The sequence below is a fragment of the Harpia harpyja genome, chromosome 6 (assembly GCF_026419915.1).
Source record: "Harpia harpyja isolate bHarHar1 chromosome 6, bHarHar1 primary haplotype, whole genome shotgun sequence".
Lineage (NCBI taxonomy): Eukaryota > Metazoa > Chordata > Aves > Accipitriformes > Accipitridae > Harpia > Harpia harpyja.
In genome coordinates, this window is record NC_068945.1 from 8,176,368 (window position 1) to 8,317,945 (window position 141,578).

At 47.3% G+C, this 141,578-nt stretch overlaps 4 protein-coding genes across 7 annotated transcripts; 1 reads left to right on the forward strand and 3 right to left on the reverse strand.

Moving 5' to 3' along the window:
* Positions 1–694: 694 nt before the first annotated feature.
* LOC128143137 (alpha-2-macroglobulin-like protein 1) lies at positions 695–31,643 on the reverse strand. 4 transcript variants are annotated; one of them, XM_052790075.1, is made up of 37 exons: positions 31,518–31,643; positions 30,700–30,880; positions 29,385–29,429; positions 28,914–29,058; positions 28,199–28,251; positions 27,855–27,875; positions 27,161–27,320; positions 26,459–26,543; positions 25,967–26,081; positions 24,559–24,667; positions 23,611–23,720; positions 22,658–22,822; positions 21,211–21,444; positions 20,263–20,326; positions 19,603–19,748; positions 18,893–19,039; positions 17,521–17,694; positions 15,846–15,951; positions 15,183–15,291; positions 14,863–15,088; positions 14,530–14,656; positions 14,263–14,384; positions 14,038–14,089; positions 13,633–13,716; positions 12,865–13,041; positions 11,520–11,601; positions 11,266–11,422; positions 9,783–9,857; positions 8,853–9,006; positions 6,561–6,745; positions 5,925–6,140; positions 4,555–4,676; positions 3,700–3,790; positions 2,925–2,996; positions 2,580–2,682; positions 1,348–1,389; positions 695–919 (listed from the first exon to the last, which is right to left on the reverse strand). In XM_052790075.1, exons 1-37 carry the CDS (start codon positions 31,583–31,585, stop codon positions 894–896), a joined length of 4,350 nt encoding a protein of 1,449 aa, XP_052646035.1. In that variant the 5' UTR covers positions 31,586–31,643; the 3' UTR covers positions 695–893. The 4 variants fall into 4 exon arrangements, with proteins under 4 accessions (XP_052646035.1, XP_052646037.1, XP_052646034.1 ...); XM_052790077.1 differs by having other exon boundaries at positions 6,561–6,742; positions 15,183–15,294; XM_052790074.1 differs by having other exon boundaries at positions 15,183–15,294.
* Positions 31,644–33,390: 1,747 nt separating this feature from the next.
* Positions 33,391–61,298, forward strand: LOC128143136 (alpha-2-macroglobulin-like protein 1). The gene is made up of 36 exons (XM_052790073.1): positions 33,391–33,644; positions 35,833–36,019; positions 36,345–36,507; positions 37,275–37,327; positions 37,644–37,664; positions 39,070–39,223; positions 39,657–39,741; positions 40,298–40,418; positions 41,234–41,351; positions 42,451–42,560; positions 42,911–43,081; positions 44,418–44,642; positions 44,771–44,834; positions 45,350–45,495; positions 45,651–45,800; positions 46,663–46,860; positions 47,537–47,624; positions 48,254–48,407; positions 50,271–50,499; positions 50,856–50,979; positions 51,160–51,281; positions 51,704–51,755; positions 52,135–52,218; positions 52,609–52,785; positions 53,111–53,192; positions 53,811–53,967; positions 54,946–55,020; positions 55,227–55,398; positions 55,850–56,064; positions 56,363–56,578; positions 56,972–57,087; positions 57,755–57,845; positions 58,134–58,202; positions 59,412–59,514; positions 60,228–60,269; positions 61,120–61,298. Exons 1-35 carry the CDS (start codon positions 33,391–33,393, stop codon positions 60,266–60,268), a joined length of 4,587 nt encoding a protein of 1,528 aa, XP_052646033.1. The 3' UTR covers position 60,269; positions 61,120–61,298.
* Positions 61,299–61,407: 109 nt separating this feature from the next.
* On the reverse strand, positions 61,408–79,858 carry LOC128143031 (alpha-2-macroglobulin-like protein 1). Its single transcript, XM_052789862.1, has 29 exons — positions 79,851–79,858; positions 79,289–79,400; positions 78,129–78,243; positions 77,600–77,709; positions 76,936–77,103; positions 75,729–75,792; positions 75,202–75,347; positions 74,758–74,907; positions 74,375–74,527; positions 73,322–73,403; positions 72,417–72,531; positions 71,493–71,718; positions 71,237–71,363; positions 70,534–70,655; positions 69,975–70,029; positions 69,269–69,352; positions 68,036–68,212; positions 67,814–67,895; positions 66,881–67,037; positions 66,566–66,640; positions 66,016–66,178; positions 65,388–65,602; positions 65,033–65,248; positions 64,796–64,920; positions 64,386–64,476; positions 63,564–63,632; positions 63,147–63,249; positions 62,975–63,016; positions 61,408–61,784 (listed from the first exon to the last, which is right to left on the reverse strand). The coding sequence occupies exons 1-28, from the start codon at positions 79,856–79,858 to the stop codon at positions 62,976–62,978; spliced, it is 3,351 nt and encodes a 1,116-aa protein (XP_052645822.1). The 3' UTR covers positions 61,408–61,784; position 62,975.
* An 11,021-nt stretch (positions 79,859–90,879) lies between these two features.
* On the reverse strand, positions 90,880–120,903 carry LOC128143141 (alpha-2-macroglobulin-like protein 1). Its single transcript, XM_052790084.1, is given in 36 exon segments — positions 90,880–91,133; positions 91,791–91,832; positions 91,925–92,027; positions 92,247–92,315; positions 92,743–92,833; positions 93,222–93,346; positions 93,852–94,067; positions 94,237–94,454; positions 95,101–95,263; positions 98,674–98,748; positions 98,946–99,102; positions 99,475–99,556; positions 99,727–99,903; positions 100,311–100,394; positions 101,088–101,142; positions 101,613–101,734; positions 102,012–102,138; positions 102,260–102,485; positions 103,783–103,900; positions 104,339–104,486; positions 105,658–105,774; positions 106,207–106,356; positions 107,346–107,491; positions 108,277–108,340; positions 108,724–108,954; positions 109,278–109,445; positions 109,922–110,031; positions 110,445–110,559; positions 110,895–111,009; positions 111,847–111,931; positions 112,542–112,701; positions 113,226–113,243; positions 114,155–114,207; positions 114,560–114,722; positions 115,769–115,952; positions 120,782–120,903. Coding segments are annotated over 35 exon segments (4,398 nt in total). The 3' UTR covers positions 90,880–91,133; position 91,791.
* Positions 120,904–141,578: the final 20,675 nt, after the last annotated feature.

Consider the following 141,578-nt stretch of genomic DNA (forward strand, 5'->3'; position numbering starts at 1 on the left):
TTTATGAAAGGTAACTGAATCACTAAAAGGAGATTACAAATGTTTGCTTCGAAAAAAGAAAGCACAGGCCATAAAAAACCAGCCCCACAAACACATCCAGATCTAACTCTTCTTTTGTATGGCTTGACAGACTTGCTTTTAAAGCAGTAGGCATTGAAAGAAAATCCTGGAGCCCTTGATCTAATGGCAATGGGATCTGAAAGTGAGATCTGCAGGATCATGCCCTTTTTGAGTTTCTAAACTACTCCTGCTTGACATAAGAAATGGAAACAAGCAGGAGGCCACACAACTTGTAGTGAATTTGGAGGGGATGTTATTTCAGTCTCATGGCCTCCCTTCATAATGGTACTGTTATACAGTCCTTTTCTGTCTGGAAGAACTGGTAAAGCAGTTCTCCCTTAGCCTCCCATTGCCTGTTGCTGCTCTTCAGTTGTGACAGAAAGATGATTCACAGGGCCATGTAGTCAACCAGATCAGGGTTAAAACTACCTTTTTTTGCTTGGCGTTTGGTTGCAGACAAACTGTTGTGTTAAGTCAATTGAGAAGGTAGACCAGGGATGGGACTCGGGGAGGAGAGGAAGACTTAAGCCACTATGATACCAAAAGCAAAGTATGTAACCATGACCTGAGTAATGTTTCTCTCTTTTTCAGGCATTAAAATCCCTGCAGACTTCACAATTGTCAAGTCACTGACTTCTTTCCAGGTTCCACATACTTTATTTCACTTGATCCCACACTACTGTGTATCAAGCGAGGTTTCACATAGAAACTTAGGGCATAGATCAAAGGAAATAGGGTGCATCCAACACAGCAGGGAAGAGGAAAGCCAGAGCAATGAAGTTTTCCTTATCGAAGCAGAAAACTCAGATTATTGGTTGCAAAGCCAGGGCATTCTAGTAGGAACCCTTCTTCGAGACATCTGTGGAAAGAAAGAGCAAGAAAAGGCAAAGTGCCTGATTAATTTTTAGGATGCTATCCAAGGACTAAGAAATCTTAGGGGATGAGTTGCAACATCTTTTTGTCATTGACATAGGCATTTCCAGTTGCATTCAGATTTGGGATACTGTGAGGACTGCGCATGTAAGGAGTGCCTAGAAATGGAATAAAAATAGATCCTTTTAACCTTCCATAGTATGCTCAAGCCTTGGTCTGCATTGAGATTATACCTGGGGTAGAAACTGTGCCCACAACTAGTGCAGTAGATTCCAATTCAACCTGCAGTTGAAGAAGGCTCTACAGCACATGATGGAATTAAATACAGAGCAGAGGTGGGTTGCTTTGCTTGCTTACCACCAGTCCTCTGCTCTGTTTCAGCTGTTCCCACCTTGGAAGCCTGTTAACACTAACCTGAACTGTAAGGGAAACCATATTCTCTTGCTGCGCGGTCATCTGTAGAAAAAAAAGAGGAAGGGTGGTGAGCAGCAGAACTGCATGGTAGGGTAATGCCAAGCTTCTTTCTCTTTAAGACAACCATTCCACTACCTTAATTTTTTACTCTTCAGACTGTGAGTGCAGGAACAGAAGAATGTCTACAGTGGGTCAGACCAACGGTCTGTCTCCCCAGCCTGTCTCCCATACGGCTGTGAAAGACCTTCTTATACATTGTGATACCTTCTAATGCAAGGACATTTTTGTAAACAGAGAACCTCTCAGTAGTGTGTCCTGATAGCCTTGCTTTTTTACTGATAATTAGTATTTTCATGTCAGATAACAATTTTTAAATTGTAGGTACTAAGCACAAAAATTCTTGTACAGGATGGAATAGCAAAGAGAGAGCATATTAGGTGACCATATTTAGCTCTGTAAAGGTTGGATTAAGAAGTCTCCTCCTCTTCTTGGCATGGCATGGAAGGGGAAACAAGAATGGAATTCAGTATACAACATGTAGGCCTGTGGTGCTGCTTTCTAAATCTCCAGTGGTAGTTTTTCCATTTTGTTCTCAAATTCTTTTTTAAAAATAATTCTTAATTTTCCATCTGCTGTTTTGGCTCATACTGAGCATGGAATAATCAGAGAGACTCAGAGTGACTCCAAGATCTCTCTTCTGTGTGCTGATAGTTCATTTAGAGCTTTAAAGGGTAAGAAATTATCTTCCTATTACCCTCTGAGACATGGCATCACCCAATGAATGGTAAGATTATTACACTATACATGAAAAGCATAGAACTAAATTCTGCCTTCTGGTGGATCAGGGTGGCAGTATGTAACACTGATTTTAAATAAATGCCTGCGTATTTTCAAGAGAGCTAAGGAGCTGGAGAAGACATGGTAAATTGACAGAGAAGCTTTCTTTCCACAGAGATGAAGCTTAAAGCTAGAGGAAGTCAAAAAACACAGTCATTTTGAACACATACACACCACAACATAATCATAGTGTCAGGCAGTCTCATCTCAAGAACAGAAAAGCAAGTGATTCTGCTACTTGAATCTGGAAGTTTTGTACAGAGGAAACCCAAGCTTGGAGTTGCAGGAGGAAGTGCACTGGAATAAGGGAAATAAGGGAATAAGGGGCATAGACAGAACTGTGTCTGAGTGGGGGGTATAATAGTTACTCTTTGCCTATGTCAGTGAAATCTCACCAGGCTTATAGTAGTCGTAGACATACACTGTTGCCGCTTTCAGGTTCTGCACTGCAACATCTTGTTGCACTGAGATGTTAAGCTTCAGAGAAGTCTCACCCAGCTGGAGAGAAGAATAGAAGTGAGCAGAAATGCACTGGCCATCCCAAAGTCACCTACATACCAACTTCATTCCCTCTACATCAGACATGTCTTTCTCTTTCCAGGTTCTTCCACCCTCTTTTGCCAAAATTTTAGCCTGCTTGACCAGCCTAGAGATTTGTATTCTGATCTCTGAGGGTCCCAATGCAAAGTACTGCAGTTGCTAGTACTTGAATGGGCAGTTCCCTGTCGTTTTCCTCTTACCTCTTCCAAGTAGATTGTGACTTTGTCTGGTTCCATCACCTCTGTCTTTTTCACCAGGGGTATCTTCTCCAGCTGTATAGGAAGACAAGAGATGAGCTTGGTTAGCATCAGCTCATTGGCCTTCCCTGTTGTCTCACACCAAGTTTGGTATTTGTCAGTGAACCACTGCTGACTAAAGCACTTAGCCTAGTCCGGGTAAGGCCTGTGTTCCCCGGTTGTAATGGCACTGAGATTGTTGGGAGTGCACAAAGCCTTAGAAAAGATTTTCTCAGATTTGGAACAAGTGTCCTTAAGCCACCTTCCTACTTTCAGCACTTGTAGCAACGGGAAAGATGGTTAGTAGGAGGCTATGATGAATCTTCCCGGCTATCTCCTGGAACGCTGGAGTATGTCATTGAACAACTCCATGGGATTCAACACCACTTTATGGAGCATCCCTACAAATGGTACTGGCAACAACAAAGGGTCTCAGTGCACCCCAGATGATTCTAACTAGGTGCTTTTCAGCTCCTCTCTAACCTCTTGCTGCATATGTGATCCTCACTACTGAACATGAAAAACTGCACAATCCATTCTGCAAGTGGAAAATTGCCTTGTGAAATAGCCCACTATACATATATATATAAGCTATATATAGCTTAGTTTAGTTAATTTGTGGCAAGATAAGTAGCTACCATTCTCCAGCAGTTCTTAGATGTTTGAGTATTTCTGGCTGAGCTACATCTGGAAAATAGATTTTCATATCTTCAGGGAAGGCCAGAGGAAAAAGTCTTACCGCTTTCACAGAGCTCTTCACAGGAATGAACCCTGACAGCATCTCTACCTCCACCAGGGCCATGTTACTGGTCTCACGGTCCCCTACATAACTGAAAAAAGGCAGGAGAGAAGCACATTAGAAGTCGAAGGCATCACGGCATTTCTAGGAGATACTAATGAACACTTCCAAACTCTGGCTTGCCCTACAGTGATGTGAAAGCTCAGCAGCATGTCTAACTGACAGGAGAAAAGGACAAAAAATCGCCCCCATCTACTTTCTCAATATGGAGACAGATTGTGCAGCAAATGTGTTATGGTTAATCTTCATGCTGCCCTCTCCAAGAGGTGGAAAGGATCTTTGATGTTACAGGTTGAGAGCAGCAATGTTGGCATTGTTCTCTTTCAGGACAGTAGGGCATGGAGAATATGGACCAAGACACTCATCCTAGACAGATGCAGGCAAGTGAAATATGGACAGGGACTGGAGTTTCTGCTGTCTGGTTCCAGCAGAGGTTCACGCTGCAGGAGAATGCATCTCAGGGCTGGTTCAGCCCAGGCTGCCAAGTGTTCCCCAAGGGGTGAGCTCTGGCTCTTGGGAAAACTGCCACGTCAGCTGCTAGTGCTCTGGGGGCTGCTGAGCTGCTCCATGCTGACTGAGATAGTTGCTGTGGTTCTGCAAGCCACCGCCAGTGCGTTCCCATGCTTCTCCAGGCCTTAACTCTCAGTTCATCATCTCATCGTGATCTATGGATAAGAAGAGAGTCTTCCCCTGTGTCTTTGTCTCCAGAGAAAGGAGGTTTTTATGGGGTTCTGGTCATACTACTGGGGCTCCTACTTCTTTCCACTGAAGAAAGAGCCTCAAGGGATCTCATACCTGACAGACACATGGATGTCAAGCTGTTTCCTGACACCATCACATTCTCTTGGTACTGTTTCCACCTCCAGGACAAAGACCTCTTCTCTTTTTGGTGGTGGGGTGTTATAGTACAAAGTGGTCTGGTGGGGGAGAAAACATCTCTGTGAAGTGCCCTGAAGCTTCCCTGTATGAGATAAAGGACTACCTGTGCCTCTAGCTTTTAACAAGTCAGTAACCAGTGGCTCACACAGTTGTCCCCAGCTGTGCTTTCTGTTCAGACATGTGCTGTTTAGCACATAGCGTCAGACACATCTGCCAGATGTAACCCTCAGCACTGAGGCTCAGCTGTCTGTGATGCAAGGCTTCACTCAGTACAACATTGTCTCAGCCTTACTGAAAAAAAATATTGTTAAGGCGTGAGAAAGTACATTAGCTAAAACCCCGCCCACAAGGAGAAAGAAGTGTAACTGTTGGCTGTTGACATGGTAATAGTTAGTAGTTCTAAGTATCAAGAGGAAAAATACTGACAAAGCAACTATAAAACCCTTAAGAGAGAAAGAACGAGCAAAAAATCAGAAGAGGACAGCTCAGCAAGAGGGGTGATCACACTCCTCCAAAGAGCAGCATACACCAATCTTCCTCCACGTGCCTGATAACTGACTGCCTGGCCAGCAGGTACTCATCAGATATCTTATGCTTATTGACTATATTCAAGTATAGCCAAATAGTATGAGTCCTAGTTACCTCCTACATGCATTAACAATAAATAATTGTTGTGTCCTCTTGTCTAGACACTGCTTGCAGAGTCTCTGTGAGCATCATAAGAGGTGGTTGAACAGAAGTGACCCAGTGAGGGAGGTTTCCACAGGGAGTGACTTGAGTTCTTTGCTGCATGAATAGCTCCTAAGCAGACCACTATCAATGCTGCCAGAAAAATAAGATGTATTCTCCTGATGGACCAGTTGTGTTGGTGTACTGGGATAAGAAGACCTTGGTTCTACATCACTCCTCATCTCTGCATGTGATAACAACCCAAAGAATATTATGTAAGAAGATACACATTGCTTAGCCCCTGAAGCAGTGACATCAGCACCAGTCGATACAGAAGCAGGTACTGTTCTGCATGTCATCACTCCTGACTTGAGATCTATTGATCTCTTCACAGTGGCATGGCTCTGTAGCATGGGACAGCAAAGCTGAGACATTTCTGAGAAGAAGATACCATAGATGGTTGCAATAAAACCATGCCAACAGAGTATACCTGAGCTCCTTCAAGCTTGACATGATTCTGCCTAGAAAGCCAAATCCTACTCATAAATTGAGGCTACAATGCCCGCTTAAATAGTCAGTGGCAAAACCTGACAGCTCTGTTCCTTATATATACTCACCTGTACGTAAACACAGCCACTGCCAGTCGCCTGCACTGTGTACATCCCTGGGACTGCAAGGAGAGGTGCCTGATGCAGGACCAACTTGTTGTTCCTGTGCACATGGAACTCCAATGGAGAAGCCTCCTTGCCTTTCACTGTCACCTTCACATCTCTGATCTCCTGAGGAATCAGAGCTGCATACTGAGCGAGGGCCTGCAGGCTAACAACTGTGTCCTGAAGGTAGAGAGAGAGTCACTTTGCTGTGGAGCCATGCCGTACAAGATCCAGCACACTAGGTCAGGCGCTGCAGGGAGAACCACACTCCTCGTGGCCCTGATTCACACTCTGACACAGGCGGGTTCTATGCCACTAAGTGCATAGGTAGGGTCTATCTATGCCACAGGCAGCAGGATGACTTCTGTTACCTGGAAAGGGTGGCTTCTGAGCCCTGGGGTTAGCAGTCCCAGGCCCTGGGTAATCCCACTTACACCACACAGAAAAAGAGTTTCCCCATGGCATTCCCCTTCCCAAGTAGGGCTCATGCAGGCCTGTCTGCAAAGGATGGATCTAGAGTGACACGCACATGAGAGATGTGCACATCACTCCAGGCACAGTATCTCCCTCCTTCCCCCATGACTTTCCCCAGCTTGTTACCTGTGTGGAAGCAAATCCGCCAAAGGCATTTCTTTGTCTGCTGAGCCAGTGCACAAGCTTGTTCACTGAGGCTTCATTGAGTGCAAAGTCTGGTGTGGAGACGTGAGCCAGGAGGATGTAGGCTACCGTCTCAATCATAGAAGAAGAAGATTCTTTACTACTGGAATGTGATGTCAGGAGTTCTGCTGATGGGGGGAGAAACGTGTGGAAGAGAAGAACAGCAGATCCCTATGAACATCAGCTTCTCCTGCCCTGGTACCCTTCGAGAACTGGCAGTTTACTTTACACCATCAGAAACACATGTGCCTTTCTGGGGCACCTCAGAGTGCAGAAGCCAATCCCTCCTGTCATTTTTTTACTCCGAAGGGCCAGCTATCTATGATAGGCTCCATTTCTTCCTTTGAAAGCACAGAGATCCAGGCCCCAAATCCTCAACCAGTTAGTTCCTCTAGGAAAGAGTTTCTCTAGAAAGTGATTGACTCTGAAGAGAGGCTTTTTCTTTAACATACAGTCCTATTTTTATTCAGCTCTGTGTATATTCAAAGCTATGTCCCCAAGCTACAGTATTTTTGCTGTTTCTGCCTTTACCAAGGATAATCTAACAGGGCTCCCTGTGCTGAAAAGCTCTAGGACTAATTTCCAGTCAGTTGTATCTGTTGTACAAGAATTGGTCACTCTTTGAGGGAGAATTGCTGTTGGGCTACCGGAGGAGCAAGAATACCCAATTTATTTTGTTGGCATCCTCACTATGCAGTGCATATGTAGGACAATTTAAGTTAGACCTGGGGTCCCGCCTATGGTCCAAGCTCACAGGCAATGAATACATCTAAGTCTGGTTGAATGTTTTGCTGTAGTGATAGTAGGGGGCTAACCAAAATTCAGCTAAGATTTAGCTTAATTGTGCCAATGTAGACATCTGCAATGGTACAAATGTGAAAACCCGAAATGCTTCTAAATTCAAAGTCAGTTTTCAGAACAAACCTTCACTTTTGAAATAAGAATCACAAAATCACTTGTTTGCATAAAAGCAGCATAAAGACTTTAGAATTTAGCTCAGGGACTCTATGGACTGGTATTACTTCATTATGTTTATCACAATGGAAGGTTTTTGCCTGAGGGATTTGTGATTTGTTGCTTCCAAGGTGACATAAGCAGAACACTTTTTTCATGAAGTGGTAGAATGTGTCTTGGTGATGCAGCTATAGGTGACCTACAGATGGTAGCTGCAGTCACATTCTCAGAGTCAGTGAGCAGAACACAAACACATTTAAACATGTAGGACAACACCTTTCCCTCACAACTCTATTGCTCTTACCAAGTCATTGCTAACTATTATCAGTGGAAGCAAGAGCCAAAGAAAACTATCACTTGACCCACAGGCAGTTTGTAGTGCTCCATGCCCTAGGGCCTTAAGGGGACATTTTCCAAAGTGCTTGGTAAGTTAGAAGCATCAGACTGACTGGACATCAGTAAGGATGTGCTCCAGTCACTTGTTCCACATGTACTTTCTCAGAGGCAGCTCTGAAAAAGTATTGCACTCAGCGTGTGCAATTCTACTCCTTCCAGTTTGCCCACTAGCCACCCTGTGAAGCCAGCTGGGCAGCTTGAGTGGCTATGCAGTGAGCTGCACTGGTAGCTGGTCAGGCTGAAAAACCCTCTCCCTTTTTTCTTCTGTGTCATTTTTCAGTCCCCAATGTAGTTCACCATACTGCCAGAGGAACAGCTGCGGGGAAGAACTTAAGCCAAATCAGGTTATACTGTTACCAACTGTTTAACCATAGGCTTAGGTGCTTTGAAACCCCCACCTGGCATCCATATTCAGGATAGAAGTCAATTTTTTTCCATGTTAAAGAGACAATAGAAAGAACCAAGCTCAACAGCACAGCAATAAAGATGCATCCACCCAAGGGCCTTCAGCTGAGTAGAGCAGCAGCGGGGAAGCAGTCAAAAGGTTTGAATTCTGCAAGTAAATGCCCTGACCAGCAGCTGGATAAACATCGTGAAACAAGTTTCCTCTGCAAGATCTCTTGCACTATATGTGAACTGCTGAAGAATGACAGGAGCACCACAACTCAAGTCAGTGCTTTGACCACACAAATTAAGCATGGATCATCTCTGCTGCTTTCGATTACGAATTGTCTCCTGGGTCTGAGAAAACTAGAGACTTTCACAGCTTCAATAAATTACCATTTTCTGACACAAAACCCACTGCAATTAAATCCTACAGATATCAGGCCTTAAACACAGTCATTATCTCTAGAACCCCAAATCTTCTATACAGCAACAACCTACCAGTTTCCTTCTCTAGTATATCCAGGAGCTGCTCTCTCATCTCCATGTCCTTACTCAGTGTGAAGACATAGGCCATCAAGGCCTTAACATAAAGGCTTGTCTTATCAAGTGTTACATTCTTGAGGCAATGTAAGGCATTATCCAGCATGATGTCCTGAGAAAGGAATCCAAACCCAGTGAATTTCCTCTGAACACTTTTGTTGTGAAAATCTATCCCCAACCCTCAAGCATCCCAGCTACTGGGGATGTGTTTCAGTGCTAGCCTCTCTCTCAGGGCTATGGAATGTCAAGTAGAGTGGACAAAGCATCACTCACTGTGAGTTGAAAACAAAGATGTGCCTGGACACATCACTGGGATGGGGGATTGTTAATACACTGGAGAATCCGGCTGTCAGAAGTGTCTAGTAACACGCTGGCTCAGAAGTGTCAGACCTGCATGCTGTGGGTCTCGGCTCCCAAGGGGGTATGACATTGTTTTCAGAACTGTACCAGTAAGGCTGGAATACCAGCCCGTCATGGCTAGAACAGTCTACACTTGGCTTGAAGGTCACTGCTTTTATTTCAGGTCTGAAGGAGGGGGGGGTTGCATACCTGAAAGGTGGTCTTTTTTTTTCTCCTTTAGCTATATTGGTCAGTTTAATGAAAACTATTGCCTCTCCCTGCAAGCCCTGAGCCATTTTCAGAGACAATTGTTTCCCCTGAGATCAGCTGGGAATGGCAGTTGCTCCGCTTTGCTGCAAATCAGGCCATTTATATTAAGAACTCCTTACCAAGTTAAAAATTTCCTATTGAGCTTATTGTGTACAAAGGTGGGACGTGACAGAACCTTTCACCAGCTCAGACTGGGTACTCCCTGAAACCACAGACCTGGGGAGGAATGAAGGGTCTAGCATGTTCCCAAGCCCTGCAAGGAGTTCAGATGTGACTTACATTCTTCTCCAGATGGAGCTCCATGAGCGCAGCAGTGATATAGGCTGTTAATGAGATTGTATCATCCACACCGCCCTGCAAGTCACACAGCCAAACATCAGAAAGGGACAAAACCAACCATTGCTTGCCTGTCATTGTATAGCCACTGAAACTGCCTATGGATGGTGTATCCGAGAGAGTACAGTAGCATGCCTCTGGGCATTCTTGGACATGTGAAGAAAAAAGCACTCCAGGCTCACTTATTGAATATCATGAAAGTCTGGTGCTGAGAGCAGTCTCAAAGCCATATTGTTCATACAGCCTAGGCATGCCTTCTCATAGAAGGCATGAGGCAAACCATTAAGCTATTTATTTTATTAAATATGTTACAACTGGACACTTGAACAAAGTTTTTATGATGCAGGATTTGCATACAAGAAGCAATGCAAGTTTACATACAATTCAGTTGACTGTGAGAAGCTACATGTTAATATGGGTAAACAGGCTCGCAGAAGCCTCTTCTCCCATCAGAGAACATTCATTCTTGGGAAGTTCTGCTTGCATCCTCAGACATGAGATGAGCCTACATCTAAAGTCAGGGGGACAATTTGGGCTGAGATGCTGAGGAACATCGTTCACACTGAATAGCAGAAACTTTGAAGCGTAAGGGGGGCTGGGGAAAAACCTATTCCAAAAAGTTCTGTTCAAATAGAAAACCTAAACTGAGAAATTAATGAAAGTCAGACAAGGATGAACAGTCTGCATATACACTCTAGTTTTATTTTGTACTGCATCCAAATCTTAAGACAAAAAGTGTAACCCTTTGCTTTACTAAAATAGCAGACTGTTTTCTTTCATAAACCTGCCTTGTATTTAATATGGGTGACTTTGTAATCTGACCAGTCTGGATTACTCCTACCTTTACAAAGACAATGAACCCAAGTATTGCCATACTGCATGCACACTGTTCGGTACCTGAACACTAGGGCATGTTCACCAAGAGTTCGGTGCATTTCCAGCTACACTGCAGGGATCATTTTGGGCATGCCAGGCTCCAGGAGAAGTCATACTTTTTGGGTGGTGGCGAGACAACTGTGTCTTCAGATAATCCCATATTAGAGCACATAGTCAGGCCTATCTGGAGAGTATTGTGCATCATAGGGCATGAGAAGAGGGAGAATCCAGACAGGGTATTCTAGACAAGCACTAAAATATAAAAATATTTCTCCCTGTGCTCTTGAAGTGCCTTGGCACAATTAGCCATGGTGCCTTTTGGCTAGAGTGAAAATGAAGAAAGCCCAGCTGACATTAAAACCTCACATAGAAGAGATGCCTGCTGTTTTAGGCCATACTTTTTCATTCTGCTCTGGGAAGCTGCCTTGGCTGTGCTGGGCCATGGGGACATTGCTTTGCGCTACTGTGCAGAATGGAAGAGCCTGGGGAAGCAACCCTGTGCCCCACATTGTATGCCTCCTGCTCCCACTCCCATGTCTGGCAGCCATACCTTCAAGTCATTGTTGAAGAGCTTCCCCACACTCTGGAAGCAGCCGCTGGGCAGCTGGTGCTTCTGCAGCCAGAGCAGAGCGCTGTGCACGTGATCCTTATTGATGTAAATGTGAGAGCTGGCTTGTCCAAAGGACCTGGCTACAAAAGCTGTCAGCCTGTGAGCAGAGCACAAAGGAATCCTGTGTCACAGCCAGGAGCTGAACCAGCAAGGACAATAGGTTTGGGATCACAGTACCAACTCTGGTCACTCACCATGTGTTGCCCTGGTTGTCAGCTTTCCCAAAGGCACTGTAGGAGCCATCATCATGTTTGTAGAGCAGTTGACGCTGGTAACCTATGAAGGTGGGTGCCAGGACATGACTCTCAGTGTGAGGGCCTGGAGCATCTCAAACTGTATCCCTGCTGTGGGAAGAAGTCTTCACAGAAAGAGACTTCACCAGGTCCTACAGTCAGAGACACTGGGGCAAACCTACCACCCCACAATTCCCCATGCATCCCACAGCATCAGCATGACAAGAAGCAGTTGCACAGCATCACTGAATTGCCCCATGTGGCTGCTCTACATTACTAGAGCTGTTACGTGCAAGCACTGTGGGTATCTATCTGCCCTGCTGGTTTGCAGAACGGTGACATGCTCAGCCACCTCATGTCTGCCCGTGCCCCAGGGAACCCTCATGGGCACCTTGCTGTGAATAAAAAGAGCTGTAGGACTGAGAAGGAAGGCTTTTCCTAGAGGGGACCAATATGAAACCCTGTTTGTTTGTCAGCACTGATGCTAGCCCTGTTGGGACTCAAGAAAGCACTTTTTGTGGGACGTACAGAAAGCAACAAGGCCATGCCTTTAAGTTCTGAGGGCAGAACACCATCCGTATCCGTTTGCTCTTCCTCCACCCTTCACGCAGCCCCGCTGTTTACCCTCCACCTTGCCTCTCTGCTGCTGCCATTCTCTTGGGTAGGCCCCCCTCTCCCAGATAGCTGTCCCAACTGGCAGTACAAGAGAGAAAGGGGGAAGGAAAGGGAGTAAAATCCTATCTGTTGGAGGCTGCTGAGCTTGCAGCGTAGCAGGATAAGGAGACTGGCAGGTTGAAATGTGAGGCACGTTGCAAAATGAGACACAGACACTGATACTGTATTAAGTTCGGATTATACTGGACAGAGCTGACATGCCCCTACCTTATGTGTCCTAAAATATGGGGAAACACTAAGCTACCAAACTCCTATCTATCCTCAAAAGCCACTCTTTATTCCAGTTAATAGCAGCTGTTACCCTATTTCCACAAGGGACTTCCATCTGCCTTGGACTTCCAAGGGAACAAACCACAGGCATCACATAATGATGGAAATCATTAATTACCCACACCCTTCTCAAAAAAGCAGGCTTAGTACCTCAATAACAGGCAGAGGCAGAAGTCCTGCTTCTTCAGGAACACGCTTTTCCTTCCATGAGACATTTCCCTTATTCTCTGTGATACCTTCCTTTGTCACAGCTCTCGCAGTGCTCCCACTCCTGCCCTGCACCTGCCCACCAGACCAGTGCCCCACGCTCTTCATTTATAGCACCTTAGTTTTGCAGCAGAAGGAAGAAGGACAACATTACCTGTTCTCAGGAATTTCAGTGCTTCATCTTCAATTTCTGGGTCCAGTTGTTTAGTCTTATTCAAGTACTGGAGTATAAAGATGTTTGGTGCAAACTGAACCATGTTCTGTTCACCGCAGCCAAAGGGCATCTGTAGCAGCTGGTCTAAATTTTGAAGTGCTGGGCCCATGATGTCCCCTTAAGTTTGAGGTGAAGGGGCAGGAGAAAGCAAAAGCACACACTTTTAGCAGTATGAAACAAAGGGACTGCTGACTTCTCTAAACTCTACTGGGATCCTGGAAAAGAGCCAGCCCCTCACTGAATGGAGATGATTAAGATTTCTCCTAGATTAGGCCAGCACAGAAAGGGAAGACATCGTGGTTCTGGGAGGAGGGAAGGAATGAGAAGTTTGAGGGGGTCTGAAGAAAGGTGAAGAGAGCTGTCATTCCTGAGTGGGTATCAAGGAGGGAAAAGAATTACAGAGGCAAACTAGGTGGAAATCTGCAAGGATGGTTTTGGTTCACTTAGGTAGAGGTGGATGGCAGTGACAGACGTCAAAGGAGATACCCCATTTTGTGCGTTCTCCTACAGCCACTTGGGGATCACCCAAGATCATTCCTTATGAGAGGAATAAATATCAAAAAAGATTACTTCATGCACATTTCTGAGGCCAACATCACACCCCTTACAGTTTATCTCAGGAGGAACTGGGTCGATGCATCATTAAGGCCAAAGCATTGTGCAAGCTCTTCCCACTGGGGACCCATGAGCAGGGAAAGCCTTTCTCACCAATCACAGAGAAAGTGGCTCGGCCAGATCCCTCCAGCACTTCTGCAGGCAGAGTTAGGGAGAACTCTTCAGAGACGGTGTTATCTGAGGAAGGCAGAACCCAGAAATATATCCCGTGGAAGAAGTATCCCATGCAAGTATAACATCCCAAGGAGACCCAGGTGAGGCTCAGTGTGACATTCAGTCACAGCAGCCAAGACTTGCAAACAAATGCCTCAGTACAGGAAACTTTGCCAGGCAGAAGACAGACATAGACAAACTATAGTGCTTGTTCTCCCAGGCAGGGATGGTGCCACCAGTGCTTGCTCTCTGACAAATTCCCCCCACCTCTGGGTATTTGCAGCAGCCCTGTCCCTTCCATCGTGCTCTCGTGATCAATAGCAGTCAGGTATTTTTGTCCCATACCTGCAGTACAGAGAAAGGTGTTTTGGGTCTTCTCTTGTAGGACACCTCCTGGCTGCAGATGGAGAAAGAGTAGTTCAGATAGGGAGGGCAGGAAAGGAATTCACTGTGCCTCATCAGGCCTGTCTGCTTCCAAGAAGGGGCTAAACTTCCTCTTAGCATCTTGCTAACTGCCTCAGGGGATGAGCCACTGTCCCCAGGTGTTCTCCACCCTGAGGTGTGACTAACCTTCACAAGCAGAGGTTTTATCACTGTGTCTCTCTCTCCTTGCAAAGGTGTCACGGCAATCCTATTATCACACAGATCGTGTGAATCTTCTGCCACACTGCTCACAGTGACATTCACTTTGCCTGCAGGGAGCACAGGGGCACATTGCTGAGCACTTGCAGCAGACAGCTGTATATACGAGCATGGCATCGGGACCAGACATGCAGACACAGGCAAATTCCACCCCTCTTCCCACTAGCTGCCACACATCCCTCTGCTTAACCTCACCCAGCCTGGTGGCTGTCACGTTCCACACGAAGGTTTTTGCTTCGTTGGTGCAGAGGCAGCTGGTGAACTGACAGCCTGGACAAGCATCCACCTTTAGTTCTGGAGTCTCTGTGAGGGTGGTACGCACCTGAGCGTGGTGGGGTGTACAAGCACACATTGGCGTAGTGTTAGGAACAGGCAGTGCACAAAGGAGCAAATACCATGGGTCACGAAGTGTGAGGCTGTGCTTTGTGGCCCAGATGCCAGTATCTAGGGCTCCTGAGGAGATCATAGCTTGCCTTTGGGCTCAAGTTTTTGCTCTGACAGAGGCCAAGTAATTGGGGGAATACTCACCTGGATACAGTCCTTGAGATAGTTAAAGACAGTGGCTTTTAGGCTGAAAGTCTCTCCTTGGATCACAGAGTATGGCAGTGACAGATCCACAAAGAAAGGCTGGAAGACCCTAAGAGTAGTCAGAGGTGAGAACCCAAACCCAATATCGGCAACACAGAAGGCGTTGGCATTCCATTCTGTGATGGTGTCAGGTACAGCAACTTGGAGAGACACTTGACCGTTGTCCCTATAGCAGGAAGAGAAAGAGGAGAACTTGCTCAGAAGTAGTCAGAAGTCTCCAGGGATGTCTCTGGGGAGGGCAGGTAGAGGCTGTTACCAACCCAACAGAGACCAAATCCCAAATCCAGGTCTCTGGGAAAAGTGTCCGTGGTTTTGGCATCTTCTTGTTGTCAGAGCGAGGTGCAGAATCACTGTGGCCAACATGACTGTCTGCTGGAAAGCAAACGATACCTCAGAAAACAGCAGATGTAGCTACAGGTGAAATTAGTTCTTCATTCACATGCAATCTAACACAAACCGTAAATGGTTTGTGACACAGAACAAGAGCGGACAGGGTTGGTGTTTCAGTGAGAATCTGACACAGTGTGTGTATCTTTGGGGAACACAGCTTTAGGGAGACAGAGTCGGATGAGTTTAGCCTGAGGCTTAGTCTGACAGATCCAGCAAGTTTGGTCTGGATCCAGGGGCAGACAGCATGCTCAAATGGAGTCACACTCTTTTACATAATCTGTGAAAGTGCTGGTGGAGAGCTTACATTTTCTGTGAAAAGTGCAGAACACAGGGACAGCCAATAAAGCACAGAGATTTGAGCTTTTATCTGTGATTTGTAAATCAGGTTCATTGAACTGGACACAAGCTTTGTTCCTCTCATACACAAACAAGAAACACAGCAGGATGGAAGTCAGGCATCTCAGCTGCAGGCTGGCCAGAACTGGGAGGGAGGAGCCCCTTCAGCCAAGAAGATGGACATGTCTGTTCCTTACCAACAACATTGTCTTTTCCAGAATACATCTTTTTCTCAAAGCCTGGTTGCATACAGGAAACTGGTTTCTTGATTCTAGTATTGGTTAATATTTTCATGTGCAATTTCTAGGAAAACAGTGAAGAGAGTAAATCAATGATAAATAAAAGGGAACAAGGAATGTTGGAAATATCTCATGATAGCAGGTATCATAAGGGGGCTGGTGGTAGCTGAAACACTTTAAAATGCTGCTTGTTTGTATACATATGCATAAACTTACAGGCTTAAACTCTGGGCAGTGCATGAGGCATGGAAACTAGCTTCTGAGCAATACTGGGGCCAATTATTACTTCTCATAAAAGTAAATCTCAACTAGATCTGTCCTTCATATGCCTGACCCTAACAATAAGCCAGAGTCAAACACCATATATCCCATGAAAAAACTTGAGAGAAAAAAATTCTAAGCTTTTAATCTCTGCACAATTTTAGAATGGAAAGATCTGACTGGCTGTTCACAGACAACCATTCTCACACAAGTTAGTGCCAGTCCTGGCTTAGAAAACTGATGGGGAACTTGGTCACAACTTACTATGGATTCTGCTTTTGTCTGAATGACTCAGACTCTCAGGGCCTGTGCTTCACAAGGTGACAATATTGGACAGAATACACGCTCATGTGTATGGACTGAGAAGAAGACATCATCACACCAGAAGAACTCAATTGATCCTGTGAGCAATCCTTGCTTTGATTTAATGGTCTGCAAGTCACTGAGAACTCTTCTACTTCCCTGAAGTGCCAAAACACTTCATGGACATTATGGGCCCTCACCCTTTCTGCAGAGGCTGTACATGCCTGTGGACTTAGTCATATGTTACAGGACAGTCATCTGTTACAGGATCACTAATAATTGAGGTACAGTGGGATCTCCTTTAACTATCATCCAACATAGTCTGGGAGTAAGCACCTAGAAGACAGCACAGTACCATGCCTTTGGGGGGAATCAAGGTCTGTATTTGTAAGGTAGAATTCTGTCAGTCTAAGAAGCCTAAGCAACTCAGACTCCATTTCAGGTTGTTTTCAGTGTGTTGTTACCATCTTCTCCTATTTTGAGGTCCTTTTACTTGCATATATTTCTTTAAACAGCATTCTGTCAGAAGCAGCGCTCTTGGGTTTCAGTTAGCAAACATAACCTTTTTCGGGCTATTGTGCCTGTTAGTGGACTAGCTTATTTTGCCATTTGCCTTGATAGTTAGCTATAAAGCCAACTTGTGAAGGCCTTCTTTTTATTAAAACTGCTTTGAGGAGAAGTAAGAAGAGACTCAATGAAACACAGAGTAAAGAAGTTTGCAAATAAAATAAGAGCCAACTGGTGATTGGTCAAAATATGGTGAGGTGCTCAGGTCTTATTCACATATTCTTGCCACTCCCCCTTTGTAGATATGGTAGCCTAAACTAAGTTTGTTCATTTTCACACTTTCTCTAATCAGATGGTTTGCACTATGCTTACTTATAAGTTTCACCTTTCCCCATAGTCCCCAAATGAGTGTGGCTACACTGAAGAACAAGGCACAGATTACTTGTAGCAATGAAAGTCAGGGCAGCTGAAGTTTGCTAAGAGTAAATTCTTGTAGGCATTCAGGATGGCATACTGGCAACCACTGGCTCAGGAAAAGTTTAGTGGAAGTGTAGACACTCACCTTAAACAGATTAAAGACATCAGCATCATTTTGGTACCATGGTGCTCCCATCCAAGCCTTTTTGTGGAGACTGGGCTGCTGGGGCAGACAAGGGTACGCCTCAAAGTCTTCCAAGTGATAAGGGTACCCTCGTTCTCCAGTTGTAAAGCTGTCATCAAAGACATTCTCATACAGCTGCAATGGAAAAACAGAGGCCTTCGTAAGGAACTGGCCAACAAGCATGTGTGTGGGTCAAATATTTGGATCGTAGCCCTCTATTATACTTTGTAAAGCTTTGCAGTTGAGGAAGTTGGCTTTGGCCCAGCTTACACTAAAGGACATGAAGCCCAAGGACTGGATGTAGGCAAGTAGCTTTTAGTCTGCAGACTTTCACCTCTGACAGTTCAAGCCTTTTAACTCTAGGGTGCGAGGTTAGGATAAAAATGCATGATTCAGTTTGAGCACAAGGCATTGGCACATCTGACTTCCCTATTTAATGTTACTACTTTATATACCTGTTAGTAGATGATGCAAGTGCTCTGCACTAGAACAGCATTCCTACAAAACGGAACACCAGATCACACTGTGGATCCTATCTACAGGTACAGCAAGTCCCCCTGGATTTGGTGAGGCTTCTTTGTAACAGTCTGACCTGCTATAACTTAATTTACAACTTTGCATGAGGCATATACATGTGTATTATCTCTGGTATACATTGTGGAATTATGTTAGGATTTTCAATTCTTGCAGTATTTTTGTTCTAAGTCTTAAATTCATTCCTCTGAAACACACAGCTGCTTTGAGGTAAGTTTCTTCAACCCTTCTAGATTCCCAGAATGTACCTGGGTGCTGACAAAATCCTGACCACTTTTCACCAGCCGCTGGGTGCACTGGGTGCTGTCCCCTAACTGCTGTTTTCTAGAGAACTGCTCAGGTGCTCAGCCTGATCTGTCATATGGTTGTAATTCAGCAACGTTTGGGGCAGAGGGGCAGGAGGACTCTACTGGGGCAAAATTCCATTTCAGACGTTTAGCCTCACTGCCTGGTAGAAGATGGAAGAGCAGAGAGACAGGTGGATGTGAGGAACGCTGCTAAGCACTTGCCCTCCAAGCAGAAAGCACCAGCATCTCTTTGAAGCTGCTCTCCCTGCCTACCCCTCTGGTGCTCTGCAGCATCCACCACTCTTCAGGTAGAGGCCCACGGTGCAGGGCTGGTGCACAAGGAACATGACAGCCACATCACTGCTCAGAAGAGGCCGAGGAGGGGGAATGGCAGGGCAGCCACCTAACACTGCAGCCATGTCCTGGGACGGACTATGGGCTTCCTCCTGCCAGTGCGTGGAGGCAGAAGGCAGGCAGATAGCAGGGGGTTGGTCACGGCAGGCTGCACTCACTGCGTCTGCTGTTAGGGTATTGTTCTCCTTCAGAAGGACACTCTTGTCAACAGCTTGGATAGAGCACAAGGACCCTGGAGCAGCCTTGAGGTCCAGACTGACTTTCGATCCCGGGACTTCCTCCTTGGGTGAGAAGTCCAGTGCCACCTGCAAAACGAGACAGGGTCAGGGGCTTAGCGTTGGAGAGTGGGACCCTATGACTCTTAGACGTCTGGGCAGCAAATGGAAAGACAGACAATTAGGTGGGGAAGGGGGCTGAGATGCTGAGACACTGAGACAGGCCCTCCTGGAAACCCGTTGGGAAGGTTACAGTGGCTGCAGCGCATACAGCCCAGCCAGAATTCCCCTACCACCACACAGCCACCACCCTCAGATCCAGAGCTACCACAGGGAGCTAAGCAGGCAGGCTTCTCTTCTGTGTTAGGGAGAACATGGGGGACAGTGTGTTCCCAAGCAAGGGGAACGGGGCAAGAAAACAGAGTTCAAGAGGGCCTGGTTTACTCCTTGGGAAAGGCTTGCCAGTCAGTGTTGGGGAGGGCAGGACTAGGAATTCAGGGAAGAAGGAGGTTACCTCTTTTGTTTCCCAGCCAAAAATGCTGGGCATCTGGTTTGGCATGTATCCAGCTTATACCACTTGGTCTGAGGACCAGGAATCACAGCAGGCCAGAGCACATCAATGATGCTTTGGCACTCCTTGTGTTTCTACTCACCTTGTGTCTAAAGCACTTTTCTACTTGAAAGTCTTCCACGTCAGCCACCACCTCTCCATCCAAGAAGACTGCATACAGTAGAAGCTTGATGTCAGGCAGGAATTCATTGCCAATAGTCAGCGTCAATGAGAAGGAGCCCTGCAGATCTGCACAAGATAGCAGCAAGGAAGAGAGGGAAAGCATTCATTTGAATCAGCTCTTTGGGGTAGGACACACAATAAGAATCAAAAGAGGGAATTTAATAATTTCTACCTCCAGATAAGAACATCCCACACAGACACTGTCACAGATTAACAATAAACCCAGGATACTGGCCACCTCTTTGGCTCAAGTTTGGCAAAATATTCCTCTTCCCTACTGCACCTTAGATGAACAGGCAAGCTACTCAAATTTTGTATCTTCTCCAAAGGTACAAGCTAGTAGCAAAGTCATAACATTGGATATTAGATCAATCAGACAAGGCAGGAGAAGGACAGTCACCTAGAAGGACACTGAACTGATATGAGATTGTGTTGGTCTAATGAGGTGGACCACCACTAAGAACTCAGTTCAATAGCTCCCACCTGTGAATAAGAACACTTGCAGAGATTGTCACAGGAGAGTGGTCACAGTTTTTTGGGGTGTGTTATGAGGCACTGAACTTCATGCATTTCTACTCACTCTCATGCTGGATAATTGGCACCTGCTTCTCTCCACTGAAAAGGATCTTGCCTTTTGCTATCACCTGAAGAGCAAAGAGAAGAGCCTTTCAAGGGCCTGAATTCCGATAGCATGAGGACAGTGGGAAAAGAACAAGACAAGAGAGAAGGACATCTGACAGATATTGTCACAGAAGCTCCTCTGGCAGAACATGACCTAAAGAGCTCTGCAGCAGAGATGGCAATAGCATAGCTGGGAAGGGACTTGAGAGCTGTTGGTTAGGCAATGAGAAGACATGGCCGCTTGCAAAACCAGACATACATCTGAAGCTAAGAGCAGCTGCTCTTAAGCCCCACTGAACTCTGATCTTCACATTACTAGGATACCTTACTTTTTGACCATACAAATGAGCCCAGTTCAGTAACCAAGATACCCACAACCTCTCAGCTAGGCTGTAGTCACATTCTTGCTTTGGACTCACTTTCTTGAAAGTGGACTTCATCAAAAAATGATTACATACCTCTGGAGTACATCAAGGCCCTGTGCAATTTGAAGCTTTTTCCTGTAAATATACAGGCCAGGGGAGGTCAGCTGCCCCAGAGATTGCCTCTTAGTTCACAGACAGATTGCCCCAGGCACAGATGGAAGTCTGGGGCATACTTGCTGGGCAGAAACCAGGCTAGCCCTCCATTACCACCCATGTGAACATAATAAAAAGTAGGGTGAATGGCAGGCATCTATCACCCAAGCTTAGGTCCAGGCACTCTGAACAAAGCAAAGCAGCTGGGGGCTAGGAGCAGGTCCAGGAACTGGAAAACAGGAGGAGGTTTGGGCAGAACAGAACTTACAAACTGACTAATACTGGCCTGGGAGTAGCTTACCCTTTCCTGTGAGTATGTGCTGTGTGAAAAGGGTAAAATGCCAGGAAGCATAATCTTGCCCTGAGACTCAGCTGTCTTGTGTGCTTACCAAGTAGTAGAAATCAATGTGATCTGCTTCAGAGCTAAGTTTATTCCGGTCAAGGATATAATCCACTTGTACTTCCTGCTGTTGATCACAGGGCATCTCATCATCCCTGGCCTTGATCTCAAGGAAGCTGTTGCTCTCAGAGTAGAAAGGTTTCAGCCAGTGGAAGCTATCCTCAACTTCTGTGTGACTTTCAGAAGAACCTTGCTTATCATCATTTCCAAGGTAGTAGGTACCCTTCAGAGCACAAAAACATGAGTTGGTAATCAGTATCAAGTGATACAAGGGAGCTTGTACACCTGCTGAAAACACTAAGTTATTACCTGAGCACACATCTGTATGCTTAAAATACTCTTTTGTTTAAATGTCATTTTAAAGTTTCTTATGAGACTTTCTCTTATGAAGTTTTAGCAAAAATCTAAGTCTAGGAGATTTGCCCACAATCTCATTTTTCCTCCTTTATCTTTCCATGGGGACACACCCCACACCAGACTTTAACCCCAGCACAGCACCGCTGTTTTCAGTTTATGTTTCTGGTCAGATGCCCTGAAGCACAACAGGCACCAAAACAGTTTTTGTCCAGTGAAGCTCTACTTCTCTGCAGATAATTTAGGGCTCTGTGGACAATAGCTGTGGGCCTAGGAACAAGGAGCCTGTCCCCCGGCCCCCTGAGGACAGAAATCTACCTCCTAGATTTCAGAACCTCTGATCACCAAATCCTGCCCAACAAAATTAGGGAACCTCACCCTGGATAGACTGGGATCTCGGGGAAAAACATCTGGAACAATAGTTCCAGTTTCTGAGAAATGGATGGCAATAGGAGATTGTACTGCTTGGGCATGAATCCCACATCGGCTGCAGGAATGCAGGGAATGGGAAGATGGGTGTACTGCCAGGCTGGTAACAATGAGCTCCAGGTGTAGGATAAGAAATTGTGAGGAGAAGAAACCAAGTACTTCAAGGTCTGGTGTTGAAAGGGAGGTCAAGAGCAGCTACCTGCCAAGCTGAGCCTGGACAAGTTATAGGGCCAGAGCAGCCACAAGAAGTGGAGTTCAACAGAGACAGGTGTCAACTGCCAGTTCTGCTGAGCTACCTCCAACATGTCCCAGAGTGGAGAAAGGGGAGATTTCCTCCGAGGAAGTATTCAGATTAACAGATGTTTTCAGTGGAGTCAAAGGAAGGTGAGGGGGATATAAAACATTAGGATCATGCTCCAGCTCAGGACAGCAGAGCACCTTTGGTGACCATTTGGCTGAACTGTTGCAGCACAGCCTCCGGCTTCCCTGAGGAGATGGCACTGGAGAGAAATTAAAGATGCTTCTACAGATATAGTCAAATGAGATCAGGAGTCAGAGGACTGTGCTCCAAAACCTCAAATTTCTTCCACTTTCTATCCCTTTCCTCAGCCTACCTTCCTCTTTATCCTCCTTTTTCTGTGGCTGATGCTCACCTTCAGAGAAACCAGTGTGCTGTTCCAGCTGGTGGTATCCAGTGAGAAGTGGGCTTCCCCGTTCTCATCTGTGAGGAACGATAGATGTGTCTCCTCATCATTGATGTCAACTCTTAGGTAGACCGTTTCATTTCTGAGGGGAGAGTTGTCACTGTGGCAGAACATCTGCAGAGAAGGGGAGGAAGATAAAACCCCATTGTGTCACACTTCAAGGCACTGCCAGTGGTTAATATCGTTTCTATCACTGGGCTTCCTCAGCCCTTCCAGCTTTTAGACAGGTTGGAAGGATCCAAATAAAAGTGCAATAAATACACAAAACCAACAATGCGTAGCTTTCAGGATTAGAAATAAATGGTAGTGCAGCCAAATAAGACACCTATTTGGGGTGAAAAATGTGGTTTTCTCAGATCCTGAGCTTTTTCTTGGACAGTGCTGCAGGATCTTTGAAGATCAGAAACAGTCTTGTCTCCTGCAACTTAACTTTTGCTGTTCCTTGCCTTCCTTCACGCTGGGGTTAGTACTGGCCCAGATGAAAGTGTTTCTAGCCCCAATGGGAGAGCAGTCCTAGCATCACCCAGGGGACTTGAGTTAGAAATGACTGCCAGTGAACTGATATACAAGGCTTTAGTGATTTCTGCCAAGTTACCATGAGCATTTGTCCGAAAGGAATGTTATTTCCCTGCCAATGCCACCCCCATCCCATATGCCTTTTATTGCACAGACCAGTTTCAGGAGCTACTCCTGGGGAAGCCTCCAGAGACTGCAGCTGGCCCCAGAATTCCTGTCCAGGGAATATACTAGGTTAGGATGGGGAGAAGAAATTGCTTCTACAGGAGGCTTTGCTCATAGTTACTGGGTACCAGCACTTAGTTTCCTGGAGATTGTTACTTTCTACCAACAGAAGATTAGATCTATGATGTATTCTCAGCAGAGAAGGGATCTCTGGGTGTTACCTTTCCTGTGTATGGTAGTCCACGTTTGTAGAATGAATGGAGGTTGATAAACTCTATAGACTTCATTCTTGTTGCAATAGGAAGTTTAGCTACTTCTATAGTCTTTGCTCCTGGGTGGAGAGATGAGAAATCTGTTAAACCCTGGCAGTGCTCTTAGGGAAGCAGAAGACAAGAAGATGCTTCAACGCTACCTACAATATCTACAACCTCTAAATTTAGGAGACAAAATACATTCTTCTAGGATATGGTTCTGTCAACCTTTCTGGGCCCTCTGCTTCATGACATGATGCATTGTACCCTATAAGTACTTTTTTTCTCTTTATTGAAGATAAGGAGAAAGTAGAGGACTGTTTAGTTATAGACAGCTACACTGCAGATGCCTAAAAATGGCCTGAAGGACCCCACCCACAGGGTGACAGTTCAAACAATGGACACTTGCAGTTGCCAGAGCTAGGTGCACATTAACACTGATACTGAAAACCTGCCTCCTTATAGTCAATATTGTGTCAGGCTAAAAGGGAGCAGAATGGCATTCCTCACAACAGGAGTGTGCATAAGCAGCCCTGCCTCAGGCTTAGGAAAAGAGAGGACAAGAGACTGTGGGTAGGGACTACCTGTCAGGATGGTGCACTACAATTAGCAAGGACTGCAAGGACTTATTGCAGACTTTTCCATGGCTAGCCAGAGCTTTGCAACTGGCTGAGGAACACCTTGGTGTCCAGGCAATCACTAAAATGTTATATACATGCTAGTGGAGATGAAGGGTGGAGAAGATTAGGAAATCTGGTAATGATAGATGGAAGAGGTACTAGAATAGACACTATCATCATGCCAGAAGACTTGGGAACCCGCAAGTTACTTTTTCAAAAGGAATTCAACTGTCACAGAAAGGCCAAAACCAAAGGAGTTGCCTGCAAGGAAAAGAACGCTTCACATATTTTCCAGTACCTGTTCCATCTTCCACCATTTTTCCTACCACAATTATGCAGCTGTCAGTTTCCTTTAATTCCAGAGTCTTTGTCTTCACTGTAAAAGTAGTGCAGCCATTCTTGTTTGTCTGCAGAAAGAGAGATATGAACAGAGAGGAAGAGCATGGAGGAAGATGAACTGTTACATAGATGCTGGGCAATCCTAAAGAAGTATTTCCAAATACTTGTGGAACAGATGGAAGCTCAAAAACCTATAACTGCCAAAACCCATCAGGGATACCATAGCCAGAGAAGAAAATCAACATGCTTGGATTAAATAGTCACCAAAAAAGTGGCAGAAAAAAGTGCTTCAGGCAAATCACACAAGGGTCAATTATGTCACAAACTCAGGAGAGTGGATTAAGCCGAGATCCTGCAGCTGAAAGAGAATGAGTGTCTTTACCTGAGCTAAAGGTAACCTCCTCCCTGAAACTGTATGGCCATGATGAATACATCCTGACAGTGTGGCTTTCCAGTCATAACCATCTCTGTGACATGGCCATGTTAAACAAGGGCATCCAGCCAGTCACAGATTGCAAGAGCTTTGCCAAGCATTAAGGCAGAGACTGGGTACAGCCAGTCTGCCAGAGAGGGGAGGGGGACAAAGTGTTTCTAGTCGTGCCTGTTAAGTTCTCCACAGAACCTTGCAGGGCCTCTTACATGCCATCTGAGAGGGAGCTGGCATTCAGCTGGTGTTTTGCACAGCTAAGACTGTACAGCATTCCAGCTGGAGATATTTTGCTACTGGGTGCATTTTAAAAGATGCAGAGATCTCGCTGGATTTTTATATTCTGGCTTGTTGCTGGCTCATCTGACATTTAGAAATATTTTCTTGTGATTTTTCAGGCTGAAAGAGCTGCCTCTGAAAGCCATTGGAAAAACCAAGTGTGGAGCTTAACCACGAACGTATAATGAACACAAATGTGCAGAAAGTGTAACTAGCACTGGACATAATCTCAGACAGGACACTAGCAAGCTTAAGATGATCCATTAACTGCATGGATACAGCAAGAAACAGGGTATTAAGCCACAGACCATCTGGTGTTCTGATAGCCTGTTTATTGGTGGGAGCTGTCACAGGACTGAATAGACCAGTGATCTGATTGCATACAATATGATACAGACCCTTGGGAAAGGCCCCAGGCATCATTACTTACACAGAGCTTACACCTTCTCCTGAAACACTGAGTCAGACATGGGCAGCTAGAGCAGTAATTCAAGCGATAGGGTCACAGGAAGAGGAATCAATGGTCTGATCGGGTCTAGCAATTGGGAGGACACCAGACTAAACAGGTTGGTGCACATCAGAGGTGCATCGAGGCAGGTTAAGGGGACAGACATACATTTCCAGCAGGTTATATGTTCCACTCTCCTATTTGTTCACCTACCCAGCTGTTTTGCTTCCTCATCTCAGTAGAATTTGATAAATCGTCTTTCAAGAACTGGGATAATGTGATAAAAGTGATATGTATTTTCCCTTGAACGGGCTTCCCATAGGTATACCTGTGTCAAAGGAGAGAAACATTCACCTGAAGACTGGCCGCTTCAGCAGAAATTCTGATCCAGGCCACCCCCCACCCTCACTGGGGGGAAGTGGAGCCTGGGAGAGCTTTGTACCTCGTTTGATCAGGAACTTCAGCTCGTCCCTTAAGATCGGTTTGCATCCCTCTCCACCCAGTATACCCAGCATCCTTAGTGTCCTTCAGCCTCACAGTAAATGACCAGGTGCGAGAAGGAGCCCGTTCCAGAGAGTGATCTGGCTCCCGCAACCACAGGGTAATGCAAGAACATCATACTGGAAGGCCACTTCTCGGCTACGGGCAATCTGGAGGTGATTGTGGAGTCAAAGGCCAGAGATCACAACGGTATCATGTACTCACTTGCCACAGACCTTCAGCTGAAATTCCTCGTCTGCTGTAGCGATAAATGGAGGGTGCTCAATCTCTATTTCAAATTTTTTCAGTACTACATAGAAGAGAGGAAGATAAGGGTGGAGGAAGAAAAGCAATACTGAGTATGGACACTGACTCTAAGTTCTGTAATAGCTGCAGTCTAGATGGGGGGAAAGACAGTAATGTCCCCAGTTATTCATCACCATGCTGCAACAGGGGTTACTCCCTTCAGCCACACCACCCTCTATTTGCTGCTACAATTGCACATGGGACTGCTTTCTACTCCAGCTCAGTCAAGCATAAACATTTTAAATGGCACAGGGTTTTGTCCTTACCTACATCACTGTAACTGAATGGGACTAAGACATGATGCTGCTTCCTATTATAGCAGCTGACTGTAGTGGATAGTAAGCCTAGCTTAGAAAAGGGTGACAATGAGCAGCAGAAAGCGCTCGTCACAGGGTCCAGCCACAGCTAGAACAAGATGTCAGACCACAGCCTCTCCTTTGTACCCTGCGCAGCTGCAGAACCTCCAGCCCAGCATGAGATGTGTGCACAGACCCATCTGTCCCTGTCCCCAGTCTGCTGTTCTCCCACGGCAAAAGGTCTGACGAACACGGCTGCATCGCCCTGCTTTCTTCTCCAGCTACCCACAATGCTTTTCCCTCACATCTGTTGTCCAAGTCTCACCAAATTTATCAACACTGAAGGTTTTTTGAGCCATGTCTTGTTGCACTGAGATGGTATACTTCCCAAGGGGTGCTTCAGAGGCCAGGGGGAAAGATAGATCCACAATGCCATGTCTTGACTTTACATTCAACCACTCAGCAATACGGTTATATTCAGGATCCTATTTGGGAAAGGACATGCAGAGGCACCAAGTCACACTGGGAGCAGGGATACCTGGCAGGTCCAGCCATACTCGGGTACAAGAAGGCACTATGAGGGCTTACCTTGCCCCAGTAAAGAGGATGCCAGATCACCAGGGGAGATTCCTTCTCATCCCTCCAGTATTCTTTTACTGAACTTTTGAATTGCAAAGGCTGCCAAGAACAGTAAAGCTACTGGGAAGTGGTAACACCATAACACTGTGCGAAGGAGAAGCAGCTGTGCTGCATCTACTGAGTGCTTAGCCTTGTGCTTTGTGCTCTGTGCAAACAAGGTGTTGGGCAAAGGTTCATTACTGCGCTGCCTCTAGTTCAGCTATGTGCATCACAGAGGTGCTGGTTTGAATGAAGAACCCAGGCTGACTAGGTAGAAAATACTTGAGCTGAACCTGAACCATAACCATAACCTTATGAGGTTACGTTTGTGGAACAACTCTGTCCAGGAGTGAAACGACACAGTAGAAGAGACACCCTTTGGTCAGTTCTTCATCACTTACCTGCAGCCATATCTGGGAATACTGTAAAAACAAGAGAAACACAAGCTCAGTTTTGTACAGAGCAAAACAGCATCCATGTGAACCAGTACTAATAACACTGCCTGATGTGGGCCCCTGACCAGAAAGTTCTGCCCCATCCAGACTCCACACTAGGTCTCCTCGTCCCTCTGTGCTAGCTTACACTGCAGTCTTTCTCCAAGGGACCAGTGGATGAGTGGTTTCCCTTCAAAGATCATTTGTTCTTATGGTTTAACAGGCATGAAGGGAGATGTCTTTTTCATGAGCCTCTCTGTGTGTCTCATGCTGAGGCTCCTACTTCTAGAAAAGCACAAGGTGACACTCACCTCATTTTTAATGACCTTAAGGTCCTCATCAAGATTCACAATTCGAAATTTCACTGAGGATAGAAAGAAAAGGATCATAAAGCATTCTGACTGCAACATGTCCTTGCACAAATCTGCTTCTCCTTTTCTGTGCTCCAGTATTCATCTCTCTCTGTTTACCTCAGAGGTATTCAGGTCTTTCCCCAAACAGCCCTCCCCAGCATCTCCCACCCCAGAGGACTTTGTCTGGGAGGTTGATATGCAGCTGCGGGCTGTGGGAACTCACTGCCTTTACCTGGGAAGATTACAGTGATGTGTTAAACAGTGGGGTTGGTCTGTCTGCAATCCGTTCATATTGTAAAGACTGTGGAGTAACTCTCTGTATTTCTACAGCTCGGAACTGTCACTCTAGGCTTTACTGAAATATTAAGAACAGTCTTCAAAAAGCCAAGAGATTTTTCAGTGTCCTGAAGAGTCCTGGCTTTCTTTTTAGGTCTCGCTAGAGATACTTCACCAAAAGAACACCCAGGAGCAGCAGGCTGGGCATTTAGTGCAGCACAGCTCGGAGGGGAACACCCTGACTCATACTGTTCCTGGAAACGTCTGATAATAGAGATCTGCTGTCTTCCACCCCCAACAAGTGTAGTTTGCTGCACTTGGTGAAATCTTCCCCCTAGATGTGGCTGCTACCTTGACCCTTCTCTCTCCATTTCCATATGCCACCTTCTTGCCTTACCTGTTTCACCAGGTTTGTATAAGCCCTTGTCTGTCTCTACCAGGATTACATCCTTCCGGGGCTTGACCAGAACCTTCTTGCGACCCTCAAAGAGCACATTGTCCCCGCTGTGGATCAGGACATGCAGAAAAACCACCACCTCTGGCTGTCAGGTTAAAAAAACCAAACTGCCTGAGACTACAAGTAGCTTGAGTCACCTGTCCTACCAAAATCTCCAACTTCCCTCTCCTCCCTTCCCCTCCTTTGATTTAGCTCTCTCCTTGCCCTAGTCATAGTCTTCTCAGTGCTCCCCAGCTTCCTCATTCTCTTTTCTCTGCCTTTCTCCTTGTCATGTTTGCCTCTTTCCACATTTCTTTCTCCCCTTTACTATCTTTCCCACCCTGCATCTCCAACATTAACATGGCTTAGATACAGGAGAGGCTGGAGCCCTCTAGTTTGTAAGAGGAGAGGCAGTCAAGAAAGGTGTCTTACGTGTGACGTGGAATCATCTCTTTTCCTGGGAATGAACTCTGGCACCTAGGTTGATTGATACAAGGAAATGGAGAACAAATTCATCAGAGACTTTGCATCTCATCCTAGATGTGAGACATCGTCTTACTGTTAAAAAATCCCCAAACTTCAGAGTCCAAATTCCACTGTATGACTCTGTCTCTAACCTGCTTGTCATTATAGGGGGAAGAAGCAGTCACTGCCTGTCTCTTGTTCATGAACCTAAGAGTGAACCAACTGACATGTTATTCTCCCTCTTCACATAAATGTGATTTTTACGAAACCAAGAAAAACTATAGGGAAGTCAGATCTGGAGCTGACCAAGACACTAACGGGAGACGAGATACTGATCAGGCAAAAACAGGACATCTCAGTATCAGAAAGACTCAGCTCACCAGGAGAAAGGTTCTTCTTGCTAACAGCAGACTTCCTTGGCTTTCCAAAGCCAGGACTTGCTCTCTCCTGAGGGCTGGCACCAAACACTTAGTTAATCATTGTCTTGTTGATGCAAGAACCAGAAGTGAATACAGCCCTTCCTTGAGTTCTGCTGAATCTGCAGGACAATCAGGGCATAGGCACAGCGACTTTGCACGGTGCTAAGGAAGACAGGGGCAGTTTGTAGAGCCTCAGCACCAGAAACATCTCCATGGCTCTCCAGAAATGCAACTGAAGGTCCTGTACTCATGCCCCAGCCTCAATGTGTCTAGTTAAGCTAAGTAGAGCAGCAAAGTTGCAATGACAGGAACTTAAGCCACCCAAGAAATATCCAGACTGCCTAAGTGAAATTCAGTTCATTGTGGGTTCAGCGCCATCACCACCCACCACAGGTAAATTAAAGCAAGCTCAATGTCCATGCAAGCTGCAACTACACCTTGCAATATAGATGCAGCTTTAGAGCAGAATGGTCCTCTTGGAGCTGGAGGGGCAGGCTTTTGAGGAAGCGAGGATGAAAAGAATGTATTCCCAATGCATTGACTTGCACTGTGATATAGAAGCATTTTTAGGGACTAAACACTGAGTAAACTGAAAGTCAATGTTTTCCAACAGGCTTTAAGTAGGATGAAATGGGCTGATACAGATCAAAAGAACAGGGTTTTATCTACACAGGAAAGATTCCCTACTTTGCTAGGCTCCAGGACACTGCTGTATTTTGCCTGGCACTGGTAGGGAAATACACTTAACCTGCTTGCAACCCATGGCAAGGCAAAGGACAGTGTACGCAGAGAAGTGCTGGGCTCCTGTCTGAAGTGAAGGTGAGAGCATCCACTGCCAAATCAGCAGCCACAGCTACACTCACCTGGAAGGTGATGCACTGAAAAGTGCCTGGCTTCTCCACATCTTGTTCCACCAGTGTGTGATTCTGGGTTGTCTGCAAGGTGATGGCCAGGTGGACGGCCTCAGTCAGGGAGCTGAGGTGAATGTAGAGCTTCTCCTCTTGGGAATGGTGAATGACAGCAGGGAACACCACCATATAGTGACTAGAAGAGAGCAGGAGATGTTCAAAAACAATTCAGAGGCTGAGGTGGACAAGCCAGAATCCATCTCTGCTGCTTTCATGAAGAGGTAGACCAGGGGTCAGAAATGTCTGGAGGCCTGCAGTGAAGGAGTTATGGCGCAGCTCCCTTTCCATACCAGAAAGAAAAAACATGCCCAGTTTGGAACTAGAGACCTCCTGATATCTGTCTGTCACCACCTTGCCACCAGCCAGGACACAGCTGCCCAGTGTACGATACTCCAATTGCAAGTACACAGAGCAAGGCTGTGTAAGGAATGAAGCTGAAGACTCAGTGACTGAGGCATAAGGCTTCAGTCCTCACACCAAATTTCACCCCCACCAACACAGGATGAACAGAGGCAAAACTTGTGGCTTCTGTAGCTTTGTGGTGTGTGCAGTGCAGTGTCTGCACAAGCAAACACCAGGAGCTTCACCTGCAGCGGTGCTCGACGCCCAGCGCTCCAATGGGACTCAGTAGGAGCTGCTTCTGTGCAGCTTCCCTGAGAACAAGGCCACCACTGTTCAGCTCTGTGATGCTAAACACTGCAGCACCTCAGTATCACCCTTCAATGACAGTCCCTTCCACCAAGCCCCCCGAAATCAAAAGGAGATAATCTCACGGTTCCAGGCTTGCTGCAGCTGCAACTGGGAATAGGGTCAGGGCTAAGAGGAGCACTGGTGCTCCCATTGCTTGGGCTGGGACAGACAGCTGACAAGATCCACACAGGAGGAGAGAACTGCCTCTACTGATGGGCTGGAGCAATCCTAAATACCCACCTCAGATGCTCCTAAGTCCAAAGAGTGGGGGAGTTGGTATACGGAGATAGTATCTCTTCCAGGCTAATGACATTAGCTAATATTTACTTGCTTCCACCAACACCAGATTAAAGGCTGCACAGCACAGTTCTCCACCCATGTCTACATTCAGATAGTATTCCAGGCCATGGGGTGCCAAAGCACTGTGGGGAGATGTGGGGTGGGTGACCTCTAACCTAGGCTGAAGGGGACTTAGGAGAAAACCTCATCTCAGCTGTGGCTGGTCTGCATCCTGGCTGTAGCACCCGATGAGAGCCAAAGCTGCACACCAGCTACTGTCCTCAGCTTGTAAAAAGCATCCTCAGTACTCTCTCTGTGCATTATTAGTGATCTTCCCCTCATCCAGTATTTAATCAGAGCTTGGAGTAAAAACCTTTCAATTCACCTCCATTCCCTGCATCACTACCTCTGTCCACCCATCCATACCAGCCTTGTCTGATCCTCCTGGGTACAGACCTTTTCCAGGGCTGCTCCTGCCACCCACTGCCAGCTCCTCTTGTAGCTCCATTGTAAGGCCTTTCCAAATAAAGCAAGATGCTTTAAATCCCCACATATTTTAGCAGATCTCTACTTTACGTGCCCCCCCCCCTCCCCGAGCCAGATGTCTGGTCTTCTGCCACCTTCTTCCAGCCATAAGGTAGTTCTACACTGCCACCACCGTCCATCTCCTCCAGACTCTTCTCAGGCACTGCAACCTTGTATTTCCTTTTTCTGGGTGGCAGCAGTAAAGTGAACAGGACTTGGATATATTTGTCCTCTAGTTATAACCTCATTTGAAGGTGGATGTCCTCATCCTGCCCTGGCCCCAGCTGTGTTTTTGCAGAGCATAACCAAAGGTACACAATACAGAGTGAATTTGCCATCCACCCACTCTTTGCTCCTAGCTGAAGCAATCCCCTGGATTTACTTTGGCACAGTCCCCATATGTGTGCTTAGCACCCACTCTCTTAGTGCACCGTCCAATGTAACAGGAACACACTAGCCTTTAACCTAGCACTGACATTGCAGATAATCTGCAGGTTTAAAGCACTGTATGTCACTGATCTGGGAGCATATTTGATTCTCTGAAATCAACAGGGTTTTGAATTCAAGCCTAAGCTAGTGGGACAAAAAACGATCTGAGTTCTGCCTGATTTTCAGAAACACTCCCCATGGCTCTCCATCTCTGAATGGTCATCAAGTTGGCTGCCTCTGAAGTTAAATGGGAACAGTCAGACAACAGAAAGATAATAACAAACTAAAGTTCTTCCCTTCTTCCAGCGAGGAATGGGGGCACTGGCAGAGCTATGTGTGAAACTCTGGGCTGGTCTGGCTGGAGGCTGCAGGGCAGGAGTGAAATTTCAATAAGAAGTAAATAATACATTAAAAAAAAGGTTCTACAAAAGAAGAAAAATCCTGAAGAAAAATCCACTGACATCACAAAGAATGAATTTGTCCCAGGATGTTTCCAATGAAGTCCCAGTAAAGACACCTTTATAAAAATTGGGCCCCCGTACCAAATATAGTAACTGAGCACTCCTCCTGCCATCAGCTGTGGTGCGTAAGGCAGAGCAAGTCATCTCCCAGAGAAATACCAACAAGCCTTACAAAGCCTCGCAAGTGCCTTTGGTGTGTAGGCGATAAACATTGTCTCCACCCCTTCCACCCGCCCACATCCCAGCCCCAGCCATGCGCAGCATGATTTCCACCTTCTTGGTTTCGAAGCCAAGAGAGACGGGCACCCTGTCAGGGCAGGAGCTGCAGAGTCCTTCAGCTCTGGTTGAGGGGGAGAGGGAAGAAGGAAGACAGCAGAAGCAGGGGCAAAGTGGGGACAGAGGAGAGGCTAAGCTTTCTGTGGAGGGATTTGACCTGCAATCAGCTATGTGGAGCATCGCTTTCCTGTGTGGCAGCATCCTTCTCCTGTCTAGCACAGCTGGAACGCCTGCAACACTGTAAGAACCTCAGCTGCTTCGCATACACGCTCTGGTCTGTGGGGAATCCTGGGGGGGTGGTGGTGGGACGGAAACAGGACAGAAGTCCTAAGACCAGGAGTGCTTTTCCAGAGAGGCATAACTTCTCATACTCCCAAGGTTTCACTTGGTGCTCATGCGCCCTCCCCCCACACCTCCCCTACTACTTGGCTCTCCCTTTAGTGCCTTTGGTGTAGACCATGTATTTCTGCAAAGACTCAGGCAGAGCAACTCTGCCAGCTTTCTGCATATGTTTAATTCTGACCTGCCAACATCTCACATCTCCTGCTGTGCTCCAGAGTTTATTTCCTTTGGGGCTATGCTTTTCTCCCCAGAGTCGTAGGTCACCGTTTAAATCTTTAGTGGACAAAGCTGGGTGCCTTTACGAGCCGGGCAAACATGAGCCCAGGGTATCTAATAGGGATGCTCTTTGTAAAGCAGTGTGTTTGTTCTGGCTTGGCTGGCCGTCTGCTCCCTCCATGCCTTTTCTCAGACCTCTGTCAAGGACAATTCCCAGCACTGCTTCTCTTCATATACTTTATCAGGAATGCAACTCCTGTTCCAGCAGGCACTGCTGTGATATACTGGCTTGTGAACTTGCTCTTACTTTTTGAAGGCCTTTGATTTTGCAGCCATAGCATAAGTGCAAAGAGAAACATGGCTGTGCTCGAACAGTGGATGTTACAGTGGGAAATATGTCACTGGGTCGTAGCTGGGTTCCCTCCTGCCATGTGTGGTGTGACATGCACAAGTCTAGTTTTAAAAATCTTTGCCAGTGGGAGTACAGCCTCTTCCTCTAGGATGTGCTCCATAGGCTCACACAGCTCCCTCTCAAATGGTGCTTTACTGCTACCTGTTTACCACTGTTACCTTCAGCATGAAGCTTTGCTTTATGGAAATACTGCTTGCTTCAATAGGCTCTCTGCTGTCCCACCTGTATACCAATATTTTTTGTAGATTCATGAGAATGTAATCCAGCCTGGCTCTTGAGATACTTGAATGACAGCCTCAGAGATGCTGCCTCGTACTTTTATAGCTCAGAAGGCAAGGGAAAGGGATGAATTATCAAAAGGGTGTAAAAAAATGTTCCAGAGTAAAGGGCCATTGGGAGCAAGGGTGGTATGGGAGGTTCAAGCAGTGAGTCTTTAGTGCTCATCCCATCTTTTGGCCCAGTGGCAGGGCAGAGGTGCCATGAGTCAGTTTAAGTAGGAAAATCAAAATGTCGTTGGCATCTGTTATCCGATCCCCTCATATCAGCAGCAGACAAGCTGCTCAAGGCAGCTTGACAGCGCTCAAGTGTGAAAGCACTCAAGGCTCCTGGCCAGTGGGACTTTGACTCCCTCTTGCCAGGGTGCTGAGCTCCAGCTAAGAACTGCCAGCAGGTCACGTCCCTGCCTCCTGCTGTTCTGATCTTTCCAGGCCCTGCCCTCCCGCTGCCGCAAAACATGCCGCTGGCTGAACCTGTCCAGAGGCAGTAAGCAGGAGGAGTCAGTGATAAGGGTTTTCAGACCTGCTTGAATGTTGGCTTTTCTTTGGTCCTAGTTGCTGCAGGGCAGTATAAGATGAAAAAAACCCCGCCAATATGAACAGCTTTTGATGTTATCCATGGGCGCAGCTGTGAGAGTAGCCACAGAGGTGTGAGATCTGACATAAGAGATCAAGGAGGACAGGAGTGTCAGGAGCTGAGAGACACTCTGTGTCTGGGACACGAAGCCGGGACACTGGGTCCCATATGCATGGCACTGGTTCTGAGCCCAAGAGTAGCTGACAGGACAGAAAGCAGATAACCAACCAAGCAAATTGATGGTGGTATGTGGTGTGGTTCAGTGAAAAAGCTGAAGTCTCAGGAAACCTGCAATGTAGCCAAGCTCTGCTGCTGATCCCTTGGGTGACGTGGGGAGGGCTCTTCACCTGATTTTGACTTTCAGTTTTGGAAGCAGTGACTTTATCTTTTTACGTGTGTGTGCAGCATGTAGTGCAGACTCAGTGTTAATGGCTGCAGTACCTATAGATGAGAAGAGCGGTGTGATCTTGTCCCACTGGCATCATGACAGTGGAATGAAGAGACCAGAAGTCTTATTAGGAAGTACCCAAATCCTATGGTCAAAACCTGTCCTCTTAGAAAATCAGTTTCACCTGACTTTTTTTTTTTTGTTTTCTTTTTTAATAGAAATTATGCTGTGGCAATACCATCTCAGCTGCACTACCCCTTCTCAGAGACAGTGTGCCTCCAGCTCAGCAGAAAGCAAGCAGTCCCGATTGATGTGACAGTAACCTTGCAAAGCAGAGCTGGGAATGAGACTCTGATCACTCAGTCCATCTCTCAGCTCACCTTCTTTCATTGCACAAGCTTCCAGGTGAGGAATATATTTTCAAGGGTTGTCAATAGGGTGGGTAGAGCATGAGTTCTGCTCTTGCTGGGCAGGAAGGCAAAGAATTGTGTCTTCCCATGGGGACATCTTAATCGAGCACTGAATCTTCTGCTTCAGCCTGTATAGGTCTGCCAGTGTCCTTCCTGCTGTGTAGCCCCACTGATATTTTACTCTTCTAGAAAACATTCTGAAAAGTACAGTGAGGTCTTTCAGGGCAAGAACAACTGGAGCAATATAAAAGCAGTATCATAATCGTTATTCCAAAAGCCTGGGTATCCACCCTGAATCATGGTTACAACTATGCCTGCAGGTCCCTCATCCTGTTGGAAACCCTGATGAAGTGGCTTTTATCATTATCACAGTCCTGGAGGCCAACTCAGAGTTTCAGAAGAAACAGAAAGTCCTAATCACGCATGCAGACAAGAAGACTTTTATCCAGACAGACAAACCTGTGTACAAACCTGGACAGATTGGTATGGACAGAATGCCGAGTCTTGTGAGAGAAAGACCGGTCCTCAGGCCACGAAATACGGAGTAGCCTCTAGCGTTTGGAGTGGGGTCTGCTCTGCAAGGGAGATGGGTCACAGGCTTCATCTCCCTTCTAGGCTTTGGGGGATTTGGGGATACCTCTCTCCTGCCTCAGCATGGCACATGCATTCTCCAGCACTACCCATACTCAGACAGCATGCCAGTGCGAACAGGGCTTGTGTGTTTTGGCTGATGTGTGAGAAAAGGTTCAGATGCCACCGTGTCATATTCATGATTTCTCCAGTCAAAGCCACGATAGTCTGTCAGTGCCCTAAATCCCTCTCTCTCCCGCAGACTTCCTCAGAGGAGGACCACGGTCCTGCAGGCCCCATCATTGCCCTAGCACAGCTCAGACCACCGCAGGGTACAGCTGTTTGCCCCATGCCTCTCCTCATTTTCCACTGGCATGACCTTCACTGCAGGCAAGAATGAGTGCCCCACCGCAGCTCCAATGTCCAGAAAAATGCTATTTCTCACCAGCACAGCCAGCCTTCCCAGAAACCCCACACTGCCTCTCTCAACCACTTTTTTTCTAGCAGGCTGCCAGCTCGTAGCAGGGCTTTGAGCACAGGCCCAGGAGTGGATGGCTCTAGCTGCTGCCCACACCTTCTCAGGGAAGCATATGGGCACATCTTTCTCAGCCATCCATTCTTATTAGTATTAACAGACTTGATTGCATTTCAGCCAGTCCTGTTTTTCTTTTGCTCTATAGTCATGTTGCGAATTGTAACCTTGGATCAGAATTTTATCGCCAGCAATGAAACGGTAAGTCAAGAGGGGAGAAACCTTCATAAGTCTGAAAACGCTATGGCCTGCCTCCATGACTTCTGGATCAGTGCTTGGCCCAGCTAGGTGGTCCATCTGTGGACAGCTAGCCTCAGTGTCGCTTTTGGTGCTTACAAACAGCGCTGCGCACCGCCTGCAACGCAGGAGCTGCTCATGACGTTGGGTGACGGGCAGTCCCTGGGAATTGCTTAGGGAATACTGACTCGTGGATGGTTGGGGGATAAAAAATGCCAGGGAGGTGGATGGTAATTTACCTGAAAGCATCCTGCCAGTAACTGTTATTTCCTCCCCACAGCACCGCCTGGTGGAACTGAAGGTAAGGCACCTCCTTTATTGGAAGTGGTGATCTCTTCTCACCTTGGGGAAGACAAAGGTTTGGAGATGACAGTGGGGAAATACGGGTGCAGAAAGCCAGTTACCTCAGAACGAATGGGAACAGTCCTCGACTTCTTGCCCTTCCTTCCTTTAGTATCCACACAAGTTTGGCAGCGCAGTGTCATGATACCGATCACACAGGGGTACCTGCAGTAAAGGATGGGTGCCACTGAAAACCAGTCCAGCAAACTTTTCTGGAGTGGTCACGGGACTTTTAGTCCCTTTAGCCTGTGAATTGGAAATTTGTAAAAATCCTGAAGTTTCTTTAAGGAGACTTTTACATTTAACATACAGAAAATAAACGTTTGACCTGTTAGTGTTGTGGCTACACAGCTAGAGAAACTTCCTAAAGCAGCTTTCAGGTTATTGTTCTTAAAATCTGTTAATTTAGTTTCAATATTATAGGTAAAATATGGACCTGAGCTGAGGAAAGATACCTGAAAGCGGTGGGGAGTTTGTAATAACCCATGCAAAGAGGTCACAGTTCTAACTAGCAATTGGCAGTAGCTAATGCACATTTGCATGCCATACCCACCAAGCAATCAATACATAAACGCATGGTTTCTGAGACACCTGCGCAATGTTTTATGCCAGTTTATACAAATGTAGTACTCTGATCCAGCTTCACCTTTTCAAACAACAGTTCCTACTTGTTCCATATGTTTATAAAGCACCCATCAACTCATCACTAAGTCCTTCCTGGCTGGGCAGTGTGACTATAGCCAGAGTTCTGCATCTTGCGCTCCCAAGAACCAGCAGTGGGAGAACACTGTCTGTCATGGACTGACCGTGACAGTCAACAAAGCCTCCAAATACCCTTGCATCCCAGGTCTTTATATCTTCCTTTCTATACTGGGCGTCATGGTCCCCTGCATGAAGTCCTGGACTCATTTCCCCAGACTTTCCTGGGGATTCAAGACATCAGACTCCCAGTAATCATTCCCAAGTAGCTCATGCCTTAGGCCAGCATGTGCTGTCAGGATTGACCCTCTCCACAGTGGCCTGGGGGCTATGCCAGCTCAGATCACCACAGGGGTCTCTAAGAGGGACCACCTCTCTCTCTTAGTGAGGCAGGCAGGCAGTAAACCACAGTTTTGCAGCAGCCAGTGAGATGGCGGTGCCACCAGAGAGCAATAATATGATAGATTGACTTTGTCAATGAGACAGGAAGAAAAGCCTTATCTTCTTCGAGCTTGGACTTACCTGAGCACTGTAGCTGTGTCATAGACCAGGGGTCTCAGGACAAGAGGATATGTGCTCAGACCGTGCTGTGGTAGCTTGGACATCCTGCAAAAGAGTCTCTTTTTGCACTGGGAAATAACTACTCTCTACTACTACCTATGCAGGACCCCAAAGGGAACCGAATTGCACAGTGGCTGAATGTTACACCTGTGGGAGGCATAGTGGATCTGTCCTTCCCTCTGGCTGCAGAAGCACCAGTTGGAGAGTACACCATCAAAATGCCTGACCGCGCACATTCCTTCAGGGTAGAGGAGTATGGTAAGAGTCTCAGGGAGCTGACAGCAGCAGAGAAAGATGTATTGCCTCCAGCACTCCTCTCCCACACAGAGCTGAATGGACCATGCAGCTGTGAACAGCTGTGCTGGTTGTGCTAGCACCTGAGTTGTCCAACTGCCTGCCAGTAGGTGTAATCACTGGCTTTCACTCAGGCCCCCCCGGCTTTCTCCTCCCCCATGTCTGGAGGATGGACTGAGACACTGTCCCACAGCTGTGCTCTGGGGAGGAGACTAAGGCTGTCTGCTCCCACCGCGCTCTCCTGGCTGGGCTGCTGGTACATTGCTACTAGGCCCTGTGCTGATAGTCAGGGAATGAAAGCAGATCTTTCCTTTCTGTGAACAACTGTTTAGGGAGGATTGGAACAAATGAGCTCTCTCTATTCTCACTGAATTATATTTCTCTTGCTTTCACACAGTGCTGCCCAAATTCAGTGTCTCCATCCAGATGCCTCAGGTGGTCACCATCTTGGAGGAGAACTTCCGTCTCCACATCTGTGGCATGTGAGCTGACTTATCGTGGCAGAAGGTGCATTCTTACTGGTTTGGAAACTGCACAGCTATCAATAACTGAGCTCAAAATGGTCTCTGCCAACCCTACCCCCACCCCAAAAGTCTGGTACCCTGGCATGCTTTGCTAAGGAATTCTCCTGGACTCTCACCTTTCTCCGTATTTTCTCTCCCCACTTCTTTCTCTGTGAGTTTGAATGTGTGGCAGTGGATCCCCTCAGTGGGCCATGTGCCCTACAATACAGTACCTCTGCTGCATTGATTAATACCAGTGTGGAAGGAATAATGACTCAACTTGTAGCCAGCACAACGTCCCCTAGCACTGCCTGGTGGGACTAGCATTGACTTGGAGAGAACTCACCCACCACTGCCTTCTGCCTCAATCTGATGCAGTCATTTTAACTTCTTGACCTCTGCTGAACTCACGAACCATGAAGATACTGCAGGCTGCTGGGTTGTATAGCTGCAAACCACAGGCTAAAACTGTTATTATTCACCCTTGAACCAGTTTCGGTATGTGAATGTAAGTCCTCTCTGCTATGTTTGCCAGGTACACGTATGGGAAACCAGTCCAAGGTACTGTGAAGGCTGTGGTGTGCCGTAAACATATCCGCTATAATTGGAAGTCTTCCAAAGCCAAGGGCAGTATTTGTAAGGATTACGCTGGCAAGGTGAGCACGCGGGAAATCCATTCCTCTTGCAAAAGAGAGGAACGGGGCAAAGACAGGGAAGAATACTAAAGGAAGGAGTGGGACAGACATTAGCTATTGAAGCAGCATGCTCTTTGCTCAGGGATGAATGACTGACATGTCCTTAACTCCCCAGTGTAGCAATCAGCCCCTCTCAGTGATTTCTCTGACTGCACTTAGATGCACTCAAAGGAAGAAGCATCTGTAGGCAAGCTAACTACTGCAGATTTGCCTACAAAACAGGTATTGCAACAGGACAATAAAAAATGCAAACACTATTCACATGATTCACTTCCACTGGATGCTTTTTAGTAACACCTTTTAATGTGGTGTAAACACTTATGTGCTCTTTCCTAGAAACAGGTGTTTTGGAGACACAGAAATTACCTCTTGCATCTAAGCAAGCAATTGCAGTTCAGCACAGACTTTACTCATTCATCTCTAGGGTTCAATGAACATATCTATATTTGCTTACATATTTTTAAGTAACCCAGCACATTTCTTAAAGATAAATCCTGCCCTAGCAGAAGAAATCATGTTGTCAGGGAGAAATGACAACTCACGTTTGCTACTGGCACATGAGTGAGTGTGTAAAGATGAGACACATGTGAAACAGCATCTCCTATTAGTGACTGCTCCACAGAAAAGAAGCGTTTCATGCCAGTGTGGGAGTTGCTCCTTTAACTCAAGTGTCTTAGTCATGTACTTTTAGACTTCTGGGCCTTGGGTTTGATCTGCACTGCAGAAGGGATTAATGCATTCATGATTGGTTAACAGATACAATTTCACATCCCCAGACAAACGAGGATGGCTGCTTTGCCACTGAGGTGAATATTAAGATCTACCACCAGAAGCGTGGTGACAATTACGATTTCAACCTGGAAGCTGTGGCTTTTCTGAAAGAAAGTGGAACAGGTAGCAAAAACTGATTCTACACTTCATGGAAGATCTTTTACTTTACACTCATACAACATGCTTGTCTTTGGGGTTTCATCTCTAAGACTCCTTATGGATCCTTGTGTCTTCTCATCAAACCACTGGAGCTTTCTGCACTGGCTCCCATGGGATCAAGTGTTCAGAGGGTTGTGTCTTCCCTGGGACCACCATAGCAGCATGGATGTTCTTGTAGACCATACCACCCAGCTCTGACTCACATAGGACATGTGAGTTCTCCCAGTGGCAGGATGGGCTTTGCCAGTATGCTTGCTCCTCCACAAGCTGTTGTGGCTAGTCCACCTCTGACAGTCACCTTGGTTTGGCAGAGATGGGCAAGAGCTACTTTTTATCGTATTCTAGTCACAGCAGAAATGTGCACAGGGGTGGGCCAGGCCAGGTTATTTTGTTCTTTAACCATACTTTAGGGAAGTCCACCGGAACGAGGAGATACTCAGAGCAACCAGTGATAACCAAGGCCCTGAGTGTGTACTGTTAATAGCTCCTTGTCAGATTTACCTCTATGTCCCAAACACGGAGATGAGGCTGCTTGTCCAGAGCTACTGTTAAATAACCCATCCTGTAAGGTTTCCTCTCTTACAAAATTTTACAAATCCTTCCTTACAAGAAAATGTTTTGCAGCCCCTTGCTGAAAGCAGTGACACACACATTCACTTAGCAAACGACTGCACTGATTTCAGGTGGACACCACATGACAAGATAGCAGACTGTAAACTAACATGGCAAAGGCAAGGAAAAATGTTGCCTTCTAGTGACTCTGCTGTGAGAATGGGAGGAGAATGGAAGTGGACAATTATGAGTAGGACCATCTTAAACAAAGTCAGAAAGAGCATTTGAGAACCGTCTGGCAGAGACCTCCTGGAAGACTGCTGTCATTCTAGCAGGTCAGAATGTAGGAGGCACTATTGCCAAGTGGGTGTGTTAAATGACTCCTGAAGTTACATGGAGAAACTACAATCCCCTGTGAGTGATAGTCCACCCTTTACCTCAGTCCATCCAATCTTGCTGCCTTTGCTCACACACATGATATTGACCTGCATGCACCTCCTGTCTTTCCTAGGCGTGGAGTTCAACACCACTGAAAACTGCAAGGTCACTTTTGATATCACAACTCTCCAGTTCTGGGGAACAAGCTACTACTATCAGCAAGGGGCTCCCTACTATGGAAATGTAAGTGAACAGGGCAGAAACATGGAAAGCCCAGCAGCTGAGCCTAACGAGGTGGCGGGCACAGAAGTACTGAGGGGTCCCCTTGCTCTGAGCTGCCTAAAGCTGCTAGCACGGTCCTCTGTCCCAGTCTCTCCTTTGACACCTCTACCAAGGGGTAATCCAAGGGTGTGACCACAGGATAGGCACATGGCTTTGCCAGATGAGATGTCTGCTGCAGAAATGGGGAGGGGTTGGAGGAGTTAGACTTCACAGAGTCCCTTTGCAGAGAGGGGACCTGGGACGTCTAATGGGAGGTAGGTTTTTCAGTCCTGAGGCCTCCAGTTCTCTAACTGTTCTTTGCGTCGTTACAGCTGGAACTCAAAAGTACCAATGGGACACACCTGAAGAACAAGGAGGTGATTCTTACAGTGTCCTATGGTAGCAGGAAGCAGACCAAGACCTACTTTACGGATGATACTGGGATGGCCTCTTTCACCTTAGACACGTCAGCATGGGACAACAGCAGTAAAGTTCTGCTACAGGTTAAGCCCAATAATTACATTGGATTTGGCCAGCACTAAGCAATGCATCCCTCAGACGTATAGCCTATGTCATTGACTTGGTATAGCCAGGGAGATGGAGGCACAGAGCAGTGAAGTGACAGATCTAGGGCAAGACGAATAGCCCATAGCAGAGCCAGTGTTCTGGCCCCTGGTGCCACACAGTCCCTTAGCAGTCAGGAGACGTGATGAGAGATGGGGCAGTGGACAGAGGCCCCATGAAGTTGTGACTGAGGTCTACCAACATAGCACCTCTGTCTGAGGTGAAAAGAGCTTTGTGGGACTGCGCAGGGACAAGAGAGCAAAGGAAGAACTCCCACATGGTATAGAACAGGAAGACAGGAAAGGAGCTAAGGAAGAAGCATCTGAAAATACATGTGGAGAAGAAAACATCAGTGACCGGTTTGCATTAGGTTTCCTCTTAGAATAAGAGTTAGGAGAAGCCTGGGATATAAGAGGCAGAAAACTTAGGAGAGAAAGAAGGAAGGCTAGTAAGGAATCAGTTGCTGCAAGCCAGTCTGGAGCAGAGCAGATAACCAGGATGTAAGGAGCTAAATAGGGATGCCACTGACAGGGGATTGACAGAGAAAAGCTTGCATCTGCTTTCCCATTAACAAGGAAGGCTCTCTTGTCTGCTTGTAGGGGTAGGTTTCTAATACCTGTCCTATCTAAACTTCAAGGTCAAGACACTTCAAGGCAAGCCCTGTGTCTTTATCAGAGTACATAAAGTATCTTAGATGATGGATCTTGGCCTTGCTGGAAGTCCACAAGATGTTAATATCATAGTCTCAGTGCAGATAGGTCAAAGATAAGCAAGGCTATTGATCTTAGTTGTCCCCTGCCACCTCTACCCTATGGATCAGGGAAAGTGCTAAAAGACATACAGTGTGCAAGTGGAGTAACACTGAACAGTGACATACATTATCAGGGCAGATCCATGCTGATACTTTCCATACACATACCAGACAGAAGCAAAGGGTTCAGTGGTTTGATCCAGGGACTAATAAGCTACTCTACACAGTCTTAACGACCTGGCTTGCTCCCGGGGTAGCAGCGGCATTGCAAAAGTTCAGGCTCTAGCCCAAGCCCTAGTAGTATACAGCTCCCTGCCTCCTCTTTAGGTGCTAGTTATCCCAGAGCATGGTGGGGTGGGCAATGCCAGGCTCCACAGAAAGGGGCTGACTGAGCTTGGCTTAGGTGGAAATAGACACCTTACCTTGCCCTGGGAGAGTTCAGAGCCCACTGTCCAGTCAGTCTTTTGGCATGGGGAGAGCTGTAAGAAATCTTCAGACACCGAGCCACTTTTTCTGTGCCACAGGCAAAGACCCAGCCGGAGGACTTAAGCGGTCAAAATGTGAGAGTGTCTTATGGCACTGCATCCCTCACACTGAGGGCCTTCTACTCATCCAGCCGCAGCTCTGTGAGGATCCAGCCAGTGCAGGCCATGCTGCCCTGCGGGGACGTGCAGCAGGTCACTGTGCACTATCGCATCCTAGCCGCGGAGCTGGGGGACGGGGCTGCCAGAGCAGACTTCTACCACCTGGTGAGTGCAGGGCAGCACCGGCAATGAGGTCAGCTTTGTGACGGGTCTGTCAGCACAGGGCTCTTTGCTGGCCCAGAGACGTGGAGTAGAGGCACTAGCAAACCTTTGTTCTCTTCATTACCCTTTAGGTTTTGGCCAGAGGATCCCTTGTGCATCACGGCCAAACAACAGTACTTCTTGCTCCACCATTAGGTAAGAGCATCTAAATACCAGGAACAGATTAAGGACCCAACAGGAAAGCCCTTCCAGCCTAAATGGGGAAGGAGAGACAAGAGATCTGAGACCAACAGGAAACAACAGATCTGGCACAAAAAAATCAAGAGGAAATGGCAAATACGCTATCTTTCTTCTGTCTTTTAATTTCCCTTTTTTTTTTTCCTGATCAAATGATGAAATTGTCAGAGTTTATCTGCCAAGCAGGAATTATCAGAGACCTCCAAGAAAAAATCACAGAATCTTTATGCTGGACTCAGGTGCAAAGTGCACACTGTTGCCAAGATCCCTCATGATGTAAGGTCACTGCTACAAAATGGCACTAACCTACATCCTGGTCTAGCTTTGGCCTCCCCAGAAGCAAGGCAGAAGAGTTTTTATCCAAGTAACTGTACAGAAGTATTATAGAGAATGAGCATGTTGCTGCTGTAATCCTTGGAGACATACTTCCTTGCCTCTTCCTATACTTTTTCTATTTCTCCTTCTTCTTTCAGGTCAGTATAGTGGGGCTTTCAATGTCACTCTGCCCATTGACCTCATTTCACCCATGGCTACCCTCTTTGTTTACACTGCTTTCCCTGAGGGACAAGTGGCAGCTGACACCTTCAGTCTGAAAGTCTCCAAGTGCTTCAGGAACCATGTAAGTAGTGCACAAAACATAAGGGGGCAGGTAGGCTGGAGGGTAGCTAATTAACCGCAAATTGTCAATAGATGTCCAGCAGAATCCAGTAGCTACAGTCTCCCCTTCCCTTCCTCTGTCAATGTCTTCAGTCCTTCTTTCTTCTGCTGTTTCAGGTGAAGCTTGGCTTCTCAGACACAGTGGCCCTCCCAGGATCGGCTGTCCAGCTCCATTTGCAGGCTGCACCAGGCTCCTTATGTAGCATCCGTGCCGTAGACCAGAGCGTCCTTCTCCTGAGGCCAGAGGCTGAGCTATCCATGGATAGTGTGAGTGACTTTAGTGCTGAGCCTTGCTAGTATTGGAGACATGCCTTGTGAGTGATTGCACGCGCTGGTTAATAAGGCACAGTGGCTATACCAACAAGTACTCGAATGGGGACAGGACATGGTTTAATGAGAAAAAAATGAAGGCCAACATCAAACACCAGTCAAAATTTCCAGTCTCTATGGAGGGATGTAATAGAATAACCCACTGTCATCCCCAAGTACAGCCCAAAGTCACATCCTTGTTAAACTTAGAGTGCTTTGCCACAGTGGCAGCCAGATGGCAAGAGACTTCCATCTCCCGAACCAATTCATGACAGTGTTCTGAAAAAAACAGTTATGTTAAAAAAAAATGCCCAAGGTGTGATAGGCTCCATGCCTTTGTTCCAGCTCACATGAACCAGACAGTCCTTCCATTCACAGACTGGACTGTAAGTGATGACTTGGCAGTGGAAGGGTCTCATTTCTCCTCTAGACCTGGGGTGCATTGAGTCTAAGGACCCTTGAATTGCCTCTTGACACTGTCTGGGTGGATCCAGGATGTGCCTTCAGTCAGACAAGCTATCTAATGACTCTTACAGCGAAGGTGTCCTCACCGTATGCATTGAGCTCACAGGTACAATCTATGAGCTGGAAGTGGCCACAACTATGCAGCCATACCCCAGAGGGGTTTGTGTTCATCTCTGGTGCTATGCATCTAAAACTTGTGGAAGCTCTCCATGAAGCTCAAAAAACTTTGGGGCTGGGCTTTTGTGGCAGGCAGGATCCAAGCTCTGCCTCTGCTGTCACAGAAAATCTCTGGATAGAAATGAAAAACTTCCCACCTCTCAGACTGACCTGTACTGTTTTCATTCTCTGTCTACAGGTGTACAATATGTTCAGTTATACTCAGGAGCGCCCCAGCACCCTCACAGACTCTTACAGTGACTACTGTTCTATCCACAAGAGCCCAGAAATCATCAGTTCCCCTCAAACCACCCTTCCACCAGGAACAATGTCACCATTCATGTACAACAGATACGCTTACGCAGTGTCCCAACCAGATGTTTATGAACTGCTGAAGGTAAATCTAATTTCCAGAAAACCTGAAATATCAGAGTTGAGCCCTTTTGTATCCCAGGTCAGCACTGGGTAGCTTCACAGACTGTCTTTCCTGTAAATGCTGGCAACTTTGGGTTCTGAATTTGCCGAGCTTCTGAACTAAGAGATCTCTGACACTCCATGCTCCCAGCCTGATAAATTCCAATCGATCAGGCAGATCCCTAGAACCCAGCTCCCTATTTATCCCAAGCTCGAGACCCTCAGACTTTCTAGGGGTTGGAAGGAGAGGGGAGTGTCAGCCTAGTCAGAGAAAATTGGAGGTTGGAAAAGCAAAGCACCTGAGAGGAGGGAAAGAAGAGTAGAAAGGAATAGCAGGTGAAAGATGAGAACAAGTCTGTGTTAGGGTGGGCAGCAAACTGTGGTGCCAAAATAATGACTTTATGTGTGGGCATGCACATGCGAGCAGTCACCCCCACAATTCTGACTGGAGAGAGCCTCCTTTGGTGTGAGAGGCCAGGACCAGGCTTTGGGAGCAGGGTGGTTCTACATTCTCTCCCTGTACAAATTCACAGGTCAGGCTGAGGTGCAGCAACACAGGTTGGCTGATATAGTGGGAGGTGGGGGGCAGAGACAGACCCTCAGACACACCACCCCCTCCACTGAAATCTACCTTCTTTTTTTCCCCTTTTTTCCTCCAGAATTCAGGTCTAACATTTTTAACCAGCCTTAAAATCAAGTCTCCAATTGAGTGCCGCACTCAGACCACTTTCTACTACGACTACATGTGTACATCTCGATTTATCCTGTTTCTTTGGAAATCACGGGTAACATACAGGCTGCACAAGGGCAGCTGAACATGCAGTGTGCTGAGGAACTGGGGATGGCTTCCAGAGATGAGTGGGAGGTTGCACAGGAGATGTGCACCACGGGAAGACTGGAAGGGTCCTGATGTGTGCGTGTGTCCCCCCGTGGACTGGAGGGGTGGAGGGGTGGCTACATAGGAAGAACCTGCTTGGAAGCTTCTGCTGGCAGGCAGGAAGATAATATGGTCAAGGGGGAAAATGAGGCAGCTGTCTCAGGAAGGAACATCTGTAAGACTAAGAAAGGTCTTGCTGGAAACCAGAGAATGAGCCAAGATTGGCACTGTGCAGTATCTAGGCCTTTCTGCAGGGGCTGAGAGCAAAAGTGTGAGCAGGTAGAGTTGCTCATGGGGGAGCACACACATACGGGAATTCACATGGACTCCTGGGTTGTCTTGTGGAAGACAACAGTGAATTAGGTTGAGGACACCTTGGAGAGGACAAGGGGGATTGGAGTGGGAGTGGGAGGGATGGAGAGTTGAGCTTTTCTCAGCTGAACTCTATCCTGCTTTCACAGTTGCTCTGCCTTTGAATGAATGCTTGTATTCCCAATAGCTTATGGCGAGCTGGCAGACTTGGACAACTTGGACCGAGAAACAGATGCTGCTGTTGAACGTGCTGAGTCAGAGCACATTGAGCTGGGTAGCGAGGCAGGGCCAGTACGTACCTGGTTTCCAGAGACATTCATCTGGACTCTGGTTCCCATCAAGTGAGTAATTATGGGCTGTGGCCCCCCATGGATCCAGACCTCCTACGAGGCATAATGGAGAGGGAATGGGCAGGAGCAGAGCTGGGGCATTATTTCCATCTGTGAAACAACAACAAAGAAAATGGAGGTGTGAAGAAGTGGATAAGGACAATGGAGGCTTGGTTCAGTTCCTGGCTCTGCTTGAGACTTTCCAAATGATCCCGGGGAACTTAAAATCACAGACTCCTACAGGATGGAAGAGGCCTCCAAAGGTCTGTAGCTCAACATCCTGCACAAGGCAGGTCCAGTTAGATCAGGTTGTAGTCAAGTTCTCTGTATCTCCAAGGATGGAGATTCCACAGACTATCTGGGCCCCTGTTCCAGTGTTTGACCACCCTCGTGTTACTTTTTTTTCTTATCACAAGTCAGAATTTACCATGTTCCAACTTGAGTCTGTTGCCTTTCATCCTATCAATATGCACCTCAGAAGAGACTGGTTCCAATGTGTCTACACCTTCTCAATAGGTAGCTTTAGAAAGCTAAAATGTCTCCCCCTAGCCTTTCCCTCTGAAGTTTGAAAACCCCAGTTCTTTCAGCCATTCCTTGTATATCAAATGTCCCAGCCCTCTGACCATCTTGGTAGTCCTCCACTGGATGCATTCAAATATGTCAGTATCTTTCTTATACTGGAAGGCAAAAATGGGACACAGTACTCCAGATGTGGTCCCACAATGGAGGGATACAGGGGAAAAATAACTTTTCTCAACCCAGTGGCTGCAGTCATCTTAATATAGTCCAGAAGTAGATGGCCTTCATTGCTGTAAGGGTACATGAGATGTCTCATGCTCAGCTTGTTATCCACCAGGACCCCCACCTCTTTTTCTGCAATATTGCTTACTAGCCAGTCACTGCCTAGCCTGTACTGTTGCATGGTATAATTCCATCCCAGATACAGAATCTAGTCATTTTCAAGCCCATTTTTCCAGCTTGTCAAGGTTCCTCTTAATAGCAGCCTTTCCCTCCAGCGTATCAGGAACCCCTCCCCAACAAGGTAGAGTCTGCCAATACATAGCAAGATTATTCTGCTAATCTTGCTGAGGATGTCCTCTCTCCTATTATCCAGGTCATTAATAAAGCCATTAAGCAGTATTGGCCCAAGTATCAGTCCATGAGGCATGCCACGGGTAAACAGCCGCCAGCTGGACTTTGTGTCACCAATAACCATCCTTTGTCCCCAGTGGTCTAGCGAATTTTCTGCTCAACTTATCATCCACTTGTCCAGTCCACACTCATGTGGCTACAAGGATACTATGGGAGACTGTGTCAAAGGCCTTGCTAAAGTCAAGTTATGCAGCATCCATTGGTCTCCCCTTATTCATACATCTCGGCTTTCTTAATTCTCCCACATGCCAATGTTCTCCACCTGTAAAATAGGATTTCTGCCTCTCCATCTCATTCGGCTGGATTATGCCTATTTCAGGGCAGGGACCATCTTCTGTTTTGTGTATGCAGATCTGTAAGTGACCCTTATAATGATGACTGCTAGGCTGTGCCTGGGAGTTTGGGTGGGAGTGTGGTGGGAGTGTCACACGGTACTCCCTGGCACAGGCTGGGTGTATAACATGGATCCCTGGGAGCCCTGTGTGCCCACATGAAACAAGAGTTTGAGGTGCAACATTATCCAGAAGCAAATTCTGTTTTGCATTTGCCTCTCAGTCCTTCCTTCCCCACCTATTTGCTATCCTTCCCATACCTCTGTCCTACTTCATAGGAATCCCCACACCTTCACACACACTTCCAGTTCATAGTCCTTCTGCATTTGTCTTCCCAAGAGAAATCTTTACAGGGATGGGGACAACCCCTTCCACTCTGTTTTCTCCTCAGTGATTCAGGGGTTGCTGAGCTAGCTGTCACAGTACCCGACAGCATCACAGACTGGAGAGCCATGACCTTCTGCACCTCAGAGAGCCATGGGCTGGGAATCTCAGAGACCACCAACCTGCGGAGCTTCAAGCCCTTCTTCGTGGAACCCACCTTGCCCTACTCTGTTTTCCGGGGAGAGTCATTTCCCCTGAAAGTCAAAGTCTTCAGCTACCTCAAGCAGTGCATGGTGGTGAGTGGCTCCCTCCGGGATGGTTTTTGGGCAGGGGGATGTGTGGTAACAGTCCTTCACTGATAGAGACCCAGACAAGGGGCTGCCTCCTCAGGCACTGGGCAAAAGACACCAAGGAAGCTCTTCACAAAGCTCCGTACAGAGCCATCTCTGTCAATCCCTCCCCATAAGCTCAACCCTACAGGACTGCGATGTCCGTGGGCTGTTGGTGTCCCACAGATATTGCAACAGGGCCATCATCATACTCACCCTGGGCTTCTGGGCTTGACTGACATTTGGATCTGAAAGGAAAGGAGCTGAAAGGAAAAACACAGCAGCAGCTCTGTAACCCAAACTCACTTTTGTTTCACCTCTAGCTCCAGCTTAGCCTAATGGACTCCAGGGATTTTGAATTTGTGCATGCAAATGTCAGGTTCACTATTTGTCTGTGTCCTGATTCAGCAAAAACATTTTTCTGGGATTTGAAGGCTACAAAATTAGGTAAGGGGACAAGGGAGGGGCAGGAGTGGGAGGCACTAGCAGAGCTGCTTGAGGAAACCAGAGCTGGGTTGGAAGGGAGAGTGGCCTATTACGAAAAGCATGAGCGAGCAGCCTTAGGCTGAGCAAACTAAATCGTAGGCATGGATGTGCCAACCGGCCTCTTGATGTTTTGTTCTTTAGGGAAGGTGAATTTCACTGTCACTGCTGAGGTGATGGAGCGGGAAGATGTTTGCACTGAGAATACAGCTGTTGTGCCAGACTCTGGAGGGAAGGACACAGTGGTTAAACACCTGCTGGTGAAGGTCAGAGTATGCTTCAGAGTCCTGGCGAGGTTGGAACTGGGTCAAGCTCAAAACGACTGAGCGGGTGGCTCTGGGAAGGGAGAGTTGGCCGGGCAGGTAGGCACGTTTCTCAGGGAGGCTGATCAAGGAGTGATTCTAAGGGTAGGTTGTGTCGGGGCATGAGCTAAGCACCTCCGCTCAATGGGACAGAGACGTCAGAACTGCTTGCTGGCAGGGCAACGGGGGCAGAGGTCAGGTAGCAGCTTAGAAACCTGCCTCCCAGTGAAACTTTGCTGTCAGCACGCGTATTCCTACTGTCTGCGCGAGGTCCTTTGCATGGCCCACGAGGACGGAAAAGCTGCTTGCATGAAGGTGGGGTGCTGCGCAGCTGCTACCTCATTTTACTGCTCTCCCTTCGGAGCTGACCAGCCTTTTCCCACCAGGCAGAGGGGCTGCTGGAGGAAAAGACCTACACCTCACTCCTGTGCCCTAAAGGTAGGTGCAGGTACCCCAGAGCCAGGGGCTCTATTACCACTGGGGCTGTACCTGCGCACAGAGCAAGGAGACCAAAAAAAGCAGTGTGGTGTGTGAACAACTCTAGGACTATCTGGAGGTACATGGGGAGGGGAAAGTCAGGGATTTTGGAGCTTTAATGGAGAGGCAAAGCCATTCAGCTCCACCCAGTACTGCCTAACCACATCACAGTCACTAATCAGTGGGCGGCCTGATCTCTGTGTCATCCTCTCTTTTAAATGCTGATTTCACCAACCAACGAGGTGATTCCCAGCCTTGTTTACACCATCTCCTGGGGATGCCTGTGGGTCTGCCATCTCCATTCTCCCCGTTGTTGCTCTGATGCTTTTGCCATTTGCAGGAACTTCAGCTTCAGAGACAATCACTTTCACTATGCCAGAGAACATGGTCCTTGGGTCGGAGAGAGCCCACATCTCCTTCTTAGGTGAGATTTAGGGGGGTCTTGGCAAGTAAGATTTTTCCCTGCAGGAGTCTTTTCTTCTGGTGCCACCATGTCTGCTTTAGCAGAGTAACAAGAGGGAATGTGTACAGTGAGGTGTGATATTGGGCCCTTACGTCCTCTAGAGAAGCATCCCATCTCTCTTATACAAGTGACACTGGGCCAGATGGACATTATAATTTCACCCAGCCAAGGGAAAGATAGACAAGTACCATATCACTTCCTGCAGGACTCTATAGATATTAAAGTCACCCTAGCGTGAGCAGAGGTGAACTGAGACCAGTCTTAGCAGGTTATCTAGAGAATTGGTAAGACCAGAAATTTTTTACATGCAAGGATATGTAAAGCTCCCAAAGCTGTTGTTCTGTCCTACAGGTGACATTTTGGGGACAGCACTGGACAACATAGATGAGCTCCTCCAGATGTCCAGTGGCTGTGGTGAGCAAAACATGGTTCATTTTGCCCCCAATGTCTTTATCACACGATATCTTGAAGAAACAGGACAACTGACTCCAGAAATCAAACAGAAGGCAATTGGCTATTTGGAAAGCGGTGAGTGGATTTCTAGTCATGTTGAGTTATTAAGCTGGTAATGTCCACTACAGTAGGCTGTGCGGTGGGGATCTCAGCAGAGGCTAGGTGTTGAAGAGATTTGTGCAGCATCACTTGCCTGACACCGTGGGAATTACAGCAATGTAAATCAGGCTGCTGTGTCTCAGCTGAACAAGGGGTACATGGCACCCCTCTGAAAGCCCTTTGCTGAATTCCTCAGAGACAACGCTCTCTATAATGATCAGCAGGATTGGCGGGGCAGGTTGTCACCTTGATAACACGATGGACACAGAGCATCTTCACTACCCCCAGCCTCTTCCCACAGGATATCAGCGGCAACTCCTGTACAAGCATGCAGATGGCTCATACAGTGCCTTTGGAGAAGGAAGTGAGCCAGGGAACACATGGTAAGCAGAGATAGCCAAACAAAGTTGAGGAACAACAGCTTGGCCTGGTCAGGCTCAAGCTGGCTTGGATTTTGGTCTGGAGAAACTGAGGGAGTCTGGAGGTGTGGAGTTTTGAATAGAAACTGCTCCTGAGAATTTTTGGAAGAGAACAGTGCCAATGAACTGACTTTAGGTACCCCTGTTTGATTGTTTGTGTTTGGGCACCCCAAGTGATGCTGATTCTGAAAACCTGGCTGCAAAGACACCTTCTTTCCAGGTTTTCCAGAGTGCTTTGTGACCAAACAGGATCGGGAAAGGGCCTGAGTGAGCTCACTAAATATCAGCCCTCCTGGCTTTAAATCACACAAGTGCACCCTGTTGGAATTGGCAGAGCTCTGGAGGAAGCACTGAGCTGTCAGTGAATTTTTTCTCTCTTGCTGCAAATGGACCGGAGCTCAAGCTTCAAGAGCATCTAACTCATGTGCATTGCTTCCAACTCTCCATCTGCACAGAGGATCTGGCCTACTGGTATTTCTCCAGGGATGAGATAGTGGAAGACACAGAGACTCCTGTCTCCTACTGGAGATGGGCATCAGCCACTGGTTCAATTCGATTTTCTTCTCCCTTCTTTGGCTCTAGGCTTACTGCCCTTGTCCTCAAGACCTTCAGCCAAGCCCGGGACTTCATCCACATAGATGAGCAGAATATAAAGGATGCTGCCAATGCCCTGATTAAAAGTCAGACTCCATCTGGCTGCTTCAAGAGTGTGGGAAAGCTCTTCAACAATGGTCTGATGGTATGACGTGTCCTGGCTCTTCATTAGGTACCTCAGAACTCCTTCACTTTCTGGCCCAATTTGGGTGCCAAGAACAAATGAACCCTACTGCATGAGGGGGGCTCTGATGTGCCCTTGGGTGACACTCAGGGTTGTGCTTAGTCATGGTGGCACTTTTTCAAGTTACAAATGATGGAGGTTTGGATTTGATGATATGCACATGGGAACTGAACCAGTGCCCTGCCCTAGCCCCGTCTCAAAAGCTAATACATGCCTCAAAAAAAAAAGTTTTCAAGCATGTGTTAATTCCCTTGCTAAACTGGTTTAGGTTCCTTTCCCACTACTGAGCTGCCATTTCTTCCTTCAGTCTGAATTCCCCCCCTGTACAGAGAGAGTCAGAAATGGAGTGAATGGAAATTGATGGCAGCCACTCACGAGAGATTCACCTTGCCACAGATGTGCCCTATACACTCAGAAACACAGCACTTGTGCATGCAGAGACACACACAGAGTACCACCAAAGTGGAGCCAGCAGTAGTTTGGTGGACAGGACTTCAAATAATTAATCCCCTAAGTGAAGAGAATGGTACCTTTCACTTCCCCTTGCAAAAGATACCTTTTCTTTTGCTCCTCCATACCCTTGCCACTGTCCTGGCCCTCAAGTCAGATGCCACCTTGCAGCAGGTTTGTGGGAACATCACTTTCCCCAGCACTGAAATCTGCTGCTGAAAACCTTTTGCAGGGGAGGGGAAAGGGGAATGTGTTCAGCAGAGGGAGGGAGTCAGCTACCCAGAGGAGCTTGGGGCATCATGGCTGAGAAGTGCTTTGGTTAGCAGGACCTGCAAGAGAATACCAGCCCTGGCACTTCCTTAGCAGAAGGAATAGGACCAGCAGTGTTGCCTGTGCTGGCTTTTTCTCAGGCACCAGAAGGCACTGGAAAACTTCTCCCTCTCCCTTCTCATGGCAGCCCTCCTTTTCTCTGTTTTGCGGTGGGTGCAGGGTGCAGTGGAGGAAGGACTGGGGCTGAGCTCTGCGATCATCACAGCTCTCATACACTCAGGGATGCCACGCTCCGTGAGTATCGGCAGCAGGGATGGGCTCTGTGTGCAGCCTCTCGGCAGGCAGGGCACTGATGCTCTGCCTTTGTGCACGCAGGGGTACGTTACCAGTTTCCTCCCCATGTGTCCTGTCCCTGTTTCCACCCTCCTCTGCACACATCAAGGCTGCATTCCCTCCTATACACCCTGCCAGCAACCGGAGCGCTTTCAATTGTATCCTAGGACCCAGTTGTGTGGAAAGCTCTGAAATGTATAAAGGACCTGGTCAATGCTGATACTGGCAGTTCCAACCTCTACAGCCTGGCACTAGCCGCAAATGCCTTTGCAGTAGCAGGTGATAAGGCCCTCAGGCAGAAAATCCTCAAAAGATTGGATAACGCTGCCATAATATCAGGTACCAAAGACTGTGGGGCAGGAGAGAGGGCCATTGGCAGAATTGTGTAGGGATCCCAGGACTGAACAACCAAGGGAATGGCGGGCAGGAGTGGGGGGCACTGGCAGAGCTATGTGGGGAGCCCAAGGCTTGGATAGCCTCTATTTGCCAAGCTGTCACAGGCTATAGCCATACCATGAGACAGACTTTTCTCTATGGATGATCTCACAGTCCTGGTCTCACAGTCATTCTAATGAGGAGAGCTTCGTGGATGTTGTAGAGCTCCTTCCCAGCCTGCAGGCCTAGGTTTTTACTGGGAAAAGCAGGGTGTGGGGGGCAAATAGGAAGATACTCACCCGTATCTTGTCCCAATGTACATGTTCATTCAGTACCTAGGCACAGGGGCTTTGCAGGACTCCAAGGTCATTAGATACAGCTACACACTCCATAAGTGTTCCCACTCCACCTCTAGATGACCAAATATTCTGGAGCCAACAGTCAAAACAGGAAGAAGACTCCCTATATTGGTATCGGGCTCCATCTGTTGATGTGGAATTGACCTCTAGTATCCTCATGGCTCACCTTTCAAAGTCAAGTTTGTCTTCAGACGAAATCAGAAAGGCATCCCAGATTGTGTCTTGGCTCACCAAGCAGCAAAACCCTTATGGAGGCTTTGCTTCAACCCAGGTAATCCCCTTGAGACATCATCATCAGAGAACCTGCCGTCAGCTATGGTTTGTGAGAGCAGGGAGTTCTAGCACAGCCTATAGTAAAAAAGAAAAAAGTTGTATGGATTTACAGCTCCTGGGAGTTGGGAAAAGGTGAATATTTGTATTCTTCTGAGCTAATCCCATGCTAAAAGTCCAAGGGGAAAGCTCAACACTTATTGTGCTGTAGCTGCAGTATGAGGGAGGGAAAGTCTAAGGACTGGGCATGCACAGGAAGCAGGGATCCTATTCTGCCCAATGTGTGTCTCTTTCCTCAGGACACAGTGGTTGCTCTGGAAGCCCTAGCCCTGTATGCAACCAAGACTTTCAGCAAGGATGGCCCTGATCTTCAGGCTTCTCTCTCCTCTGAGGGTTTCAGCCAAAACATCAAAGTAGACAACACCAATCGCCTCCTGCTTCAGAGAGTGGAGTTGCCAGCCATTCCCCAAGATTATACTGTGCATGTGCAGGGCCACGGGTGCCTCTTCCTGCAGGTAAGCCCAGCCAGGGAGAAAAGGTCTGTCTGGGGAAAAACCTTGAAAGCCAGGGGACCTCTCACCTTGCTACTGAGCCAACACTGAAAACAGATTGCTGCAGTGACTTGCAAGAATCTGGGCTTCGAGGCTAGTAGTAGCAGCTGGGATCCAACAGCAATTCCCCAAATGAAATCTGGATCATCTCCACCCAGTCGGAGCTGTACCGCTCCTCCAAGAAGTCCAGTGAGCACTACCAGAAGCAGTGCACTAGCAGACCCTCTGCTTCTTCCACATAGTTTTCTCTTACGCCCATGCAAGACAGCAGACAGCAGCCAAACGCTAGCCAAGGATACTCTCCAGCAAAAAAACCCCTGCTATTCTCTGCAAACTAGCTTCTTTCTGTCCTGGCAGGCCACTCTGCGGTACCACATCCCTCCGCTGAGGACCGACATCACCTTTGCCATGTCTGTGCAGACAGAGTGCACCGCACCCAACGCCACCCAGTTCCCTGTCACCATTCATGCTCGGTAGGAGACACTCTGTTGTCCCTTGCCTCCTCTGTGCTAAGAGGCTTCTGGCACCACACCAGTCTCTTGCTGGCCAGGATTCCCCTTCACTCATGAGGTCCAAGTGCTAAGATGTCCCCATTCATTTAACTATGGTCTCCTCAGTTGGGTGAAAGGTACCAGGCCCCAGGGGGATGGCTCAGGCTATAGTCCTATCTCATTATCATGCCAGTCACCACAAGTTCTCCCAAGGTCTGTGGGTCCCACCCCTTCTAGGATTAGGTCTCAAAACACTAGTCATGTGGGACTGACTCCTGACACTTATTCCTAAGTCTTCCCTCCTCTGCTCCTGGTTGACTGTCACTCCACTCTCCTCTGCTGTACCCCCGCCTGACTTGGGACAGAACTGCCAAGGGAGCAGGCGGAGGATGTGATATTCCCTGCCATGCCTAGAGAAGGTAACTCCAGAAGCCTTCCAAGGAATTTATTCTCCTTGGCTCAGCATAATTGAAAAAGAGATCAGGGGAAGCACAAAGATCTATTACTGTACAGGAACAGGTATGCTTACAGGAGAAACACTGGAAGGAAAGGCAGATTCCTCCACCTGAGTACCAAAGCTGGGCTGGAGTATCTGGAGATCATGGGTCAGAAAGTAACATTAGTGCTGTCCCCTGGGTTCCTGCTGCAGCTACACAGGGAACCGTGTGTCCACCAACATGGTCCTGATCCAAGTGGAGCTGCTGTCTGGATACAGCCCCGTGGCAGGTTCACTGGAAGAGGTGAGACCGCGAATTTGTGTCCAGCTGGGATGGGAACAGTGATGGCTGTCCATCATGCAGGATTGTATGCAGAACTGTGATCATTCCTGTGGGCAGAGAAACACCGTTCCTCTCTTCCCAAGAAATCTTTATACCTGAAGTCTCTTCCAGGCCACACCTTGCCTTCCCCTACCCCAAGGGCTTCCTTGGCCATGTGAACATTTTTCCCATGTTCTCACAAGGACAAATATCCCTGAATATTTCTGCTTTCTCTTAGAGTCTTTCTGACATTTTTCCCCCTATTTTCAGCTAAAGAAAATGCCTTTAGTGAAGAAAGTTGAAAGTGAAGCTGACCGAGTCATTCTTTACCTGGAGGAAGTGAGTGGAATTTAGGCTAACTTCATTATTAAAAGGACTATGGACTGGCAGATAGCTTTTGGCTTACTCTTGTATCTTGGTTCTATTAGTATTTTAAGTATCCAGAGCTGTTGTTCCTGCATACCAGCCACATTTGCTGACCTGGAGAAGTGTGTTGTGTCAGCCTGCAGTAGTTCAGCAGTAGAGCCCGTACACAGGGCCACTTGAGTGAAATGAGGCTAACTCTGATGTTAAGCCTACATCTGTTGGCACTGTTCAGAGACTGTTCAAAAGTCCATATACAGTGTCTGATCAGGATTGGGGAGTAGTAGTAGTATCCAACTTGTAAATTCAAGCCCTTAGAAAGCCCTTAAGCAGCCGGAATGAAGTAGGGAGCATCCAAGATTGCTTATGGAGTTTGCCAAGATCACTCAAAATTAAACCAGATGGTTGTGTGAGCAGCAGTGCTCGCTCCACAGCCTCATTAAGCAACTGATTAACAACCCCTCCAGCTACATGCATACCTAAACAGCATCAGAAACAAGACCTGGCATAAATTTAAAAAATTCAGAATTTCCAAGAAGCACTTGTACATTTCTGTGATTCTTCATCCCCAGTTGTCAATAAGCCGAGCTAAGCTAGCCTCATAGTAAGCAGGTTATTGTCATGTGGATGCATTAGGCTTGCAAAGACACTGCTTTCGTTACATCTAGAGCACAGAGCAGAAAGGCAGCACAGAGAAAGATTTCAGTTCAGGCTGCCAGGTAGCACAAGGTAGAACCCAATCAACAGCAGGTCACATAACTTCTACCATCCACACCTTGCAGTTGTCTGCTTAATGATGAGGGTTGTGTGAGACTGGAGAATAAGAGCTGATGTAATGGGACTGTGTATAAGAAAGTAGCCACTGAGGCAAGATGCATGAAGGAGCTCAGAGCAGAGCTGGATGGGAATGTGGGATTGGTTGGGAACACTAGTGCTATCTTTAGATACCTAATGCACATTGACTCTGTGGGTCTGATGTCTCTCACGAGCTGAGTTACATATGGTGACAAAAAAATGGGAGATGGCCACAGAATGTGAAGTAAAAGATATTTCTGAGATGGACTGGAAAGCAGAACAGATCTGTCACAGTGGTGAGGTCTCCACAGAGCCTGAGTGAGAGCAGGTGGAAGGGATGTCTTACAGGACTTTGGTTCTGGCTGTAATCCTTGCATCTCTTTGTCTTAGCTGACTAGACAGCCTCACACCTACACTTTGCTGGTGCAGCAGGACATGCAAGTGAAGGATCGTAAACCAGCTACTATCAAGGTCTACGATTACTACATGCCAGGTGAGCTCAGATGCTGTACTGCAGAAACCACCCAAAGGTACCACCGGAAAGACATTTTCTGAAGTTGTCAAGTCTAAGACAATACCATCCCTGACTTGTTTATCTAACTGCCCCTTAGAAGCTCTCTAGTAATGGACTTACCCTCCTGGGTTTCAAAATGGTAGATCCTTCTTCCTCTGGTCCCAGAACTTGCAAGCTTGAAGTTGGCATGTAGATCCACTTAGGGTCTAACTCTCCCAACAAGAGCGGAGCAAGGAGCTCAGAGCTGTGTTTTGGTACACTCATTTTGTGGGAGGCAGCAAAGGCAGAGGGACTATAGAGAGGGGATGGCTTAGAAGAGTGAGGCCCCTCTTAGAAGAATGATACTGAAAACAACTTGTCCTCTGTTCTCTGGGGTCCTAAGTGGGAGGAAAAGCTGGAAATGTGTCAGAGATTGCTATTGCTTCAGAAAGTGAGGAATCCATAACTGTAATGGAGCTGTTTGGGACTTACGGCTTTAAAAGATCGCAAGCCCCATCACTTGGGTGAATCCGGACTAGCTGCACACACTAGTTTTTGACACATACCAGTGGTTTCATGTGTCACAGCGGAGGGGAGTCATGGCCTGTAAGCTGAGGGAATGCTGCTCCTAGAAACAAAGGCACAATGCTGGGTTGCTTTAGTGAGTTTTTGGCAAGTATATCTCACCAGCACTTTTTTTTCTCATCTTCCAGAAGAAACTGCAGTGATGAGCTACAGTGCCCCGTGCGAGTGAGGTGAGGGCCCAACACCTCTTTTGTCATCACAGGCATGGTCCTGAAGAATATGGAGAGGGAGGGAGATGTGGGCAAGGGTCCTTGGTCAAGAAACTGGCTGGACTGCAGGTTCTGGATAGGAAGTGATTGGCAATGTTAAGTAAGGGTGAGTTCCTGTATCCTAGTGGTTAAACTGAGGGAAAGGAAGAACTGAAGTGGAATGTTGGAGGTGGCCAGCTCATGGCAGAGTTGGAGGTACGTTACAGAAAACAAGGGCTGCCTCTCCCGAGTCCTACCACCAGTTCTGGCATTTTGCATCAAATATACGTTCCTCAAGTCAACACAGTTCCTTTTCCTGGCACTTTCCCTGCAGTTCCACAGCCCTCCAGCCCTGTGCACACAACACGCCACGTTCACCTTTACTGCAGGACCTGACTCCTTTTCAGTGCCAAGCCTTTCACAGTCTCAGCCTGGCTTCTGATCCGTGCTAGGGAACTGGCACCTGCCCTTCCTCTTTCCAGGCTGGGCAAAGGCAAAGCTTGAACTTGACCAGTGCCTGCTCCTATTCTAAACTTTGCTTGCATCTGCATGCTTCCTTGCCCACAGCCCATGAGATGGAGAAAAACACCTGCTTCTTGAATCACCTGTGGCAACACACAGCCCTACCCTGGGATGCCTGCCACAAGCCCCACACTCTTAGTGGAGATTCTGCTGTAGGCTTTGTATGGGTAGAGTCAGAGAGAGCCCTGTCCTTGATGGTTTGGTGGGCCCGTTTTGTCATGAGGTGCAAAAAACCCTTTGAGTTCCCAGTGGTTAGTTTTAATACTTCAGGAACACAGATTTTTTTTTTTGTCCTTTGTTGTCTTCACAGGAACAGGGACAGATCCATCCTTTGCAGTCTCTGTCCGTCAGTCCTTTGTCACCCCTGCCAACAGCCACCACGTGGAGATGAGAAGCAAAGAGAAAATACTTGAAATTTCCTGCTGAGCAGTTAGTTTCTGAAAGGCTGAAACTGTGCCTGCCATCTTATTAAAAGTCAGGAGACTAGAACTGTCTGAGTGATTATTCAGGTTTACTGTTTTTCTCCCAAACCAGGAAAATTGCACTGAAGAGCACCTGGGAAAAATAACTTCTTCGCCTCTGCTCTGTGTGTGCACGTACATGTACACATGCAAAAACTCTGCCCCTCCAGCAGCGGACTTGCACAGGAGGATGCAGAGCATGCACCAAGGCAGAGTTGGTACCTGGGGGAGGTGACCGTCACACAAGCTGGAGCTGAAGGCAAGGGAAGACTGGGATATGTTCAACAGTTCCTTTGGCCAACGGTTGCATTTAGAGTCCTTTATCAAGAGCAGTTGGCAACGCTGTACTGCTGAGGCGGGGGTGAGGGGCTAGAGTCTCAATGCACTGCATTACTATCTGGAGGCTGCTTCAAAGAAGAGCTGATGGCACAGGAGCTTGCAGGAAGGGCCCAGGAGATACAGCTGTCGCAGCATGTTCAGTTGCATCTTGTATTCCAAAGCTGCCTGAGTGCTACTGTGGGAATTATTAGGAGAAACCATGGAAGCACGAGGAGAGAGCAAGAGAGGAGCTAGAAGGTTTGTACATTGGCAATGGCAGAAATGCTATCTTCACAGTCTAAGCCTGTAGTTCTTCAACAACTGGCACAATGGCAGCAAGGTCAGGGGTCATGCTTACTTTAATTCTTCCCAGGTGTGTACCAGATATGTGACACCCCCACCCTGCCCCAACCCAGGCCCTCACAGTGCAGGCACAACTGCTGGACTGTTGTGATCCCTCAGTCCATCCACTCAGGTGCAGGACCACATGGGCTCAGCTTTAATGTGGGCTGTGTCCCAGCTGGGGCACTTGCTTCCATTCGGTGCCCAAACTGAAATACTGGGCAAAGGCAGGAGTCATGGTGTGGCAGTTCCTCTCCTTTCCTTTATCACAAGTTTGGGAGCTCCTCCACCCCTTTCTGAGGAACCATGTGCAATTGTGGGGACAGGAGGTAAGACAAACAAGGAGGGCATGATCCAGTCCCTCCATGGCTATCATCAGGCTGTGTAAGGTGCCTTGTCTTGGCTAGTAGTGGGGGTGGCTAGAAGGCAGGTCCCTAAACAGCGCTCTCCCTCTGGGATGGTGTCAGGATGCAGCACATACCATGTCAAATTGTGTCTTATCCTTCCAGAAGGGACTTCTCCAGACCTGACCTGGCTTCAGGCTACTACTAACAAGCCACCATTCCCCTTCTGGCAGCTGGGTATGTCACCCCACAAGACAAAATATTACATCTTCCCAGCTTTGGCTTGCTCCTTCGGCTCCCTGAATCCCCCTTTCCTACCCTGCAATGAATATAGTGGGGCATGAAGGGAATGGAGCCGTGTCTGGGTCTGAGGGCCCTCATTAGCACAGGCTGCTATAGCTCTGCATTCTCACTCCATGTAATGCTCAGCCCTTTCTTCCTCACTCTAATTTTGAGAGACCCTGTCTCTGCCTTCCACCAGAGCCTTCCAGCTGCCTCCCTGGCTGCAAAAGAGCCCCCCATCCTAGCTCTACACACCTAGCCGCAGGCAACTGCCAGTTCCTCTTTCTAGCTGGATATATGCTCCCCACTGATTACCATCCTCCTTCCCATCTTTGATTGTTTACATTCCCTCTCTCCCACCCAAGACCCATCATTTCCTGATGTCACTGTTTGGGTCACACAGGGACTTGCTGCCTACCTCAACTACAGACAGCACCGTAGTCAGCCAAGGCTCGCTCCTCTGCAAAAGGAAATGAGGAAGTCAATTACACACATGTGCATGCACACAGCGAAGAGCACACATCTTTTCCCAGCCAGACAACTAGGAACACAGCTCCCTACCCCAGAGTAGGAGGGAATCTGCAACCCACCTGGCTGGTAGTAATCGTAGACTTTGATGGCGGCCGGTTTCAGGTTCTTCATCGGAATTACTTGTTCCAGTTGCAGAATAAAAGTCTGAGATTCATCGTTGAGCTTGTAGAGGTGGAAAGAAATTAGCAAGGAAGGGGAGAAAGAAGTCATAGCATCTTCATCTTCCCTAGCTTGAATGTTTTCCTGCACTAAACCTCTCTAATCCGTTAGAGATTCTGGATTTTAGAAATGGAGTATGTGTGAGGAATAGTAAATGCTAACCCAGTGACAGTGAAATTGGGTAAGCTTCCTCTGCCCACAGTTCTACCAGGGGTCTTTCCCCATGCCTAGCCCAGCCTTGGGATTCTCACACAGCTCCTTGTCCTCTGGCCTCTTGCTCTCTCTGTGCCAAATCAAATACTTTTGTTCCCACTTACCTTCTCCAAATAAATGTAGACCACACTAGCTTTCACTTCTATTTTCTTAACAATGGTTCTGCGCTCCAGCTGGGATAAGAAACAATAACACAAGGAAATTTGTGAGCACTTTCCTTAGGGCTTCCTGACCTGAGAGACCCCATGTTGCATTGAAGGGATGGTGTGGAGCTGGACTTTGTGTGGAACTGTGTCTTTCTCATGCATAAAGATTTTAGTAGTTGTATCTTTCTTAGTCCGTCCTGGACATCCCTTGTAAGCATCTCGGGGATGAACTATGCTGTCCCTGCTCAGTTAGAGGAATCTCCCACTCTGGGGACAAAAGGCCATGCAGATAGTACATAGGACTGATGCGTTGGTCAGCAAATAGGTGCAGGCACCAGTAAAGATTCTTGTTATCTCATCTCACTGACTGCTAGACTGCTCTTAAAGACCTGCCTGGGGGCTGTGCAAATAACCCATCTTTCAGTTTGATGGCTTAATTGGAAAAAAAAATCTTTTTGGCTAGAACTAGAGTGTCTCCAAGAAATCTAGTCTTAGAATTTCTAAGAAACAAATCCTGGTGTTTAGCACACCCAGAAGCACATTTTATTCCTGACCCAAGGCAGAATAGTGTCAGTGGGAGAAGCTGAAGTACCTCTGATCTCCTGTAGCCAACCTCTGTAGGCCATGTATGGAAACGAGAGGTTTTGGTTCAATTACAACAGCAAAGGACCCCTGCTAATTTAGTTACCTCATGGCCTGAAATGAACAGTTCCCAACAGGAGCAAGCAGGTGGGACCCATTCACCACAGCTCCTTTTGGTTTTTATTCCAAAGTCCTTACCAACATCCTGGATGCAGGAGCCAGGACAAATCCGGACAGCAGGGAGACCTCCACGACCACCATGTTGGATGTGACTCTGCTCCCGATGTAGCTGAAGAAGAAGAAACAGTCAGAGGGTCTGACGCTGTGAGAATAGTGCCCTCCCAGCCCCCCTTCCCTCCACCACCATACCCTGTGTGCAGGACCCTGAGCCACGTAGCCCACCCGGGACCAGGGACACGGCAGCCACTGCTCCCTCTCACAGGAGGTAGCCAGCACCTTCCTTCCCCACTCCTTCCACCTACCAAATTCACCCTCTGTCTTCTCCACCCCAAGGGCCAGGTCCCTCCATTGCAGCCCTGAGGCTTTCCCAGCTGCTGTCCCCAAGCACAGCGTGTCTTGCTGGAGGAGGAAACAACCCTCGGAGTCACCTGGCGAGGATGCGGACGCTGAGGACACGTGCGTTGGCTTGGCTACAGTTGGTCAGCTCTGTGTTGACACGCAGAGTGAAGGTTACAGCAGCCCGCGGGGGAGGCTCGTGGTACCTCAGCACTGTCTGCAGGGCGAGGGCCAGGAGGAGAAAAGACGGGCCAGACGTGATCTCATGCAGGGAGAAGAGGCAGAGCCCTCCACCTCCCCTCTCTCCCACGCTCGTCCCACCACCTCACCTGAGCGAAGACACAGCTGCTGCCGTGGACCTGCACCAGGAGCTGCCCCGGGACCTCCGTCAGTGCTGCCTGCTGCACCAGCAGCCTCTTCTGGCGGTTGACTTGGAAAGCCTTCCCAAAACCCCTCTGGGACTTCACCCTCACAAGCGCCTGGCCTGATGTGCTGAACGTCCTTGCTGCGTATTTTGCTAAGGCTTGCAAGGCAACAACTGTGTCCTAGAAAGGGAGAGACAGCCACCCCCTCTGAAAGCATCAGCTCTAGTGAAGCCGACTTGGAGCAGGAAGACCTCAAGAGGACTTGCCCTGCCAACCTTGGGTGCAAAAGTATATCAATCCACAGGGAGCTACTTGTTACCTGGGTGGAGGCAAAGCCCCCATAGGCGTTCTGCTGCCGGGTCAGCCATGCTACGATACCAGCTGCAGTTGTCATGTCACCTGCATGCACCCGTGGCTTAGAGAGGTACGCCAGGAGCACGTAGGCTGTCAACTCTATGTCCACTGACTGAGTATCAGGCCAGAAGTCTGTGGAAGCTGGAGAGCTTGGCTTGGGGCTCCAGTGGATTTGTCCTCCTGCAGAAGGAAAAGGAGCATGCAGGCTACCTGGAGAGCACATAATTGGGGGTTCACAGGAAACAAGACCCGGAGTGCTTTCAGGGCTCCTTCAGCTAATTCCCTGTACTCAGGCCAGGATCGCTTTCTTCAGTTTATTCTCCAGGGCTTCATCTGGTCTTAGCTCACAGATTCCTACCTCTTCCCTCAAGAGGATCTTGAAATCCTCCAGGCTGAGGAAGCTTTTTCTGATGAGCACCCCTCACAGCTTGTGAAATAACTTATTGTATTTTCAGTCACACAGTGCAGTTGCTGCACAAATACAAGGAATATGTACAAATACATATGTCATTTTTAAGCACTCTAGCTGGGCATATATTACTCCAGATCCCAGCAGGTGAACGAGAAGCATTACCCCAACCAGCAGTCAGCACCTGATTTGATGGCCTGTTCCTCCAGTTTGTACAGCAGCTCCTGGGTCGTTTCATAGTCCCCAGCCAGGGCAAAGGCATAGGCCAGCACAGCTTCTGTGTAGATGTTGGTGACGTTGTGAACCGCCTGCTGCAGGCAGCGGAGAGTAGCCTGCATCAGCTTGCCCTGCGTTGGGAGGAGACACACATGCCAAACTCTGACAGGGGCAAAACAGGGTGGCAGGGGAGCTCATTCCAGGGATCCGGACTATGTCTTCCTGATGTAGCTCCAGAGAAATGCATTAAATTACACACTCTTTGAGAAAACAGGCAGTGCAGCCCCATTGTGCACTGGGAGCCGTAGCCACCAAACACTATTGCACCGTGCCAGTTTTGTAGCACTGCCTCTTTTGAGGAATGACTTCACAGTTTGGCCAAACATTGGCTCCCTCCCAGCAGCTCCCTACCTGTTCCTGGCCTGGAGAACGCCAGCATTACGAGCTGACATATCCCCATAGCGGTGCCCAGGCGTGGGAGCATACCGGAGAGCAGGAGGGAGCAGGAGCATGCTCACCTTCAGCGGCTGACCCAGCTCCAGCAGTGCTGCAGCGACATATGCCCCCAGGGAGATTTCATCATCCACGCCGCCCTGTGAAGGGAATGCACCTTTCACTCTCTAAGTGGTGTTTGGAGGAGGCAGGCAGTGACTCCCCAGAAGGAAAAGCATTCCTTTCACGTTCCCCGCCCCCATACCCTCTTCTCTTTAAGGCTGGTTGCATGGGTTGTGGGAGTGACTTTCCAGGATCCTTTGGGACCCCACAATCTTTTGCTGTCACAACATCTGTCCAGCCATTCCCCAGCTGTGATGCCTGGCTTGGCCCTCATTTACCTTTAGGGAGGAGTGAAAGAGGCTCCCTTTGGTGGCAAAGCAGCCACTGGGGAGCTGGTTTTGCTCTAGCCAGCGTAGGGCATCCTGGACATTCTTGTCGTCTACATAGATGTATTTTCTGGCTTGGCTGAAACTCTTGACTACAAAAGCTGTCAGCCTAGGAAGAGGATGAGTTGTGAGAGAAAGAGGAACACAAAAAAGGCAATGAGAAAGTCAAAGACCTCCTGGTGCTTGTCCCTGAAGTTAACACTGACATAGTGGGGTGCCAAAAAGGAGTAATTTTCATACAGAAAGGCAAGCTAAAAGTGGAAATGGTGGCTCCTGTCCTTCAGCCTGGCTCCACAAATGTACTACTCGTACTACTGCTCTACCCAGTCATTTCCCATGTGAAAAACCTCTTACCCCTTCTACTTTTACCCATTGCACTTCATCTCCCCCAAATACCTAGAGACAATCTTGAATCCCCCCATTTTCTTCCTTCCTTTCTCCATTTCTCCCAGCCCAGACACCACAGGGTCAAGCTGGGCCAATGCAGGTCTTTCAAACTCTCCCAAGCAACGCCCTCCCTGGGAAATGATCCTTTATTGCTCTTCCCTGATCTACCTCCAGTCAGTATGTACCACTCTTGGCTGCCAGGACATGACCAGCAGTACCTGGTGTTGTCTGTGGGGCAACAGCAGGGCCATAGAGACAAAAAGGGACCTCCCACCCCCTGGGACCACATCTTTGTTGTTCCACTTTCCCAGAAACTCTGCTGCCCTGCCTCGCTGCTTTTTCAAGTGGCTTCAGTTCCTCAGTCTGTCTCCCTGCCAGAGAGCTCCTGGGGTCTCCATCCAAAAGAAGGAACGCACGTTCTGTCAGCTTTCCCAGGCACATTAGCTGCTCTGGCCCAGACAGGAAAAATCAGGAGGGAGGGATATTTGCAGTGCTTACCAAGTGTTCCCTTCCCCATCCTGCTGCCCAAAGACACTGTAGGACCCATCTCTGTGCCTATAAAGAAGCTGCATCTGGTACCCTGGGGAGATGGGAACAGTGATTAATGCAGCACAGCAACACAGAGGGGCTAACGTTGGCAGAGTGAGTGCAAGGGCAAGAGCTATTGGTAGGCTGGACACAGGGGAAGGCAGAGGAGCAAGGTGGGTCTGTTGTACTTGCCGTTGCGCAGGAATCCTGTTGCCCTCTCCTTGATCTCAGGGGTCAGCTGCCTCGTCTTCTCCAGGTACTGCAGCACATAGACAATGGGGGCAAACAGCACCATGTTCTGCTCCCCACAGCCGTGGGGCAACTGCACCAGGTGGTCCAGGTTCTGCAGTGCCATCCCCATGAGGTCACCTACACAAGGGTGTAAGAAACAAAGCAAGTGTAAGCATGATTTGAGGTGCTTCTCAGCCAGGCAGCGGATAATAATGCTTTATCTCAGCACAGGAGGAAAACACTAGAGAGAGGAGAAAACAGGAATAAACAACAGAGTGCAGGATGGAGAGTGGTGACTGTTTTGCCTCTTCCCAGCCTGGCATCATGATGCAGGGTGATCACACTGTGGAGTCCCTCAGGAATTTTCCCTTACCAGCTTTTGCGGTCTGAAGGGTTCCAGCCATAACAAGTACTATCTGTAAAAGCCTGCAGGTTGCTCACTGTGTGCCATACAGACAGACAAATACAAAAGCACTTAGGGAAAGGTTGAGATGTTTCTGGTCTTTAGCCAGGCCTATTCTACCTGGCCATATATCAAGCATCGAAATGTCAGTAAGCCAGCAGGAGTGCTAGTCAGATGGTGTGAAGGTGTCCATATGTCCTCCAGCCAGCCAGAAAAGCTTTGTATTCAGTTTCTTCCTTTGGGGCTCTGTTGCATAATAGCCATGGCTGATTAGGCCAGGCTTGGCTTCATACCAATTCTGGCACGGGGGCAAACGAGCCCAGTGCAAAGAAGTGTACTGAATGGTAGGTGTGTCTGGTCCCAGTAGCCCTCCAAAGTGTTCTTTTGCAACTTAGTAATGCTGAGAAGGATTTCTTCTCTTCAGGAGCTTCTGTTGTAGCAGCGAAACTTAACAGGGAGACAAGATGGTTATGAGCTTTGCTGATTGTATCTACACAGAACTAGCCAAGGTCTCAAAGTCCCAGTAAAAATAATGGCCTAGACTCTCTGCTCCAAAGTCCTATCTAGAAAAATAAGGATTGTTCTCCTCTGCAGATTACTTTTCCCATGAAAGCCTAAGTGCTAACCCAAAAATCTGAAAGCCTGGTGTTGGCAAACCTTGCAGAGAATAGAAACACAGCATCCCCTCTTTTGAGCAGCTTCATGTCAAACAGATGCCCTGACACCATCACCAAGTTAAGCCTTGCTCATCTGTAACAGCAGTCAGTGAGCCCACAATAGAAGTCACTTACCTGAGAGAGAAATGGAAGCCCTGGCAGATCCCTTTACTACATTGTCAGGGAGGCGAAGGGACACAGGTTCTTCAGCCATGTTTCCTGGTAATGACAGGATAAAGGCATAGCATGAAAAATCAAGCCAAATGCATCTAACCAGAGGGACAAGACTGGCACAGGTAAATGGGACACTGCCTACGTCCCGCTCATGCAGACTGCTCCCTACACCTGTCCCACTGATCGCACCAAGCTCCACTGCCTGGAAACTTTTCAGATTAGAAGAGACCTGAGAGCTGCTGGCCAGGCTGAGCGCTCACCAAGCTTCACAACTCAATTCACTACACTTCACAAGCTTCACAGGAACCACGGTTGGTCACGGCTCAGCAGAGGGACATCCTGGAGAGACTTGCAGTGCTGCAGGGACAGGGTGGGAGGGCTGGAGCAGCTCTCACTGGAGACTATCAAGCCCCAGGAATGCCCTGGGGGCTGCAGTGTGGGAAGGAGACTACAGAGCAGGATTTTTGCCACCTATACTCAGTGGCAAATTCAGTAGGACAGCACATGGGGAAGTAATGTTTCTTGTTCTTTCCTGTCTAATAGGATGTGAAATTTCCTGTGTGAAAAATCATTTGAAAACATTGTTTCATCAGACCTCCCACAATTTAGTCCTACTCTCAGGTCTAGTTATTTCAGGCTGCAGAACCCACTCAGGCTGTCCACGTACCTCCTCTTGGGCACAGAAGGGAGCTGTAAGACTTCTCCACTAACACACCTTCTGGCTGCCAGGGCAGGAACATGAACATGGAACAGGAGAAACAAGAATACATGCAAAATTCCCAAACAGCAACAAAATTTCAGAGCAAGTTCAGGTCTGAATTCAGTGGTTGGTCCCCAGGCTGTCAGGTACTCCATCCTCCTCACCTTTGGCAGGTCTGCACTGAAGGTCCCTGCTTCACTGCTCAAGAGAGCAAGAGCAAGCCTGAGGGACCGGGCTCTCTGGTCAGTGAGCACATACAAAAGCTCATGTACAATGGGTGATTGAGCAGGGAAAGGTACAGGGTGAAACACAGATATGATGTATGAATGCAGCTCAAGAAAGAGTACTGCAAGAAGGGAATAGGCTTGGCTAGGTCCTGAGGGGAACAAAGCAAACTGAGTCACAGCCTTGGTATGCTAATGTTGGCCAAAAAATGAGGAGAGAAAACCATTTAGCCCAGCTCAGCCTCCCTTCCCCCAGGGACAGGGATACTCAGAGAGAGAAGTGAGCCTGCTCTCATACTGACCTGGACCAGCAAGTGTTTGAACAGCGTATGCCTCCGCCTCATGGTAGCTGGCAAGGGCTTCCTGCCCCCACACCGTGACGTGGTGTCCAGTACCTCTATCCTCACTGTGATATTCAGAGTCCCTAGCAAATAAATTGAACAGAGCCTGTTTCTTATACCTGTGGCCAAATGGAGTCAAATTGCTTTAACTGATAGCAGTCTGAGGTGCTTCGGGTGGCTGGTCTTCATAGCCTCAGTGGTTTGGCCAGTAAAGGTGAGCCAGCCAGTACTGATGGCTTGTTCAGACACCCGAAGCATGAGGGTACTAGGTAATGCCTCACCAACACCAACTTCATTGCACTACATATGACTAACAACAGAAGGTCCAGCAGCCCCTTGGGCCCCAGTGTCCCCTTCCCATTGCATATGAAGCACAGCACCAGCAATACAAGGTTCCCCCACCCACATCCATGCGGCCCCTTCCTCCCCAGCTGGTCCCACAGCCCTCTCTCCCATGCCACCCATTCAGTTCTTGCCCTCTCTGATGAGCCTGTCTAAAAAGAGAGAAAGCAAGCAGACACAATGGGTCATCCAAGCATGAACCACTAAGAACAAACTTCGGGATCCAGAGGAGGCAAGGCTCTGCCAGCTTCCCTGGACCCCCCACTCCCTCTCACTTCAGATTCAGGGTTCCCGATCACCGCTCCCATTTTTGCTGCTGTACCCAGCTGGACTGCTGTCACATTCCACATGAAGGTCTTGGACTCCTCTGCACACAGACACTCCTTGTCCCTGCAGGTTCGGCACGGCTCCACCTGGTAGTCTGGGGATTTAGCCAGGGCCACATGGATCTGAGGGAAAGACAGATGTGGGTGAGCGACTGGGCAACTCAGGAGAGATGTCTTGGCACAACACACTCTAAAACTGGAGGGCACAGTAGGTCTGTCCCACGCAGTGTTACCTGTGGCACAGGCACACACCTGTATGCACTGCTGCAGGTAGTTGAAGACAGTAGCTTTCAGCATGAAGGTCTCACCTCGGATGACAGAATTTGGCAGCATCACATCCACAAAGAAGGGCTGGACCGTTCTGAGGCTCGTGGTCGGGGCAAGGCCAAATCGCCTCCCCGCCAAGCAGAACATCTTGACTTTCCATTCTGTGGCAGCAGCAGGCGCTGTGACCAGGACATTCCTGCTGCCGTTGGAGCTGAGAGGAAGACAGCACTTGCATGAGGAAATTAATCCCATCCTGCTGCAATGGGAAGGCTCAGGGCCCTGAGTGAGGGAGGTTATGCAGGTCCTCATGCTTGGATCAACCTCTGCTATACTACCAATGACCTCTGCTCCAGTGGCTCACAGCAAGGCAGCTCTCAGCAATTTGTTCCCTAAAGCCATGAACCCTGCCTAAATGCCATCAGTAATGGCTTTATACCCTTCTCCTGAGCAAGATACTGCCCAGGCATTCCAGCTCTCTACATTCAGTCAACAGCATGATGTCAGTCAACAGCATGATGTTCTGGAAAGTAGCAGCACCATATCCTCCTGACTGCTCATTCATCAGTCTTAACCTAAGCACTGTGGCAACAAGGGCTACAAATCTAGCTGGTGCACCCACCAAATTGAGAAGTTAGTAGAGTGTACCCCAATGTGTAAAGAGAGGATACTTGGTGGTTTGGTCTTGAAGTGTAGTGCTCTTCTCTAAACCTGTGTAGACTTCAATTCTGCACCTCAAAGTCTACTAGTCCTTCAGTTTGACGCACTACAGATGCAGGGAAGAGCCACAAAATTCACATGCAGACATCTCTTTACACCTATGGCTGAACTTTTGCACAAATGCAAGTCAGCCAAGACTCAATAACACAGGAATGATCCTTCTGTCCGTTTGTAAAGTTTGGCATCACTTACCCAACAGAGAACAGATTCCAGATCCAAGTTTCAGGGAAATAGTGGTGAAGTTTTCCATGGGTTGTAAATTGGGGTTGTTCCTTAGTGATTCTTTGGTCTTCTGTAGAAGGGCCCCCTGAAAGAAAGAACAAGGAGTCTCACCAGAGTGGGAGAGGTGAACCCTGCCAATGATAGACAGCCTAGCACTGGGGCAAGAGGCAAAGCAAGCAATAAGAGAGATGTGGGAAGAGTCTGGCAGAAGGCAGTGAGCTGATTTGGTAGGAAAGGGAAAATAGGAAGGGAAAACAGAGTGGTAACAGGAGAACCAGCTTGCAGTGGGCTGGTTGCAAGTTTTCCAAGACTTGGTTTTAGACAAAGCCCCTTGGTGAGCTGACCCAGAGTTGGTGCTAAAGAGACTAGGGACCTTCATAGAGCCATTTTAACCAACACTTCTGTAATTCTGTGAATAACAATACTGTTTGCTTGTCTGCAGAAAACTCACAGCCCTCTGCAAGCAATGGTTTAAATATCAGCCAGCTTAGCATGATTATCTAGTGCAAACTGAGATATAGAGGAGGGAAGTGACTGTCCCTGCAGCCACAGGTGGGGACAGAAGCCAGGTCTCAGCACAGCCTGTGGGGCAGTCACTGGGAAGCAGATCCCAGCCCATGCTTGGGTTTGTCTGTGCCAGGAAAGGGAATGCCATCCTTTAGTATCAGGGAGCATCCAGGTAGCGACATATTCAGAGCCCTTTTTATAGGGACCGGGTCATTCCTGCCGGCACTGGTGGACCAGGCAGCTAGGCTGTGGCAGCAGCATGATTACTCTTCAGAGAGCTAATATCTACCACCAGCAAACCCCAGAGATCCGAGGGCTCTTCCATCTGGGTGACCTCATGTCCCAGGTAGGCTGAAAGTGCCGCTCACCCATGGTTGGCTTCCTATCTGCCCGATGAAAGCACTGAGGCTTCTTGATTACGAGGTTTGAGAAGATTTTCAGCCCCATGTTCTGTTAGGAAAAGAAGGAGGGCAGGGGAGGCAGAAAAGCATCTGTAAGTGGGGAAGAGCAGCCACTGCTCTTCAAAATGACCCTGAAAACCATCAGGGCCAGTACAGCCCGGTGCCTGGGCAGCCTGGAGCAGCCCTGGCCCAAGCAGACACAGTGCTGAGGGATGCATGGCACAGCCTCCCTGATCCCTTCTTTCTCAGGAGATCACTACACCACCACCTCTCTTCTGGGGGACACTGGGATGTCTTCCTCCTCTCAACGCATTTCCAGTGGCAAGGGCACAGAGGAGAGGTGTCAGTGTCCTGCCCCATCCCCTCATGCACGCTGGAGGGAACAGCTGGATGAAAACTGCCCTCTGAAGTCATACAGAGGTGTGACGGGGAGCACACACCCCATTCAGCACCTGGGCTGTGACATGGGCCTGTCCACAAACACAAGAGATGTCCCTGTGCCGTGAAAGAGCCTCCTAGGGTGTGTGTCTCTTGCTAAATAAAAGAGGACAGGGTCTGATCCCCAGGTCCAAGGCCAAATGGCACTGCCTCTCTTGTGTCCATGCTGGCTAGTCCTTTCTAGAGGAGATATGCCTTAAAGACAAGAGAACTGCCTGGGAACAGCCAAAACAGTGCCAGAGAGCAGGCTAACAACTAAGCCATATCAATGACCTGTGGTCTAATGCTTGGCATCACTCCCTATCTCTTTTTTCTTTAATACCGTAGACAAAGAGCGCACAGCCCAGGACCTCATTCCCAAGCCCAAAAAGCTAGGTTTGCTGCTCCATGATCTCATCATCTTGCTTTCTGCATCTGTGGAGGGGAATACAGGTGTTCGTACTCATAATGGGATTGTACGTCTCTTGAGACAGCACAGCTAGGTCAGGACAGACAGCAGGGGCTGTCTGGAGAAGGCAAGGAGAGAGATATCTCAAATGCTCATAATTTCAACAGCTCTGGGAAAAGTCACGAGGCGATTACCCGGAAGAGGTTAAAGATGTCAGGCTGAAAGGAATGTTGTGGCTTCCCTCGTAGCAGAGATGATGTGAACTGGGGCTGAACACAGTGATCTGAATGCTCTTCTACTTGGGCAGGGTATCCATGTCGGTAGGCAGCAGGGAACAAACCATAGACCTAGGGAAACTCACAGGCACAGAAGAATCGGGCAAGGAGCAGATACCTCCAGATGCTTCATTCCACCCTCCCCTAGCATATGTATCTGTTCCTGCCCATCTCCCCGCTTTCCCCTCCACACAAAGACCTCCTCATCCATTAGCCTCCGGCTCCCCTTGCCACAGTCCCTGCCTGCCTCCCCCAGTTCATCCATCACTGACGGTTTTTTGCTTGATTGCACAGACACTCACCATTTGCCTTGTCAGCTCACTCTCTGGTCTCACAAAGAACATGTTTTCATCCACTGCTTGTACTGCACACAGGGAGCCAGGGGCTGCCTGCAGTTGGAGCTGCACTGGTGACTCTGGGTGGGCTTCTTTAACTGGGAATCCTACCTTGACCTTGAGCAACACACCAGGAAAGGAAATATGAAAAAGAGAGAAAGAGGGGTGAGGAGGCTGACAGACAGGCAACACAGACAGAAAGAGGGAGACCAGCTGGACTCTTCCCTGCCTAGCCATTGCTATGAACAGACGTCACTGCTGAAGCTTTCCTGGTCCCTGGGCACAGCGCTGCAGACATCCCCTTCCTCTCTTCTCCCCGGTTCTCTCTTTGAAGGATCTGAGCGTGTCCTTCCCTCAGGTTTGCTGACTCCTGCTTGTCAGCTCTCCCCCAGCTGCAGGAGTGAGTCTCACCTGGTTTTCAAAGCACAAGGCAACATCAAAACGGGTGCTGTCAGCTGTTACCCCTCCATTGGGGAAGATGGTGTACACCACTAAGGAAGGTGATGGGGTGAAGTCAGCAGTGAAGGTCAAAGGGATGGAGAAGGAGCCCTTCAACACTGAGGAAGGAAAGGCAAAGTGTTTTCACCACAGCCCCACCGAGATGTCCTTCTGTCCTCCTTCTTTCTTCTGCTTTATAATCCCACAATGTCAAACCAATTTCTGCTGCTTCTCTGTCCACCCTCTCCCTCCATTCTCTGACCCCATGTGCTCCATCTTCCCACAGGTTCTCCCAGTCTCTCTTCCATCATTGTTTCCCTTGTTCTTTTCTGCCTCTTCCAGCTGGCACAACTGCCGCCTCAGCCTCCCTCTGTCCTGTTCACTGAGTGCCCAGGACCTATAGATTCAGGGAATTTGGGAAACTCTGGCAACTCTCACTCTCCGACCTGGAAACCCACCAGGCACAACTGTTTCCAATTGTCCAGCTGCTGCAGACTTACTGTTCAGCTTCCCGACCTGGACAATCCTCTGGCCCCTGACAACAATTCCAGCCTTCCCAGTGACCTGTGGGAGGAGGGACACGGGATGAGCAGACTGTTGTGTGACACTGGGGCACAGTCACACTCACCATGTGCATCTTGCCTCCTAAGCAACCTCAGAAATAAACTGTGGGTCCAATCCAACCCTACACCTCGGGTCCTGCATATTTGCAGGCATCACAGTGTGGGAGGAGAAGCTTTAACACATGAGATTCTGGTCTGGTCCGCCCAGTTAGGACAATGGATGACTAGTGCATTCACTGGAGATAAGTGAGAGACAGCTAAGGCACTTCCCCTCTAGTAGGCAGGTCTCCCAACAGGACCAAAAGCCATTTCTTTCTACTGAGCAGCTGTTTGATAAGCAGAGTGAAAAAGTGATTCCACCATCCAGTTTTAAAGGGAGACGAGTTTGACAGCAGACTCTGCACAAGACGTTTACCGCTGCAGCCTTGGCAGAGGCTAAGGGGTGATGGGCTGCAAAGATAGAAGCCTCCTCCCATCCATGGAGGTGACTGGGGCCCCGATACCAGGATCACACTGTGGCCAGGCTGAGCTCTACCAGGTGCAGTGTTCACCCAGTTCTCCAAGTTTTTCCTGTCATCCCTGCAGGGATGATCTAAATTACACCCTCAACATTTCACTGGGATCTGGTCCCATCAGTGCAGCCTTTCCCCCCAGGTTCTCTACTACCCTTACTCACATAATATGCAAAACCTATACGGCTGGTGTCTTCTCCCAGGTCATCCCGACTGAGCGTGAAGGTCACCTGGACATTCTGCTTCAGCCCACAAGGCAGTGTTTCTGTGAGTGGGTGTATGTCCAGGAAGCTCTTGGTTGTGACATGGAAGGGCTGCAGGTGATGGTAAGCGTTTGCGTAACTGAAGTCAGGTTTCCGAGATGTGTGTGTGAGATCCTCCAGTGTGAACCTTCCCTGAGAGGGGACCAGAGACACACAGAAATCAAGAGTTTCATGCTCCAGTGCTTTGTTAGGATGTCATCAGCTTGGTTTGGGAAAGGTTGTTGCTTGGTGCCTTCCTGCTGGCTCTGCACAGGCAGAGCTGTGTGGGGACCCCAGGCCTGAGCTGGCAGGGGGACTGCAGGGCAGGAGTGGGGAGCACTGGCAGAGCTCAAGGATTCTAACTTTCCTGTATGCAGAGGTGGGATTTACCTCCAAAGATACTGATGAGCTGTTCCAGGCAGTTGTGTCCAGGTTGAACGATGCTATTCCACTGTCATCCGTGATGTATGTTTTGATAAACCGACGCCTCATGAACTTTATCACAAGATAAACTTTTCTGTTTTTCATACCATTTCCATAGTGATCCTGAAGCTTAATCTGGTGACAACAGGGCGAGGCAGAAAAGCCAAAGTCAGATATTTCTTCCAGTGTCATACCCAAAACCTTCCTCCCTCTGACAAATATAGAGCCTCCTGTGTAGGTGGCCTTAACTTCAGTCTGGCCCCAAGACGACAGACCTATAAAAGTCCCTCATCTGTAAAGCTAAGCTGAGAGTGATTAAAACCTGTCTGCTCCAAAAGGTGTGTGTGGCTAGAGCATGAGGGCCTCATGTCCTAGCCAACAGCTGAGACATCCTTGCATCCCAGCACCCCTGCTGAGACATCACGTATTGCTCTCAGCAGAAGCTGGAGGTGTAAACACATCAGGGAATCTGAAATGCAGAAACTGGAGCCGCACTGTCAAGTAATGTGACATACTGCAAGGTAAAGTACTCTGTCTGAGGAACAGAAAACAGTTTGAGTCAGCAAAATTTACTAGACACTAAATTCCTTGGCAAATGATGTGGAGGGAAGAAGCAAGGGGAAAAAATCACCTTCCCCCTGTACGGTAGTCCAGGGATGTAATATGCACTTGGTGTCTCAAACACTGCTCTTGCAGCTGTCCTGGAGATGAGGATTTGGCTGGAGGTGTTGATCCGCACCCCTGTTGGAAGGCAGAGTGCAAGGGAAGCAGGATCAGTATCAGAGGTGACTACCGCGCCCTACTTTAATCTCACTTTGTTATTCCCAGCCCCTCTAAGCAGAGTGTCTCAAACTTCTTTCCCAACACCAGCCCCGTTCAAGGTTTGGAGGCTGCTCCTGTGGCAGCTCCCTCTTTAGTTAAGGTGTCTCCAAGCCCCTTTGTGGCCTCACGGACCACGCTCCTAGCCTACCTCATCCGCCTGCTGCTGGCAGAGTAGCTCTGCATGGACACAACCAGTTCGTCGGGCAGCACCCCGCTCCGTGTCCTGTGATGGTCCCAGCACCAGGCGGAGGAGAGGGGGAGGTGTGCCCACTCTGACCCTCACACCCCCACGATGGTCCCTCTCGCCCTCGCACCTTCTCTGCCGAGCCCCCGGGTACCTGTGCCCATCTCCAGGAGAGAGGCTTCTGCATAGAGCTTGCCATCCTCCTCGCCGGGAGCCAGGCTGAAGACTGACGTGCTCACAGAAGGGGTGAAGCACCCCTTGCTCACGGTCTGCAGTAGGAAGCGGTAGATGTTATTTGGGGCTGGGGAGAAGGGAAGGAGGCAGAAGTACAAGGTATTAATCATTCTGTCATAACGGTTGACTGCAGTAATGATGACTGCAGTAATGACTGTAATAATGCAGACTCATATACGGGTAGATATGGTTCACATTTTAAATTCTGTGTTTTCTATTTTAGATGCATGAATATGTGTAATTCGTATTGTAGAAATACGTAACAAAACACGCATCACAGTTTTATCATAGTCACCGTGTTGGCAACTTTCCAGTTTTAGTAGAAAACTGAAGACTGCACTAACTGGATCACAGAGCGAATATATGGGTATTTTAATAGATCTAGCTAGAAGAACTGCAGAATCAAATGAAAATTCAAAGTAATGAATTCCAGAGCTGGAAGATTACAACTAACTTAACAAGTCATAATGACAAATCATAAAGCATGAAAAGTTTTCAACCATATATGTACGAGGGAAGAGCCCAGCTATGAAATACTTTGTTAGGAATGGAAAGATGTAATAAAGAAAATATAAAAATATGCAATATATAAATATGTAAAAAGAGAAAATAAAGTATAAAAGCCACTGTGTGATTTGGCTATGGAATTAACCATGTCTCCACTATACATTAGTGTCCTTGTGCAGCTCCAGGATAGTTTCACCTTAACATGGTAATTTTGCACGTGAGAAAGTTCTATTAATTGCTGTTTCTTACACTGTATCAATTTCTGACAAGTTATACTTCTTTCCAGAAAAGAACAGAACTCTAAATCTTTCTGTGCAATTCCTCTTTTCTAGTCCCTATAATTAATAAGCAAAGTTACAAAGAAGAACTTCTGTGGGTAAAGGTTTCTCAGTTGGTCTGAGCAACAATAATTGCATTAATTGAATAAAAACAATTACTTATTAGTCTACATATACATTACAGAGGTTGGCAAACCTTCCCTACACAGCAGTTCATTCTGTTCACTCAGCCCTTGACGCTTAGTCCTGTGCAGTGCTCCTTCATTACCCGTGTATCTTCCAGGATTTTACTCACCGGACCGCTGTATTCCCTACAGGTGTCCTTGCTGGCATTTTGAGGATGCCTCCTTGCCTTCTGGCACAAAGTCACCCGCATGGTCCCTTGCACTGCTTTCCCATAGCTGTACCTGCAGGAAGAACACCAGAAGAGCTGCCGAGCAGAGGCATTGCGTGTTTTGCTGAGCACATTGCCCCATAGAGGTGGCCTTTCTGATGAAGGTCTTAATGCAGCTGGTAAGCAGGCAGACATACATGAAAATATAGCACATGTGTACTTGGGGAGTGCAATAGCACAGTCCTGCATCCAAAAGAGGCAGAAACAAAGCACAAACAGGAAAGGACCCTCTCTCTGAAGCTCTCCCACTTCTGGGTGTTTGCTGTCTTGGAATTGCAGGTAGACACAGAGAGCTGACCTGAGCTGATGGGTCCATGCAGCACAGAGCAGCACCCAGTGGACATATTAGCTCAGGTGTGAAAGCAGCAGAAACCTGTGTCCCTGCAGACAGCAACAGCAAGTGCATGGTATGGCAGTAACAGAGCTACAGAGTGATCTCAGACCTGCCTCACTACGGGCTTACCTCGTCATCTGGACTCTCGTTTCCATCATCAGACCTGCTCTGCTGTCTTTTGCAAGGTACAGCAGACGTGTGCCCTTGTCAGTGCAGATGTTTCCCCTGCCTACCTTGCTGCCTTTCCCTGCTTTGACTCCTCTCTGGCTTTCCTTGCAGAGCAATGCTCCTGACAGTATCAGTAACAGGAAGACATCTATAACCCATCCTGGGGATGCAGAGTGCTGTACTGTTTTCTACTAGAGCTTCATATGGTCTAATTTTAAATGTCCCAATTAATGAGAAATTATGTCAGACCAGCAGCAAAGAGACACCAAAAGTCTCCAGACAACCCAGCCCCAAATACAAATGAGCTCACCCCCTTTATCTGTCTACAAAGTGCTTTCCGGATCATTCTCCTTCCTCCTTTGTGCTTATACCATCCGAGTTCATGCCTTCCTTCACACCCTCATCTGCTCAGTTTTTGCTAATGACTACATAACTAGAGAAACCCACCTGCTGCTTCTAAGAAGGTCGTAAGTTCAGCAGCATGTAAGTGAGAAGGAACAGCACAATTTTCTAAAGAAACGTCAGTTCCTGCTCCTTTACTTCAGCAGATCAGGCCCATATCAGATATGCTTTTTGCCCCACGTAAGGTCTTTCAAGGCTGGACACACACAGCTTCCAGACCAAGGTATCACCTGCCTAGGACAAGTCTCCCTATAGCTGGATGGTGTCTCCCATGTGTGGCTTATGTACCTCTTCCCCAAGGAAGAACCCATCAGTTTGACTCTTGCAATATTTGGGATTCTTTGAAAAGAATGACTGTTTGGCCCTTCTTGAGCCACTTCTTCTTGATGGATTCAAGAGATAGAAGACGTACAGGAGAGACACTGTTTTGATGAGCTCTTTCCTTTTCCCTGAACATACTCCTTACCTGCCACACACACGCAGTGGGAAAGTTTTTTCTGAAGCATAAATCTGAGCTGGTCCCTCAAAGAAAACACCAAACTTTTGCAACACTGGAAGAAAAAACACAGTGTTATGCCATGAAAGGCAACAGACTACCTAGACGTGGGGTCACAAAAGGGAAGAGTGAGTTCATGCAAGGCTGGAGTCCCATGAAGGAACACGTTCATGAGGTAAAAGCAAGGACTAATTAAAACCAGGGAAACCAAAGAAAGAACCCCCTTTTTTCCCCCACTATATGAGCAGTCTCACAGAAGTCTTTAGTGTATTCTCACTCTGTGCCAGCCTAGTTGTTAGCACGTGCCTTCTCCAGGAATCTCCAGCACAATCTCTTTTGTGTTCATTCCTGATATAGCCCACCCTATAGATCTGTGTTTAATCCTAGCTCTCAGACAGTAAATCTTAGTTTACAATGTTTGGCTAGATACTGTTATACAGACAGAAACAAGCAAGTTTTTCCATCCCATTCTTTGTTCTCCATACTCCATCTTACCAGGTTCCTCCACCTTAAAGGTACTGGACGCTTTTGGATTCACCACACTGATGGTGTAAGTCCCCAGAGAGAGTTCGGCAGCTAACTGGAAAGAGAGATCTGCAATGCCCTGTTTTGGTCTCACATCCAGCCACTGGCCAATGCGGTTTTGGTTTGGGTCCTGCAGTCCGAGGGAAGGAAAGAAGAGGCAGTCGTCAGCAACACCTGCTATCCTCTATCCACAGCCCACTGGATTCAAAGGCATTTCAGAGATTTCGGAGGCTTTCACAGGTTCCTGCTGTTTATTCCCCAGATGGTGCTGCAGTGACCGAAGTGCTGGAGCACCAAAAGAGCTGAACCCAACCCACCCAGTGTTACTCTACGCTGTACTGCCATCGAAAAAGAAAGTAGGAAAGGTCCTGATATTTAGACTCTCCAGTCTTACATAAAGATGAACAGTAACAGTTAGCCAAAGCCTGGCTGGCATTCCTGAATGTAGAAATGGATGGAAGCTGAACCATTTGGATCGGCAGTGCTTGTTAACGAGATGCATGGGGACAGACTATGCTCGTGCATGTGTATACACAGACCCTAAGAAAAGTAACTTGACTCAGTAAGACAGCAGCCTAAGTATACTGAAGTACCTTTCCTCATAACACCTGAGGAGTCTGAAACACCCACCTGGACTTCCACCACGGAGTACTGCAAAGCAAACAGACAGCAATGTCAGAAACTGGCATGACATAGCAACCTGCATATAAACTTATCTTACCCACCCAGCCCGTGTGCTGTGACAACAGCACCAGTCCCAAGCATTACAATGCAAGGAGCTTGATCCTACCAAAACCAGGAGAATGGCTTTGAAATAGTAAGGAAAACGTGTAACACAAAAATCTGTGCTATTCTTTGGATTTGCTTTTAGATCCCTGAATTTTTAAGCACTTTGATAGATACTCTAAAACTGTGAAAGCTAGAATTTACTATTAAAAAAATGGAGAAAAGTGGAGAGACTCACAAATACCATCATCCCAAGTTCACAAATATTAAAATGCATCAGTTTTGTAACATAAGTCCCAAGAATTAGCAAAACTGCATCACCTATAGGAAGAATACACCCCACATTGTCCTGTAAAATCCCTGGCCTAGGAGATAAGGCTTGGAGATATGAATTACTGCTGACTGCAGCTGACAGTAACAGGGAGGGACAGAGAAGGACATACTTCAGCCCTCCTAGGCCTATTAATTCTCTGTTTGTTCTTATATCACTGCAGCTATCAGCCCGGAGGCAGTAGTGGTGAAGGACATGTGATTTGGGAGCACGAGGCATAAGGAGGCAGGAGCAGGGGCTTGGGAGAGTAACTGGTCTGTAAACAGAAGGCTACATGCAATTCACATTATTCATCATTCTAAGCTTTCATGCAAGTTATCATAGGCAGCTCTGTTTTCACTGAAACAAAAAAAAAAGTGCAGGTTAACTATTTTCATAACTTGAATCTAATGTCAATGTGAAAACAAAACATGCTGGTGAATTGCACCTCTATTATCTCCAACCCATCTAATTTACAAACTATACATTATAGCTTTAATGCTGCAGTGCACTCAAGCCTCATAATAGCTTTGGTTAAACATGACCTCGTGAATTTTCATCACAGTATTCTTAACAGTTATAATGCTAATTTACCTCTATTCACACACAGACATCAAACATGTATGGTCAAATATCTTCATGAGACAATTGTAGGCATGGAATTAAATGTATTGTTTACTCTATTATCTAACTAATATAAGGGACATGACTTCTCTGTTGGGAGGAGAAAGGAGTGCATGATCCTAGGCCCTCACCAACAGCCTGAAAAAAGAGGAAATGAAGTCAGCAATAAAGAAGCCAGAAGAATCCCTCCCTTTATTTCAGTCTAGAGGGATTTGATCCAACTCTCTGCTCACGTGGGCCCTTCAGTATTTATCTGTCATGGCATGAATTCCTGTTGGCTCTCCTTAAATTGCCTGAGGACAGAAGAGTGTGAAATAGCTATAGCTGCTGGCTGCAGGTATAATTGCTTACCGTAGAAAGATGCTAGTCTTGCAGTTTCCTGGCTAGCACATATGCAAGTCTCTGGCAACTTCTCACTCCCTTGACATGGGGAGAATAAGCTGCTGCCAGCAGCAAGTCAGCATAATTTAGTTATACCTTTTTCTGTCTTTTCTTTTTATGATCAATTCATGCGTAACCTTTCCCTTATCAATTACTTTTTCTTAAGATTTTGCAGTTGTGTCACAGCTTGCTTCAGACACTCCTGCCACCCTTAGGTGCAACACACTCCACAAAGCGCTGAGCTTTCCAGAGCTGTGGGAGGGGAGCTTCGGGTCCGGCCGAGTCTGTACACAACTTGTCTGGTAACTGTGCCCATGGCCAGCAACCCACGGATGTCCCCAGAAGCCCTGCCTGGGGGTTTTTTTTGGGGGGGGTGGGCAGGGGGGCCAGGTGCATGCAGCTCCTGGGCTGCCCTGTACAAACTCAGCTAGCAGGGAGCACTGGCACACTCCCCAAATACCAGCAGCAGTGCCGATCCTCCCACCAGCCAGCAGCCGTCCTGCGACAGCGACAGCAGAGCCGTTGGCAAACAGGCATTGCTGTTCCAATTAGTTTAGTAGAGGGCTGGTGTTGGCCACCCTGGGTGCTGCAGACATTGGGACTGTCTCAGCCTCCACGGCGTGGGGTTTGCAGAGAAGGCAGAACTGACAGAGGGAGCCCGGAGACGTCCTCGCCTCCACTGAGATGGGCTTTACCTTGCTGTTAACGGGAGCAAAATCTTCGGTCAACGTCACGATCCGGAATTTCACTGAAGGGATAAAACAAAGAAGAGCACGTTATAGAGACTGAGTGCGTTCAGGACCGGACTTGCCCCGCACTTGCCTTACCCTGAAATCACAGCTCCCCACATAGCCCTACCGGCAGCCCCCCTTACCCCTTGCTCAGCCCTCCTCACCGCCTCTTCCCCCCAAACACGTGGCAGCAGCACAGCAGCCAGCCTCACAACTTAGGGTCTTTCCCACAGGCTACACTTGGAGTTACCCTGTGTTTCCTCATCTGCAGCGTGAGCAGACCAGTCCTACCTGGCCCTGGCCAAGAAAACCGCATTCAGGTCTGCTCCCTCTTCCAAGCCAACTCTGCTCCTACAGCGTAAAACCAACCCTTCCAGTCCCCTCCTGCCCCTAAAACATGGTGTATGGATACATCGCTCCAGAAGGCAGCAGATAGCTTCCCCCTTCATCCCCATGGAGGCTGCGTGGCACAAAGCACTCGGCATACCACTCACAAGGAAACTGGGAACAAAGTCCAGGCAGGTCAAGGCAGGGGAAAGGTTGGGGTGCTCCATGCAATGCTCACCTGTCTGTCCTGGGTTATAGACGGGTTTATCCATCTGGATGAAGGTGCCTGTGCCAGCCCTGCGGATCAGGACTTGCTTCTCTTCATTTGCACTGAAGTAGTGGCCATTGGAGATGTGCAGGTGGACAGTGCCCACCTCCTGGCTGCCTGCAGGTTGGGGGACCTAGGACACAAAAAAGGAGCCACCAGATTAGCAGGCAGCAGGAGAGGACAAGATGGCTTCAGAGCAGTGCTCTCCTTGCTCCTGCTGCACTGTGAGGCCAGCCTCTTCTCCGTCTTACTCTGCAGGCCAGCACAGGGTGTCCATGGAAGCACAGGGGACAACACTTTTGCACTTGGGACAGATCTTTGATGAGAGGAAAAGGGAGCCTGTTCTGGCACAGAAATTGCGTCTGCCCCTTCACAGGGCCACTGTGAGAGCCTGCATGGAGCGAGATGGAGAAGAGTTAACCCAAGGGAAGAAAAGGTATATGTTGATGAGAAATCTGTTCCCTAGAGTGTGTGGGTCACAGAGGCTGAAATCCACTCTTATTCATCAGTGCAAACCAAGAAAATAAGGTTCATGAGTTTGGCAGATCAGAAAGACTTGTGGGGAGCTTGTGTGCACACCCTCCCATGTCTTTCCTAGTTCTCCAGCACATTTTCCAGCCCTTAAAGAGAAGCAGCCATGATGGGAGGCTGTCTGAAATGGAAGGTCTGGCTCTTCCTGCATCACGATTCACAAACACCACCCTGTGACAGTGCTTCCTTCTCAGAGGAGAGAATGAGCTGCCCAGGTGCCATTTGGGTGCCTCTAAGTGCCTCCATCCTCCCCAGTCCTTTGGTCCCAGGCCAGGCAGCCTTCCCTCGGTGTGCCACCAGCATGGATTGTGAGATAACCAGCAGGAACGGTATCATGCAGACAGACAAAGGCAGGGAGCAAGGACACCAGGCTCCCGCTAAACGCTCTCCCTGACTTTCCATGCACTCCTTTCCATGCCCTCTCTCCTCCTGTCATCCTCATTCTCTATTTCTCTGGTGAGGGGAGTTGAGCCAGAAGAGCACACTGGGAGCTGCCAGCTAGAGGTCCGTGCCAGGAATGATCCTGACCTGAAATTTGGAGCACTCAAAGATCCAGTTGTTCCGGACGACCTTGCGGTAGAGGCTGAGGTTGCCAGATGGATGCACAAGAGTTAAGGCCACACGAATAGGCTTCTCTACCCCACGGAGGTCCAAGCACACCCTCTGAGAAGAGGGGTAGGGCAGTGCAGCTGGAACGATGATCAGATACCTCCTGCAGTGGGGAAACAAGACATCACATCCTCGGAGTAGTCTCACCCACTCTTGGCACTCTATGGTCTGAGGAAGCAGGAGGGTTTACCACCTCTCTGGGGGCAGGAGGTGCTGCTCCGCTGGAGTGAGAGGGACAGATTAACAATGAGAGTGTGAACCTCTCACAGCGGTAACGGAAGGTATATAGTAAATTTAAGATAAATACAAGAGGCATGCTTTCAGGTGTCCTCAGGTCACACTGGTGTGTACATGGTTTTGGAGGATGCTACAGCAGTGCAGAGAAATATATACAGTAGAGACCATCTCTGCTTCTGCAAAGGGAACCATTCTTAGGTGTTCCCAGTACACATGGAAAATGCAACAGTCCAGCCCCTTGACAGAAAAGAATTCACCCTTCTTGCTTTGAGACGGCTCCTCAACTACCTCAGCAGCAGACTGGTTCCTGCTTAATCATCCCCAGCCCTGTAGCTCTTTTCATTTGCCCTTCACTTTACCCTACACCTTTCCTTTCAGCCTGCCTCAGACTGCAGTCCCTCACTCTTCTTGCTCCCACCGCCAGTCCTCACCTCGTTCTTGTACTGCAGCAATATCCACGAGTGAGGTTCCCACCTTCAGGAGGATCCTAAGTTCATAACAAGGCTTGTGGTGTGCTGCGTACCACCCCATGTCTATCCATTCCAGCACATGACTCACAGTGTCCCACACTCTCTCCCTGCTATCTTGGCCCCTCCCTCAGCATCACAACTATCAACCACCAGATTTTTAAATGGCACTTACGGTTGTGCCACTGTCCCCAGGGCGTAGAACAGGCAGCTCAGGAGGAAAGGAGTCCACATTTTCATGGGAGACTCCCAGAGAGGTGGATTCCTCTGGAAGGCCGGTCACAGAGAAGGTAGGGTGCAGCTTCTCTCCTTCCAAGGTCTCCAGGCCACCTGCTGTTGTTGCCGTTTCTCCCAGGAAGCAGAGAAGAAGCCCCAAAGTTTCCTTCCTTCTGCCTCATTCCTGTGTTTATAGTGCTGCAGGCACAGGGTTGTGCCATCCAGGATGTTCCCCAGCCAATCCAAGTCTTTTTGGACTCCAGCCTCTCTGCTCTCCTACTCCCCTGTGGATGGACCAGCATCATTCAGACAAATGTGTTTTTCTTTTGCTAAGCACCAGCCTGTTTCCTGTTCACTGCACTGACCCTGCTCCCTGTGCCAGCTGCAGCCCCAGTCCCATTGTTTTGCCTCCAGCTGGATTGTCCCACAACCCCTTGGCACGTGCACTCAGCTGGAGCTCACGGTGAACTCTTGTGGTCACACTGTCCCCAAGCTTTCTGAGTCTGTAAGCTCCCGAGGCAGGTCTCCATGTTGAACAGGAGACCAGGCTTTGCACAAAATAAGTATTTATGTATAGTGCTCCGCTCCTTCACGGAGTGCTGCCTTACCCAGCAGGAGAGCGCAGAGAGCAGGCAGAGCTGGAGTCCTCACCTTATCTCTGCCCTACTGGTATTTTGGTTTGATGAGGAAATCTAACAGCTGCCGTTCAGCTATGTCACACAGTCCTCTGTGGTCCAGTTCAGGGCCAACCGAGACACACATTCACCGGTGGAAAAGAGGGTTGAACATCAATCAGGCAGGTCAAAACCTGCATGGCTTGAGTCCTATGCTGTTTTCTCTCGCTACCAAGAAGCTGTGGCTCTAGCCCTAAGTGATGGGAACACATGCTATCTAGTTTGGGAGCTTCTTTCCACATGCTAATTTTATACCTGTTAGTCTACTGATTATACTGAACTTTTCCCTGAGTATCTTACCATAATTGAAAAGAAAATCTGATTCTTGAAACTACTTATTCTTAAAATAAGGAAGTTCTTCTATTTTAGCGTAATGGCCATTTCATATCAAAACGTACCACTAATTTATCCTCCAGTACAAAACTGAGCTCTTAAATACATAGGGCCTAGTAATATTTCCCTTTTCTTTACAAAAGACTAATGCATAACAAGGAAAGTAGGGTTTGGGGCTTTTTTTTTTTTACCCCCCCCCCCACACACACACACACAGTGGGCAGATACAAATCCTCTCTCCTTTTTCTCCCCACCCCAGGCTTTGTTCAGCTCAGAGCTGCTGGTGCCAATGGCTGAGAAAAAGGTTCGAGTGCACCTGGATAAACAAGCAAACAGGAACTGGAGCAAGAACATGAATCACTCTCCGACACTAGGCTGCCCTTCGTTTCTTTCCATGGGTCTCAAAAAGTACAGGCAGTGCCTGCTGAACAATCCCAGCTGACGTTTGTTCACAGTAGATCCACAGCGGTTCCTGGGGACAGCCAGATCCCTCATAACAGCACAGGGGCTCACAATGGCAAAGGTATTGAGGGTCCTGGCTCCTACTGACTGCGGCAGCCTTTTTGTGAGAGTGGACACATAAATACCTCAGAAGTTCTGGACTTAGCACTGATTGAAAAACCTACATCCCGAGCAATCAACCCAATCCAACACCCAGACAATGAAGCAGAATGAAATAAATGTTGGAGCAGCAAAAAACAAAGTCGCAGGCTTGGTGCGCATGATTCATCTGAGTCAGCCCCATCTCCATCTCCCATTACCAGTATGGTGACCGGCTGCTCGTGGCCAGGAGGCACTGGGGAAGCGAGCACCTCTTCACTGGGCTCTGCACCCACTGGAACTTGTGGCAGGGCACACGGTACCTGACTGTTGTCCTGTGCCGAGATCCTTCCCCAGCCTGCAGACCCATCGATCTCTTGGCCCAGAGACAGGCAAGATGCACACAAGGAGTTGAGGCTGGATTTGTGTCCCCGGAGGCAGGCAAACCTCGGTGCTCAAGCAGCGGAGCTGATCACAAGCTAGATAGAAGCACGCGCACCACCGAGACTCCAGGTTGGATCACCGCAACCCCTCAATTTCGTGAAGGATAAACAAATGAGTGTGATGTTTGACACCTCCTGCTCTAAGCAGAGAGGGGGAAGTTTAGGCCACAAAGAAATCAATGTGTTTTGTACAAGGGTTTTTTTCCCGTCTTTAAATTCTCCTGGAAGACAGCCACCTCCCTCCAAATGCTCTCTAGTAGCCAGACACCACAGGTACTACAGTTTAAGTCCAAGAAATAACATTTTGAAGGACCCAGAAGAGATGTTAAGAAAGCAGGCATAGGAATTGCGATGGATATTGAGTAAAAAAATGTCACTAGTGCAATTTTTACACAGAGTGTGTGTACACATATGCATACGAGTGGGTGGGTTTTGTGTGTGAACTCCTGCAATACTGGGCTCATGCATGAGCTACCCCTCCTGCGGTCAGTAAGGAGTAGGTAGGATACATATGTGTGTATGACCACTACAGCAGTTGCTTTCCCAATAAACCTCTATTCCAGGGACTTTTATCAGACCTCTTGCCTGTGCTTTGCTAAGCACTGCAAAACAAATGGTAAGAACGTGGTGGCATTGGCAGTGGTAAGTGGGGTCCCTCCCTCTCTGCAAGAACCCAAGCTCTAGCCAATGGTGCTCTCTAAGTACCAATACCAGGTACAGGCCTGACCAGCTCCAGTCCTGCTTTTTGGTATCAGCAAGGACAGCCATTCCCAGAGGTAAAGGCAAGGGGGAGAGGAAACATTTGCAAAGCAAGCTGCAGTATCTGCAAAGTTGTTTTTTAAAAAGTTTCAGAGAAAGTAGTATTCTGGCAAAAATCCTGTTCTGCAGAGTTGGGCTCTGCATTGCTCATGGACTGCTGAGGAAATTGAATAAAGAGAAGGAAAAAGCACCTGTTTAAATAAAGGTGCAGGAGGGAGAAAGTGACACCTGGAACAAAGCCAACCACAGTGCAGCCACTTCTGGCACTGCCCAGGGCACTGGTAACGCCTAACTGCTGTGCTGAATTTATGCATTCATTCTGGTCCTGTTAGCCTGCACACAAAGCATGGAGCAGGCTTTCAGCAGCCTGCCATGCTGGCAGATCTCCTCGGTGCCTTATGGAGAGTGCTCTTAACCAAAAGAACTCGCAATGCTTGTGTCTTTGCCTCATGGAGGGGACTTGCTGAGAACTCAGAGTTACTCTGGAACTTCAAAGTTGAAATTTAAACACACTTTCCAAATCCCTCCCTTTAAACCACCACAAATCCCAGCCTTGCTGCAGGGTCTGGTCCAGAGAACTTTCAGGGCTGTAGCCAAACCCAGACCCTCAACCCCCCCCACCCCCCCCCCACCCCCAACCTTCCACTCCTAAGCCTGACTTTGGGCTTAGCCATCACACTCTCGCAGCCAGCTCCGGCGAGGGTCTGCGGAGACCTACCTGTCTATCCAGGGACGTAGCACTGCCAAGCTTGAAGATCCCAGATCACGAGCTGGAGTTCCTTAAATCATGAGGTTTGATTTTAAAAAGCAGTGATAGACGTTGAATTTTGACATACGGTTTTGGTTGTTGAATTGCCCTTGCATCTCCTTGTTATGTGACAAATATCCTGTTCACTCTCCAGTAGCTCATTAGGGGTGATGGTTCAAGCCTGGGGCACCATCCCTGCCTGACAACTCATATTTGAATTGTCCTGTGCAAGATCCAGCTTTATAGGAGGTGCAGAAACTAAAATTACTCCCTTCCCGAAACCAGGACACTATGCTAGGAGGACAAAAGCTAATCTGTGAGATACACAGCAGGGTAGATTTACATCTATGTCAAGTGCAGAATCAGCCAAGACCTTATAGCTCAGCTACAGCTGTGTGCAGTAGATGATGCTCAGTGGGATCAGTCACCATGCAGGGCTAGGAGTCCTCACCCCACACCGATGGCTGCATGATGCTGCTGCAGGGGAATCCAGTGCTGGAAGAAATTAATGCCAGGTACACGGTTCAGATACACTCTATAAGAGTTTACTTCTGCTCTCTCCTCCAAGGTCATCCATCCTCTGTCACAGAGTCCAAACACACACTGCAGTACCCAGATTTGTGATTTGTATTTTATTTTCATTCTTTTTACAGGCAAGAAAATCCCTGGATTAAAACAATCAGAATTAATCACACACCCCAAAGAATTCACCAGGAAATGGCTGTCAGGATGAGCAGGATGGCTTGGGCTGGGTTTAGTCCTGAAATGCAACTTGAGATTTGCCCCAGCCCACTGAGAAGTGACTTTCCAGGTGATGCATGCCCCATCATACCAGAAGCAATAATGCAGCAGCCCTGCTGTCCCTAGGGCATCTTGCACTAGTGGGATCCCTGCAGGCTGAAACAGCGGACAGTAAGGGAGCAGACCAAGTCCTTGGAGAAATGAGAGCAGGAAGAGGGAGTAACCCAGCCAGCAAATAATACGACCCAAATTACTAACTCTGGGATGCTAGCAGCTAGGGAGCCCAGGCTCTCACTAAGGACTCTGAAGGAAAGCGTTTTTTCTGGTTCAATCTAGTGCCCTTGTTTTACCTCAGCCCCTGCCCAGAAAGAGGGACTCTCCATATGCAGACTAAGCTCAAACTAGTACCATAAATTCTGCTTGCAAGTTCTTCTGGAACAGTGCAAACCATCTATGAGCATTGTCACTCAGCTGGCAGGCAGACCCATGAACTACACCAGCCCAGACAGCCCTGCACAGAGTCCCAGAAAATGCGCACGACTAGTCCTTCACAGCATGGACACGTTAATCACTTCATGCCCAGCCTACAGGGCAATCCAGCAAAGACTACATTACAAACTCCAGAAAACAGAGGGCAGAGACTAAAGTTCCTGGAGGCCTAGGGAGTTCCAGATACAGTCCTAGATGAAGGGAACATGCTGAATCAGAGACACACAGGGCTCCTATGGGACAGAGAGAGGTGGCTGAGTTGCAGAGGAAACATCACAAGGCTGCTAGGTCTGTACAGGCACTGAGGAAGGGACTCACACCTACCTCAGATGCAGAAGACATTATAATCAGCCAGGGCCTGCTCCTCTGCAACAGGACAGGAGACAGCTAAGTTATCCTTGCACAGAGCCAAGTGCAAACACCGAGACAGCCCTGGCACCCCATGGTTCCACACTGACCTGGATGGTAGTAGTCATAGACCCTGACATGGCCTGGCTTCAGGTTGGTCACCCCAATCTCCTGCTCCAGATGCAGGACATATGTCTCAGACTTATGGCTCAGCTGGGGAAGAGGAGCAAATGACAGTTCACTTATGAGCTGTTCTTTTTATTCCTCACCTAAATTTGATCCGACTGATAGGCAATAACAACTCCGTGGAGTCACAGGCAGGACTTCAAGATGAATCTTGAATATCCTGCTCTGCTAGCCCTGTCCTGGATTCTCCACACAACTCTGCCACTGCCCTCCATTCCTGCAGCTTCTCTAGTAGCACACGCGTACCTTGTCCAAGTAGAAGGCAACACCTCCTTGTGTTTTCTCAGTTCTTTTCACAGAGTGCCAATGCTGCAGCTAGGACAGGAGAGCAGAGGAAGCAATTTAGTTGGGTCTTTTGAAAAGCAGGCGTGAGACATCCCAACAAGGTTTATCTAAGCTTGAGCGGGCAGGTCCTCATTCACTCACTTCCAAAATTATTTTGGGCTCTTACCCCTTCAGGCTGATCTCCCTCTGCAGGGCCACTCAGCTCCTGCAAAACTCAAGGACAGGAACCTAGGCTACTTAGCTGTCAAGGATACGCTGAGCAAATTGGGCCAGAAGGATCACCATCCTCAAGACACTAAGAGAGAGCCAACAGCATGTGTTCATGTTTCTTGTGGGGCAGATGGTGAGATTGCTCAAGAGAGAGACAGGCAACACCTTCCTATGCAACCTCCCCCTCTCCTTGGGCATGGATGGTCCCACTGACACCACACCACCATCCTGATTCCAGGCTTCTTACAGACATCCTGGATTCTGGAGCCAGGATGAATCCAGACAGTAGGGACACCTCCACGATCACCATGTTGGAAGTGGATCTCTTCCCAGTGTACCTGGGGGAGAAAATCAAAAAGAGAGTCTCTCCCAGCTTCCCCTTCCCTCCACCACCATACCCTGCGTGCAGGACCCTGAGCCAGGCAGCCCAGCCAGGACCAGGGCAAAGGCAGTCACTGCTCCCTCTCACAGAGGGCAGATGATGGCTACACTGCTCTGAGCATCCCCAGTCCGAGGTGACTATTTGCAGTCCTTTCCCTAGCATGAACCAAAGCCCTTGGAAACACTTCCCCATCCCCAGAGACACTTGTATCTTTCCTTCTCCATCTTCCATCTGGACCTTCTGCTCAAACTGCCTGGTGCCTCCATTACAGCCAAGAAGCACCCCTCAGCTCTCCAGCCATGCCTGACTTTCCTTCCCAAGTGGGGCAATGTCTTTAGAGTCACCTGACATGGACATAGACAGTAACAGAGTGTGTATCATCCTCGGTGCAATTGACTGGCTCGGTTTTCACTCGCAAGGCAAAGGACGTGGAGACCTGTGGGGAGGGCGTGTTGTACCTCAGCACCATCTGCAGGGAGACACAAAAAGGCAGAATAAGACATGGGTAATTGGTTCAATATCATCTATCATACCTTTTTTTCCACTGACTACTCTAATCCTCACGATATGGACCACAGGCAATGACTGGATAAACCATATGCAGTGAGCACACTCATCCCAGCACCCAGGACACAGGTCACTCAAATTGGAAACCTGCCATGATCCTTCCAGCTGGGGCTCCTTCTCCTCACCCTTCCCCTTGAGACTGTGCAAGTCAGGCACACAGCAGTGGGACCATTATACAACATTTCCATCCTCCAGTACTCTGAGAGCCATGGAAGCATCACTGTCCTCACATTTGGACACATTCTGTCTCTGAGTCTCCTCCAGCACACAGATTTATTGTATTGGAAACAGGCTGGGATTAAAGCACAGTTAATGCACATTTCCTTGCATTGAGCTGCAACAGAGAGTTTTGGTTTTGATGTGATGATGAGCAGAGGGTTGTCACAGCAGGGTCCGTGGGAACGTACCCGGGTAAAGACACAACAGCTGCCGTGGGCCTGCACTGAGAACTTGCCCGGGACTTCTGTCAGTGCCGCCTCCTGCACCAACAGCCGGTTCTGGTAGGAGACTTGGAACTTCCTCCCAAAGCCTCTCTGGGACCTCACCCTCACTTCTGCAAAGCCTTTCGTGCTGTATGTCAGTGCTGCATACTTAGCCAAGGCCTGCAAGGCGACTACTGTGTCCTGAAAAGGAAGAAACAATTACATTTGCAGCTCCAAGACCTAAAGACACTCGAACTCAGCGTCCTGAGGACCTCTGTATACGAGGACTCCTCTCCTCAAAGCATTCGCATATATTGTGCAGGGGTTCTTTCTCAAGCAACATCTCCTTCTCCGGCCACGAGTTAGTTACCTGTGTTGAGGCAAACCCTCCATAGGCATTCTGCTGCCTGGTGAGCCAGGCCATGATGCCAGAGGCTGTGGCGAGATCCGACCCTGTGATATTTGGCTTGGAGAGCAGGGCCAGGAGGACGTAGGCTGTCAACTCCACATCCACAGAAAGTGGCTGCGACCAAGGGCTGGTGCTGGGTCTGGGCTTGGATGAAGTCTGACTCCAGTGGATCTGCCCACCTGGGAAAGGAAGGGAGTAGATGACATTGAGGGATATCAGGAAAGAAATCTTGAGGCCTAGGAGGCACAGTGGCTTGTGTCTGCAAAGACCATCGAGTAATACCTCTTGGCTGGGTCATCACATCACTGGGTGAACTGCAATCCCATGTATTTTGCAACACCCAACACTCTGTATTACACACCAAGCTGATACACAAAAAATAATATGCCAATAATCTGCATACACATTACATCCCAGACGTCCAACTTCTCCATCGTCCTGTTTGCCAGGTCCTCTAGCTACCTGATACTAGCTAGCTACCCACAAGCCAGTCCTGGGGGTCAGGGACTAACAAGAAGCGGGGCAGCGTGCCAGCTTGCTTCCCTCTCTGGCACTCTGCAGTCCTGCATAAGAAAGCCCGCTTCTCTCAGAGCCTAACCTCCACTTGGGCCACCAGAAAAGGGCAAGAGATTTGAAGGAAATCAGCACCCACACCACAGTAGTGCCAGCACATACCTTGCGTTCATAGACTGGCTGTCTAAAAACTCTCTTTGGTGAAGGACGTAGAGGGTAAGGCTATGGTCCTTCCAGGTTGCATGTAACCAAGGGCTCAGAAAGGTCACTCGTCCCTTCTCTAATGTTCACCTGGCACTGAGGTTCCCATACCTGCTCTGATTGCCTTTCGATCAAGCGTATCAAGTAGCTCTTGCGTGCGTTGAGAGTCCTTAGCCAGGGCGAAGGTGTAGGCCAGCAGGGCCTGGGTGTAAGTGCTGGCAGCTTTGGGAAGGGAAGGAGCGATGCAGCCCAGAGCCTTGCGCACCACTGTACTCTACAGAGAAGAGTTACACGGGCGTTGGTCACAGACAAACACACGAGGCAGGCAAACACTGAGACACAAGCAGAAGGATGCATTAGCATATGCCGGTACAGAAAACACCCCATACATTCACCCAGGTGTCTCTGTGCTCGAGCCTGCACTCTTCTATCACTGCAGCACCAGTAAGAAGTATCTCCAGCCCTTACTGCAAAGGGCTTGACAGACCCCCTCCTGAGCTGGCCATAGGTTTCAGCAATGCTCTCTCAATGAAATGAACACCCTTACCGCTGGAATAACACCACAACGTCTTACTTTCCAAGTCTGAACACAACAAGAGCAAAAACACACAATTGCAAATGCTTGCACACAGCCTGCTGACCAAGATTACTGTGTTCAATTCACCTCTATGGTGCCTTACAAGGTCACTGGCATTTCCAGTTTCCCCTGAAACAGCAGTACTGCTGTTGGCAGGAGGCAGCAAACCCACTGGTCTCAGCAGCATTGTATTCCAGCATTCAGCTATGCTATTCCAAACACGAGCCAAAGGCTTGCAGTGGTTGCCTGTCCCATCTGTGCATCTACAGCACTTTGTGATTTCCCCTCTTCCAGTGGCCTCTTGATTAAGTACAGTAAGGATCACACAAGGGCTACATTTAAGATTTATTCTGACATGTGACATGCTCCTCACCTCTTTCCCTTCTAGGAAAGAGAAAAGGTAATGCCCGTGTCATCTTTGTGCTCTCTAGACAGCGGAATACTAGTGCTGGATGCAGTCACCAATTCTCAGAAATGCTCCTAGTATGTACTCATGGAGTACGAAAAGGTCCCAGGATCCAACTGCTGCTTTTTGGTTGCTTGTCTCTTGCTAAAGCCCAGCAGAAGCACTAAGCTAAGCTTCCATAATTTCAGTAAGTCCTGCTTTTCTGTTTGCTGCTCTTAAATGTAATAACTGCAAGCACCACAGTAACCTTTCTACTCTGTAATTGAATAGAGCTAAGTAGGGATTACAGCAAGTTCATGAATTTGTTCAGAGGCTCCTTTATTATTATTCCTTTCCCTTCTTAAATCTCTCACTCTCCCAGACAGTTAAAATGGAGGTAACAGCACTAGTGCTTGTACAACTACCAAACTTCAAGTGAAAACACTTGATGTACCACCTGAGAAGTGCGGATGGTTATCATACATTTTAATACCTTGTCTAGGAACAGTGTGACATATTATAACCCATCTGGCTCTGGTGTCTTCTGGTGAAACTAACACAAGAACTGAGGGTGCCACTGTAATGGAAGTGTTTTCACACTTAGTGTGCTCATCTTGGTGTTGACAATAGCAGTCCTAAGTGCATACTGTACAGAAGCATTTAGCCTCCGTGGGAGCAGTCGTGCACAGGCTAAGAAACTGCTCCTCTACAACACGCCATTTGTTTCTCCAGTCAATATAAACAATCTGGTTTGTTCCAAGAGGTCAAATTCCAACACAGAGTGGGGGTAGAGAGCTGTTTGCCTCGATTTTTTTGTCATGCAAACCATGCTTTAATATTGGTTCATTCAGGACAGTGTAAAATATCCCTAACCTTTTCCCTGCATTTTAACCCCTAACAACTTTCATGAGCCTGTTTGTTAGATATGCTTGTAAGGGAAAGTAGGATCTGTTCTGAACATCTTCAGTGCATTAGCCCTTGTAGGACATCCTCAAACCCTTTCTCAGAATTTTGACCCCCAGTGAGTGTGTATTCTTTGTAAAAGCGTTTATAACCCACTCAAGGACACTCTTTTCCTGGGTGCTATGGCAAGCTTTGTGTTTCCCACTTCATCTACCCCCAGACCTACTCAGCAAATTCCTTCATTGGAGCTAGGATAACTGAGACGTGTATTTTTACCTATTCATTGTTACTTCTGAGTGTCTTTCATCATCATGACCATTTGATCTAAAACCAATGGGTTAGGCATGTATGTTCAATTGAATAATTGTCTGGTTACTTTCACAGCAACAAATCTGCTGCTGCAACAAAGTATTCCTCACTCCATGGACAATCTTCTGAGCTAACAATACTGTTGCCATCTTCTCCGGAGCATGAGGAATTCCATAAGGTCTCCTACCTCGTGGTAGCCTAGATTTTCTATCACCACTGCCAGAGCACTAAGTAACCCTCTGTGGAACAGTGCCTTCCACTAGCCCATCACGCAAATTGCTTTGAAGTCCTGTTTGTCTCCTTTTCAGGATTTTACTCATGGATTTAGAGCACAGTCTGGTTTCTTCTCAGTAACTCTTTGCTTTCCTTCCCAAATGACAAAACTGGTTCTTAGGGCCTACAACAAATGCTTCATTTATTTTCTACCAGGATGAAGAGCCTTGTCCTTTTGTTTCATTCTGCTGCAGACCACAGTATGTGTCAAATATTTGTCATTCAGTTTCATGAAAAGCCTTCTCCAAAAAAAGTCAGCCAAAACTCGACAGTTCATAGAATTACCAAATGATAGAATAATTCAGACTGGGAGGGACCTCAGAAGGTCTCTAATCCAACCTCCTCTTCAAAGCAGGGTTAGCTATGAGATCAGACCAGGTTGCTCAGGGTTTTATCCAGTCAGGTCTTGAAAATGTCCAATGGTGGAGACAACTAAACCTCGCTGGGCAACCTGTTCCAACACTTAATTGTCCTGATGGCGAAAAAAGGTGACCTGAAGGACATCTGTTGCCAGAAATGAAGGTTAATTTCCATGTGTCTCCCTTTTTTTCCTAAGCCCATTGCTTTCAGTTGCAATGAAAAGCACTGCTCTTTCACTTACTTTTCTTATTTCCAGAGAACTTTGCTTCTCAAAGTCTATAGCAATCACATTTCTCCATCAAGTTGATTATATTTTTTTACTTGTCAGTACCACAGAGTCTAGTAATTAGTTATGATCCTTAGCACTTCCAAGAGTTCCCTCTTACTGTTATTACTTAGGTGTGCAATTCCAACTGCCCTACAGTGCTCCTTTCCCAGATTTCCATGTTTTGTGAAGCTAAAACATATTAAAAATGTCATTATGTCTACTTACTTGACTGTAGGAGCAGCTACACCCACCTCTTCTCTCTAACAACTCACCATCAGCTCTCAGCTGTGTAGGGGTAGCAAGGAGATGGGAGGATGAAGAAGGGGGAGCAGGAATGAAAAGCCAAAGCCTGGGAAATGGGCATAGTATCTCACCACGAACTCCAATGGCTCCCAGTAGTCTAACCTCACCTTCTTCCCTGCCAGCAATGTCCTCCTCAAGGGATAGTTGAGGCTTTTTCTTGAGAAGTGATAAGTTCTTCCTCCCCCACCCTATTACTTTGTCCACAAGCCTGTCCAAGGTGCTCTGTTGCCTGCCTCAGTGACACCACTAAGTTCTTCAGGATTCAGATCTTAAGGCAAGAGCATGGCAAAGAATCCCAATATTTACCTCTGGTGTCTCTCCTGCCTCTAAGTATGCAGCAGTGATGTAGGCAGCCAAGGGGACTTCTCCATCCACACCTCCCTACAAAAAGCATAAACATCCAAAAAGCTGGGAAAGCTAATACACAAAGACCTGAAGCTTTTCAGCAAAGGTCCCACTTATCCCTGGCTTGCTCCCACGCAAGAAAGCAGAACAACACAGGGAAGTGAACTAAACAATTACCAGTACACTTGGCAAGAACTGCTTTGAGTTGTCCTTCAAGGTGCTCTGGCTCTTACCTTCATGGCTGTGTGGAAAAGTTGGCCCACATTTCTGAAGCAACCATTGGGAAGCTGGTGGAACTCCAGCCAGGTGAGAGCAGCTTGGATGGTCCTGTTGTCCAGGAAAATGTATGGCTTGGCTTGGACAAAGCATTTAACCACAAATGCAGTCAGCCTGGTTGGGGAGAGAACATTAAAAAAGGCATGAGGAAGGAAAGACAGAAGCAGAAAGAGATGGAGTGAATGAGAGAGGGGGAAGAATGAGTGGAAAGGAAGAGTCTAAGCAGAAGTTGAGGAAAGAAAAAAAGTGGGAGCTTGAAACTGGTGGGTCTCTCCTCACCTATTGTTGTGCTATTCCTAATTTGCTGGTCCAAGGACAGTTCATCCCAAGGAGAGTTGCATACCCCTGGGCTACCCTAGCCCACAAAGCGTCTGGAACACTTTGGGTCCAACAGGACAGAAAGGATTCGATGCTAGAAGCAGAAAGCTGCCCACCTCCAGGCTGTCAGAGAGCAGGTAGACAGCAGGGAGAGAGCCCAGGGCTTACCAAGTATTACCATACTCATCCTTGGTACCAAATTCACTGTAGGAACCATCAGGGTGCTGATATTGCAGCTGTATCTGGTACCCTGGGAAGTAGGATAGGACATTACTGCTCAAAACAGTATTTGCAATGAAATCACTGTGAAGGGAATGGGATGGTTGAGCGCCCTGGGTGGAAAGGGAATAGTCACCCAGAACTACTAGGGGGTTGGACACAGGGGAAGGCAGAGGAGCAAGGTGGGTCTGTTGTACTTGCCGTTGCGCAGGAATCCTGTTGCCCTCTCCTTGATCTCAGGGGTCAGCTGCCTCGTCTTCTCCAGGTACTGCAGCACATAGACAATGGGGGCAAACAGCACCATGTTCTGCTCCCCACAGCCGTGGGGCAACTGCACCAGGTGGTCCAGGTTCTGCAGTGCCATCCCCATAAGGTCACCTAGAACAGAGCATAGGCACTCTGACCACCTCCTGGGCAGGAGGCTTGGGGAATCACCTCCTCCCGCCCGTGATCCATTCCCAGCAGTGCACTAGGCAAGATAGCCCCAGCAGAGCAGTGGGGGGGCACCCTGTCCAGCCAGCTTATCAGTTCCACTGTGCCCTCCATATGGACTCTACACATTCCCATCCTGGCAAGGGAAGCCTGTAAACAGAACATTCTCTCCCCTGCTGAGTGTTTTAAGTTATTGGGAATCAGGAAACACAGCCACACGCATGGGAAGAAGGTGGCAGTGGAGCCTTGGAAACCTCAGAAAGGGTGGGGGGGGTTCTGGGTTTGAGCTTTCCTACAGCTAAACTCAAGAGATATGGGATTTGGAAAGGTACTATGATAGCTGAATTCCTTACCGGTGACTGAGACGGTGGCTCTGACTGAACCTTCAACCACATTTAGAGGCAACATCAGGGACACAGACTCCTGTGCTGGATTCCCTGACAACAGTGGGGTAAGGTGTGTGGGGAGGACAAAGAGAAAGAGATTCTGATGAAAACAGCCTTTAAAGTCCCCAGAAACTGTTCAAGACTATTCCGTGCTAACACTCCATTTTCCTGTCACAGAGGTTGCAGATCACCTCAAAAACCCTGTCCCATTCCACCCTCAACTTCCTCCATCAACCTCATTGTGACTGCGCTATCCTAACAGCCTTCCTTCTAAAGAGGTTGGGAGGATTTTCTGCTGGAAACCCTCTGTGGTCAAAGCCACTTGCTTTTCTCTACATAAGTTGCTCCATCTGATTTCAGATTTCAGTTGCAGGCATGCCTTCTCAATGCACCTCGTGCTCTCAAAATCTGCTAATGGCCATGTCATACATCACAAAATTCAAGACAGGAACAGCAATCCTAAATCATGTCCTTCAGCCTCACCCTGTTCAGTAGTCTGGTTTTATGACCAGAGGTGAAAAAGGCCTCAAGCTGTCACATTAGTGTCAGGGATGTTGATGCTAAAAGACTGGACCTCCCCACGTCCTTACCCAAGGGAACCTCTAGCTGGCACCACAATTAGAGTATGCTTCTGTACCTTGGTCTTGTTGACAGAGAAAATATTTCAACAAGTAGAAAAGACCCAGAAGGTGGTTAGGCAGGAAGGGGGGGATGAGCAGGGTGAAAGAAGAAAACAATCTCTACCTTTTTTGGGACACAGGATGGAGCTGTGAGCCTTTTCTACCAACACTCCCTCTGGCTGTTGGAGCACATGAAAGTAGCATTGTAATGAGCACACAGGAGAGAAACAGGATTACAAGTGGATTAGAAATAGATACGGACAAAATCCTGGTTCAGGCTGGAGAGTCAGCTGGAGTAACATCACTATCACAAAAATGTAAATTATTGTCTATCATTTTCATTTCAGATAAGAAAACAGCACATATTTTCAGAATTTCATAACTTCTGAATGTCTGTGAAACTGATGCTGTAAGATTCAGCAGAGACCTCAGGAGCGAGGAGATAAAAGAGTGTACATATTTAAAGTGGAGGCTACCCCTCTACCTCTCACATCCATCAGCCCTCACGGTTGGGCCCAGCTCAGGCCCTGAGATTCTAGTTACACACCTTGAATAGCAAGTGATAACTTGCTATTAACCCACACAAAATCTGGGAATTGCACAACACCCACTTTTGTGTTTGTCTAGGTAACAGAACAGCTTGTCTGACCCGGACTAGAAGGAGTTTGATGATAGTGTCTTTCTGTCCTTGGTTTGGGACAAATGGTATTTCTTCACCGCAGCGCTCTTCAGTGGCCACAGCCTCTGTGCTGAGGGTGATGTTCATGAGCCCTGAAAATAACACACATTTAGGTGCATAAAACATCTTCTGAGGAAGCACTTCCCATTAATACACGAGAAGTCACTTGTTGACAATAAAAAATTGGATCAGAGCCCTAAACGGTTCTGTACCTCCTGGCACAGCCTTGCAAGTAATCATGACCTTAGGATGAGTGCAAACAAGTACTCCGGTTAATAGGGCAAATAACTCCTCACTCCACGTCAGCTCTTACAAAACATCCCCACCTTGGTCCCATCCCTTCCAATCCCACCTCCCTGTTCTTCTCACCCAGTTGCTCAGCTGTGACACTCCACTGAAAGGTCTTAGCTTCTCCGGCACATAAGCAGCTGCTGTAGACACAGCCTTTGCATGGCTTCAGCTGGAAGTGTGCAAACTCCTCCAGGGTCACTTGGATCTGAAGGGGCAGCAGGGATGGCAGGTGGTAACAAGATAAACATCACAGGCCATAGATTTCGGCCGTCTCCTACCCCCCCCATACCCTGCTTTTATTGCAGAGCCTATCAGGGGTCACCTACCTTCATGCAGCGATGCAGGTAGTTGAAGACTGTGGCTTTCAAGATGAAGGTCTCACCCTGGATCACAGAAGATGGCAGTGTGAGCTCCACAAGAAAAGGCTTGAAAACAAGCAGACTGGAGGTTGGAGCAAGTCCAAAGCCATGACGTCCTGTGCAGAACATCCCTGCTTTCCATTCTGTGATGGTGTCAGGCACAGTGACAGTGATGTTCTTGTTCCCACTGGGACTGAGGAGAAGCAGACAGCAACAGAAGCATTTAACTGAATCTTGCTGCACGTCGCACCAGATGACCTGGTCTGCGCCCTTCTTCTCCAGTGCACCCCATCCCCTAACCTCAGACTAACCCCTAACCTCTGCTGAACTTGTAGCCCTTGTAGAGTTACAAGTAGGTCGTTGTAGAAGTAGGGACCACTGCCTCAGATGTTTACATCAACAGAACATTTTTCACAATAGGTTACATGGCTGCAAGATGCCGTCAATCACAGAGTGCTTTTCTCAGACAGCGCTTGCCCTTTGCACATCTAAAAATGGTTTACAGATGTCAGCAGTTTTATTCTTCCTGGCCTAGGGACGGAGAACCAGACACCAGAAGAGCAACAGGACTGGCTCAGCATTAGTAGAACTTAGCAGAAGAGACAGATCCAGCCATTCACCTTCCTGTCAGACACTGACAGCTTAAATTCCAACATGAAGACAGGGCAGAGACTTGCCTTGTGCCCACATCACAACTTCTGAGAGCAGCAGACTGTTCTGTGGCTGCTACCACAGCAGACATAAAAACAGTCCTAGCTAAAGCTAATAATATTATTTGACTCCAATAACTGGAGACATTCACTTTTTCCAGGCACGTACAGGAAGGCAACACATACAACAGAGAGACCTTTGGCTGCTCAGATCAGGCTGGTGGACAAATCACATAGGAGATATCTGCTGCTGGGGGGTGAAGAGATGGATGTAGCTGGAAGGACAGTGGAGGTGGGAGAGGGCAGATGTGGGGACATCTGGCCTGAGCAGACTCCAGTCTCCAGACAAGAAATTCTTAAAAGTCAGAGATTGAAAATCTCCAAAAGCTCCCTCAGCAGACCCTGGCTCCTCACTGAGCCTTTCTCACAAGTCACAACTCCCAGTCCTGTGAAGGACTTCTGTGGAGACCAGATTCCCCTGCATCCCAGGATACATCCTGCGAGCACAGTTTGGGAAATGCCGGCCCACGGGGCTACCACAAGCAGAGTGTAGGCAGTAAACCAAGCTGGTTTGCTGCATCACACCCGCTTTCCTATCTTCCCATGCCAGCCACCTCCCATGGATGGACAATACCTCTGTATGATCATCTAGTAGAGGAAAATGCATTAATGCAGACATCAGCTCCAATGAGAGAAACAGCCTGACTGGTATGAGCCCCATGACATATGTCCTTAGGCATCTGCCTCAGCCCCTTAGGATCTAAACTCAGTTGTATCTGCTGCCACTCCTGGTCACACTAAGCCACCCAGACTAGACCCTCCACTGCTCAGTTTACTCACCCCACAGAATACAAATCCCATATCCATGTTTTAGGGAAATGCTTGTGTACTTTCTCTTCAGCTGAAGAAAGAGGTGAAAACATAGTGGGCTGATAGGTAGATGTTGACAGATGCTCTGCTGGAAATAACAAAGACCCAGTCACCACAGGGTCCTCAGGCCCTGGTTTAGAGCTGAGGAACTCCAGCCCAGCTCAGGCTGCAGGTCATCCAGTAAGCTCTTGGGAAACATGGCACTGGAACAAAAGGTGCCATCCCATATTTTAAAATCTCTTGCCTCATTTGAAATGACAGAGGTGCTTTGGGCCTTACTTGCATTTGTAGGCACCATTCCCTCACCTCAGAGATAAGACCTGGGTTCCAGAGAGCTCACTAACATTTCACAGGTAGCCTCATTTCAGGCAGCCTCACACTGGCAGGACAAGAGGTTCAGGGCCAGGGAATGCTCTTTCTCCATTTGCAATTACAGCAAGTACTGCCTCTTAGCTCAAACCCAGGACTGCTTTCACCTGAAAGACTAAGCATCCCATGTAAGAAGAAACAGTTGGCAAACGCTTACTGTTATATGCTTTATGGGGCTGGGCAAACATCAACAGGGGCCTGGAAGTAAGCACTCCCGTTTCCTGCAGCATAGTTGTCAATGGAGTGGTTGGACACACTCTGGGTCTCCTGATATTGGTGTTGGACATAATTTTCAACCCCATTTCCTGTAGGAAAAAAAGAACTGATGCACCAGAAGCTTGTCCTCTCCTCTCTGCCCTCTACCCTGTGCCTTCTTGTCCCCTCATGCAGTGGTGATTTGGCTGTCCTCTGGCTTGGCAAAGTATTCTCTTGCTTCATTTTAAGCAAGAGAATACTTTTTATCATCTCTTGCTGATCTTCATTCAGATCCTCAGCAATGGGCAAACGACGTCTTCTGAGCAAATTCATCTGGCCTGAGTCAGCCAAATTTATTCTTTTTCGAACACTTGGTCATTTAGGTACTATGCCTTCTCAGCCTGCAGAGTACAATTGCTCATGCTATGGAAATTAAACAAACTATCTGAAATCAAATTCAAGTAACCAATAATCCTTGGCTTCCTGAATCACACAACCAAAGTGCAGGAACCGCATGTCCTGGGTTTGGGTGGGATAGAGTTAATTTTCTTTCTAGTAGCTGGTACAGTGTTATGGTTTGGATTTAGTATGAGAATAGTGTTGATGACACACTGATGTCTTCAGTTGTTGCCAAGTAGTGTTTAGACTAAGCCAAGGATTTTTCAGCTTCTCATATCCAGCCAGCAAGAAGGCTGGAGGGGCACAAGAAGTTGGGAGGGGACACAGCCAGGGCAGCTGACCCCAACTGGCCAAAGGGAGATTCCATACCATATGATGTCATGCCCAGTATATAAACTGGGGGGAGTTGGCACGGGGTGGGGCGGATTGCTGCTCAGGAACTAACTGGGCATCAGTCAGTGAATGGTGAGCAATTGCATTGTGCATCACTTGTCTTGTATATTCCAATTCTTTTATTATTATGATTGTCATTTTATTATCATTATTATTTTCTTCCTTTCTGTCCTATTGAACTGTGTTTTATCTCAACCCACAAGTTTTACTTTCCCCAACCCCCCCCCCCCGATTCTCTCCCCCATCCTACTGGATGGGGGGGGGATGTGAGCAAGTGGCTGCTGGGGTTAAACTATGACACCACACAACAATTTCTTCTTGGTCAACATTTCAAGTCGCTTATTCAAATAACAAGTGAGTTACAAGAGCCTAAACTGGACCTGTTCCCTCTACTGTCTGTAACGGCATCCCTAAGATACTGGTAAGTCAGGAAGCCACACTTCCCCCAGTTCAGGAGTTATCCCAACCCACCAAATCAACCATTTTTACCCTGAATGCTGTAAACACATCAGGCTCATCAGAATTTGGGAACCCGCAAGAATTATCATCTTCAGACACTTGGCGAGGATACCTGGAGTTATAAACAGATGGGAACAGCCCATAGATCTGAGAAAGCAAGAAAAAGCAAAAAAAAATTAGCATAAAAAAAAAACAACCTGGCATTCCTTTCCTGTCATACTTCCAAGGCCTGTTTGAATCGCTCCTGGCTACTGTGCATGAACGCATGCCAGAAAGCCCAGGCTCACTGTCACTCTTCCCTGGCTCTCCTCTCACAGACCCAGCACAACCCACTGAACTGAACACGAGACACAACAACAGACGCTGATTGACCACTGGCGCACTGAGTGATGTTCAACTTCTTTCTTAATGCAAGCTCCCTAATCCTTACCCGTGCCACACAGAGTGCTGCTGACCCCTCCGGGCAGTGCTTTGAGTTCCTTGGGAGATAAGCTCTGCACAGATGCCACAGCCTGTCTCCCTCCCTCCCTCCCTCTTCACATCACTACAAGGGAAGGGAAGAAGCGGGAGCTCACTCACGAAGGAGCTGCTGAGCTCTTTTCCTGGCTTCAGCAAAAGGACGCTCCGATCCACAGCCCAGACAGCACACATGGACCCAGGAGCTGCCAGCAGGTAGAGACCAACCTCTGCATCAGGAAGAGTCTCCGGCGTCGAGAAGCCCAGCTCCACCTGGATGGGAAGAATGCAGGCAATACCTGAGTGACGCTGCTGCTCCTGGACACCCTACCACTTCCTGAGCAGGGAAGGGACCTACGTGAAGAGAGTTTCCAAGGACTTGCCTTGGATGGAAACCCGAGGAATCTCCCAAAGACCCCCAGAAGGTATTTTAAAAAACATCCCGTTGAGGTTGTAACAGGAAAGATGTCAGAGGGGGAACCATCAGTGTGCACAGCTCACAGAACTGGAGACATTCCTGTGTCGGAACACAGCCCTCTCTTTACCAAGCAAACCAGCCAGCCATGATCACGCACCTCACACAGCTGTCCTTCTGCTCCTTTTGGAGCCCCAGATCAAAAATAAGCCTAGTCCTTATCTCTAGGCTCTTTGCAGGGTTGGTCTCAAGTTTCCTGAAGCACCTCTTGTCCTTGCCTGAATCTGACTGTCTGTGGGAGATAAACAGCTGTGGAGCAGGGGTAATGCCAGTCGTCAGAAGTTCATCTTTGGAGTGCAAGACACAACCAAGAAAGCAGGATTCCCATGGATGTCACTGACCACAAGCACTCAGCCCCTTCTAGACAGCCAGTAAAAATCCACTTCTTCCGTCAGCCGCTTTCGGCTGTCCTCCCAACACCACATACTAACAAGTCTAAGTGTCTGCTGCAGCAGCAGAGGAGCCTCGAGCTCTCCTGGGAATCACACTAATAACCTGTGCTGGGCTGTGATCCTACTGGGTCGCAGTTGCTATACCAGCCTATGGAGATAGGCACAGTAATTCTCTGCCTTTCCCAAACACTGCAGCAATCCCCACAATGCTCAGCACATACTTGCTCCATATATCATAGCACACTTCACCATTCACGTACTGCAGTTCACGTGACAGCATCCCACACAGTATCAGCCACACACAGCTACGCATATTATGTATTCCTCAGTCTCTTCTTTCATTGCAGCAGACACACTCCCACACATTTAGTCATGGCCTCAGACACAAATCCTACCTTATTTCTGAAACACATGGAGACACTGAAGATGGCAGAATCAGCGATGATTTTTCCATTAGGGAAGATAACATAAACAACAAGTCTTGGAGCTGGGGCATAGATCGAGCTGAAGGTAAGAGGGATGGAGAAGGAGCCTTTCAGCACTGGATGGAGGAGAGAGGAAAGAATAGAAAGTATATTTGGTAGTGAAAATGGACTCTGATCAACTTTTGCCATTCTGCATGTGCCTGTTGAATTCCTTTCCTCAAGTCTTTCAGGACCAAGGAGATTTATGGAGACCACTGAACAATCAGCACATCTCTGGATCTGGTATTTACAACCAGCAAAAGACTCTTCCTGGTTCTGTTCATTGCCTCAAGGAGATGAAACAGCTCTTTGGAGTTCAAGCTTAGCTCCACCAAGAGCGAGAGTCTCAGATATCTTTCAAAGCCTCCTGTCACCGAACATGTCCCATCCCATCACCAACAAAGAGGTGACCTTTGTCCCAAAGTACTTATAATTTAGGTTTTAAAAAAAAGAGCTGGAGAAGTAGACAACAGTGAGTCAACGCCCATCAAAATGACAAGCTGTGGCATCCTAACTACTCAGATTATTTGTAGACACAACTGCAAATTAAAGCAGGAGAGTTTTGATAGAGGGTAAGGCTATAGTTTCATGCCACTTGCAGGGGCAGCAAAGGGAGACTTTGAAAATGAAGACAACAGAGGATGAGCCTATGGGCTGGGAAATGCAGAGTATCTTGTTATCTTGGTAACAAGCAGGAAGGTAAAGGAAGCATGAACGCTGGAAAGGCATGCTGCTCTGATGCTACAGAAAAGTGGCGAGCCAGCTCTAAATTGCAAAGAGGCTTATGCCACATATCCAAATAAGATGGGATGCCACAGACCACCGAGTGCTTGTTAGACACAAAACAGGGGAGTGCACTTACTTCTTGGCAGCCCAACCCAAACAGTCTTCTGACCTGCATGGACTATCCCTCTTTTCCCTGTGACCTAGGGATGAATACAGAAAGGGAAGGGAATGCCAGTCACATAGTCTTTGAGATCACTACACAGATCAAAGTAACCCTGAAATTGGAGATTAAATGGGGGTTGGAGGAGGGATATGAGCTTTACTCACTCTCAGGTAGTAGGGAGAGCTCAGGGGAGGACACGTAAGATCAAGACCTGCCCTGCACCGAGCCCAAAAGAAAAGTGCTGCCTTTCTTGCAATTACTGCAGCCCCAGGATCGAAACCAGGATCCAGCCCCATGATGGCTGGATGAGCTACCTGTCCTGCGCTGAGCCAAATCTATCAAATACCAGGATTGACTCTGTAGGAGACGCCGATCTTGTGCCTTCAGCCATCACCCCCGAGCACTTCCCCAGAAACTCACAAAATAGGAGAAAATGACACGCTTGGGCCCATGTTCCAGGTCCTCCTGATAAATTCTGAAGTCCACCTGGACAGCTTGCTTTTTACCACAGGGCATTGTTTCCGGCACACGGACAATAGAGAGAAAACTCCTGCTGGTGCTGTAGAATGGACGTATGAAGTAAGAGGCTCGCTGGTAACTCAAATCAACTGTCCCAGGCTCTCTACCCAAATCTTGATGCAGTACACTTGCCTGGTGAGACAAAAAAAAACCCCAAAGAGTTAATTTCTCTAGTTACACAAGTCAACTGCCAATCACCCTAGCTGTGGCTTGGTGAGAAGCTCAGATCAGGTCTGAGCAACACCATAGCACAGGTCTCTGTGTGGAGAGTTCATGAGGAAAGCAACTGGGATCCAGAGAATAAGGTCTCAGAGGGAGCCAAGATCCAGAACATGCTGAGGTGTTTCAGGTTTGAATTACTGTCCTTCATGAATGAGGGAGATGTCTGCGGGGCAGTAAATAACTCTGACATGCAGGCATACCCCTGCCAAGAAGACAGACCCTTCTTCACTTACCTCCAGGGAGGCTGAGGTGCTGTTCCAAGTAGTTGTGTTCAGGCTAAATAAAGCTGTCCCAGAGTCCCCAGTGATGTACTTTTGCTTAAATTGCCGTTCACCGCAACGTACTACGAGGAGGACTTTTTTGTGCTTCAGTGCCTTGCCTTGGTAGTTGATGACTTTAATCTGAGAATATCGTGGTAAGCAAGAAAAGAGCAGAAGATAATCAGCAGACAGAATCTCCTGCTTCTCCAAGTAAGGAGCAGCATTTCCAAAGACAGCAAGGTCACCCTTTCAGTCACTAACAATATTATCAACACTGCTACTAGTCACCTCCTATTATCATATGCACCACTGTGTTCATTCACCCCCATGCTCTCTAACCCTTCAGAGCAGAAGGCCTCCTGGCTGCTGAAATTCCAAATGTTTGGGTTTGCACCCCACATATGGATCCCCATAGCTGCTGCTACTCAAGCGTTTTTTGGCAAATGGCATTCTTGGGTGTTATTCTCACTTTTGACAATTCGAGTTTTGTCTCTGGGATGCATTCATGCCCTCCCAAGCCCCTGGCTGGAGGTGAGGTCAGAAAAGAGGCTAGGTAAGAGTCGCTGTGAAGGCATTGCTCACGCTCTCCCCTCCAAAGGACTGTAACTGGGAATTACCTTCCCCCTGTACATCCCTCCAGTGTGGTAGTAAGAATTCACGTCATCAAACAAGGCCATCCCGCCAATCTTGGAGATGAGTAATTTGTGGGAAGCATTGACGTGTATCTCTGAATGAAAGCAGAAAGACAGAAACGTAAGGGAGGGAGCAAGGAAGCCAAGCACGCCTCAGCAATTTCCCTGCAGAATGACCCACTGGTAATACTGGTGCACATGTTCAGCTGCATTTCATACCAGGGAGATGATCTGCCCAGGGCTCTGGGTATCTAGTCTTCCTCCCACTTACTTCTAGCCCTTAGAGAGGTCCCTAAGCCTCACCATCTGAGACAGCAGGCACTCAGAGTGAGTGTGTCATGCCATCAGAACCGCTGGCTCTGTCTCTACCTGTGAGGTTAGATGGCATGCCCCAACGGGCTCAGAAAGCTCAGAGCCCTTGCTAGCCTGAAAGTCTCCAGTGTTGTTGGTAAGATTCGTGCATCTTCACACGCCTCCTCCCAGCCACCAGAGATGTTTCCAGAGTTACCTGTGCCATCCTCCACCAGTGAGGCCTCTGCGACTATGCTGTCCTGATAGTACCGAAAGTCTCGACTGAAGGAGGACAGACTCACATTTGTGAAGAAGCAACCCATCTCATCTGTCTGAAAGTACAGAGAGAAGAAACAAGGTCTGAGCAAGGCACGCACGTTAGAAGTTACCCAAATGGCACAGAAACAGCAGCGCAAAATCCCTGCTCTCAGGGAGCTTGCCTGTTGACGTAGCAGTCCAGAATGTGGAGCAGGCACGTGACACACACCCAGTCATAGTCACCAGGCACAGTTACTAGGAGGCAGCACCAGTAGACCACTGGCCAAGGAGCCAAAACCATGGGGTAACATCACTATTATTTCAGCTAAAGCCTTCAGCAGCCTTGCCTTACCCTGGAGCTGAGCACAAACATCTCCGAACACAGCTCAGCTCCTGCTAAGCATCTCACCTGGTTGTTGAATTCCTGACAGAGGTCAGGTTTCGAAGCACTGGGCAGGAACGGGGCTATCTTCTGGCAAAGGCTCACATGAACCATCCCCTGGACACCTTTCCCATAGGTGTATCTGTTTTGGGGGAGCAGGAAAAGAAGAGACAGTCACACACAGTGAGAGAACACAGGGCTTGCTTTGCGTCGCCCCAGAGACCACTTATTCACGGATATTCACAATATAGCACAAGAGTGGCAGCCACACAGCAGGCCCAGGAGCCCTGACCCAGTAAGCAGGGTCAGGCTGGGGCACTGCAGTGATGGGAGATGAAGGGCCCTGTGATATAATTAGTGCCAAACTAATCTATTCTGGGAAATCAGAGTGTTGTAGGTGCTGACTCAGCACAGAGCTCTGTACTTTACATCAGCATCACCGGCAATAACCCCAGGATATGCTGAAGGTGTGCATCATGTTATGAGCAGAAGCATGGACGATTAAGAAAATGCCTTTCATTAAGAAAGCACCTTTACATGAGGCTGTTAACCCTAGCGCTGTCCTTGGACTGTACCTGGGGAGATTCCTTTTTGCCTCTCTCTAGTTTCCTCTAGAGCATAACCTGGAAAAGCTTCCTTTCATTTCCCATGAGTTTGTTCTGCAGGGAGATGAACACCAAACATCTGCCATGTTCTGCCCCACAAATGGCTGCTTGTCAAGGGGTAGGTTGTTCCCCCAGGTTTTCTGTGTAGAGACTTGTGGAGTGTTTTTAGAAAAAGGGCATTAGAGTACCAGAAGAATAGCTATAGGAATTTTTTGTGTTGCATCAGGGTGCAAACAACTGCCATGGAAGATTCTGGCCTCCTGTAACTGAAGGGTAAATAAATTTCCCTGGAGCTCCTCATGATTAGCCAGCCACCTTGTGCTCATCAGGCCAGAAATTAACAACAGGGCCATGACTCCAAGCAAAATCCTCACCTGCCACATACCCGGAGCAGGAAGGTTTTATCTAGCACATAAATCTGATTTGGCACCTCAAAGATCACTTCAAATTTTGGCAGCACTGGAAGGAAAAAACAGAGAACTGTAGGAAACACTGGCCAGGGACAGCCTTTCCAGAGAATCAACATGAAGATAGACTACGGTGGAATAAGTGCCAGGAAATGGAGAAGGAAGGTGGTGAGAAGGGGAAAGGGAAGATTTCCATTGTTGCTTTAACAGATTTGTGTGTAGTCCCTGGTTGATTGCTCCTTCCCATACTAAAACCCAAACGTGTCCACGTCCCTGCACTTCTGACAGCTATTTGCACTGAGAGAAGACTAGACTCCCAATGCAGTTAGTTAGGGGATGAAAGAGAAGTAGGATGGCACTGGACTTCATGCTCTCTGGAAAAGCCCATCCTAAATGACCTTTTCTTGTCTGATGCAGAGACCTGCAGGAATCAGGTCTCGGTGTCAAAGGTCTGGAGCTATGCACAACATCCCTCCCACACGCTGACCCAAGGTCCCAAAGTGGTCTCTCTCCTCAGCCTCAGCTCAGATCCTTTTCTGTGACAGATGCTATTACTTTTCCAAGGATCCCAGGATGGTTATAATGGAATAAACACCCAGCTTCCTGGATCAAGAGCGTAAGGTCCTCTCTGCAACTCAGACATATCCCCCACATGCTCATACCATACTCCTCAACGGAGAAGCTGCCGTACGCTTTTGCATTGGTTACGTTGATGACGTATGTCCCCAGCAGAGGCTCATCACTTAGCTGGAAAGACAGATCTGCAATGCCATCTTGGGGGACCACATTCAGCCACTGCTCTATCTGGTTGTTCTTAGGGTCCTATACCCACAAGAAAGGAGAAACAGTTGTTCCAGCATCAAACTGATCCACACCCCATAGAAATCAAGCTTCAGGATTTCAGTGCTGCAGACTACCAGGTTCTACAGCTAAGGAATGAGGTTTGGTATAGGCTAGTTAAGAAATTTTGAAGACAATATAATGCTGAGATTCTGCTCCCAGCATCTGAGTTTCCTTCTATTCTTCTCTAAATTCTGATCTCAAGCAAAGATCCTTCACAGTTCTAACCATTTTTGTAAAGGTCTAAGTTGATCTGTCTATACTCTTGCAAGTCTAGAAGAACTCAGTTTTCTACTGAAGTAACTGGGAGCATAACCTCAAGTGCATAAAACAGAAGCCATAGGGAGTATGTTAGTTTAAGAAATCTTGAAGTTCTACCATTCCACTCACAGGTCTGTAAAATCTACATATTTGTAGAAAATGAATATGTAGGAAATGAATATGAATAACCCAGTGAAATGGCTGCCATCAACATTACTGTAACACTACATTTCAGCATCACTCACCTGAAGAAACAGGGAAATCTGGAGGGGAAAAAAAAGCAAAAACATTAGAAGACAGAAACGCATGCCAGCAACACACACAAGGTACTTCAGATGCAGAGCCTTCTCTGAAGGATGCACAACTAGTGACTTGGAAATTTAGAGCACTGACAACAATATAAAGCAAAACAAACATCACCAAAAAGGAGAACTACCAGGTGGGTCCATTAAAGTAAGGTCTGGAGAAAGGGAAAGGAAAAGCCAGTCTGGAGGTCACACAGCACTTGCTAATGACTCCGTGGCAGAGCTCTCCATCAGGAAAACTCACTAGCCAAACAGACCTAGCTCTGGCTCAGCTGCAGTCTTAAGGGGGTTACAGAGGTATAGGATCACATAGTTTGGAAGGAACCTCTGGAGGTCATCTAGTCCAACACCCTGCTGAAGCATGTCTTCTTAGAGCAGATTGCTCATAGCCTTCTCCAGCTGAGTTTTAAATATCTCCGAGGATGAAAATGCCTCCTCTGGGTACCTGTTTCACTATCTGATCATCGTTGCAATGAAAAAGTTTTTCCTAATGTCTAATCAGAATTTCCCATGTTCCAACTTGTAGGAGCCAGATTAAGAGCACTCCTCCCCACCACACCCCCAGGAGAACCTGACTTGCAAACTACTCACTCCCCATACGACACCATCGCATCAGGAATCAGTATGTCCCACGCTTGTGCTCGCACAACCATTTTACCAAGACAAGCAAGAGACATGTACACCTCTGCCATCTTCCTGAGTTACCAGCTTCTACTTGAGTTACTATTCTTCTCTGGACACTCAACAAGCCTGGCCCAGGGACAAACGTGGAAAAACTGGAGCTTTGGCAGATGAGCAGGGTAGAAAGGAAGTAGGATCCATGGATGGAACAAGGCAGCCTTTTCCACAGCCCCCCAGGGATGGCTTACCGAATCGTTGAGTGCTATGAATTCCTCATCCAGAGTCACGATGCGAAATTTCACTGAAGGCAAGAAATCAGGGAATATTTTTATCAGATCTCAGTCCCTCCCTACAGACCCCTGCTCTATCTGTTTCCCCAGCTGCTGTCTCCATTTTATACACATTTGTGATAACAACTGACACAGACATTCCCACGTGTAAGATACCATGGACAATGACCTACTGCCTCCTGCAACTTCACACTCACCACAAGCTGGACATTACAGCCACTGAAAACATCACATCAACAAGAGACGTTGTCTCAAAGCCTTCTGCTAGGGCTGGCCATGAATTTCAGGCAATTGCAGGCTTTCCATATGGTGTTACCAGCAGAAAGCCTAGGGCCCACAGTTGCTCCCGTTTGCAGTTCTCACCCGTCTGCCCTGGTTGATAGATGGGCTTGTCTGTCTGGATGAAGGTGCCACTGCTGGCCTTGCGGATCAGGACCTTTTTCTTCTCCTCAGTACTGACCCCTTTGCCTGTGATGACCAGTTTGACAGTGGCAATCTCCTCTGTGCCATCAGCTGGAGGTGCAACCTATACAGACAGAGAGAGGAGAGCACGCAGCCCCTAGGCAATCTTCTGGGGACCCTGAGCAGGAATTGAGAGTAAAGTGGAAGAACTAACCGGTTCCCCTCCACCTGTCCCAGGACATGCCCTCCAATATCTGGATCCAGATCCCATCCAGATCTCACTCAGTCCCACATGACAGCAGGAGGCCCTGCATGTCACGGAATTTGTCCTTTTTCCCACTGGTTAAGGAATTTTGCCTCTGGTGACAAGCAGGTGCCTGACACCTGAGTCTTCAGACTTGGTCAGGAAGATGGGCAGATGCCAGAAAGGCAGGATATGGTAGCAGAGAATCAAAGGAAAGATTGACCTGTAGCACAGCCTCAAATGCTAGACCTTCAGAACTACCCAGCATGTACAAGTAAGAAAGCCAGATTAGAAAAGACAACCAGAGGGTCTTCCTGACTCCAGCAGCCAAAGACCCCAGCAGCCTCAGCACAGAATATACTATATAATAGAAGGGATACTGTTTAGGCATGTCTGCCTTATCCTCGATCTAAATTCTCACCAACAACTAATCAATTCTAAGATGCTGTTTAAAACTAACAAGCACATCCATTTCCACTGAACTGCTCTTCAATAGCTCCTAAGAGCTGAGTTGCTGCCTGATTTCAGGTCCTACAGAAACTGCAGCATGTCATACAAATCACCATCTCCCCAGGCTTTAGCTGCGGACCTGCACAAGTCCTTCAGAGAAGAGCTAAAGCTGCTTCATCTGGTCTGGGATGGAAGAGAAGGAACCAGGTGGGGGGTTCTTATGTATCCAGAAGTGTGGTAGATTTTAACAAATGTAACTTCAATTTAAAAATTAGATTCAGAAGGGGAATTCAGTGTGGACCAACAGATACTGTGCTGGGCTACACATCCCTAGGCACCACCCACTTCACTTCCTAGCAGGCTCACTCCAAGGCAAAGCAGACCCTGTGCATGTAACCCCTGCTTAGGGAGTAACACAAGGGATTTACAGTTCCTGAAGTGAAAATCAGTGATGGCATTTGTTTAGGGTGGCTCACCCAGAACTTAGTGCACATGAAAGTCTTCTCCTTCTGGATGGTTTCTTGCACTAAGACATCACGTCCTGCAGCACGCTCCAGGACCAGATTCACTTGAAGCTTTGCTTCATAACAGGTGATATGGAGGCAGGCAACTTGGGTGGATGGGTAGCAGAGATCAGCAGGTATGACCACCAGGTAATGTCTGGGGCAGGGGAAAGAAGACAGAGGTGGCATCAGGCTGAAGGCTCAGAAATGCAAAAGAGCTTCCTTGCAGCAGCCCACTACTGCAGAATTCCTCAACAATGTGCCATGGCTGTAGTCAATGTTCAAAAGCAACAGTGAAACCAGAAAAGTGATTGCTTCACTGATAACTTGAGAAATAGCTTCTGCTTGAGTAGCTTAAGTACAGCCCTTTAATCTTTTTCAAACTCCTTACTCCAGTCATCTCCTGAACTCCCCAAAACCATCCCTTGCAGTCTTCAGAAGTGGCCTCATAACTTTGCAGTCTAGACACCAGTGATTTGATCTGGCATGGCAACTGGAGAAGCAAACATCCCTGGGCCTAAGGTGTGTCTTGGAAACCCCCCCAAAAAGGTGGCTTGTATTTTAACTCACAAGAGTCAATCTAATGCATGGGAGGCAAGGTAAACTCAGCTACCCTTTGGGGTGATCTGATAGAGCAGGAAGCAGGAGAGCTGACGGCATGGAATGTGGTCCATCTACCTAGACTGACGTATTCATGAAAGAGACTGAAACAGAAGTTCAGCATCACTCACAGTTGGTGAAAAGCAGCTGCAATGTGGAACAGAAGGCTCAGGAGGACAGCTCTCCTCATCCTGGGGTCTCTTGCTGCCCAGTCTCCAATGGCCGTCTTCCTCCAAAATCACTGAGGCTGTTTTTAGGGGGCAATTTCTTTCTAGCACAGCCTAAATGAAGTGGTGGGATGAAGGGAGGAGCCAGCCTCTCCCCACCTCTTCCTCTCTCCTGACATTATACTCAGGCAGCAGTAGCGATGGGGGTACTGTGCCAAGTACCCCTTAGCCAATAGCAGCCGCGCTGGCTGCCGTCCACCAGTTCAGAACATCCCCTCCTGCAAGGCTGCCATGGAGACATCTGACCAAATGGACTTTTCATGGAAGGAAAAAAAAAAAAAAAACACACCAAAAAAACAACCAGAGAGAACTTTGCTGATCAGTGACCCAGGCCAGGTCCTGATCACTTGTCACTTGCGTCCCTTTGTTTCAGCTGGAGATGGATTGCTGCTGCGCAGCCAGCAGCAGGAGCTCACCCCAGCACGCAGCAGGCAGTGTTGTCACTCAGGACAGAGACTTAATAGCTCTGGATCAGATTATGTGGATGTGGAGCTCCTTAGGCCATTTGGCTTGAGAAGGGGAGCAAATCCTTGCATGTGCACAGGGAAGCACTGCAGAAACACTACCACCAGCCAGCAACCAGTAATGAGCTAATGACTTTGCCTTTTCCTTCCCTGCATATAATGAGGGAAATGGAAATATACACTGGCTGGCCATCAGAAGTCTCCAACAGCTCCCAGAAACACCCATTTGCAAGGAGGGGGCCTCAGGAACTGGTTCCTGTTCTGCATTGCTCATGTCTGGGCCTGAAAGGTCTAGGATATAGGGATACAGCCTTTTGGTTCTGTTTTAGAACCTGAGGATCAGGTTAAAACCCACAAATTAAACATACGGGACATTTTCTAGCACTGATGACAACCTGTACAGAAGGGTAGACAATCGTGCAGTTTAACCAGCCTGGCCTCTGGAAGAGCACAGGCACCAAGTAAACTGCCTGTTGTGAGCAGTACACAGATTGCATTAACTCACAAACTACATCCGAGACTTGTGTGAGACAGCGTTAGTTAGCCAAGGCTGAAATGTGCCAGGGACACATTTCTAATATAGACAGCTACAATTCTGTGCCTGGAAATATTTCCCAGTGCTCTTTAGTAGCACTGATGCAGCCTAAGCTTTCCATATCTGGGTCCCAACATAGTGTCACTCAAGCAGGCAGTTGGGATCTCTCTGTCTGGCAAAACCAGGTTCCAGGATCCCTAGAAATTTCCAGCTAACTTGGGATCCCTGTTCCCAATGCTCTCTATACTCTTCTTCCAGCTGAAGCTGGGAAGACTGATCTCCATTCTACCTCTATCACTGGGCCACTCTAGAACAAGCATGCATCGTGCTGGCTATACATTATGCACAGGAGCTGTTAGTGTTCGCATTGCCTTTGTCTCAAGTGAACATTTCACTCCTCAACTGATTGAGATAACTGGCCAAAGGCCAAATATCCCAACTGATTTCAGAAATCAGCTTTGAGTTGGTCTAAATCAGTACTAGGCTTCTAGGTAAGGAAGACTGGACACTTTTTATTTTGATGGACACATTCTCCCCATTCTTGTCTCTTTGTGAAAGAAGGTCATGTTACTGAGAATGGCAGGCGAACTTAGAAATTCTTGTCTAAAACCCGAGATTTTCCTACAGAAAGCACCAGCCAGATCTGTCATAAATCAATAAACCATAGCCAGAGAGGTCCAGCTGCTGGCAGACTTCTGACAGGAGCTGCACCCACCGGGGCCAGCACTGGGGAGATCTCTCTGACCCTGTCCCACCATGCTCCTCCTACCATGTTTGCCCAGGTGCGTTCTCTATTCCTCGCTTGGCTTCAGCAAACCTGGCTCTTAGTCACAGGAACATACATTTGAAGGATCTGCATTGAAGGCAGTGACTGACAGCTGCACAGGCGTCACAGACCTGAACAAAGTCTCTGAAGTAGAGAAAGCACAGCAAGGCTGTGTGTAGTTTCTAGTTCTGCAGTTTCTTTCTCTAAATGGACTCAGAGAAGGCCTTTGTGATAGAAGTGCTGAGCCAAGAGACGCATGGGGAGTAAGGGATCTACCCCCCCTGAAAACACACTGTTCAGCTGGAGCAAAGGACATAGTACATACTGACAACACAAAACCATATAGATATGTGTTCTCCATAGATAACTTGAATCAAAAATGAAAAGGAAGAAGAGGAGACTTAGTAGAGGTCACACCTGTAGTCGTGGAAGATGTCTTCCATGGTTCAGAATGAGGTGCAGGAACAATGGCACCTTGGAAATTGCTCCAATGTTTTAGTACCTTTGAAGAAAACAAAAAGGCAATAGTATCAATGTTCTGTATGAGAAGAGTACTGGGGAGGCACTGATGTCTGCAGAGCACTTTGACAGGAGACTGTGCAGAGAAGAGGAAATAATTTCTTTAAAGAATCACATCTGTTAGAGAGCCTATAGTGCAGAATAATTCATTCTTCATCCTCCTCTAGATACTCATCACCAGCTTCATACAGGCCTAGGGCCTCCTGCATTGTTTCCTTTCCAATCACAAACTTCATGCTCTTAATCATTGACATTTCCAGCTTGCCTCTTACACACACATACACACACTCTATGACTACTGTTGTAGCATCTTCAAAGACAATGAGATTTGATAACCTTGTAGTGAAGTATACTTTTGTATTAAGAATATTTCACAGTCCACGCAGTGTTCATAAAAACCTGTGAGGCCATATGTTTGTGCAACCTGACCAGCATCCGTAATGTAATGGAATCCCTGGAAAGAATCTCTCTGTAAAAATCTCTCTGTAATGCCAAGGTAGACTGCTGCACCCGCTTGCTGCTGCCTTGACAGCAGAATTTGTCCACTCCACTAAAGCCAAGCAAGGAATTGAGAACACACCTGGACAAACACAGCAGAAGGAGCAGGAACTGACTGGGTCAGAAAGCTTGAAGGCAACATAGTGTAAATTGTTCTATGCCTCTCTCAATGCTTGGCTCCTACAGTGACATCATTCAAAGAACTGCAAATCTTCTGAAATTTTTGCCTAGAAATCTAGCACAAGACTTTAGATTGTAGGCTTTAAAATTGTTAATTGGAATTGAGCTCTGGAGAATTATGGAACTATATCCAAGGGAATTTGGAAACCTTCACAAGAAGGCTCTCAAACCATGGGAGAGCCATGGATCTCTCTCCAAGGAAGAGGTATGAACCCCGAAACCCGCAGCTTTCCATACTTTTCACAAAAGGGCACAAATAACTAGCGCAGCTTATTTCTAGCTAAAACTCCAAAAATCCACACAACCCATTGAAAGACCCTATTGTCTTCTGAACCTTTGTGGCCCAATACCAAAGCTCTGGTTCTTGCTTCATCTCTCCTACTCGCCCCACTGAACTGAGAAAGTCTCACCAGCACTCCAGGCATAGTGACTTCTCTGAATCACAACATGCTGACTTGCAAATTCAAACCTAGCCATCAAGTAGATAAGCACTCACGGAAGTTGAAAACTGTTTACAAGTTGGTAAACTGGCTCAACCAAAACCACAAAGACTTCCAGATCTGAATGCTGTGGCTTAGGAATCATCTCTAGTGTTAACAAAGAATCAAAACCCAAACCAGAACCTACAGGTAAAGTTTGGTGTCCTAGATAAAGCAAGTTCTACGAGAATAATTGTGGTGAAGCTTCAACTACATATAATATATTTGTGGACCCATTTGTCAGGTGTTACGTGAGATTCTTAATTTTGGCAGAGCCACTTACTTTCTCAATTAAGTGGCAACTTTGATTACACCCAAGGAGCTCCTTCTTGGTGGAAGGACCAAACAAAACTCATTTTCTATGGAAATAGTTCCAGTAAACTGACCTGAGACATTGCAGTAGCTTGGAAGAGCTGATCTTTGTGGAATACCTCGAACACTGCCAGACGTGGGCAGGAGGCTACGCTCAAGGTCAGGATGTTTCCTAAAAATCTTGTGACTGTGCCTTTTCCATTTAATGTAGGACTGAGCATACAAAAGGAGATGCACCACGCAGCAAGTGATAGAGACCTGCCCACAATTACTGAACACAGGCTCCAAAGTTGGAAATTAAAAGGCGCGTGGAAGAAGCATCAATGTAAAACAGATATTCAGTGTTAAACACAGTTCACAATGCTGCTCTATCTGCACTGGCTATTTTGATGACACACACACACACACATGTGCCAGGTACACAGGTGTGCCATCTTTCTGGAGGCTGCATGAAGAAAGGGACAGGGAAGATTTCTTCCTCTTGAGGAAAGGTATCAGAGATTATTCCTCTTCCTCTGGCAATCTCATCAGTCCCTTCTCTTGCTTCCATCCCTTTCCTCTGCTATCTTCTTTGGGTAGCCTTCCTTTGCTGAGCTGTAAAGGATAGGACACAGTAAGCAGTTGGCCAGTTCACAGATGTGCAGAGCCATAGTCCCCAGGCACTTGGAGCGAAAGGACCTGCCACACAGGGTAGTTCCCTTCCTGGACACCAGTGTGCTCAGTCAGGGGGATAGTCTCTATTTAACAAAGCTCCTTCCTCCTCTCTGAGCTTATTCTTGTCCCACACTGTAGTTCTGCTGTGATTCCATCTCCTCGTTTTACTGCACATAGAGAAGGTGAAAATATTTGCTCCCTACAGCAGAGACACCAGCTATTGCATCCAGCACCCAGACCCAAGCAGAGTTTCCTTCAAACTCTACACGGTTTGAAGGAAGGTGTGATAGCTATCAAGGGGCCTATCTGCTAAATACCAAGAAGACTTCAAAGACACTAAAGGTAGGTAGTTAAAATTTCTGTCTCTGTACCTATTCTGAGGACGTTACACCACACAGTGTTATGGGGCTGAGCTAGGTGGAGTACTCACCTAGCTGTTTAAATAGCTGTGGGGCACATTATAGCAATTAAGCATATTTGTATTCTATAGGAAGCAATGAGATGATTTGCACTGTACCATACATTGTTCTGGCTACACGTGCAGAAAGCTGGGCAACGTCTGGATCTCATGCTGTGGTTCCACCAGTCAGGAATCCAGAGGGTAACACATCAGTACCGGAGCTGAGCAGGGGATCTCCCGGTTCTTGTGTTTGCAGGCACTCTGGCCAGCAGCTGCTTGGACCCTATTGGTTCCAGACCACTTTTCTTCTCCTTCTAGAAGAGTCAGAAGGAGAGAGAGATAACAAAGTCCTAAAGAGTTCATCATCAGCCTTATGCTGAGTTTGTCCTTGCTGTGAAGCCATGGCTCGCAGACTTCCCATCCACAGCACAGGTGCGCCAGGGGAGGTTTAGATTGGATATTAGGAAAACTTTCTTCACCAAAAGGGTTGTCAAGCACTGGAGCAGGCTGCCCAGGGATGTGGTTGAGTCACCATGCCTGGAGGTATTTAAAAGACATGTAAATGTGGTGCTTAGGGACATGGTTTAGCGGGGGACTTGGCAGTGTTAGGTTAATGGTTGGACTTGATGATCTTAACGGTCTTTTCCAATCTAAATGATTCTCGGATTCTATAGGTCTTTCTTCTAAAGGGTTCCTGAACTTGCTTCTAAGGAGAAGCAAATACAGTCGCTTCTCATACCCTGCTTGTCACATGGAACAGCAGGATTAGGGTGTTCAGAGAAATACCCATCAAGAGGTATCCCACATCACTATTTATTATTCCCTCTCTTAGTATGTAAACATAAGCAAACAAAGCCCCCTTACCAAAATTTACACCTGCCATGAAGAGAGACTAGTGAGCAAGGGCAGGTCTCCTGGCTGCACATCCGTGGCCATGGGGAAGAGCTGCCCCACATTCGCGCAGCAGCCATTGTCCAGCTGCTTCCCAGCCATCCGCTTCACAGCCACTTGGATGGTCTTGTCACCTGTGAAGATGTACTGCCTGGCTCTCAGGAAGCATTGGGTCACAGAGACTGTTAGCCTAGGAGAGAGAGTCTGAGACAGGAGAACAGGCTACCAACAGTTGGGTCTATGTAAGTAGTGACAGAAAGTTTAGGAAGACTTGGTTCTTTAGCGTACTAAGGAGAGAAGGGCATTTGTTTACCAGAAGTTGCCTTTCACATGACCCTCTCAAAATCCAGTGGAGGATCCATTGCTATGTTTGAACAGAAGCTCCCTCTGATAGCCTGGGTGGGAGAGAAATAAGAGTGAAAGTTTTTCCAGAAGCAACAACTACTTTCCCTCTGCCATAACCATATTGTACTCCTGAAGAAGGAACCACCTCATAATGGAACAAGGTCACTCAGTACTGGGGGTAAAGAAATGGTGTAACAGATCTGATGAACCTGTCTGCAAGAATCCCACAGCTTTAATCTTTTGCTCTTCTGTCAGCTGTCCTGTCTTCTCCAGGTACTGCAGCACACAGATGATGGGGGCAAACACCACCATGTTCTGCACCCCACAGCTGATGGCCATCTGTCTGGGATGCAGAACCAGGCAGTGCAGGTTTTCCAATGATGTCACCTGGGCATCAAAGATAAAGGACAAGGCAAGGGCAAAACTCTGATATTCAGGCAAATGGGGTTTGCTTCCTTAATGTCACTACTTGCCTGTATCTCTGCCTGCTTTCCACCAGAAATCCTCTCAACATTTGTCCAACCACATAAGTTACACCATTTACCCCCTTCTGCAAGCCTCCACTCGGCTTCACCACTTTCTGTGCATGTCATTTTTTTCTCATACATGCAAAATGCAGCCAGGTCAGCAACATCTTGGTTTAGTGACACAAAAGAAAGAGTCAGTGTAGGAGCAAATTATTGTTCAGCCCACTCTTCAGCAAATAATTTCTACTTGTTTGATTTCAAGACATGGATTTTCGTCAAAAATGTCACTTTTTACTCAAAACAAAATTTATTGTCTCCATTTTGAGCACTTTCAAGTGAAGCCACACAGTTTAAAAGGAGGACTATGCTGAATATCTCTCATAAAAACAACTGAAATAACGGGCAGGTCACTATCTTCAACTGGTAGTTAGCCTAATCCTGGAACACCACTAAGTGTTTGTTTAACCCTGACTTGCAAATTTTTCCAGATTGACCAAAGCTACTTGTTCAGAAAGTAAACAAAAATCATTTTTCAAATAATAAACACATAAAAAAGACACAATACACACATACACGTTACTAGCAAGTTTATATAAATTATGTTCCCATTATGGGAAGACAACTCTTCCTCATGTACTAAGGGTTTTCCAGCACCAGCACCTGCTCACAGTAGATTTTCACTCCCCAGGCTCAAAATCCGGTCATGCCTGAGGCCCTCCCTGCCTCTTCAGCTCACACTCACCTTCTGGGAAGACAGGGAAGTGACTTCTCTCATATGGCTGGCTTACAGCTCATGGAAAGCACATAGGGAAACACGTTAAGGGCAGTATAGCAACAAAAACTGTTCACATCTGCAAGCCTTTGGGACTTTGCTTGAACAAAGACTTTAAATCACAGATTAGGGGCCAGCATTCCTCCTCCACCCACTCTAGAGGAACCAGGGGAAGTCTTGCATCAGGAATGTCTTGGCACCTCCGTATTGCTGTCCCCTAATGGTGGCCAGTGTATTGTGTCTTTCTCTCATGCAGCCACACACCACAAATGGGCTCGGCCTCATTACAGAAACCCACGGGAAAAAGAGGGATGAACTATGCAGAGTTCAGAGGACTGATGACTTCTGTGGAGGACAAGCTGGTAGTTTAAGGAGAATGCATGTTGGTGCTCTGAAGCGATCTTTGTATTTTCCCTGCATACACAGAGCTTGACATCATTACCCAATACATAAAAACGGAGTTAAAGGTTTGCCACATTCTGGAATACTTAGTTACTGAAATAGAGTGCCAAACCCCAGGACTCCCACAGGATTAGAGAGACCAATCCTCTAACCAGCATGGCAGAAGCAAACTGGACAAGACAGACTCCTGGCCTAGGTCAAAGAGCAAAGCAGAATCCTGGATTAGGTTGAGCCATGGCTTGAAGAGCACAGTAACTCCCAGATGACTTTCTCTTATCTGTCTCCTCTGCTTTCTCACCCAGGTTGATGACTGTAACATCTCAGTAAAAAGCTTTGGTCTCCTCAGCACACAGGCAGGCAGTGAGGTCACAGCTCATGCATGACTCCAACTGGTACTCCTTGGTCTTGGCCAGCATAAGCTGGATCTGTCCCAGATACATAGGAAGGCAGAGTTAGCAGCCACTGACAAAAGAAGCGGAGGCTTAACAGCGGACATCACTACAGGACAAGGGAGAAAGTGGGAGACATTTTAATACACCATTTCTTTAATAGGGAATTTAGCAGATGCTGGAATAGCAGCTGTACATCCCATTCAGACCTGTAATGGATCTAAGCAGTGTCTTGATACATGGAAAGGGAAGTAAAGCTTGTGCTGGCTGTTGTGGACTTTTTTCCCAGCCTATGGAAAACAGGCAGGGCTAAAGTATCATTGGATACCTTTTTTTAAACCAGTTCCAAATATACCATGTGTCTGCGGAGTGATTTGTAAAAAGAAAGAGGAAAACCTGAGCTGACTATGAGAGACCTTACCCAAATGCACTTTTTCAAGCAGTGAAGGTTACAGTGAAGAAGAAAGGTGTAGACAAATAGGATACAAATCCCTAAGAAGTCAAGCTTTCTTAAATTATGCTGTTTATTTAACAGCTTGGCTTAAAAATAAGCCTTTCTAAAAGTCAGTTTAAAGTCATAACAGACATATGCTGAGTTCTGAATATCCTTTTAGAACACAGTCAAGTACATAAAGTAAAAAATTAATAAAGCTCTGCATGCTTCCTACAATGTTTTAAAGGTAGACTACTGAGCAAGTATGTCATTAGTGAATGTCCAGAAAACAGTTTACAAAGGTGTTCAGCCAGTTTTTGACAAGAGCAGTCTGTTCATGTCTCCACAGAATACTTCCTTTTTTTCTGTTTATTCACCTGGTTCAAAGTAATGACTAGCTTATTCAAACGGAAAAAGCCTTTGGGGACTGCAAAAGCATGGAAATTGCTTTTGCCCTCCATATCTGCAAATAGGAACTAGTTGTGAGGAGCTAAGCTCTATGATTTCTGAAGCACTGAGGAACACAGTGACCAGAAAAAGAAAAAAAAAAAAAAATCAATCAGTTAATTATTTTTTGAGAGATAAATCTTACTTTGTTTAAATTGAATCCTTGTAAATGTCAAAAATGTCAAGACAAGCTTACTCTCCATGAATGCAAAACATCTGAGGTAGCTTTATTTAATGACAAATTTTAAGTGCTGAGGGATTTGTGCATTAATTGAATTCCAGCTTCCATGAAGCTATACTGGAATGAATTGAGAAACAAAACCTGACACTTATCTCGTTATATTCTCGTCATGAAAAACTGGTAAAAGCGAAGACTAAAATATTAACCTGGCAGGGCTGATTAAACATGCACAGCCATAGCACACATTTCTGGGTAGCAAAAATAGGTTTAAAAGGCAACATAGACAATATTTGCTCAGTGTAAACTGGTTACCAGCCGAAAAGAAGATGAAATAGTTTAAATAAAGGCTTCTTATTTGTTCATTTAAATATGTTTAAGTAAATGGTTTATAGCACTTTAATTTGCATCAGCTGATCTCAGAAACATTGCAGTTCTGACCCCAGCTCTTTTCCCAGCACAGGGACCTGCTGTCCATTCATCAGCTCAGCTCCTTCTACAACTCAACCCAGATTTTCTGTCTTTCCTCCCCGTCCTGCTGCCTCACTGCCTATCACAGCAAGCCACTCGGGCTGCTGTTGCAGAGCTCATCCTCTGGCCTCGGGAGCAGCACGCTCTGGTCCGCAGCACCACGCACAGCACACAGCCGGCTGGGACCTGCCCTCAGCTGGAGGCTCACTGTGGCCCCTGTTGTGAAACACCAGTGTGACCTCCAGCAGCAGGCTCCAGCAGGGAGAAAGTGGCCTGGGAGCAAACAGGGACAAAAAAAGAAGGCATTGGAAAGAGACACCAGCCAGAGGACAGAGGTAGTGGCCTGGCTGTAGTTCTTGCACTGCTTCAGCAGAGCTCCCTGTGCAATGCAAGCCAGATAATGTCTTTCTCATTCTTTCCTCCTATTTCTGCACCTCTCTTACTCCCCCAGTCTGCTTCAGTGTAAGCCTCACCTGATTACTGAAGTGCAGGGGAAACTGGAATTCTGCTGCCAGCAACGTGGCCTCCACCAGGGAACATGGTGTGAGCCACCCAGTGAGGGACTGGGAGCAGAGTGGGAGGAGAAGGAGAGAGGGATGGAGAAAGAGACCTTCAGACCTAGGAAAAAAGAGGAGGAAGCGAGAGTCTAATCAACCAGATCTAACACTATTCCCCTCCTAGAGACAGAGTCCTTCCCCAGCCCCCCAAGACATCCCTTCCTCAGTTACCCCCTCTAACTTTGAGGTGTCCCTGCATTCAACAGGGCACAGCCTCCTTTACTTCGGAAGCAACTTGCCATACTTCCAACATCCTTCTTGACGTCAATGAGTTCCTGACCATCCACAACCAGCCTGTCATTCCCATCACCTGGAAAAGAAGCACAGCACCTGTTCAGTTGAAAACTTCCCTCTGAAAACCTTCCCCGTCCCTTCATACTCTACTAGTGCCAGGAAAGAGACAGTGAGATCAGACAGCAAGAAGTGAAGCAGCAGAGAAAAGCACCTGAGGATATTTTAAAAAATCAGTTCAAAGGTCACAGCTAGTTACTATGCCTGGAAGAAAAGGAGAACCAACAGTGGGAAGGGGTGGAGGGATACTGCGAAATAGAACAGTTGACTATACCTAATCTGTATCTATACGGTTGACTATATCATCTCCAGGGCAGTCTGGGCTAAGCACAGACCACGGAAGCTGCAGTCAAGACCAGTTTTAGAACCATAGAATTGTTTAGGTTGGAAGGAAAAGACCTTTAAGATCATCGAGCCCAACCATTAACCTAGCACTGCCAAGTCCCCCACTAAACCATATCCCTAAGCACCACATCTACATGGCTTTTAAATACCTCCAGGCATGGTGACTCAACTATTTCCCTGGGCAGCCTGCTCCAGTGCTTGACAACCCTTTCGGTGAGGAATTTTTTCCTAATATCCAATCTAAACCTCCCCTGGTGCAACTTGAGGCCGTTTTCTCTCATCTTATCGCTTGTTACTTGGGAAAAGTGACTGACACCCACCTCGCTACAACCCCCTTTTTTCAGGTAGTTGTAGAGAGCGATAAGGTCTCCCCTGTGCCTCCCCTTCTCCAGGCTAAACAACCCCAGTTCCCTCAGCCGCTCCTCATAAGACTTGTGCTCTAGACCCTTCACCAGCTTCATTGCTCTTCTTTGGACATGCTCCAGCACCTCAGTGTCTTTCTTGTCATGAGGGGCCCAAAACTGAACCCAGTATTCAAGGTGCAGCCTCACCAGTGCCGAGTACAGGGGCACGATCACTGCCCTAGTCGTGCTGGCCACACTGTTTCTGATACAGGCCAGGATGCCGTTGGCCTTCTTGGCCACCTGGGCACACTGCTGGCTCATATTCAGCCGGCTGTTGACCAGCACCCCCAGGTTCTTACCCACAGCACCTTGGCTTCAGCCACCACTACCTCACTCCAAGGCACACAGGTCCTCCACCCACTATGACCACAGGGTGCTCACAAGGAAGAAGAGATCCGCAGGGTCAATATCGTAATCCACCCAGACCTCCTGCTCCTGGGCACAGGCCAGCACCCAATACAGGTCCCTGGCTTTGAGGTAACTCTTGGTGCTGTACTGTGGCTGCAGGCGTAAATAGCTGCTCTGGTAGTATGGACAGATTGTCCTCAACTCATACAGAGGATCCTCATTTGCAAATTTCTCCTGAAAAGGAAATAAATACAGACACGCAGCTATTCAGACAGAGCTCCATGGTTTCAGGTGCAATGTGCATGCCTTCAGCCCTTTGCTGAGTAGCACCAGCGTGGCTCAGGCATAACACAGCACCTCTGATGCTGCAGAGATTGCCTTTCGGTTTAAGTGGCAGTGCTGTGCTGAGGTGTACAGAGATCAGTTACTCCCAAAAGACCCCAGAGCACTACAAGACTCCAGTACAATACTGATCCCAGAGCAGTTAGACCACACTACCAAAGCATATAAAAATCTCACATTAAGAGTGAGATTCATCTTAACCATCTTTAAGCATATTCATCTGAGCTAATCATTTAGGTTTCCTTTACAATTAGTGGGGAGAGACACACACGGAACATTTCTAGGGTGAGGTGACTCAGGTTCTGAAGATAATCCTCCAGATCCAGTCAGATACACTGCATCCAGTGGTGGCTTATCTTTCACCATTAGCTCTATGGGGAACACAAAGTGACTAGCCCAGATATAAGTGCATATATTACATGCTTCTAAAATAGGTTAGGTCTTTCATCCCTTAACATGTAACATATAATTAATATTAGATGTTATAAAATAATATGTTATAGCATATACAGCAATAGATAAATATCTGCAGCACACAGGTACAAATTGTTTTCATGCTGACACCGTCAGCTGCTTTGAACTAGGAAGAAATGGCTCCTGAGGGGATTAATGCCTAGATGTTCCTTGTTTATTTACATTTTCTTTTCAATTTCCTCCACAGCTTGTGATATTAGCCATTTTCATGGCTAACACTGCCATTGTTACAGACCAGCAAGATCTGAAAAGTCCTACGCTCTGCCTTCAGTTACATAAGTTACTAGCATATCGATATGAAAATTCAGCAGGCTGGGTTATGGGACACATAAAACAAAGGTAGCAACAACTTCAGAAGTACCCATTACTGGAAGTCTTCAAATAAGCCATTTATTTCTAAACGTTGGCAGCCTGAGAAATGGGGTCTGGATTTACCCACAGATATAGCTAGAATCCAACAAGACTAGCTTGCTTTTTCAACTACACAGAGCCAAGTCTTGTGTGATAAAACTTTACCGGTCTGTGGATATGATCTGCAGAAAAAAGCCTAAGAAGACTATGCACAAGTTCAACAAAGAAAATCTTAAGATGAGCCTGAGAGGAGGCAACTACCCTCAGAGCCGAGCAATTTGTCTTTCCTGCCCACCTAGAAACTGGGACAAGGCTCCAAACAGGCAGAAACCATCTCCAGTGAGATGAAGGAGACTTTTGAAGTCTAGTTCATTCTCTCATGTACTTGTCCCTTTGTAGGACAAGAGAGAACTCTGGGTGACCCTCCAGTAGATAACTACTTCACAATTCAAAAAAATCCTACTGTCCAGCAGACAGCTTGCCAGCCTGGATAGGTCAGCCACTGCCTACTGCAGACACACAAAGCAGCTCTACTTCATCCTCTAGTTTGGAGTAGGAATAATGGAAAACAAAGGCATCTCACAGTTACTCACCTTCATCTCCACCAGTGAGTACTAGAAGAAAAAAAAAAAACAGATTTCTCATTAGCTCCTTGAAACCTTCTTTTGTAATACAGTGGTGGCATAAGGAGTCAGGAACCATTACTGTAGCAATCAAACCCTCATAGCCATGAGGATTCAGCTAACCATTCACAAAACTCAGAAGGATTAAAACCATCCAGTTAAGGACCATTTCCCCCAGCTTTGCTGCCACTGTTGCTTACATTCCATCAGCCTGCAGAAGATACCAGACATCCACAGCTGGAAGGTCAGCTCAAGCTGCTTGCTTTCATTTTGCTGGCAGGGACTCCATGGATTTTTGTACAGATCTCAAGCATTTTCTAGGGATTCACTTCATTTTCTGGAGTGGTTCTTTGGGTCAAAAGAAAGGAGCTGAGCTGGAGTGCAGTAGCGTAAGCTCAGGGGCCGGCAGTCCTTCAACGTCATCCAGCTCCAGGTTAGAACAGGGTCTGAGCTGGGTTATCTCCAGGGGTAGGTCCACAGAAAGGATCAGAAGCTTTACCTGGGTTTGATTATGAATTCCTGCTGCTGCTCAGGAATGCTGGATTTGTAGTTCCTAAAGAATAAAATGCTCAAGGGCAAGACCAAAAGCACAGAACTGCACCCCTATGTAAGCCTCCTGTTTACATTTCCTCATACTATCCTCCCCACATTTTCTCCTTTACCTCATAATTTCTCTCTCACCTCATCATTCAAAGGGACGAAAATGTTGTTCAGAGTGACAATTTGAGACTGTACTGCAATGGAAAAAAGCAAACGAAATGCTTATGAGCATAACCTTCAGGCACAGAGTCAGCCCCCTCCACCCCGCCCCAGCCCGCACTCCAAAATTGGAGGTGTCCCTTCAGGGTATTCCTGTAGGCATCAGGCTTTAGTTCTCGGAAGATCTGAGGGCATACCAGGGCCCTGACAATATAGACTGAGAAGAAATGCACAAAAAGAATATGACAATATGAGCCTAAGAGAAATGCTGAAGGAGGAAAAAGGAGGTGCATATAGTCCCCAAGACGTGAACTTCTGAACAGTCTGAAAGAGCTGAGAGACTGGATTTGTTTGCAGGAAGCAGCTGAAGTGTCCTTTACTTCACATTATCTTTCAAAGCATGGTAATGATTCAAAAACAGTAACAGATTTGTCTTACAAAATGCACAAAAGACATAGGGCCTTGCAAAAATATGTTAATCAAATATTTATTTTAATAAGTATATTTTTCCATCTTCATGGGTGTGTCATTTCCCAATAACTAAAATTAAGCCATGCCTTCAGTGTAGTTGGAGTGTTTATTACTGGAGAAGCTATTCTGAATAGGCCAGCTATTACTGAAGCACCAGTCAGTGTAAAAAAAAAAAATACAAACAAAAAAAAAACCAAACAAAAAAAACCCCACCACCCCCAAAAATACCCCCCAGTGATATACCAACTACAAATAGAAAAGCATAGTTTTCTGGATTTGAAGAAACAAGGAAGATGTCTTTCAGGCAAAGATTATTTGAACAGCTTGGATACAACTAACAAGTATAAGATGATGGTCTTCTGAGAGATGACAGACAGGTGCCAGGTGAGTTTCCACCATTTCTAAACCAGGCAACAGTGCACCACAGCATTTGGAATCCAGGGCAACAAACATGGTGAGTTCAGTAATGTTCTTGACCAGTCCTTGCTGGGCTCCATGCGGAGATACCCAGGATGATGTTTCCTGGAGGCCACTTAAGACCAGTGCTTATCAACCTAACAAGTCTGCATCAGGGTAACTGTTGAGTAGGTTGGTACAACTGTTTTAGAAACAAGCCTGAAGTAACAGTAGAGGTGTGAACTGTAAACCAAGTGTGACTTCTTTACTAAAATCCAGGGCCAAGGTAATTATACCTGCTGGGCAACCCACATCAAAGACTACGTGGTTCTAGTGGGGACATACACTGATCTGCACACTGCAAGGAACATCCCTCAACCCTCCCCGCAGCTTACCTGTATGCATACTTGGGCTTACCTTGTTGTCCTGGCATGTAAGTAGGCTTGTCAGTTTGCACAAAAGTACTGCTCACAATGTTCTGGATGAAGACCTCAGTTACTGCGTCACTGCCCACAGAGAGGCAGATGGTCACAACATCCTTGATGCCTTTTGCAGGTGGACAGACTTGGTGAGTACAGGAAAATACCCCAGGCGTAACTCCCGAGAAATTCTTGTAGAATTGGACATAGCACTTGAGGACACGTGTAATCAGACTAGTGGGTAGTTTACAAAGGGAAGAAGGGGCTTACTGCTCTACTTACTGCTAAAGAAGTTGCTCCGCAGTTGACATGGAAGACACTGATGTTCTTACAACTGCATGTGATACTTATGGGACACAGGAAGCATTAAGAAGCAGTTGACGGTAGAGCCCAGACTGTACCCCATGTTGGAATGGGTTGAATATTTATTAACAAAATGAGAACCCCAGTTTGGACTTCAGCAAGTGAATCTGACCATTTTCTAGACAGAATGATGGAAGAATTCCTAGTCCCCAGATGCTTCCTTTAATGTCAAAATGATGAAACACTTGACTACACAGATTCTTCCTGCTTGATAATGCTGGAAACCAGGCGGTCCAAGGGGGAAGGGGAACAAACATAAACATAGGGGAGATTCTTAAGCATTAGTAATGGACACAAGAAATAAGCTGCTACCTTTCACCCTGTCAGCAAATGCCACAGTCCCTGACACTTCAGGGTGTGTTATTGACTGGAGATCAGAGGATGAACCAGCAGGATATGAGATCAGCCTCTTTCACCAGTGACTGGCAAAGCACAAAGCTGTGTTCTGAACTTCTGCCAAGTACTGCTGTTAACCAGCCTTGTTTTGATGGGTGCTTTGCAATTGTACTTCATTTCTTTTCATACATGTAAGATTAGGTACTCACTTTCCACTACTGTAATCCACTAATTCTCACTGTCTAGAATTTGCATTAACAAATTCTTTGTGGGACAGAAGGAAGGGTCCATGGGCATATAGTTGAGCCTACATGCAGAAGGGAACTTTGGCTGCCACCTCAGAAAAAAGTCCTAAATGGGTGCCTCGCTAGCCCTAGTATGAGTTAAGATGAACAAGTCTAGTAATAATAATGTATCACCAACATAGCTGCTAATATAACACTTAATAGTGTATTAATCCTTAACAGTAACAACCATGTAATAGACAGATCATCAAATCACACATAGGCTGCGTGAGCATGTACATACACACTGCCATCATCAAAACAAGCATCCCATAGCTCCAAGTCACAGTCTTCTAGAATGGACATCAGATCCTGCAGTTCTGCTCGTTACAACGCTGCTGACAAGGCTTTACACAGGACTGCAAGCAGGCTTCCGATACTGCTTGCAATTGCCCTGCAGAACTGCTGCTCTTTCAAAAGGCGATACAGCAGCCTGATAGCATGCATGTTTGTGAAGAGTCTCCTTCATATAGGAACTCAGATCCAGCACTAAAGCATCTCTGCACTCACCTGCGGGGCCTGCCATGAGGACTCTTCGACTGGAGGCCCATTTGGCCAAGGAACACATGCTGCTCTGCAACACGTCAAGAACCTCCCCACGGACCAAAGCCCCGATCGTAACACCCTGGTACGGAAAGTTGGTGGTTGCCTTCACTGCTGAAGTAGCTCCAGCCTCAACTTTGAGATCCCCACCAGGAAGGTGAAGCACTGGAACCGTCTTCTGATGGCTGCCGAGCAGCATGCAGTTCTTGCCCTCAGTCTCCACCGTGGGGGTAAGCAGCAGGGCTCTTCCACAGGTCCCGGCAACGTAAGTGAAAACTGGGACAGCGAAGTTTAACAGCATTAACGCTTTAAAAAGAGAAGCGTCTCTGTTGAAAAAAGGAGAAGGAAATTCAGAAGCGAACCGAGTTCTTCGCTAAGTGGTGGCCAGGCACCAACATGACTGCAGCAGCCTCTCAGGACCTAGAGGACATCCACAGCTCTGCCTGTCCCTGCCCAGCCCCCCCAGAACTCCCCCCACCTGCCCACAGCCCAGGACCCCATATCAGCCCCCCCAGTCCATCAGCCCCTACCCCAGTGATGCTGCAGCACAGCTGGTCTCCAGCTCCCCCAGCCCTGCCGACCCCACCCCACAGGCTGGCTTCTCAGCCAAACCTTAGACCCATCTCATCATTTTTTGGGTGCCAAAGGGACCCGGTGAGGTTTGTGGACTCCAGCATCAGCATTTGGGAACACAGAGGAAGCAGCCTGGGAAACTGCACAGACTGAGGCAACAAGTGCTTGGGGACCTGCCCTACAGAGGTACAGCCAGCACGGGGTAAGAGGGACAGGCACCAAGCACCCCATCTCTCAAAGGGAAGGGGCCCTGCTGTTACCTCTGAATTTCTGTCAGAAGAGGCCCTTAGCTGCTCTGCTGGAAAACTTGCAGAAAGACAAAACCTTTTTTTGTTAAAAAAACCAAACAAACAAACCAAAAAAAAAACCCAAAACCCCCCAAAACCAAAAAACTTGCTAACAGCTATATGAGACCTTCTCTTCACTTACCAACTACTCCCACCTGATCCTCTCAGCCAAACACAAACTGATGCTCTGGAAATGGTTGTGGTCCCTCTTCACTGGCACACTGTTCCATCCTACTCCCCCAGCATGTCTCCCGACATCCTTGGCTCTGCTGTAAAATACCTGGAATGTCTGTCCAGCTTAAATGATCTCCTTTGTTTCAACTGGCATACATGGACATGGGATTCAGGCTCCTAGGATGTTAGAGCTGCTATGAAGCCACATTCCACACTAATTTATTTTAATGCAACCTGCTCTGGCAGATCTGCTTGAGGATTCCCAGTTTGAGGTGAGGGAGGACAGTGAGGAACACAGATAAAAGGAAGTCAGAAAGGCCAGAGAGGCGAAGATAAAGATTATGCCTATTTACAATACACTTAGCTTTTATTTACCTTGACGTGATTTTACCTTCACAAAAAGAGCATGAATTTCAAGAAAGGGAAGCAGAATCACAACCTAGAAACTATATGAAAGTCGTTAAGATCAAGGCAGCAGAAAAACGTTTAGAGTGAAGCTGGATAGGTAGGGTAGGTGAAGCTGAGGGATGATACCAAATTCAGGCTGAATGTCAAGAAATCCTATTTAACATTAAGACTTCTTCGCAATACTGGTAAGTACAATAAAAGAATAAGACATTAAGAAATGGCCATTTCATTCTTTCAGAAGTAGACCCTAGCCTGAAGCTTTTTAAAGACATTTGAGTCAATTTAATCTCTCACACACTTACAGGGGGGAAAACAAAGCGTGTTCTGCTCAGAGAAATTCATGTGTTTCATGACAGACAGGCCCCCAAGCCCACACACCTAGAGCAATTAAACAGGATGTTTCACTTACAGTGTAACCTATATACTCTGCTCTTTGCACATCTTTTTCCCTGACCCTCATTTTCTCATTCTCTGATCTGTTTTACCCTTAGCCTTTTCTGTATTTCCTACCTTCTCCTCTGCCTCCACTTCAGATCTCCTTAGCAGAATGCAAGCAGAATGGTGCAAGATCAATTTCAAACCCCTCAGAGTCCAGCTATGTTCCTGGTTTGCCACACTTTTCCCAAAGATCCATGCAAAAACATGTATAGACTAGAGCTACACCACCAAAAAGCAATACTGAGGTTTCAAGCAGGTCATGATCACAGTTGCCTTCGCCACACAGCACGTATTCTCACCGCTCCCTAGAGCTGCACTGAGACAGACAAAGTTATCAGCAAAGATGATGTTAAGTCTGCTTAGGTGAATGCATATACGTAACAGGCAAGTCTGGCTTTCAACAGAGCATCACTCTGATTAAGCAGAATTTACTGTCTCCAGAGGATGCCTAAGTTAGAGCCTGAGGTGTTCTTAATCTCCCAGAGCAGCCAGAGGGAAGCATTTTTCCATACATGGCCTAGAGGAATATTGCAATTAACTCTAGAGATATGCAAGGAAAGGTTCATTAATGCCCTCTCTAAGGTAGCAGCCCTCTTCCCCCCACATCCCTGTTACATCCTTCCAGTGCTGTACATTGCCAGACTAACATCACACATTGCTCCTGCAACCTGCTTCCCATGTTAACAGGTCAGCTGGGGAAGTCTTGGCTTCGGTTACAGACTTCAAAAAGCCAAGTCCTCCCAAAGCAGAAGTGACGACTTGAAGATTATCTTCGCACCCTCTGGCTTATAGGAAGCTGTAAGGAAATACAAGACACAGCACACTGTTTGACATCGTTTGAATTTTGAGTATCGACACTCTCAAGCCAGTAGACAAACCTGACAGGCAAAAGGTGGAATAAAGTTTCTGACAAACTGGGATTCCAAGAACCTCCCCAGAGGACTTACCTCATTTTTAGAAGCAAGAGTTCCAGAACTCCTGCAAATAAACTCTGGGATCTTGGTGCCAATTTCCCAGGGCTTTCCCAGTACGTGCAAGGATATATGGCCCAACAAAAGACTTCTTGTCTTGCATGTTCAGTCCCCAGCATCTCCAGGTGGTCTTTGCTCTGAAACTCTGCTCACACCCACTGCAATGGCCACAGGAGAGAGCAGAAAATGTCTGACACGTAAGAATTGACTACTTATGTTTAACACCTAGTCTCCACAAACTAAGACACCCCTAAAGGGGAGGAAAAATGACACACAGCCCCTTCTCGGAGAGCATTTGTGTACACATACCTGCCACCAGCTATAGGTAAAAGACATCGAGTACTGTTACTGTCATGATATTTGTAACTGGCATCATTGTCAACCCTCATGATGTCCAAAAGCTGAATACTCCTAAGGACGGGTAATTTTTTGAGTAGTTTTCCTTAATTCAGAGAATCCAAGTTCATTGCTTTTCATACAAGACTCTGCCTGAAACTACCTATTGATAAATTTACAGTCTCATTTTTCTTAGGACTCAGTAACTACAAAGGCATACTCAGATACTGCAGACAACAGATTTGGAAGACAGAAAAATCCGAAGGCAAAGCACTTTTCTGCCTCAAAGCAAAATGAGATCAGCTGCAGACAAATAATGGGTTGAGATGCTGAATCAATTAAGAACAACAAAGATGTTTTTGAAGTCAGGGAACCACATCAGACAATGAAAAGGGAGTGTTTTACTACAGAATTCTTACTGGGCTTTTATAATCCTCTTTCTCCTTGTCTACAGCCTAAGCAAAATACCTGGCACTCGGGACTTCTGCCCAGAGCTGGCTTCACTCAAATTCTCAAATGTGGATAACCAGGAACCACTGGGCAGTTTGCTCCCTAAGAAACATCTGCTTTCTGGAGTGAAGGAATGTGACTAATAAAGTTGTGCCCTACAGGCAAACATGCCCTCTTTATACAAGGGCTGAGCAGTTATTGTTTCAGAAGGGATTACCTAGTGAGATCCAATAATCACGGCTGCAATTTCTGCTTCTGAGCAAACTTGGGGTTCAGTCCACACATGTGATAACCATAGGGTGTGTTTGCACACATGCACACCATGCAAAACCTGTTCCTTAGATAGGACATTGGGGCCAGAACTGACTTGTGAATTCAGGTAACTGTAAGAAAAACTGTAGCACATCTTATTAAAGCTAGTTCTCCTCACTGTAAGAAGCTGTCTTCAGTTGCAGTTAGCAGTCCTGGGTGACATTTCCCAGGGCATGCATCTTCCTTGCACCAAATTTTTTTAAAGCTTCTGCCAAAATGTGCACGCTTGCCCAAGGATGAAGACAGGAGACCGTAATGTTGAATTTTAACGTCAAGATTTTTTGGTGATTCTTCCTTGTAACTCACTCACACTGGAACTGCAGCCTGGAAACAAGCACAGGCTCAGTGAGAACATGCTAGAGCTTAACAGCTTGCTGAAGCCTCTCTGCTAGTGCTGACTAACCCACTATGTGTACCATTGCCGTAGAGCAACTTCACAAATTCCTCTTTAGTGCTCCAAAAGTGAGGACAGATGTAGCTTCAACAGCAATAAGCAAATGCCTGCGCTGAGCAAAGTGTTGGCCTTGTCTGGTCTGAATGCTCACTTACTTCTCTACATTACCATGCAGACAGTACGTGAAAGGCAAATGTCATACTCAGCTGCAGAAGTGTCAAAAGCACCACGCTGAGGCACACAAAGGGGGTTACCGGAGGACAGCCTGCAAGCAGGGATTGTGAATGGCCAGACTAGGCCACAGAACTCGGTAAGAACCAAAGGGAAAGCAGGGAAAGAAATTATTGGGAAGTTTAGATATACCCAGAAGCCAAGAAAGGGAAAACCATTCAAAGGTAGGGAACAAGGCAGGTTATGGGAGAGCTTTCAGCTCAGAAACCAGTGGGAACAGGAAAATGATCACTCTAAGACGAATTGCCTGAATGTTCACCTACGACTTCTTGAGCATCTGCAGATGCACAAGAGTCTCACACACAGCAGCTTGGAAAGATTTCTGCAGCTGTCTGCATCAAGGGTAACATACGTACCCAACACACTCTTGTGTTCCACTCCCAAGCAATAAGGAGTAGAATAACCCCTTCTATCTTCACTTAATTTCTTATTTCTTGAGAATCTTAATGCTAAAATAACAGGCTGAGGACAAGGAGATGGGTCATGGGATTTTCACTTGCTGGTAAAAGTTTGCAGCAGATCTTTAAACTACTCTGGGGACCACACTGTGGAAGATTCAGCTTGTATACAGCATAGGCCATTCCAACTGGATGTGCAATCCATTTTGTTAGCCTCTGGTCCAAATTTTCTGTGCTGTCAAAAGAAGGTATAGTCAAGGAACCTGCTAGGGATCTCATTCTGTTTGCATCTTTGGGCTTAGAATATCTATTTATATTGATGGGACAGTTTTGCTTCATTTCAGGATAATTAGGCTCATCGGGGAAAAAAAAAAAAAAAACACCTTAAAAGCAAATGCCTTCCTAAGTCTTGATCATCATGAAAGTCTAGCACCATTTTTTTTTAGATAAATGTGGCGTGATGTTTCATGGCTCTGAATGGAGTACTTTGACTGGAAAGACTGACATATAGCTTGCCTTTGTAAGCTGAAATAATAGTCACTAAAAAGTCGCCTTCATTGATGAATAATAGACTGAAGAAGAAAATAGTATTCAAACAATGGTTTTGTCAAGTGTTGAAAGACCTTAAGTCCTACAGTGATGAAACCTTCCCGGCTAGACAATAAAGGTTTGGTCTGAGAAACTGGATTCATATTGTACTGGTAAGTGGCAGGCAGATACTGCTGTCAAATGTACCTTTCTCCTACTGTAAAATAACTTCTAACAACGACAAACACTCCAGAGTAACTGAAAGTGAAGATTTTCTAAGACGCTTTCTTTTCAGCTTTGAAAAATATTTCCACTTAACAGCGTTAAGTTCTGGCACAGAAAAGCTTTGCAGTAGCATTCTCTAGGTATCTGTAAAACAACCTGTTTCCATAGATGTCATTCAGATATGGTCCACACCATGAGCTGAGGAATATCCACCTTGATGGAACAGTAATTCTAAATTCTGCAACATAGCATCATTTGGGATAGTAGTAGTGACTTCTGGTGATTGTGTGGACAGAGAATATAAAAACCAGAGCTACCAGGGTTAAGCTGAAATTAGTACTATTATCTGAGCACTGTCTTGTCTACTCTTTCCCTAAACTCCATGAATTCTGAGAGATGGTGTGTATCAGCTAAGGAAACCTCTTAAGTATTTGCTACCAATATTGAGCTACTCTGTTCCTGAGAACAAAAGGAGGACAATCTGCATTGTCTTTGGTCACAAGGAGGTCTACCTCAGGGATAAATATCTATGGAATACTATAGGTAGCTTTAGGATCCGCTTTGAAAACCATCTTGAATTAATCTCAGGCTGAACTATTGCTGAATTGAATAGAATCAACCTTTTCAAGAGGGGGGTGGTCTTAGATAACCTTAAGCTGATGATCAAAATATACCTGCAAAGATAATTTGTGGGAAACACAGGCTCTCTTGCTTAGATGGTCTGCCAACTACTTGCCCTCCCTACAGAAATGCTTAGCCAGTGAATTTACTTGGCTTATGATATCCAGTTCTCAAGACACATTAGCTCCCTAACATAAATGGTTTCATTCCCCTTGCTTGCTTAAGGCTGTTAAGATAGTCCAGGCTCTGACAAAAAATGTTTCTTTTCCAAAGCCAATGAAAAATTCACACGAACAGCCGTAATAGCTTTCAGTCCTCAAACACTTATGTGAAGTCTGAAATTTGTTTTTGATCATACTCCATGTATCAGAAAATGATGTGACTGGAGGATTAGTAGGCTCTAGTGCTCTTTGTAGGTAAACATTTTTCTGTACTTTCCACTACAGAAAGGATAAGAAAGATTTCCAGACTCTTATCAGCAGACTGGCACTGTTAATATTCTGACTTCACTGACATCTAAAAGTGTCTGAAGTATGACCAAGCAAACTCACAAATATGCAAGCTGCTAGATACCCCAAAGGACTGCTGTTTTCATTTCTGATGAACCTGGATCAGCTTGCAAGTCCTATTATCTGAAATCTTTAGGATGGCTGAAGGAGAAGGAAGGGTCCTTATGATTCTGAAACCCAAGACCCCAAGGTCTTGAAGGGAGTGCCGCTACAGTCTCTTCTCTCTATAGAGTGCAAATGACAAGCAAAATGATAAGAGAGATTGCTCATTCAAGGACCTGGTTCATCCAAAGAGTATGTACCACTTTGGATACCACCTCCTCTTCTTAATTCAGAACACCTTCTGTGGCTGTTTTGGCTGTTATCTTGTCTAACATTAGATGACTCGGAGAACACCCTCTGATGGAAAAGGCAAAAGGAATCTCCCACGAGCAATCAACCCAAAGAGCCAATCTCCATGGAGACAATTAGTAAGTGTCAAAGAGAGCTTGATTCTCTAACCTATTAAGGAGGACATCCTAAGAAGACTTCAGAAAAATTCAGGCCTTCACCACTCACACCAAGAAAGTATCCTCATCCTAGCATACAGAGTCAGAACTCCTCTTACTTCCTCCTTCTCTGGCTCCAAGTCTCACATTTCTTCCCTCTATGCAGTTGTGGATTCAACAGAAAGACTTTCACAAGTCTTCCCCATCCCACTTGCCTATACACCTTGATGATACAGGCACTGTAAGAGTAAGAAATAGAAACGAAGGTTCTCAGCACCTTGAAAGGGAGTAACACCATTTCTTCCTCCTCCACCATCAGGCAATTTTGGAATGAGAGGCCATGGCTACCACACTTGGTGCTGAGTTCAGTGTTGCTGGGCCACACAAGGGACTGTCCACAAATCTTATACTCTAGTCCTGTTATTAAGACAGATACCAAGATGCTCATCACAGCACGTTCTGTTCATAACAGAACTTTAGGTGGCAAGCATCAGCTTTTGTCCGCTTAACTTCAACCCCTTGAACATCTCAGGTATTAGGTATGACTCTTGCAGAGCCTCTGCTAGATCTAGACTCTACAACATCATCTAAAGTCGTACACACACATTGAATACATCTTCTAGCATGGAAGCTGTAAGGGCTTAAACCTGGACTGTACTTAAAACTGCTATGGTATTCCACAAAACTTTGAAAGAGGTTTGTACGGATTTTTGCAGCTACAGATTTCCTCTTATGAGTACAGTACAATCATGTGAAGAAAAGCAA

What these genes read in the sequence shown, in the direction of transcription:
- LOC128143137 (XM_052790074.1), bottom strand. Translation starts at nt 31,585, where the DNA reads ATGGGAGCACCAGTGCTCCTCTTAGCCCTGACCCTATTCCCAGTTGCA. An exon ending in ATGTCTTTAATCTGTTTAAG is followed by an intron (nt 15,952 to 17,520) that starts GTGAGTGTCTAC and finishes CTGTTTTCCTAG; the next exon opens with AAATTGCACATGAAAATATT. An exon ending in GACAACCAGGGCAACACATG is followed by an intron (nt 11,423 to 11,519) that starts GTGAGTGACCAG and finishes CTCTGCTCACAG; the next exon opens with GCTGACAGCTTTTGTAGCCA.
- LOC128143136 (XM_052790073.1), top strand. Translation starts at nt 33,391, where the DNA reads ATGATTTCCACCTTCTTGGTTTCGAAGCCAAGAGAGACGGGCACCCTG. An exon ending in TCTGAAAGAAAGTGGAACAG is followed by an intron (nt 41,352 to 42,450) that starts GTAGCAAAAACT and finishes TGTCTTTCCTAG; the next exon opens with GCGTGGAGTTCAACACCACT. An exon ending in TTTCTACTACGACTACATGT is followed by an intron (nt 47,625 to 48,253) that starts GTACATCTCGAT and finishes TATTCCCAATAG; the next exon opens with CTTATGGCGAGCTGGCAGAC.
- LOC128143031 (XM_052789862.1), bottom strand. An exon ending in CCTTCTGTGCCCAAGAGGAG is followed by an intron (nt 69,353 to 69,974) that starts GTACGTGGACAG and finishes TGTCATTACCAG; the next exon opens with GAAACATGGCTGAAGAACCT. An exon ending in GCAGCTGTGTCTTCGCTCAG is followed by an intron (nt 64,921 to 65,032) that starts GTGAGGTGGTGG and finishes CTCGCCCTGCAG; the next exon opens with ACAGTGCTGAGGTACCACGA.